The sequence below is a fragment of the Canis aureus genome, chromosome 3 (assembly GCF_053574225.1).
Source record: "Canis aureus isolate CA01 chromosome 3, VMU_Caureus_v.1.0, whole genome shotgun sequence".
NCBI classification, from domain to species: domain Eukaryota; kingdom Metazoa; phylum Chordata; class Mammalia; order Carnivora; family Canidae; genus Canis; species Canis aureus.
The window spans coordinates 7,340,906-7,473,997 of NC_135613.1; the positions used below are offsets into that span (position 1 = coordinate 7,340,906).

Sequence of the window (133,092 nt, forward strand, 5' to 3'; positions counted from 1 at the left end):
CTGGAGAAAGGGTGGAGGAAGGCAAGCAGTGGGAGAAAGGGGGAACTCAGTAAAGAAGGGCTAGCTTGCAGGTAATTCCCCAGAACTGCCTGGCCTTCCCCGAGTTTTTCCACAGCTTTTCTTGCCCTTTAGAACATTTTCTCCACGGAAGTGGGGAATGGGAGGTATCTTGTTACAATACAAATTTTGTCCATTCTCGGGTTCAACAATTCAACAGCTCCCAGTCTCGTCTCCCAGAATTAAAACCCCAATCTTTTAATTTAGCCCAGGTTGGTATCTTTCATTGCTTCAGCTACCCCACCTGCCCTTTTCCAGGCTTTTTAAGGAAAGAGCCTAGTTCTTTCCTGAGGACCACATACTCCCCACTCAAGTTTTTCACCCTTTTTTCTTCCTTGGCCTCTGCCTCCAATTTTTTCCTTTGTCCTGTTCATTAGTTCATAGCACTTATGTCTGTGTTTAGACATCCATTCGGGTATATTCACATCTATTACCCAAAAATCGGACCCTCGTCCCTCTAGGTAGTCAGGCCTGGTCAGTGGAACTTCTGCAAGGTTCCCAGCTCACTGCACCGTACCCTCCACACGGTAGGTACCTACTGATGACTGTTTAAATCAGTCAACTCAAGTAGCGGCTGAATTAGAGGGGGTCCTCAACGCAGAAAAAGGGGCTCCTGAGGTCTTTCTGGGCACTGAAGCCCTGGTCTCCCATCCAGTCGCCGCAGGAATGCCATCCACGCACAGCCCGCAGGACTGGGGAAACGCTTCCGGGGGACACACAACCTCACCCAAATCCTAGGCTCCTGTAATCCCACCTCTCCCTTAGGCGGCGCTCCAGGCCGCAGCCGCTGAGTTCAGCGCAAGGCATTGAGGGATTTGTAGTTTCCGTGGGCAAAGGCCCAAGGCGCTTGCGCACTGTAGAGGCGCGCGCTGCTCGCCGCCCGCCGCTCGCCCCCCTCCCATCAGGATTCCGGGTCCTTGTGAAGGGCGGTCCAGGCCACAGCGTTCCAACCGAATACGTTTCTATAATCGGCCGGGGATAAGCCGGGTGGGGGTAAGAATCTGTTCTGCGTGGGCCGTCACGGTGCCCTGGAAAGCGCCCGGAATAATCACACCCCCGCTCCGGAAGTGAGCAGCTTCTGGCGCGGTGCATTGTGGGGGGCGTAGTCCTCCTTTCCAGGCGGTCCTTCGCGGCGTCCCCGGGGCCGACTCCGGAGCGCAGGCGGGCGGCCGGCGCAGCGCGGGCCCGCGGGAAGCGTATTCTGGGCACGGGGCGCCGGGCCAGGCCGGCCGCGCCGGGCGGCAGTAGTGGGAAGCCGCCTAAGGCCCCGCGCGGCGCCGCCCGTCGAGGGGCGGGCGGCGGCTGACCGACCGGGCCGTCGAAGGGCTCAGGAGGCCGGTGGGCCGGGCCGGGCCAAGCCGCGCGGCGCAGCCATGCCAGGCTTTACGTGCTGCGTGCCGGGCTGCTACAACAACTCGCACCGGGACAAGGCGCTGCACTTCTACACGTTTCCCAAGGACGCTGAACTGCGGCGCCTGTGGCTCAAGAACGTGTCCCGTGCTGGCGTCAGTGGGTGCTTCTCCACCTTCCAGCCCACCACGGGCCACCGTCTCTGCAGCGTCCACTTCCAGGGCGGCCGCAAGACCTACACGGTGCGCGTCCCCACCATCTTCCCGCTGCGCGGCGTCAACGAGCGCAAAGTAGCACGAAGACCCGCGGGGGCTGCAGCCGCCCGCCGCAGGCAGCAGCAGCAGCAGCAGCAACAACAACAACAACAACAGCAGCAGCAGCAGCAGCAACAACAACAGCAGCAGCAGCAGCCGTCGCCATCAGCATCCACTGCCCAGGCCTCCCAGCTGCAGCCGAACCTGGTATCTGCTTCTGCTGCTGTGCTCCTCACCCTTCAGGCCGCTGTAGACAGCAGTCAGGCTCCGGGGTCCGTGACCCCAGCGCCCACCACTCCCTCCGGCGAAGACGTGAAACCTATCGACCTGACCGTGCAAGTGGAGTTCGCCGCTGCAGAGGGCGCAGCTGCTGCAGCCGCCGCGTCGGAGCTAGAGGCTGCTACAGCAGGGCTGGAGGCCGCAGAGTGCCCTATGGGCCCCCAGTTGGTGGTGGTGGGGGAAGAGGGCTTCCCTGATACTGGCTCCGATCACTCATACTCGTTGTCGTCAGGCACCACGGAGGAGGAGCTCCTGCGCAAGTTGAACGAGCAGCGGGACATCCTGGCGCTGATGGAGGTGAAGATGAAGGAGATGAAAGGCAGCATCCGCCACCTGCGTCTCACCGAGGCTAAGCTACGAGAAGAACTCCGTGAGAAGGATCGGCTGCTGGCCATGGCGGTCATCCGAAAGAAGCACGGAATGTGAATGGGTTCCCTTTCGGCTTGCTGGACTCCTGGACCCCTGTCAGCCTGGAGGGACCTTAGGCCGCAGCTATTGAACTCCCCTATACTCCTGGGGGCATTGGTTGACAGTACTGAAGCTTAGGGCAGCTGGACTTTTTGGCTGGTGACCTGGCACCCTCTCTTGTTTTCTCATAAAGCAAGGTCCTGAAGTCTGGTACCTCAGACTCTGCACAGGTGACACCAGCAGTTACGACTTTGTCCCCCCACTCCCCACCTGATCCCCAGTTTATGTTGCAGGTTCTGGTTAAGCAGAGGCTTCAGAACCACTGAACCTGAAAATTACCCACTCAGGATGTAGGTCGGATGTCCAAGACTATGGGTTTGGGAAGACAACACGTTGAGGTTGGCCAGCATTGAGACAACTCTTCTGTGTGTAGTGATAAGAGATACAAGTAACATCAGTTCTCCTCCTTTTCGTGCTTTTCCTTCCCAGGTGCAGCCTGTGATTCTGATGGGGACTGGCAGATCTGTGCTTCTGCCTACAAGGACCTCCTTCCCCAGGAGGCCATCTACAAGGGGATATAGGTGACCTGCTGATTAAGATCCAGCTTGCCAGAGACTTAGGTTTATCCTGTTATGTTTGCTACTGGTTAAAAATTCTATTTTCTGTACAATTAGTCAGACTAAAGTTTTCACTGTGTTTGTTTGGCAAAACGAATTAAACAGAAAGTAAGGTTTTAATTTGGGTTTTGCTATTTTATTTTTATAAAGACTCATTTCCATATTCCCGAAACTTGGGAAGATAGGCCTCCCAACAGGCCTCTGCTTTAGGTCTCAAGGACCAGGCTGATCCTGAGGGTAGAAATGCTTCAGTGACCATGTTGTTCATAAAGGGGCCCTGAGCACATGGACCCTGGCCTCATACAAGGTTCTTACAGAGTTCTTGGCCCAGCGGACTCCAAAGAGTTTGGAAACTGCCCCAAACCGTCCCAGTTTGTGGGTTAGGGGAAGGGACAACTGAGAACTAAACTGAATTGTGACTGCTACTTCTTTTGAGGATTTTGAATTCCTCAGGTATTTTCAGCTGTGGTTGAATTTCACTTACCATTTTAAGCCTAGTACAGTGGCATACATGGGCTTGCAGTTACTTAAATTAGTGAAGACCACAGCTGGAGCCAGCCATGCCTCCTGCATGCATAAGAATTATAGATACCTTGGCCTTGGTACATTTGCATTGTGGAGGAGTTGGGATTTGTGATCTCTTGACTCATTTTCTTGCCTGTTTCTATTATGTAGATTAGATATTGTAGGGGTGTGGTGACATTTTTATCTGTAGATTCAAGTAATTTAGCTCAAAGCCAATGAGGAAAGGCTACCTTTAAAGCCAGCCCTATTTACGATGGGTGTTCAGGCACAAATGGACACTTCTTGGACTCCATAAAACATGACTCCCTTCTCTGTTACCTTAGGAAAAGCCACTTCCCTGGGGGCTTTCCTTTTATCTGTGAACTGAAATGACAAATGTTTCTCTAATCTCTGCTTTCCTCTTGGCCCCTTGGCACTGCCTTGAGAATCAAGTCTCTGGTGGGGGAGAGGGGTAGAGTAGAGGTTGTACAGGTGCGTAGTTGGAGAAGGGATTGGACCTCTGTTCCTAGCATTAGTTCTGGCTAATCATAAATAAGGTGGTGGAAGGGCAGCATTGCCCTTCCAGACTAGTGGGGACTGAAGCCCATTGTGAGCAGCTAACAAGCCAGTCTCTCACATGTCCCCCACTCTCCACTAGGGAGTGAGAGCTTTCTCAGGCTCAGTCTATGCTGTTTAGTGTATCCTAGCTCCTTGTTGAAGGCTCACTGTTTGTGCTATGGCTCACTTGGACCTCTTAGCAGCATTTGCAGGACAGGTGAGGGCCAAGCTCTGGCCAGGGCTCTGGAGGGTATGTGTATACAACATATCCAGTGTCTTGGCTTCTTGGGGGTGGGGGTAGTGGTGGTGGGATGACAGTTTAGAACAAGGGAAGGCTCAAATTCACCACAAATAGGACAGTGGAGAGTTCTAAGAAATAAGAATCTAGTCAGGCAAAGTAGTGCAGACCTGGGATTTAACAAACAGAAACTTGGCCTGGTCTTACCAGCCATGCCCAGCAAGTGAATGTGTGTGTGCATATTGGTGAAGGAGCAAGATTTATGGAAGAAGAGGAATACTGGGATCTCTGTCCAGGAGGGAAAGCATGGAGCTGCCAGGATATTTCCTTTACCTGTGGTCCACATGAGTTAGCTGCAGAGCATTTCCCCAACAGGCCTAACTTAGACACAGGCCTTACCTCAAATGTTTGCATTGCCCAGGAAACAACTAAAACGGGTGATGAAAGGACAAGGATGGGACAGAGATTTTTGACAATCTGGTCACTTAAATCACGGGAAAAGTTTAGGTTAGCCAGTTCTCTTTTATGAAATTCTTGGCTACCCTGACTGGGGCAAAAATAAAAACAACAAAAAACTTATGAGAATGTTTTGGAGACCCCAACTGTACAAGTGTAAGAGTAATCCTGTCTCCAGCAGAGTCCCACTTGAGCATTTGAATCTCCAGCGGAAAGGAAAGCCTCGACTGCTCGAAACCTGCTTTGAGCCGCCTCACAAGGCTCGTGAATGTTGGGACAGCAAAACTTTGGGTTCCGCCCTGGCTGGCTTTAGAGCACCGTTCCAAAGTGTGTGTGTGGGGGGTGGCGGGTGGCAGCTAGAGCACCAAAGGGGAGGAGGATTCGGGAGCGGAAACAGCCCAGGGGCCCAGGGAGGGGCGGCTGGGCCTGCTTGGGGCCAAGCCGGACTCCCACGGAGGCGGGGCCTGCTCCAAACCACCGCGCGACCTGGGCGGGGCCAGACCAGCTGAGACCTGGCGACAATTGAGCCCTGACCCTTGTCTGGCGCCAACCTCGGGTGTTCCAGAGGCTTCCGCTAGACCACAATTCTCAGGGGCTCGCCCTGGCAGCCTCCCTCCCCGGCTTAGCCTCACCTCCCGCGCTGCGGGCCGTGGCTGGTCCTCGGCGCATAGCACACCGGGAACTGTAGTTTTCTCCTGGCGCACCTATGCCAGGAAGGAACTCGGGGGGGACTGCGTTTCCCAGAGTGCAGCGGGGTGGCGAGGGAAGGCAGGGGGGAAGGGACAGTCGGTCGCAGACCGCGCTGGGTTGCCGCCGCCGCCGCTGCCGCCATCGTGCCAGCCCCTCGGGTGAGTGTCGGGGCGAGCGCGCCGGGGCGGGAGCTGGGCCGCTGGAGCCGCGCTCTGGGCCGCTCGTGCCTCCGCTGCCAGTCTCCGGGCGCCCCCCCCCCCACCGGCGGCCCGAAGCCGCGCGGGGACGGGGCCATGTGTCGCGCGCGGCTCCGCCTCCCGCCGGTCCTCTGAGGCGGCGGCCGGGGGGAACACAGAGAGACAGCCAGGCGCCTCTCTGGCCCCATCGTGTCCATGGCGGGTGCACCGGACTGCGCGGTGGCCGGGCCTTTTACTCTCTGGTCCAGACCACCCAGATGGGGCTCTCCGGGCCCCGCCCCGTCGGGCCTAGCCCGGCCTGCCCGAGTCCCGCAAGCTCTGCAGGCAGGCTAGCGGGACGACCCCAGCCCCACGTCCTGCCACCCGCCAGCGATGGATCCGGGGATGGGCAAGCGCCACCCGGCCCGTTCTGGAATCAGCACTGGGTAAGGGCGCTTTCCTGCCGCAGCCCGGGATTATAGGACTCTCAACTCGGTTCCCGACCATAGCCAGGCTAGGATGTAGGTGAATTCTCCCCTGCTTGTCTGCCCATCGGGAGTGCACAAAACCTATCTCCCAATCTCCCACTCTGGAACTGATGCGTAGGTTCCTGCGTGGAGGGCAGGGTCAGGGAATCTCGGGCGGGAGGGGGTTCCACATGGGACTTCATCCCCCGCCAGCCTTGGAGGATCTGGCCTGATGCGATGAAGCGGCTCCGGACTGGTAGGCTCAGACCCCGCCCTTCTATCGGGGACCAGGCCCCAGCTGCGGGTGGGTTGGCCGGCCCTGTTAGTGGAGGAGGGGAGAAAGGAAGCCAAGGAGGTGAAGTTGGATGTGTGAGCCCCCAACGCTTTATTAGACCTTCTCCATCACAGCCTAATCCTCACATCTGCCCTTGCCAGAGTCATCTGCCCTCTTCCTACAGAGAATGATTCCAGGAGAATGGTGGTGATAAGGTGGGATTTAGTGGAGGGGAAAGTAGAATCCAGGTCTGAGGTCCATGAAGCCAGTGCCAAACAAGAGACTGAGTTTGAAGCCACATTGGTGGGGAGGCACATTTGGGCTGTGGGGCTCAGATTCAGACTTTGTGGGGCCCTTCTGAACCCTGGCCTGGGTAGGAGAACTAGAGCTAAAAGCTGCAGAAAGTCAGGCTTCTCTCACTTACTTGCTCACTTCCCACAGCTACAGTAACCTATGTACAGGCAGGAGGCTGAATGTACCTTGGGAAATTGCCTTCAGTGAAGGCTCCAATGACCCCTTTGAGTCCTGGGAGAAGAGTATCTAACCTTAGAGTAGTTCTCTGACAGGCTTTGTAAAGGCATTTCTGATTGACTATGGATTAAGGGACCAGTCCAGAGACGACAAAGGGATTTGGGGAAGAAACAGCTTGTCTAGTCTTGATTCCTCTGACCCAGTACAACTTCTGAGCCATAGTACTTGCAAGGATTAAAGAAGCAGCTAAGTTTCTGCAGTCCTGGCTTCAGCAGCAAGCATGTCTCCTAGGAAAGTTGAGTTAGGCCCATGATGCAGAAAGCTGCCATTCTTGGACTTTTTTTTTCTCCTTGAGTATTTCCCCAGGTAATGTTTCTCTAGTCATTGGGCTCTAGCCGTGGAAGTTTTCCTGCTCTTTCTAGTTATTCTCCCTGGTTAAGGAGGACAAGTGAAGATCTGTCTATATCTTCTAACCAGCACTTCCCTTCTCTCTGAGCTCAAATGTCCTAGTCCACATTCTGGCCCATAAGCACATGGAAGTCACGTTCATTTAGCAGATTCAGGAGGATCTGACTTGCTAGTGGAGATGGGCAACAAGGAGGGACTACCCACAGGACACACGTAGGATTACTGTGAGGGAATCTCTTAGTAGTAGAAGCAGTTGTTTCAGGACCCTCTCTAGATTGTCAGGATTGGCTCTGTCTAGGACACAGGTTTTGGGTGAACTAGGCTTATAGTTGTGGATTAGTTTGCACATTCCAAGGCCTTAGGTGACTTAATGACAATGATTTCCCTTCAAGGTCAAAAAGATACTGTTCCTTCTCCATACTGTGTCTTCACCACTGCCTGCAGTGTCAGGAGTAGGAGGCATTCAGGTCTCTCTCTCTCTCTCTCTCATTCCAACCCTAGAAGTTTTCTATAACTTCTGTGTCTGGGCTTAGCTAGCTATTGGTAGGCATCCTGACCCTGAGAAGTCCTTGACCTTTCTGGAACTTGGCAGGCCATCTATCTCGGAGATAAGAGGAGAATCTTGAGTTTCTTTAGAATCTGTCTGCAGTCTATTCATGTAGGGCTGACTAGGAAGTGGGGTCTGGCATGGGGTAGTCAAGATGTAGCTGCATAAGCATGGCAGAGTGTGAGGGTGCCTGGGTTCTCAAAAAGCTCAAAATTAGGTCCTTTAGTGACCTGGAATGTACTTCTCTCCAAGCCACATCTTTATTCTGCTCTCTTTGCAGTTGGGTTGGGGTGGCATGAATGATTTAAGAGTGACACAGTTTGTCAAATTTTAGAACTAGAAGACCCTTGCATTTAAAAATTCTGGGATTCCTTTACTGGAGGATTAGTATCTTGGTTGGATTTTTTTCTTTTCCTTTCCCAACAATGATTATTTTTCAGCAACCATTCTTTGGCCTTTTCTGTGTGTCAGGTTCTGGACTGAGGCTGAAGGTAGAAGAATGAATCCTACCCAGTCCTGGTGCTGGGGAAAGGAGGTAACGTTGCTATTATGTACCTAGGCCTGAGTTGAAGGGACCTATTGGGGCTCTTGGCACTGTGCAGAAAAGGGGGCTTTGGAATGATGAGAGCACTGAAGAAGAAAGGCTATTAATGAGCTCACTCTCCTCTCCACTTCCTGCCAGGAACTATAGAGCAAGGTATACTTCCCGTAGTGGGCACAGGAAGGTCTGGGGTTTTCGGAGCAGTGCTGTCACCATTCCAAATTGCTGTGGCTGTTGAGTCTAGCTGCTGTCATCTACAGCTTGCTCTTAGTCTCCCGGGGGTCCCTGCTGGGTATGCTCCCAGTGTCTGGGAATCTCACCAGCGTTGTATAGTCGGTGGCTTCTGCCCCTTTCACTGAGACCCTCTCAGGTCACCTTTATTCAAGTGTGGTACCTATCAGGACATCTTCCCAGAGTGAGACACAGAGCTGCTCTCCCCCAGAGATGAAAGGGAATAGTCCTTTCAGAGAGAGGGGAGTGGATCCAAAATCTTTTCCACAGGATGGACATTGAAAGTTGAGCAGGATTTCTCATGGCCTGGTGTTGTTGAGCTGAACCTCCTCATGGGGTTTTTTTTTTTTTTTTTTTTTGCTTTTTTTACATTTAATTTATTCTTTTTAAATTTTTTTATTATTTGTTTATTTTTTTTTTTTTAAGATTTTATTTATTTATTCATGACAGAGAGAGGTAGAGACACAGGCAGAGGGAGAAGCAGGCTCCATGCAGGGAGCCCGATGTGGGACTCAATCCCAGAATTCCAAGATCGTGCCCTGGGCTGAACGCAGATGCTAAACCGCTGAGCCACCCAGGGATCCCTTATTTGTTTATTTTAAAGATATATTTATTCACGAGAGACCCAGAGAGAGAGGCAGAGACACAGGCAGAGGGAGAAGCAGGCTCCTCACAGGGAGCCCGATATGGGACTCGATCCCAGGACCCCGGGTTCATGCTCTAATCTAAAGGTAGATGCTTTAAAAAAAAAAAAAAAAAGGTAGATGCTCAACTGCTGAGCCGCCAAGGTGTCCCTGATTTCATTTTTCTTTTTTCTTTTTTTTTTTTTTTAAGATTTTTAAATTTATTTATCCACAAGAGACACAGATGCAGAGAGAGGCAAAGACCCAAGCAGAGGGAGAAGCAGGCTCCATGCAGGGAGCCCGATGTGGGACTTGATCCCGGGTCTCCAGGATCATGCCCTGGGCTGAAGGCAGCGCTAAACCGCCGAGCCACCAAGGATGCCCAATTTCTTCTTTTTTTAAAAAAATATTTATTTATTGGGGATCCCTGGATGGCTCAGCGGTTTAGCACCTGCCTTTGGCCTAGGGCGCGATCCTGGAGTCCCGGGATCGAGTCCCACGTCGGGCTCCCTGCATGGAGCCTGCTCCTCCCTCCTCCTGTGTCTCTGCCCCTCTTTCTCTCTCTCTCTCTCTCTCTCTGTCTATCATAAATCAATCAATCAATCAATCTTAAATTTTTTTTCTTAATTGACTGAGAAAGAAGAAGAGTGAGCAAGAACAAGCAGTGAGAGGCAGAGAGAGACAGGGAGAAGTAGGCTCCCCACTGAGCAGGGAGCCTGATTGGGGGTTGGGGGTTCTTGAGCCTAGGACCCTGGGATCATGACCTGAGCTGAAGGCAGGTGCTTAACCGACTGAGCCACCAGATGCCTTATTTAATTTTTTTCTGATGCGCCATTTGAGATTTTGTGTTTGGAGTTGGGTTTGAACTGGCTACCCCTTTCCCAGCTTTGAGACTTCTTGCCTTGACCAAATGTGACAGGAATTCTTGATTCCCTCCCTGAGAGAGGCAGCAGTGTGTAGGTTATATCTGGAGTGACTTCCAGGCCCATGTGATACGATTGTTTTGGTCAGCATCCCAGATACCAGGTCCATGTAGCACCTTCCCCTTTACCTCCCTAACAGCTGGAATGTGTCTTCTGGGAAGAATCCTTTGTTCAGGTCTGGCTATGACTGTGGAAGGGTCTTGGTTGCCCAGGAAGAACACTAGAGAACTGGGAGGTGGCTGTGCTCACTGGCCCCAGGGCTTCCACCACTAGCTGACCTGCTATGGCTGAGAAATTTCTTTTACTGCCTTGGGCCTTACTCCTTATATGTTGCTGGTACCTGTTCTGTTCTAAGCCCTGAGACTAGAGAGGGGCCTACCCCAGAGAAGGAGAACCTCCTTCTCATGAGAAGGGTGTGTTTGAGGTATCTGGGAACTCATGACTGCTTGCTTCAGTAAACTGGGGATATTCTGGAATGATTGCTTCTTAGAATCTCTGATACTTCGTCAGAGCCAGTGGGTCTCACCAGGGCAGAGACTGCTGCCCCCTGGAGTTATGTCTCTGTGAGGAGACGTTGGTTCCATTCCCAGAAGTGGTTTTAGACCTAGGTGAATGCGAGTTCTCACTTGTCTCTATGGTGTAGTCCTGCTTTGACCAGCTGAGCATGCACTCAGGGGCTTTCTGTCCTGAGAGGGACAGAACTTGCTCATTTTGGAGAGCAAGAAAAGGCCTAGGCTCCTTTTCTCGCCACCTCATTTGTTACCTCTACACTTCCCACTATTTGACATTGGCTCTCAGCTGTTCCAGTTTAGCGCAGTTTAATGGACATTATAATGCTGCCTATGCCAGTGGCCATATGTGGTCTTGAATTCTTTCTTACACTCATGGAATTTTGGTTTCCTCATCTAGAAAATGATGATAATCATACTAACTTTACAGCTGTGAGGCTTAAATGAGAGAACACATGTAACTGTTTGGGTCACAGAAGAAGGCATTCCATTCAGCACCCTGGGGACTCTGTACGGATTCATCCCTTTTTTCTGCTCACCTCAGTCTCAGAGTCTCATGATGGTATTGGCCAGGCAGGCATGGTCATAGCAGACCATGGAGGTGGTCACTTTGGGGCTTCAGGCCCAACTGGGGAGCCAAGTTCATATATACCCCATCAGCGATTTCATAGCCCAGGATTCAGTTCATGGATGGGAGCTGGCTGGGATGGGGCCTCAGAGATTTCTGAGTGATTTGGGAAAGGGGGGCTCCTCAGGGACCGAGTATAGATCAGAGAGACCAGAATGCAGGTCTCAGGATTCAACTCCTGAGCCAGCCAGGGCACCCTGAAAGCTCTGGATCCTTCCTCCAGGCAGAAGAGGAGGAAAGGGCCCTCAGGGTGCTGGGGGCACCTAAATCTCGGGTCTGACCCAGGAAGAGATTCTGTCCTGGGCAGCCATTCAGGCACCAGGCCTCGGCTGCTTGCTCTCTAGACTTGAGGCAGGAGATTGGTGGTCTAGGCGGTTGCCAGTCCTGGGTGGAGGCTGCTCCCTGATGTGATATCCTTGCAGGAGGCTGAGGTAACCACCCTTTTTCTAGTTCTTGACCTGGGGCTTCACTTTGGACCTGACTCCTAGGAGACGGGGTCAGGGGGTCATACAATGAGGGAAAGGAGGAGTAGGCTAGAGGCCAGACCTTGAGGGTGTGGTTGTGTGCCTGCTGTTGAGCCATAGCTGCCCCTCAGGTGACCAGAACTTTGAAGAAAGAGTGGGGGTTGGGCCAAGCCTCACTTGCCACACCCTCAGACAGACATGACTGATGAAAAAGGGTTGTCTCCTGATGACTTGGACAGAAGGTGGAGGTGGAGGGGAAGTGGGTCACTTGGCCACTTAAATTTAGCAGGGTTTGCCCAGAATTCACTCCTCCAGAGAAGGGCTGGGCCAGGGACTATGGGAACAGGCTGCTTAGGTCAGGGAGGCAGATCATAAATAAGTGAAGTGTGACTATTTCATGCAGCAATAAGCGCTAAGAAAACAAAACAAAGGGGATTCCTGGGTGGCGCAGCGGTATCCAGCAGTTCCTGGATACCCGGGATCGAATCCCACGTCGGGCTCCCGGTGCATGGAGCCTGCTCCTCCGTCTGCTTGTGTCTCTGCTTCTCTCTCTCTCTCTCTCTGTGACTATCATAAATAAATAAATAAATAAAATAATAAAAAAAAAAAAACAAGATGATGAAATGAGTAGCTGAGCAGTTCCTTTAGACTGAGTGGTCAGTGTCTGTGAGGAGGTGACATTTGAGCGGACACATATGTGACAAGGAGCCAGATACATGAAGATCTAGGGAGAATAGTGATCCAAGTAGAAGGATAAACAGTTACAAAGCCCCTGGGTGAGAATAGGCTCAGCATGTTCCAGAAACAGGGAAATGCCCTGACCGGCTGTAGAGGACGGGGGACAGGGTGGCAGGAGATGAAGTTGGACAGCCAGGAGTGCAGGTCACCCAGGGGCCTTGAAGGCAGGCTAAGTGATTGAAACTTTGTTAGTGGGAATGGGAAGAGAAGTCACTGGAGGGCCATAGGGCATGTTAGGGTAATTAATGGCCATGGTTGATACTGATTTCAAGGATCCTACTAGAGCTTGGCATATCTGCTTGACATTCGCTGCAGGCCTTGATGATAGGTGCCCCAAAAAAGACAAGTATGAGTCTTTCTGTCTATCATTCTGGAGTTTGTAGCACCTTTTTTTTTTTTCCTTTTAAGATTTTATTTATTTATTCATGAGAGACACAGAGAAAGAGAGAGGCAGAGACAGAGGCAGAAGGAGAAGCAAGCTCCATGCAAGGAGCCCGATGCGGGACTTGATCCTGGGACTCTGGGATCACTCCCTGAGCTGAAGGCAGGTGCCCAACCATTGAGCCACCCAGGCATCCCTGGAGTTTGTAGCATCTTGTTCCCCATTACCCTTGCCCCCCCCACCCCCATCCCTGCCCCAGGCCTAGCTAAGCCAGGATCTATTTCTGATTTGCTGAGATGGTAGGACTGAGCTGTGACTTTGCAGGTTTGGGAAAACTGTGAGATCATCCCCCATGAAAATCCCTATTGTTAGGTTTGGTGTGGGAATTTGCCTGGTGCCTTTGTTTAGAGACAGAGGCCGTGGTTCAGGCCTGTCTTGCCCCTCTGAGGAAGTGGAGTTTAGAGGTCAGGGCTTCAGTTGTTCATGCCCAGAAGCACCTCTGTCACTGGTGTGATATGCTCATTTTTAAATTCTGACCTACTGTCTCTGGGGGGCTTGGCCCTGGAGTAGTCCGCTAAACTTGGTTCCATCTAGTTCCACCATCCACTAGGCTCATGGCCTTGAGTGAGTTAGCTAACCTTTCTGAGCTTCATTTTGCTTAAGTATATTGTGGAAGTTGACTCATGGGGTGTTAGGAGCAAATGCACATAAAGCTCTTAGCACATTTCTGTGTCTAATACACATTAGTGAAAATGATATGTTATCAGCTAGACACTGCTATTTAAGTTTGGTCACTGGAAACAATGACCCAGAATTTGAGGATAAAAATAAAATTTTTCTGTTGTCTAATGGCATCTACTGGGCGAGAGGTTTTAACTTGGGGTCTATGACTGAACCTCAGAGAGTGTGAACAACTTGAAATTATTCACAAGGCTGGGGCATCTCTACCTCTGTGTAGATTTATTGGGAGAAGGCTCCAGGTTTTGAGACATTCTTAGAGGGTCTTTGCACCCACAGAGACCTAAAGGTCAGTGAAGGCTGATGCTCAGTGGGCAAGAGGTCATTAAGGTCATTTCTGCTCCTCGAGGAGCCTGGCCTCAGTCAGCCTGTGGACTGTTGGGGTGAAGCAGGAGATGGTGTGGTCAGCAGCCCTCTTGGAAGAACTGTAGGAGACGCTGTCATGAAGGTCAGTCCCCAATCTGATGTGAGGCTGCTTCTGAGCCTTGGCATTTTTCTTTTCAGATTGTTCTTTCTATAGTATATGTATTAGAAACAAGGTCAGGGCTTGCTAGCCATCCTGGGGAACATCCTCCCAGGCTGGCCCAGACCCCTCCCTGTGTTGCATGGGGATAGGGGAGCACTTTGCTCCCCTCTTCTTTTTCTGGATACAGGAATGCTGCCTCCCCGCCATGAGTTGAAAGCTTTGTAGGAGGTTTGGAGTTAGAAACTGTAAATCCTGTGGTTAGCTGAGCCATGCTCTGTGCTCAGGGATTGGGGTGGGGTGGAGTGGGTATAGCAAGAAACAGGCTGGAACCCTCCTAGCCCAGAGCTACCGTGTTTAGGCAGAGGAGCTGGCCCTGGCTCTATTGATACAGTTTTGTTTGTGGGGTTGGGGTCAACATTTGAGTTTGGGAAGGAGGACCCAAATAGATGGAGTCTGAACAGTGACTTGAGAGAAGATCAGGAACTGACCAGGCAGATGAGAGGGAGGACATACCAGCAGGGCGATTCATGGGGTAGGAGTGGGGTGAAAACCAGTGAGCAAGCCCTCAGCAAGTTCTGGTCTGTTTGTATGTGGAGCTGGATGAAGGTAGGAGAGAGTGGTAGGGACACATGGACAGGTGTGGTTGGCCACTTGTGGAGCTTCAGGGTTTAATCCAGAAGTGAGGCCGTTGTAGAGAAGGGAAATGGCCAGCTTTGTCATTTAGAACAGAGGGACAAAGTTAGCAGAAAGAAAGCATTGGCTTTGATCAGGAGACCTAGTATCAGTCCTGGTGTACTTACTTGCCACTGGACTTGGGTCAAGACAAATTGCTGAACCTTAGTTTTCCCACCTGTGAAGTGGGATGACAGTGGGATCTGACCACATGGTTATTATGATGACTACGTGGCAGTAAACACATCAGAGTCAAGCAGGCCAACAAGGTTGGTATTGGCTTCAGGGACACTTCTTGGAAAAGACCTCAACCCAAATAGTTTTGAAGATTCCTACTTACAACTTTCTGGGAGCCCCTGAGCAATCTCATTCCTTAGGAAAGCTGACTTTGCCCTACCCTGCTCCACTAAACTAGAGTGCTCTTCTGTCCCTTTATCCCTCCACCCTCTTCACTCTACCGCTACTTCTGCCAAGTAGTTTTAATATTGGCAAGTTATCACACCTTAAGAACAATATTGAAAAAGGGAAAAAAAACACTCCCGCATTTCCTCTGCGTCACTGCCCTACCACATGGCACCACTTTTCTTGTCTTTGGTGTTTTGTTTTGTTTTTTAAGATTTTATTTATTCATGAGAGACACAGAGAGAGGCAGAAACATAGGCAGAGGGAGGAGCAGGCTCCTGTGGGGAGCCTGATGACTCAATCCCAGGACCCTAGGACCATGACCTTAGCCAAAGGCAGATGCTCAACCACTGAGCCACCCAGGCACCCCACTTTTCTTGTCTTTGAATCAGCTTTTATTTAGCCTTTTTTCCTGTCACCCTCCATCTTCAGCTTTCTGGTTTCCTGCCCTTATCTCTTTTCATGCACCCAAACACTGGCTTGTTTTTTCTAATCGGCATACTCTTTTTCTAAGACCTTCCCTGAGGGCTGCCCAATCTTGCTGAGGACAGAGGGAGAGATGGCCCTTGTCCATTCCTCCAGCTTTCCCCTTGCCCCAGAGCTCTTGGGGGCTGAGCAAGACATCTTGGGGTAAGATACTGTAGGGCTGGGCCACAGTGAGTGAGCCAAACAGAGTGAATACTACTAGGGTGGAAGGGGCAGAGATGGGGAATGACTATAGCCACAGTCTGACCCCTTGGAAATGTGACCAAGACAGCAGCTGAGCCTAGCTGTTGATTCTATGCTTTTCCCACTTGTTGATTTGTTTCTTGGCAGAGTATAAACTGGGACACACCTTGTGTTCCTGTGTAGCAGGCGTGACCGGGTCCAGGCTTTCTCTTCTGCTTGTTTTAGACTTTTCTTGGACATTTCTTAGTCATCCCAGTACTGAGCTCCTATTTTTAGTGCCACCACCTCCTATGGGACCTAAAATAAAGCTGGCTCATCTTCCTGGCCCTTCATTGGCTGGAGTATAGGTCATAGGCTAGGAGATTGGCTGGATTGGGGATAAGCCACTGCCCCCCTACACTATCCATCCCAGCTGGCTCCTCTGGCCTTGGGTGAGGTCATAGGGACTGGAGTGAACTAGCAGGTTCCCTTCGTGAGGCTTTACAACCACTGGCAACATCAGGGTTCCACCCCTTTGCAGAGGAGGAAGCTGAGGCCCTTCTTAGGGCAGTGACTTGCATCAGATTCCACCACTGTTAATGGTTGTCTGCCAGGGTTGAACCCAGCTCCTCACCGCTTTGGTTCAGAGTCCTGTTATCAGGAGATGGGGAGGTAGTCAGACCCAACTACAGAACCATATACGATATTCTGCTGTCATGGAATCCTTCAGTGAGATGTGGGCTTCCTAGGGGGAGGGAGGGTGGTTAACAAAGCCAGAGTGGCTCTCATCTGGGGCTTGAGTTTGCCCCAGTTTACACCCTTGGAGCTGTGATGTTTCTAGCTGGTAGGGTGTCTCCTTTCCCCCCTCAGAGACCAGAGAGGGGCAGCCCCTTCCAATAGAGGCAGTGCTGGGATGAGGGGTGTGAAGAGATGACATATTTCCTCCTCATAGCCTCCGTTTGTCTTCCCTGTACCCCTCAGTATTACTCTCTGATATTTGGAACTCCTGTGTCCTCAGCTCTGAAGTGAGTAGGAATGAAGAAATGAAGAGATGTTACCTGTGCTCAAAGAAGTAAACTGCTCCCTTAAGACTAAAACGGAAGGTCAGGGATCCCTGGGTGGCGCAGCGGTTTGGCGCCTGCCTTTGGCCCAGGGCGCGATCCTGGAGACCCGGGATCGAATCCCACGTCGGGCTCCCGGTGCATGGAGCCTGCTTCTCCCTCTGCCTATGTCTCTGCCTCTCTCTCTCTCTCTCTGTGACTATCATAAATAAATAAAAAAAAATTTGAAAAAAAAAAAAAAAAAAAACGACTAAAACGGAAGGTCAAATAAAGGACTAAAATAAAGAGTCACTTACTCTTTTATTTCCAGTGAGGCATTGAGGAGCCATCTCCCACTCCCTCGCTGGATCTTCTTCCACCTGCCAGTACAGCCCTGGGACAGTATCGATGGGGCTGAGGACTGCAATAGAAGATACTTCACATACAGATATCTGTAGTTTCTGACCTCTAAAATGGGAAGAATAGTAGTAACTCTGGCCTTGCAGGTTGTTGAGAGGATCAAATGAAAAGATGTGGGAGGGTGGTGTGAGTTCCTCCTTGAAGGCCACACCCTGCCATTGGGCATTGAAGGACTTGCTATGACTTTCCTTTGTCTTGGCTCCACCCTCAGCTCCCATCCTGTGTGCTTCACATCTCTGGCACCCCTTCATTTCATCATTCAGAGCTCCTCAAAGGAGGAGCTGTATTGGAAGGGGCCTCCTACCAGTTAACCTGGGCCTCTGTATGTTCCCTGGGAGAACACACTTCAGCCAAGGACTCTCTCTGCTCCAGGAGGCCAAGAAGGGTAGGGTTGGTGAAGAAACAGAAACTGGCCACCTCCTGCTCCTTTGGTACCAACACTTGCCTCTCTGTTTTGCTGATCTTGCAGGTCTCAACAAGGCCGGGTGACGCTCCAGAATGGGAGACAAGCCAATTTGGGAGCAGATTGGATCCAGCTTCATTCAGCATTACTACCAGTTATTTGATAACGACAGAACCCAACTAGGCGCAATTTATGTAAGTCTTCAGCTCTAGGGCCTGAATGGGACCCCAGGGGATCAATTCAGATAATTGGGCTAGGGTGTCAGTTCACAAATTCTAGCAGCCCTTACGGGATTTGACTATATCCTTTTATATACATATATATATATTATATGATTTTTTAAATTTATTCATGAGAGACACAGAGAGGGAGGTAGAGATATAGGCAGAGGGAGATGCAGGCTTCCTGCGAGGAACCTGATGGGGGACTCAATCCCAGGACCCTGGGATCACAACCTGAGTCCAAGGTAGACACTCAGCTGCTGAGCCACCCTAGTGCCCCTTGACTATATCTTTCTGAGTTTCTGTCCATGGGACAGGTTACCTGAGGCCTAGCCCAATTACCTGGTCTACATACATGTTCCCTTCTGTCATCTTCTATAAGAGTAGGGATCCTGGTGTCCTTGGCAGGGTGTTCTAGGCTTGCCATTCCATTGTCCTGGGAGTGCCTCTGATTCCAGAGTGGGCCAGAGCAGGCAGATGCTGGGGCTTGTGGTGCTCTGTGGAGGCAGCAGCTGTGAGCATCATCAGTACAAAGCTGAGCACTCCTTGGAGGCCCTAGGCCCAGCTTCCTTTTGGGGACCAAAAGCCCCTGGATGCTCATGGTAAACAAATGGGGTTAGCCCAGGGGGGCTGGTATGTCTTGTTGTTGTTGTTGTTGTTGTAATTGTTGTTTTAAGATTTTATTTATTATTTGAGAGAGTGCACGCATGCATGAATGAGATCATGACCTGAGCTGAAGGCAGACACTTAGCCAACTGAGCCACTCAAGTACCCCAGGAAGGCTGGTGTGTCTTTTAAGAAATCCTTTTAGGCAGGCATTATTTGGTGCTATTTTAATGATGTTCATATACATCAGGAATTATTTGTATCTGACCCTGCCCAAGATTCAATCACAGAAATGTGATCAATTGGGACATGCCTACCAGGTCTGCCCAGAATGGAAGTGATAGGAGCGATCCAACATAGCCTCAGAGCCTGACTGTGGGCAAAGCCCTGTGTGTCTCTCCAAAAAGTCAGGGTCAAGTCTGAAGAAAAGAAAGGGATCTTACCAGTGGAAAACTAAATTCAGCACATGAATTATTTGGTTGTCATCATAGAGAATTTTAAAAACTTCAACTGATCTGACTCTAGGATCTTTTTTTTTTTTTTTTTTTAAGATTCTATTTATTCGTGAGAGACACAGAGAGAGAGAGAAGCAGAGACACAGGCAGAGGGAGAAGCAGGCTCCTTGCAGGGAGCCGACACGGGACTCAATCCCAGGACCCCAGGATGATCATGCCCCGGCCGAAGGCAGGCACTCAACTGCTGAGCCACCCAGGGATCCTGACTCTAGGATCTTGATACGTCTGTCTCATTGCTTCTTAAAATCAATTAAAGCAGTCCTGACCTAGAGAAGGGAGTTATTAGCAAGGTCCTAAAAGTGTGCTTTATGTCATTTCATATAATCCTCAGCACATGTCCCCTGCCCCCCACTCCCTTTTTAAAGATTTATTTATTTATTTGAGAGGCAGAGTTGGGGGAGAGGGAGACAGAGAATCCCAAGCAGACTCCATGCTGAGCTCCGAGCCTGATGTGGGGCTCAATCCCACAACCCCAAGACTGTAACCTGAGCCGAAATCAAGAGTTGGATGCCCATTGGAATGAGCTACCCAGGCACCTTACATATCCCTTTTTAAAGATCAAGAAGTGGGTGCCTGGATGGCTCAATTAAGTGTCTGCCTTCTGGTTGGGTCATGATCTTGTGGTTTGGGAATTGAGCCCTGCATCAGGCTCCCTGCTCAGCGAGAGACCTGCTTCTCCCTCTCCCTCTGTCCCTCCCCCCTGCTCGTGCTTGAACTCTATCTCTTTCTCAAATAAATAAATAAAATCTTTAAAAATAATACAAGTAAGGGCAGCCTGGGTGGCTCAGCGGTTTAGCGCCACCTTCAGCCCAGGGTGTGATCCTTGAAACCTGGGATCGAGTCCCACGTTGTGCTCCCTGTGTAGAGCCTGCTTCTCCCTCTGTCTGTGTCTCTGCCTCTCTCTGTCTGTGTATCTCTCATGAATAAATAAATCTTTAAAAGAAAAAAATAATATAAGTAAATAAATAAATAATGATCAGGAAACAGACTCAGAAAAATAAGTAACTTGCCAAATGTTAAGCTGGTAAGTAGCAGAAGCACTTTGAGTTCTACCCCTCTTGTATTTTGGGGAAGATAGGGTATAATTAAAGAGGATGTTAATAGTGCAGAGTATGGAAGCTGCTTTGAGTTCCCTTCTTTACAGGCAAGGAAACTAAAGTTTGAACTCATTTTTCTGAAACAAGGCCCTGCCCCTGTGTTTTCTGGTTTTCAGATTGATGCATCATGCCTTACGTGGGAAGGACAGCAGTTCCAGGGGAAAGCTGCCATTGTGGAGAAGTTGTCTGTAAGTAAGGGCCAGGGCCATGTTTAAGTAGCTTCTTCCCTGCCCTACTGGCCACAGCATAACCCATTCTTTTTTTTTGCAGAGCCTTCCGTTCCAGAAAATCCAGCACAGCATCACGGCACAGGACCATCAGCCCACGCCAGATAGCTGCATCATCAGCATGGTAGTGGGCCAGCTCAAGGTAATAGTACTGCTGCCTCTTAATAGTGGTGGTAGGTGCTTCTCCCTCTGCCTGTGTCTCTGCGTCTCTCTCTCCCTCTGATTAAATAAATAAATAAATCTTTTTAAAAAACGGTAAAGATGGAAAATTAAAAAAAAAAAATAGTGGTGGTAGGGAGGAATGGGCAGGCAGAGGAGAACCCTGCACCCCTGCCTTTTCTGTGATGTGACCTGCTTATCAAAGCAACTAGAGCTGTGCAATTCAATACAATAACTGCTAGTCATATTTTTTATTTTTTTTATTTATTTTATTTTAAAGAAAGATTTTCTCCCGTATGCTTTTTTTTTTTTTTTTTTTTTTTTTATTTATGATAGTCACACAGAGAGAGAGAGAGAGGCAGAGACACAGGCAGAGGGAGAAGCAGGCTCCATGCACCGGGAGCCCGACGTGGGATTCGATCCCGGGTCTCCAGGATCGCGCCCTGGGCCAAAGGCAGGCGCCAAACCGCTGCGCCACCCAGGGATCCCTAGTCATATTTTTTAAATGTTTTAATTTTAATGGTGATTTTTAAATTATATTAATAACAATGAAATAGGGATCCCTGGGTGGCGCAGCGGTTTAGCGCGCCTGCCTTTGGCCCAGGGGGCGATCCTGGAGACCCGGGATCGAATCCCACGTCGGGCTCCCGGTGCATGGAGCCTGCTTCTCCCTCTGCCTATGTCTCTGCCTCTCTCTCTCTCTCTCTCTCTGTGACTATCATAAAATAAAAATTAAAAAAAAAAAAAAAAAAAAAAGTTAAAATGGAGTTTCTCAGTTGAACTAGCCATGTTTCAAGTCCTCATAGTCTGTCCTTGTGGCTGCCTATTGGACAGCGCAGACATAGAATTTTTTTTTTAAGATTTATTTATTTGAGAGCATGAGCATGTGCAGGTGGGGGGATGGGCAGAGGAAGAGAGAGAATCTTGAGCATACTCCCCACTGAGCACAGAGCCTGACACAGGGCTCTATCTCATAACCCTGAGATCATGACCTGAGCAGAAGTCACGAGTTGGACACTTAACCAACTAAGCCACCCAGGTGCCCCCAGACATAGACTATTTCTGTTATTACAGAAAGTACTATTGCAAAGTACTGGTCTAGAGTTTTTTTTAATTTTATTTTTTATATTTATTTATTTATTTATTTATTTATTTATTTATTTTTTTTTTTTATGATAGTCACAGAGAGAGAGAGAGAAAGAGAGAGAGAGGCAGAGACACAGGCAGAGGGAGAAGCAGGCTCCATGCACCGGGAGCCTGATGTGGGATTCGATCCCGGGTTTCCAGGATCGCGCCCTGGGCCAAAGGCAGGCGCCAAACCGCTGCGCCACCCAGGGATCCCTATTTTATTTATTTATGATAGGCACACAGTGAGAGAGAGAGAGAGGCAGAGACATAGGCAGAGGGAGAAGCATGCTCCGTGCACCAGGAGCCCGATGTGGGATTCGATCCCGGGTCTCCAGGATCGCGCCCTGGGCCAAAGGCAGGCGCCAAACCGCTGCGCCACCCAGGGATCCCCTGGTCTAGAGCCTTTTTGGAAAAGGGACAAGAGATAAAGGAGCAGGCTGGAGCTGTGGTGCCAAGCTACTGGGCCTTTGTATTGCCCTGAGGTGTAGGTGGGCTTTTTGCAGGCAGCTGGCCCTGGATTGGCCAGCTGGGTACTGAGTCGCAGTCACCTGTGGGAGTCCATGCTGCCACTCCCTGAGCTGGCTGCTGGCTCCTCCACCTGCTAAGCAAAGCAGATTCCTGGAACTTCTGCTTCTCTTTGCATTTTCCTTTCTTCTTCTCAAGAGATGTCCTCTTCAAAGCCTTCAGTTCAGTTCCTCAAGAACTCTCCCAGGAACTCCCACCTGTTGTGCTCCAGCAGACTGAAGCCAGATTCTTAGTTTCCAAATAAGTCTCTCCGCATTCCCAAACTGGGACAAATTGGTTGCCCTTTGACAAGGTCCTCATCTCCTGGGCCCGTGTCATGGTGGGGCTCTGAAGGCTCCCTAGGCTAGGTGAGGTCTCCTGAGTCAAGTACAAGGGCAGAAAGAGGGGGGCCCTTAGGTCTCTGCCATGGACCCAGAGGACCTGCCTTCTGGCCTGGACTTTCTTGTCAGTTTTTCCTGCCTGTCCAACATGCCCTGCCCAGAGTTGGTACTCAGGCCCTTGAGAGTGAAGAGGTCTCTTCCAGGGGACTCAATACCCACTTTCAGGCTAGCGTCAGTCATCATTGCCCATTCGTACCTGGCTTCAGGCTCATTCTGGTGTTTCTGTCCAACATAGAATCTCCAAAAGATTGATTTGCCTTCTTGCTGATGATGCCCAGAAAACCCAGCCATGTTAGAGACAGTGCTGGTTAACTGGGCTCCTCCCCTAACTAGGCTTCATCCTGGTCTTTTGCAGTTTGGCTGAGGATGTCTTGCCTTTTATTCTCATTGCAAATGTTATATATGACGTGACAGGAAACATCAACTAGTGGTATTGCTTTGTTTTTGTTCTATAGAGCTGTGATCACAGTGTGAACTCCGTTTTGAGCCTTTTCTCACCTTCCTGGTCACAGTCAGTATTAGCAGTAGTTTCTCCTAATTGGGTAACTGGCATAATCAGACACTAAGATTGTTTCGTTTTTAGATACTGTTATGTGGTGAGCAGTGCAGAAGTCTTTTAAATTGATCACTGTGCCTAGAGACATGGGCTCAGAGCAGGTGTGTTCTCTGCTCTGTTGTAGTAGCTAACTGGTGACCTGTTCTGCGGCTTAAGTGTATGCAGCAGTGCGAGCTGCCATCCATAGCCCCTCTGTGTCCAGTACATTGTATCAGTTCACATTCACAAGTATCCCTTCGCCATACTGGAATTGGAGTCCAAGACAGTAGAGTCTGATCCCCAAGTCAGTATTGTTTGTCCTGTCCCCCTGTCACTGGACTACCTTCCTATTCCTTGGCCCACTAACTGAATCATTTTCTTTCTCTTCACAGGCTGATGAAGACCCCATCATGGGGTTCCACCAGATGTTCCTATTAAAGAACATCAATGATGCTTGGGTTTGCACCAATGACATGTTCAGGCTTGCCCTGCACAACTTCGGCTGACCTCTTCCCAGCCAGGCACTCATGCTGTTTCCTCCTCCCTCCTCTTCCTGATAACTATTCACACTCCTCCAGATGCTCCAAATATCATACACAAATGAGCAGGGCCACGGTGGGAGCGGGCGCAGTGCGCTGCTACTACCGAGGTATTGTGCATGATGTTTGGATGCTAGAATAGTTGCATCTGACAGGAGAAGTTTGTGTTGTACCAGCGCATGCCTTGGAAAGACTTAAGTAATGCAAAAGGTTGTCTTTTTTTTTTTTTTTTTTTTTTTTAATCTACTGACAAGTTGCTCTAGTAACCCAAAGAAGTGAAGGAGAAAGCAGCTGCCTCACCGCCCAGATATTGACCGCCCAGATATTGATTTGTTCGGATGTTTCAATGGCTCATGATATAATAAAACCACAAAAATTTTCTTAACAGTTTAAATTGTTTTAATTAGTTTAATAGTTGGCTGGGCATCAGTAACCACCCTGCCCCATTGGCTCTCTCATGTCCCACCGTCCCACCTCTTCCCCAACTGAGCAATACCTGTTGCAAAGAGAAAACTGCTGAAGCAGCACTCCAAGCTAGCTCCTCCCAGAAGCCCTAGGGCATAGTATTCCCCACCTCAGCCCCCTGGTCTTGGAAAACCGAGCTGCAGACAGAGCTCAAGGCCAAGCCTGAGGCTTCCCTTGCACTCTCTAGTCAGTTCTGATGACTCCTACGTGGGGTAGGATCAGGGCTCTGGTAGTAGAGATGATCTAGAATCCCATTGAAAGGGACTCATCAGGTTCAGGTGCTCCAGACTGAGGGCTCAGCAAAACTACCATGTATAAAATGAGCAAAAGTTTGAGGGAGAGGGTCCTGTTCTACCCCAGAACAGTCAGGATCACATCCAGGGTACCCCATAAACCCCAAGCCAAGCAGAGGGCAGCTCAGGTTTTGTACTACCTGCTTTGGATATCCTTGCCCACAGAGCCAGGCCCAGTTTAGAGCTATTGAAAGTAGGCAATCTGAGTTTGAGGGATTTGTGCTCTGGGATTTCTCACCCCTCAGACCTCTGCAAGGCATCTCTAGGCCTCCTGCTTCCTCCCTCACCACACACATACTTTCACATTGTCTTCAAGTTCCAGGAAATCTCAACTCTTGGGGCAGTTAATGCTTTTCATTTTGGGGGACAGAGGCCTTCTGCTCACTGCAGAACTTGCCCTTTAGCCCTGAGACCTCTAGTGGTATAAATAAGCCTGGTGTCAAGGAAGCAACCAGAAGCTAGAACCAAACCCAGGTGTCAGGCTGGTGCCCTGTTAGGGGTTTCAGGATTGAGGAGGGTACCACAATTAGGCCTGACCTGCACTCCCCCTTCCCTCCTGCACTACAGATGGAGGCCAAGGACTTCTTCAGACCCCCCACAGGTTGCCTGGCTACACTGAGCACAGGCCTGGATGATGGATTGTTTTTAGGAGACCACAAATTCGGATTTCAGGGGGACTGATCTAGGAGGCTGGGGGTGGGGAGTGGGGGTTGGGAGAGAGGTGGATGCCTGATGCCTCTTAAACCACCCTGTGTAAAATCTGCAATACAGCTTCTTCCATGTACCTGTGCCTGAAATTTCTGCAATAAAGAGGTGTTTGTAAACTCTGGTTTCTTTATTCCTGCCTGAGGGTGTCAAGCCTGGGTGGGTAAAGGATGCTGGGGGACATTAACAATGTGACGTTCTGGTCTGACAAGCTCCCCTAGCAATTCCTGGGCTTAAGATTCCCCTGAGGCGTGGGTTCCCCTACCGTATTTCCCCAAGGGGAAACTAGGCTCCTACCAATTTAGCTTTCTCCTTGGGAGGGTCTTAGGGAGTTGATCCAGTTCCAGGCCTATCATGTTTCCGTGTTCTGGGAATGAACACAGGCTGGACAGGATGTCCTGAGCTGAATAGGGTTTTCGGCGGTCCTATACGCGCCCAATTGCCCTGAGGAACGCCCACTGACCTAGGGGTCCCGGAGGGGCGAAGCTTCCGCCCCCAGCCCGGAACCTTTCTTCTCCGTACTGCTTAGGTTCCGGGAGCCGGAGCTCCGGCGGGCCGGAAGTGGAGGCGGTTGGTGGGGCTGGTGGGGTACAGGGACGCGGCGCGGGCGGCGGTTTGCGGGCAGCGGGCGGGCCGAATCTAGCGACCCGTGTCCTGCCGTCTGGTCCCGGCAGGGCTGTGCGCGGCTGCACTGTGCGCGGCGGCGGCGAAACGAACGCGGCGCGGGAGAGGCGCCCGCGGCTGGGCCCATGGCCTCCTCCTGCGCGAGCATCGACATCGAGGACGCCACGCAGCACCTGCGGGACATCCTCAAGCTGGACCGGCCCGCGGGGGGTGAGCCGGGACAGCGGGGGTGGGCCTTCGGCGAGCGGGCCTTAGGGCGGCGCGGGCCTGGGCCGTCCTCAGTGTCCGCAGGTCCCTCAGGACCCGTGCCGCATCTTCCTGGCTGGTGAGGCAAGACGAGGGTTGGAGCCGTAAATTCCTGAGCGTGCCCCGCAAGGGTGCAGATCCCTTCCTATCCCGGGGCCGGGCCGTTCTGCCTCGCCCTTCAGCGTCTCTGCTGAAGGTGAGGTTCCTTCTCTGAATCCGCAGGGCCCCCTTGGTGTCCTGGCCCCAAGGTAGAAGCGTTCCTAGGGCTCGATCCGTATCATGGTGCCATGTAGTTCAGAGGCCTGATCAGGGCTCTGTATGCTAGTTTTGGGTCTAGACCTAAGCATTTTGCTGAGGAACCACTGGTCACCCTCTGCAACTTGCCCTTCACTCTGGAATAGACTCCAGGCCTGCTGTTCTAAAACTGATTCTTAGGAGACAGGTGACCAGCCCCAGGATGTGTCCTTTCTGAGATTAAAGCAAATCACAGATTGCATGGCCCTGATTGAATTAGGCTACAAACATCTGCAAGCCCTAGTTTATTTCCATTCATTTAAACTTGACTTGCAGTGATAACCTCAGAGTTGCTCCTACCCTTAAAGAGCTCCCAGGACTTAGAGAACTAATGCTGTTGTCATTGGGGGTGGGGGTGGGGGCGTATTTTGGTACTGTGATGAAGACAGGGTAGGAGGTTAGGGCTGGATAGTGCCTGAGAACAGATCTGAGAAGACAGTGTTTAGGCTAGGTGTTAATAGTATGATATGACCAGGTGATTCAGTGTCAGGAATGGCATTCTACAAAGAAGAAATAGCATGTATGAAAGCACTGCCAAAGTTTCCTGGTAGGTTTAGGGACCTGTGAAAAGCAGTGGTTGAAAGACTGGATGGTGATGGTGGTGTGGGGTGTGCAGGGGCCACAGCTGAGAATTGGTGTTTCTTCAGACTCTGTTCTTAAACTTGCTGGGAGGCCCAAACTGGCTGCTTTTAGAAGCAGGCATTGGTGCTCACACTGGGTGGGTTTAGCTACCCCTGGTCCCCTTAGGAAAATCCATCTGCTGCGTGAAACCACTAAGTACTTTGCCCCAAACCTGGAGTGTGTGCTCGGTTTACTCGTGAGCTTGGTTGGCTTGGACCTGTCATGGTCATCAGCACTGGGCAGACTAGACTGCACAAAGATTTGGTAGACGCTGGCATGGCCAATATTTTGCAGCTTGTTTCTTTGTCCTTATGGTAGCCTACCTTGGAAGGAAAGTGGCCAGCTTACTCCTGAGCAGCTAAAGTGGCTCTGATCCAAGTGAAGTGGCTTGGAGGCTTTCCACTTAATATCTTACGTATTGATTGGTATTTAATTGCCCCATTTACCAATTAGCTCTTGCTTGTCTCCTCTGGAGGCACTGGAGGACCATGTTAGATGCCAGTGTGGGGGCCTAGTCTCCTTGTCATCTGGGAGTTTTAGGGTGGTATCTGAGCCTATAAGGGTGCTTGAAATAGCCAGTGGCAAACAACTGAAATCCTTCCTTTCCTGACTACACACCCTATCCTAGAGTTGCTCTCCACTTTGTCCAACCCCTTTGTGTCCATTCCTTCTGAGTTTACCTGCCCAAGGTGGCTTCTTCTGAACCATTTCTTTGAGGGGCAGGTTTCTTTCTTTCTTATTCCCACATCTTATCAGTGTTCTTTCATGCCTTAGAAGCCCATCTTCCTTTCTATATCATCTACCACTATCTTGGTCTAGGTTCTTAAATTATATCCTACATGCTGCTTTAGAGCAGTCATTCTTTTGGCCATAGCAGACCATGTCACCTTTCCATTTAAAACTCTGTGTGGCTCTCTGCGCTACAGGGAAAATTTAAGCACCTAAGCTTCATATCTGAGACCTCTATGGCTTGTCTTCCCTCCATCTTTCCTATACTTGTGTGTGCCAGCCTTACTGGCTCTGATGTACCTCCTTTATGAAGTCTGTCCTGACCCTTTCCATGCCTTCTCTTGAGTACAGAGTCCCTTTGTACTGACCCAGGCCTAAATATTAATTGGCTGCATGGGATTCTTGATGGCTTTACTCCTCCCTCAGGCAGAAGAGCCACATGCATGTCTTTGGTCCTGGCAGGCATTGGGATAACTATCAGTGTTGATGGAACAAAAGATGAACCAAGAGTCCTCCTCCCCTCAGACATGGCTCCCTCAGTTGAATGTTCCCAGAGCACCTCATGGCTTTTGAATGAAGTTCGGCAAGAGGAAAGGCCAATGGGCAGGTGGAACAGCCTCATCAGAGTAGACCTTTCTATCCCCAGGTCCCAGTGCAGAGAGCCAGCGGTCATCTAATGCCTACAATGGGGATCTCAATGGGCTTCTTGTCCCAGACCCCCTCTGCTCAGGTGATGGTACTTCAACAAACAAGCCTGGTCTCCGGGCCATGCCACCTATTAACCTTCAGGAAAAGCAGGTCATGTGAGTGTCTGGGAAATGGCAATGATGGTATTGGGGTCTTTGGGGTGGTGCACTTAATCACATTATATTTGTGTTAGGATGAGGCTCAAGGACAAGCTAAGAGCTTGGCCTGGATCCAAAGTTTGGGCTTCCATTTTAGAGTGGAAATAGGCCCATTACCAAGGAGGAAGGTGAGGAAAGGGAGCTGTGGGTGTGGGGACCAGTGGACCAGGCAGAGCTGAGCATCTGGGACTTGACATCTTCACCAGAGTAGTTGTGTTCTCTTCCCCTCTCAACCCTGCCCATTGAGACTTTTCGGGGACTAGGAGTCAAGCTTGTGCACCCCTCCCCCAGCTGCCTCACAGGAGATGACAGCTCTACATGCATCGGGATTTTGGCCAAGGAGGTGGAGATTGTGGCCAGCAGTGACTCTAGCATCTCAAGCAAAGCACGGGGCAGCAACAAGGTGGGCACCATGATTTTGGGGCATACATGGTAGATGTGGGCACATTCAGCCTCTCCCTCCCCTATTCCATGCTGCCAGTTACTATGAGGACCACCTTGACAGGTAGTGTGCCTCAGTCTCAGGAAGCCAGGGTTAGCTGCCAAATCTCTATGGGAATCTGGCCCCAAGAGTTGTGAATGGGTAGCTGGGCTTACACATGTGGCCTTTCCTGTCCCCAGAGATACTGAGGACCAACTGGGCTTGGGCAAAGCTACCCTAGCCCTCAGCTTCTACAGCCTTCTTTACTCTTTTTTCTCAGGTGAAAATCCAGCCTGTGGCCAAGTATGACTGGGAGCAGAAATACTACTATGGCAACCTGATTGCTGTGTCCAACTCCTTTTTGGCCTATGCCATTCGGGGTGAGTAGGGGCAAGAGAGAGGGAGGTTTTCTGCTAGAAACTCCAGAAATGCAGATCCAGTGTCGGGCTACTCAGCCCACTCAGCCTGTAGGGTACAATAGAAGGCTTGTCTCTGCTGCCCCCATCTCTAACAGGCCTTGGGAAGCTGCGTGGGAAAGCTGAGCTTGCGAATGGTAGTGGCAAGGGCAAGGCTTCTTTGTTGGTGCCTGGGCCTGGATGCTTCCTTATGGTCTACTGCTTTTCTGATTTCAGCTGCCAACAATGGCTCGGCGATGGTGCGGGTAATCAGTGTCAGCACTTCAGAGCGGACCCTGCTCAAGGGCTTCACAGGCAGTGTGGCTGATCTGGCCTTTGCACACCTCAATTCCTCACAGCTGGCCTGCCTGGATGAGGCGGGCAACCTGTTTGTGTGGCGCTTGGCTCTGGTTAATGGCAAAATTCAGTATCCTTTCCCTGGGGTGGGATGGGGGACTGAAGAAAGGTGGGTGGGGCTACTAGACAGATCTCATCATCCACCTGTTTAGCCCTTAACACCGCGCTCAGAGAAGAGATCTTGGTCCATATCCAGCAGCCAGAGGGCACGCCACTGAACCACTTCCGCAGGATCATCTGGTGCCCCTTCATCCCTGAGGAGAATGAGGACTGCTGTGAGGAGGGCAGCCCAACAGTGGCCTTGTTGCATGAGGATCGGGTGAGGGAACCGGTATAGGAGGAGAAAAGGGGACAGAGCAGCCATGCGGTGGGCATGGACTGAACACTCACTTTGTACCCTCCAGGCTGAGGTGTGGGATCTGGACATGCTCCGCTCCAACCACAGCACTTGGCCTGTGCTTGTCAGCCAAATCAAGCAAGGCTTCATCGTGGTGAAAGGCCACAGCACTGTAAGCCTCCTCCCTGCCTTCCCTTCTTTGTGTTCCTCCTCTCTTCTCTGCAGCTTTACTGGCACTCTGCCCAAGTGACCCTTACCTGCGGAGTGCACACCTAATATGCCTGGACCCTGGGGGTCTGGTCTTCTGTACAGCCCCCCCACTTAGTGAGTCTTTGATACAGACGTCCACATCTACTGTGGCCCAGCTCAGCTTGCTACCATCCTCACCTGAGGAGGGCTTGCTCCCACCACTAGTCAGGTGGCAAAGCAAGGCTCTTTGGGTTCTTCCAGTGCCTAAGTGAAGGGGCCCTCTCACCTGATGGGACTGTCCTGGCTACTGCAAGCCATGATGGCTTTGTCAAGTTTTGGCAGATCTACATTGAGGGGCAGGATGAGCCAAGGTAAGGCAGGGCCTGAGGGACTGAGACACCCCCTCCCCTAAGACAAGGACCAGATCATTCACCCAGGCACCTCATCTGCCTCCTTGCAGGTGTCTGCATGAATGGAAGCCTCATGATGGGCGGTCCCTTTCCTGCCTCTTGTTCTGTGATAACCACAAGAAACAGGATCCTGAGTGAGTGAGTGGGCAGGCAGGTGGGTGGTGGGCTGGACCTTGGTTCTGTAGTAGGGGGCCCAGCCAGCTATTCAGTGCCTCTCTGCAGAGTCCCTTTCTGGAGGTTCCTTATTACTGGCGCTGACCAGAATCGGGAACTGAAGATGTGGTGCACAGTGTCCTGGACCTGCCTGCAGACCATTCGGTAGGTAGAGGCTACGCAGGAGCAGCCGGCTTATAGCTGTGGGTTCTTTCCACCCTTTGTCTCATTAATCCCGCCTCCCCGGCCCCACAGGTTCTCCCCAGATATCTTCAGCTCAGTGAGTGTGCCCCCCAGCCTCAAGGTTTGCCTGGACCTCTCGGCAGAATACCTTATTCTCAGTGATGTGCAACGGAAGGTAGGCTCTAGTGGGGCACCCCAGGCAGAGCTGGTATCGTCAGGGAGGCAGGGGTGTTGGGCACCCTCCACAGCACTCGTGGCCTCTGAGCCCAGCTATGAGTGCACTATCTGTGCAGGTTCTCTACGTGATGGAGCTGCTGCAGAACCAGGAGGAGGGCCGTGCCTGCTTCAGCTCCATCTCTGAGTTCCTGCTCACCCATCCTGTGCTGAGCTTCGGTATCCAGGTTGTGAGTCGCTGCCGGCTGCGGCACACTGAGGTGCTGCCTGCCGAGGAGGAGAATGACAGCCTAGGGGCTGGTGAGTTGCTCTCAGGGTATGTAGGGAAACGTGGAGGTATGGAGGGCCAGGGCTTAGTCGCTCACACTGTCTTTGTAGATGGGACCCACGGAGCTGGTGCCATGGAGTCTGCAGCTGGTGTGCTCATCAAACTCTTTTGTGTACATACTAAGTGAGTATGTTGGGGAGTCTGACCTGTGCCTTGTCTGTACTGCTCCCCGCCCACTAATACTGGCCTCCATGAGCTCTCTCTTATTCTCAGCCTTCTCTGCCTATAGGGCTTTGCAGGATGTGCAGATCCGTTTCCAGCCACAGTCGAACCCTGATGTGGTGGCCCCGCTCCCCACCCACACCACCCATGAGGACTTTGGTGAGTGTCGTGTAAGAGAGAGAGGCAGGTTAGACTGACCGGGGTCAGAGATCTGACTCAAGTGGCAGCTTTCCCCACAGCATTTGGAGAGTCTCGGCCTGAACTGGGCTCTGAGGGCCTGGGGTCAGCTCCCCAGGGCTCCCAGCCTGACCTCCGACGCATTGTGGAGTTGCCTGCACCTGCTGACTTCCTCAGTCTGAGCAATGAGACCAAGCCCAAGCTGATGACACCTGACGCCTTCATGACACCTAGCACCTCCCTGCAGCAGGTGTGCTGGGAGAGGAGTGTGGGGCTGAGGGCAGGGGGTACCCAGGAATGCTCCACCGGCAGGCCACAGCCCTGATCCCCTGCGTCTCCCCAGATCGCTGCTTCTCCCAGCAGCAGCAGTAGCAGCTCCAGCTCCAGCTCCAGCTCCTCCTCTCTCACAGCCGTGTCTGCCATGAGCAGTACCTCAGCTGTGGACCCCTCCTTGCCCAGGTGAAGTGAGGGTCAGAGTTGGGGGATGGCAGGGGCTGGTGCCAGGTGATGCTGGGCTCTGGCTGTTATACCTCAGCCTTCCTGTCACCAGGCCGCCTGAGGAGCTGACCTTGAGCCCCAAGCTGCAGCTGGATGGTAGTCTGACAATGAGCGGCAGTAGCAGCCTACAAGCAAGCCCACGCAGCCTATTGCCCAGCCTACTTCCAGGTCCAGCTGACAAACTGACTCCCAAAGTACCTGGGCAGGTGTGTGTGTGGGTGTGTATGAAGTGCAGGGTGGCAGGTATGTGATAGTGGGAAGCTTGGTGGCAGTTTCCTCTCAGAGCACGTGAAGTCTTTCCCTGAGGTGGTCCCAGCCTCCCCTGTTCCCTGGAGGGCAGCTTCTCAGCCTGGGTCCATCCCCGCCTCCTATCCTCCTGGTTTGTGGGATTTTTGACCTGGATCCCCCTTCTCCACTGACCCATCTCTACAGACATCAGGCCTCATCTCTATCTCTCCCATCCCCACATCCCATGACCTAAGTCCCATCTTTGCTCCACCCCAGGTACCTACTGCTGCCTCTGCATTATCACTGGAGCTGCAAGAAGTGGAGCCCCTGGGGCTACCCCAGGCTTCTCCTAGCCGTACCCGTTCCCCTGATGTTATATCCTCAGCTTCCACTGCCCTGTCCCAGGACATCCCTGAGATTGCATCTGAGGCCCTGTCCCGTGGTTTTGTCTCCTCTGCCCCTGAGGGCCTTGAACCAGACAGTATGGCCTCAGCTGCCTCAGCACTACACCTGCTGTCCCCACGGCCCCGGCCAGGGCCCGAACTTGGCTCCCAGCTTGGCCTGGATGGAGGCCCTGGGGATGGGGATCGGCATAGTACCCCTTCCCTTTTGGAGGCAGCATTGACCCAGGAGGCCACAGCCCCTGACAATCAGGTCTGGCCTACGGCACCAGACATTACTCGTGAGACCTGCAGCAGCCTGGCGGAGAGGTGAGGAACCTGGGTGGGGAAAGTGTGCTGGTGGTGGGGGTTTCAGATAGAGTCACTGCTGTTGAGTTGGCCTGTCCTTCAGTCCCAGGAACGGTCTCCAGGAGAAGCACAAGAGCCTGGCCTTCCACCGACCACCTTATCATCTGCTGCAGCAACATGACAGCCAGGATGCCAGTGCTGAGCAAAGGTAGGTGCCACCCTCCACTGTTCTCGTGAGGGAGGGCCAGCCAGTGGGTAGGTGTTGATCTTTGTCCCTTCCCTTCCTACAGTGACCATGATGATGAGGTGGCTAGCCTTGCCTCTGCTGCAGGGGGCTTTGGCACCAAAGTTCCCACTCCCCGGCTACCGGCCAAGGACTGGAAGACCAAGGGTTCTCCTCGAGCCTCACCCAAGCTTAAGAGAAAGGGCAAGAAAGATGACGGGTAGGGGGTAGGGTCCTGTGGCCAGGGAGAGGGGCGGTCCCCAGGCTACCCCAGCTGACATGGCCTGAAGTGCTGCTTGTCCATGGCAGGGATTTGGCCGTGGGGTCCCGGCTCATGGAGCACCAGGTTAGTGAAGTAACCGCCTTTCTGATTCTGGGGCTCCTCCCTGTGAGGATGGGGAAGAGTGCGGAGCCATTCCCTGGTCTGGCGTGTTGGCGATGTCTGAGGTAGATGTCACCTGACTGTTGGTGCTCTTGGCAGGGGCCAGAACCTCCTGAGGACTGGCTAGCACTGATTTGGCAACAGCAGCGCGAGCTGGCGGAGCTGCGTCACAGCCAGGAGGAGTTGCTGCAGCGTCTTTGCACCCAGCTCGAAGGCCTGCAGAGCACTGTCACAGGCCACGTAGAACGCGCTCTAGAGTCACGGCACGAGCAGGAGCGTATCCTTAGAGGTCATGGCCTGGTGTGGCATAGGGGCAGGGACAGCAGCGTTCGAAGCCCAGGAAGGGCTGTGGGACCTGCCCCAGGTCTTTTCCTTAGCTTCAGTGCAGAGCGGCGGCTGGAGCGGGCACTAGCTGAGGGGCAGCAACGGGGTGGGCAGCTGCAGGAGCAGCTGACGCAACAGCTGTCCCAGGCGCTGTCTTCGGCCATAGCTGGGCGGCTAGAGCGCAGCATACGGGATGAGATCAAGAAGACGGTGCCTCCATGTGAGTTTTGTATGGAGACTTCTGGGTGGGCCAGCCTGTCTGTCAGGCTGCCTCTCGTGACTCCACCTGTTCCTCCTTGTCCTGCCCCAGGTGTCTCCAGGAGTCTGGAGCCAGTGGCAGGCCAGCTGAGCAACTCAGTGGCCACCAAGCTCACAGCCGTGGAGGGTAGCATGAAAGAGAATATCTCCAAACTGCTCAAGTCCAAGGTTCTGTAGGGCCCAAGATGAGGGAGGTTAGTGGTTGGTGGGCCTGGTCATGCCAGCTTGGGCTTAGCCTTTCAACTCAGCCCTCCCTCTACCCCCAGAACTTGACAGATGCCATTGCCCGAGCAGCTGCAGACACATTACAGGGGCCAATGCAGGCTGCCTACCGTGAAGCCTTCCAGAGTGTGGTGCTGCCAGCCTTTGAGAAGAGCTGCCAGGCCATGTTTCAGCAGATCAATGATAGCTTCCGACTGGGCACGCAAGAATGTGAGTGGAGTCATATGCCTCAAGGTGCGAGAGGCTGTCCCCCTGTCCCCTACCATCCCTCTCATAGCCCCTGTGGTCACTTCTCAGACTTGCAGCAGCTAGAGAGTCACATGAAGAGCCGGAAGGCACGAGAACAGGAGGCACGGGAGCCTGTGTTGGCCCAGCTGCGGGGCCTGGTCAGCACACTGCAGGGTGCCACTGAGCAGATGGCAGCCACTGTGTCCAGCAGCGTTCGAGCTGAGGTGCAGCACCAGCTGCACGTGGCTGTGGGCAGGTGTGTGGGCAGGGTATTGGGCAAGGTGCTGGGTTTGGAAAGCGCCAGACCAGATTTCTTGTCTACTTCATTTCTCTCACTTCCCTTTGCAGCCTGCAGGAGTCAATTTTAGCGCAGGTACAGCGCATTGTTAAGGGTGAAGTGAGTGTAGCACTCAAGGAGCAACAGGCTGCCGTCACGTCTAGCATCATGCAGGCCATGCGTTCAGCCGCTGGCACACCTGTCCCTGCTGCCCACCTCGACTGCCAGGCCCAGCAAGCCCATATCCTGCAGCTGCTGCAGCAGGGCCACCTCAATCAGGCCTTCCAGCAGGTACGCCAGCCATTAGGTCCAGGTAAGGGGCAGGTGTCCCCTGACAGGGCCCACACACCATACTCTACCTTACTCCAGCCCCAGTAGACTGTTTTGATTCTCTTTGGCTTCCCCTCTGCCTGGACCCTAGACCCATTTCTTTCTACCTCCACATACCTTGCTTCATGACCACCCTTCTAGAGTAACAACGCAGCTCTGTGTTACTGCCTCTAGGCCCCTGAGCATCCCCCTCTGGAGCTCCCAGTACCCTACTCTGGTCATCCTCATCCCAGCCACACAGCCAGACAAGCAGGTATTCCTTTCTGACATTAGCTCTAAACACTGTTCTCTCTCTAGGCCCTGACTGCTGCTGACCTGAACCTGGTGCTGTATGTGTGTGAAACTGTGGACCCAGGGCAGGTTTTTGGGCAGCCACCCTGCCCACTCTCCCAGCCTGTGCTCCTTTCCCTCATCCAGCAGCTGGCCTCTGACCTTGGTACTCGAACTGACCTCAAGCTCAGGTGAGTGGACTCAGGGATCAGGAGACAGCCTGGGTGAAGGTGAGGAACAGTTCAAAGCAGACTCCTGCTTGACCCTGCTTCCTGATTTTCTCCACCCATCCCCTTTTTCCCCTCCCATCTCAGGCTTTAAGCCCCCCTCCCCCTTGTCTGCAGCCCCTTGGGCCTCATTGCCACCAGGGGGCGCTTCCATCTGCTGGAGCCCACCTGTATCCCATCCCTTTCTTCCACCAGTTACTTGGAAGAGGCTGTGATGCACCTGGACCACAGTGACCCCATCACTCGGGACCACATGGGCTCCGTCATGGCCCAGGTGCGCCAGAAGCTCTTCCAGTTCCTGCAGGCTGAGCCACACAACTCACTTGGCAAAGTGGCCCGGCGTCTCAGCCTCATGCTGCATGGCCTCGTAACCCCTAGCCTCCCTTAGCTAAGCCTGCCTTGCCCAGGGGTGGGGAGGCACTGAAGGCCAGCAGACAGGCCTAGGCCAAAGCAGGGTCATGTCTATTCTTTTACCTGCTCAGGCTCCCACCTCTGAGGCGTGTGAGGGGAGAGCACGGCTGTGGTCTATAGGTTGTGGTAGCCAGCAGGTTCAGGCTGGGCCCAGGGTGGGCATTGTGCCTTCTTGGGTTCTTCTATGCCTGGAGCATGACCCCTGAGATCGTGACACCACTGGAGTTGAATTTTCCATGTTCCTTTTTACCTCCAATTTGGATCTTTTTGTTTTTGAAAAATATTGAGAAATTCAATTAAATGCTTTTGGAATAAAATGGAGTATGTGTGTGCTTTTGGGGTGACTTTGATAAGGGCCTCTGATCTCTCTCTCCTCTTTTTCCTGTGTGGAGCTCTGTCCAGGCTAACCCAGGTGCCTGAACACCCACCCTCATCTGCACAGCCGCCTTCCCAGATTCCCGCTCCACCTCTGAGACAGGGGCCCTAGGGTCAGCTCTGCAACTGCCCGGATGCCCAGCTCTTCTCTCTGGGGTCCCTCCCCTCCTCCTCTCTGGGTACTGGGGCGGGGCCACCAGCTGGCTTTGGGCCCCGCCCCCGGCTCCCATCCAATCACAATCCTTTCTTACGGGGGCTGGGCCCAAGGGCTGCGCTTCCAAGCTGCTAGCTCCAGCACTAGGCTCCCAGCAGGGGATGATGCGGGGATGATGCGCAGATACTGCTCCTGTCACCACCGCCAGCCACTGCCCCGACCTTCTGCCGTGCTGGGGCTGTTGCTGCTGTTGCTACCACTCGGTGAGTGTGGGAGTGCTGGACCCAGCTTAACGGCTGGGCAGCACACTCCCAGTCTAGGTATAGGGCATGTGAGAGCTGAGGTACAGCCTTCCTGAGCCCTGGGAACCAGGCTGGAGAGGAGGTGTGACGGCTCCGGGGAGGGGATAATGAGTGCCAGTGGTTTCAGGATGCAAAATGGGCATGAGCTGACACCTAGTCACCAGGGAAGGACCCTAAAATTCCACATTGCCCATTCCGGCAAAGGGAGACTTAGGCTCTCATGGGACCCCCAGACTACCGTGGAACCCCTGAGGCCCTCTCTTTGAGTCTGATCTGGATCCTGACCCTGCCTGTCCTGCTCTACTGACTGAGAATACCTGTCTTTGGGAATGGTGTGGGATGGCCTAGCGAAGCTTGTCCAGCCTCCAGGATAGCTCAGGGAGCCTGTAGCCCTGGACCCTGCCCCTTTTCTCTGTGTCCTGACTCCTTCACCTGGACCATCCTCACCTGACCTGTGGTCCTAGAAACTTAGAGGAAGAGCCAACCCCTTGGGATGGGACACTCCCCCCTCCACATATCCTGTCCAGGTTGCGTCTAGAGGGGAGTCAATGCAGGTGGATCCCTAGATGTGCCCCTTAGTTCCCTTGGGTACCTCTGTTTCACGCTGAGTCACGTCCCCAGAGCACACTCAGGTAAACAAGGCTCTGGGGGCTTGACTGTGAAGTGGAGGCGGGGTGGATCATCCTATCAACTATTCTCCACCCCCACCCCTGGTCCTTGGATCTCCCCTGGCAGCAGCTGCACCAGGCACAGGGGGCTGTGACACCATATACCAGGGCTTCGCCGAGTGTCTCATCCGCTTGGGGGACAGCATGGGCCTTGGAGGCAAGCTGGAAACTGTCTGCAGGTAAGGGCAGATGTGAAGACAGCCGCCTAACTGCTGATCCCTCCCACCACCCTTGAGGCCTGAACCTTTTCCTTCCTATTACAAAAGCCTTTTTGCCCCACCTAATTACCCTAACCCTGAGCCTTTAACAGGTCTTGGAATGACTTCCACATCTGTGCCTCCCGAGTCCTTTTGCGTTGCCCAGAAGAGGCTGCCGCTGTGTGGGAGTCACTACAGCAAGAAGCTCGCCGGGCTCCACACCCAGATAACTTGCATGCTCTGTGCAGCACCCCTGTGAGTGTTAGGGAGCATGGCACAGGCCCTGAGACCAACCAGGAGACGCTGCAGGCAAGAGCAGCTGCACCCACCCCAGCCCCGACACCCCCACTGCTGGCGGCTGCTCTGGCGTTCGCCTGCCTCCTAGGCCCTCTGGCCTAGCCAGTCTGGTGAAATAGCAGCACCTGCCTCCTACCCTGCTCTGGTGGCTGCTGTCGGAGCTCTGCAGAGTGCCCTTGGCTTTCATTAAAGGTATTTATATTTGTACTAAGCTCCTTCCTTTCTTCTGGCCTGAGCGCTGCTTGGCTGGGGCAGAACCTCCAGAAGCTAATCCCCATGACTGGAAGGGCGGGGCTGTGGCCACCACAGGGGACTCCGTCTCTCTACTTACAGACACTCATTTCCAAGCGCTGGCTGTGCAGAGTTTTCCATTGTGTGTAGGTTCCAGGAGCTCTGGTGGATGCACAGCCTTCCTCTGCTCCCCTCCCCCGGGGCTGACATTTCTACCCCTGCCTGCTCCTCCTATTCTGACCCCTGTGGGCCCTGTGAGGGGGAGAAGTGTACCGCCCCCTCACCCCTCAAGCCAGTTCACCCCCATCCCCATGTTCGTTCCAGCCTCCACGTTCCTGCCAGCTCTGCTAACTACCACCTTAGCCTGCAAAACAGATTAAGCGCTCTGTCCTCTCCCTTTCTGGGGTCCTGGTCTACCTGAGGGGAGCCTCTTCCAGAAGGTGGAGAATCCCTGTTGGGGTCTATATTCAAGTCCCTGAGGTCACCTGCAGCTGCAATCCCAGAAGACTTGCTGGAAGCATGGAATGAGGGTGTGGTGTGTAAGGAGACCCTGTTCATCCTGGTGGAGAAAAGCAAGAATCTGTGTGGCAGAACCCTGAGGGAAGGAGTCCTCAGAGAGGGTGAGACCCTCTCTCAATCGGTCTTCTGCCTCCGCCTCTAGGACCTTACTCCAAGCCACCACCCCATGACTTGGGTGGTGCTCTGCTCTCACTCCCTCTGCTTTACTCTATGGGGCAGCATAAGCCAGCTCCGCCCATAGTTGATTCAGTCCCCTCCTGAGACTCCCCTCTGTCTGAGCTTGGAGCAGGATGGACATACAAGTCCTTGGCATCAGGAGAGGCTTTGGGGAAGGCATGTGACAGGGGTGATAGAGGAGGTCGGTCTGTGAGACTTGCAGGTAGTGGAAGAGAGATGGGGCTGAGTTGGAGAGGGCTTTACAAGAGAAGCCCAAGGAAATCAGTGTAGGAATCTAGAGTTTGGCAGACTAGATTTACACTAAAGCCCATGCTGGGGGGCAGGTGCCTTAAGTGACCTTTGTTTGGTAGGTGACAGGTGCCTCCAGAGACTTTCATCCTCGTGTATAGAAGCCCTACTTTATCCATTCTTCCCAAGCCCCTTCCCATTCCAGTTAGCTCAGATACTCAATCAGCTCTCTCTGCCTTACCTTTGCTCCTCTGCCTCATTCACCTGTACCTTTATCTTCACTTCTATCTCCCAACCAGTTAGTTATCCATCTCACATCACCTGAAGGAGAAAGTTCAGAAGAAAATCCCTCTCACGTCTGCTCCACTTTGACCACCAGAATTTTCCAGAAGGAAAGACCAGGCTTTTATCTCCTTGGTTCTTTGTATATTTATTATCTGTACTCAGAATGCCCTTCCCCATATCCTCCTGGTGAACTCCTGTTCTTGTTCAGTATCACCTTCCTAATCCTGACTTTGAACCTGAATCAGAAGCTTCCTACAGGTCCATACAGCTCCCCGGTTGTCTTCTGTCTCAGTACTGATAACACAGGCTTGTTACTGTCTGGGTCCGGGTCAGAATTCTGCACTGTGGACTCCGCAATGCCCCTCTGTATGTCTCTAGCACCCAACTTAGGGGTTGGGTATAAAGAGTACCCTTGCAGAAGTGTGTGGAATCAAAGACAATCTCTTAAGCCCAGCATAGGAAGTGTTAGAATTAGTAAGAGATCAGACTGGAGCATCAGTCCTCAGCATGGAGGATGTGTCATTTGGGGCAGCCCCCTTACCTGGCCTGGGCATATTTTGGGAAGGATGATGCTGGGAATCCAGACCCTGAAAGTCTTCTCAGAGCCACTCTTGGTGGGTGGCCAGGAGCAGCCTGCTTCCAGGAGCAGAGGCCCAACTGTTTTGACCAGCCATCAGGGGGATTACCATATTCCTGCTGTGACCTACTTTACCCTGGTTTTTGCACCCTAAGTCCCTGCTCTTCCCTGGAATCTAGTGACTTGTAATGTGTGCATGGGGGTGGGGACAGATCTGCTTTCTGGCCAGGGGCTTAAGAGCTTTGTATGTTTTATCCCAGAGCTGGAGGAGAGGGGTGGGCTGATTGCCAGACTGGGCCCTGGACACATCTGCCCAGGCCAGAGCGTAATGGTGATGGTGTGTCTCACATTTACATCTCTGTAGACATGGAATACCTTATTGCTTAGGGGACAGCCTGGGGGCCATATGTCCTGAACTCAGTCCCTTTGTATCAACCTACCTCTTCATCTCAGGGCCTTGTGTTTTTTTTACCAGAACCCAGACCAGCAGCTGCCAGTAGCTGGACTTAATAGATACTTGTTGGATTAATTTGCTGAGTGTCTGTAAAATTGGGGTGTTGTGTGGATTTCTAAGCCCCACCAACCCTAGAATTCCATACTGCTTTTATCCTTCACAACAACTCTGTGGGGTCAGGATTAGACTCCCATAAAACATAAGAAAAATGAGGCTTGAGGGGAGATGTCTTGCCTAAGGTTACACAGCTGTGAAAGTGTCAGAACTTGGGATATGATCCCAGGTTTGTTTGACCCCAAAGTTCATGCCCTTAATCATCACACTAGACTTTTGGAAGTGATTTTTTTTTTTTTTGGAGGTGGGGGAGGAGTGATTCTTAAAGGTTTTTTTTTTTTTTTTTAATAAAATCTTTTATGAAACTCTGCTACATAAAACAGACCATGATGTTTTATTGGTATTTATTTTTAGGTTTATTTATTTTTATTTATGATAGTCACACAGAGAGAGAGGCAGAGACACAGGCAGAGGGAGAAGCAGGCTCCATGCACCGGGAGCCCAACGTGGGATTTGATCCCGGGTCTCCAGGATTGCGCCCTGTGCCAAAGGCAGGCGCCAAACCGCTGCGCCACCCAGGGATCCCTTACTTTTAGGTTTAAAGCATAACATTAGCTTATATAGTCAATTTAAGACCATTTGATGTATGTAGTAAATAATATTTTAACAAATGAACAGACTGAAATGAGGTAGATGGAAGGAGGTTAACAATGCCCTTATTACCCCCAGCATCTACTTTTCCTCCCTGCAATGTGGATTTATTGTAAAGTAGTGAGATAATTTTTTTTAAGACTTTATTTATTAATTCATGAGAGAGAGGCAGAGTCAGGCAGAGGGAGGAGTAGACTCCATGCAGGGAGCCGGATGTGGGACTCCATCCCTAGACTCCAGGATCACACCCTGGGCGTAAGGGAAATGCTCAACAGCTGAGCCACCCAGGTGTCCGGAGATAATTCTGATCTTATATAGAGAAGTCTTAACGGAAACAACTTTTTTTTTTTAATCTACTTGATTTGCAGTCCCAAGTTGTTATTGAAACTTAAATTCAATAACAACAATAACAAAAATTAGGGGCACCTGGGTGGCTCAGTGAGCATCTGTCTTTGGCTCAGGTCGTGATCCCGGGGTCCTGGGATCGAGTCCTGCATCGAGCTTTCCACGAGGAGCCTGCTTCTCCCTCTGCCTGTGCCTCTGCCTCTCTGTCTCTCATGAGTGAATAAATAAAATCTTTAAAAAAAAAAAATCTTAAAAAAACCCCGTTACTCCGAAGTTAGCCCAAGACTAACTTCACTTTCACAGATCCTCAGGTTAACCATTTGCAACTCCACTGTGAGGAAGGCCAAATTTAACGTCTGAGTCCCTGAATTATTTTAATTGCAGTTTCAAAAACTGATTTGTTAATAAAATTTAAATCGATCCTTTGCAGAGTTCCAGGGGCACTTCCAGAAACCTCTGTCGAAACACACTACGTCCCCAACTTCGCACTACGGGGCGTCCGGCCGCCCTACCCAGAAATCTGACACCTTCTCCCGACCTCCCGCGCTCCCGCCCCGGGCCCAAGGCTCAGCTACTTGGAGGGTGACTTCGACTCACCCCGGAGACAGAGAAAGTCTCCGCCCCGAAGGCGTCGATGGGCAGGCCACGCTGCGAGGGCGCTGAACGCGTGGCCGGGCCCTCCGGAGTCCGCCCCGTCACCGCCCCAGGGGCGGCCTGGGTTTGTTTTGGCGTAAAGCGCGCGCTGTGATGACGTCAGGACGCTGACGCCCGAGGATGGCGGCGGCGGTGGCGGCGGCGACCCTGTCCGCAGTCTGGAGAGGGTCAGCGCAGCCGCCGAGACGCCGACGACCCCGCCGCCCGCTCGAGGTGAGGCGGCCCGGCCCAGGGCGACTGCCCGACGGGCGGGAGGGGCTGGCGACCTGCGGCCATGGTCGCTTCCTGGTGCCCTGGGCCTATCCTCGCCCGGCCGGAGCCCCGTGCGCCGGGGCCTCCGGGACTGGGGCGCAGGCCAGGCGAGGGCTGCTCGGGATGCCTGGTGTTGGAGGCTGGACGGGCCTCAACCGTGCTGCTGTGCCGGGGAGCCCGGCTCTGGGGCCGCGTGGGCCTGGTCGACGTGCTCAGCTTCCCTGCCTGCTGTTCAGCCAGCCGGCGTCGGGCAGGGTGAACTAAGCAGGTTGTCCTCCCTGCTTTCTCGTGCCCGCCACCTACCGCACGCCCCTCCTTTGCGACTGAACGCTAGCAGCTGTCGGGCAGCCGGTCGCTTCCGTGTTCAGGCGGGGAAAAGCAGGCTTGAGCCTGGCCGGGTTGCCTGCCCCGCAAGCCAATAGCCTTCAGCTTACGAGGGGAAGCCCAGCGCCCCACGCTCATTCCCCCTCCACGAAGCTGCTGAAGCGATCGGTCCCACCTGAAAATTTGAGTAAGTGCTTCACTGCCTGAAACGGGATCCCTGGTGCCTACAGGATGAAGTCCAAGCTTCGCAGCAAGGCGCTCAGGGCTCTTCGTAATCTGGTAGAGGCCTAACCGGAAGTTAACACCTGGGCACTTCTCCCTTCTGTTTACAGTTGGTCGTTGGGACACGTGAGCCCGCTGTGTTCAGTGTTTTAATACCCTTGTACTTTAGATACGCATTTTGTAATATTCTTTTACCCCCACCCCTAACCACCAGAATGGAAAATTTACATCTGTCCTTTAAAATCCACCTTAGATTTCATTTCCTTTTCCAAGGGAGAAGGCTCCCTTGCCTCACAGGTAACCGTTGGCTCCTATGTATTTTATTCATGTGACTACAGTTGAGTATATCATGTGGTATCACGCGATGGTGGGTCTGGGTCTCCTGTCTGAGTGTCTGGCTCTATGCCTGGCATAAAGTAGTTGCTGAATGGACTGGGATAGGTTGCTGGTCTAAAACTAGAAATAGGGACGCAGTTTGGCGCAGCGGTTTGGCGCCTGCCTTTGGCCCAGGGCGCGATCCTGGAGACCCGGGATCTAATCCCACATCAGGCTCCCGGTGCTTGGAGCCTGCTTCTCCCTCTGCCTATGTCTCTGCCTCCCTCTCTCTCTCTCTGACTATCATAAATAAATAAAAATTAAAAAAAAAACCCAGCGATCAAGATTGATGATATTAAAAAAGAATAAAAAAAAAACTAGAAATAGATTCACTGTATTATTGAGGCCTTATCAGAGGCCAGGATCTGACATAAGGAGAGCAAATGTATATCTCCCGTTTGCACATGCACACATATTCCTGTGGTAGGTGGTGCAGCCTTGTCAACTTCCATGGTCTAAGATCCCTTGGGGTAGTTTTTCAAGATACAGATTCAAGAGTCTCTCTCTGATATTTGGATTCAGAAGATCTGGAGCCTGGTAGAAATCTGTATTTTGAAAAAACAAAACAAAACAAAACACATCTCAGAGGACTTTGCTCCCTGGTTGAACATCTTTGTCATTGCACTAGGAATCTGCTGTGTCTTCTTTGTCCTGTAGGAAGGGCTAGCTGTGACATGTGGACTCCTGTTATAGCCTTGTTGCCCATACTGAGGGAGGCAGTATGATTTGCTGGTTAGTAGTATGGACTTTGGAGTCAGAAAGACTTGGATTCAGTTTTTGGTTTTTGTGAGATCTTGAGGTCTTTTGAGTCCTATCTTGCTCGTTCCAAAATAGCAGTAATCGTGCCTACTGTGTGTGGTTGCACGGAGGAATGAGAGTTCCTACGAGATGCTTAATATAGTTGGAATTCAGGAAATGGAAGCCATTGTTATTACTAATGCTGCTTTTCCCAGAGTGTGTCCCTTGTCAAAAGGAGAACTCAGGTAGCTTGTTTGCTCTTCAGACAGCCTCATGTAGGAAGGTGCCTTAAAGGATTTCCTTGAGGTGATTTCTGCTTATCAGGGAAAGCTCTGACAAAACTGTGCTTCTACTCAGGGCAGTTATAGTTGGTCATTTCCCTAGAAGAGGCTTGGAATGCTGATTTACCAGAGGGTAGGTTTGTTGCATAAGCACTTTGTCCCTGTCTAATTGCAGTGGCTGTGCTTGTTGACTTGTATAAATGAGCTAGAGAAAGTGCAGCTTTCAGGAAACCTGTTTGCCTCTGACACTGAGCTAGAGTTGCACCTGACCTGGAATGGAACATCCCTGCAGATCCTACTGTCTGTGGAATTTGAAATAGATACTGGGGATCTCTGTTGGTCGCAGTTCACAGTTAAACGAGTGAGACTTTGGTTTGGCTTTCTGTCTTACAAGTGTTAGCATGTTGTATGGACAATTCTGTCCTCTTCAGAGCTTCCTGACTGTGTGATATGAATGGGCTATAAGTGTGCCAAAGAATTGAATCGATAGCCAAGAACAGCCATCTCTCTCAACCCTAGGATACACAGAGAAAATTTTGAGAAGTACAGCCCTAGAGGAACGGAAGCAATTCTGCTTGTGAGAGCTAGAGACTTATTTATTTGAACTCCTTTTCCTTCCAAGAATCTTACTCAGTGACTATTATGTGGATTTGTGTTGGCTAGGTCATCACTGAGCTAATTCTTGGGACAGCTTTCTGTTGCTGTGGTATCTGATATGATGCTAAAGTAAAAAATGTAGTGTTTTCATTTTGTAGGGGAAGATTATCGCAGAGGGTCCCCTTCCAGACTGGCAGTCTTGAAGTGGCCTCACCATGCATCATTAGAGAGATTCTTGTGTAGAATCATCTGTGCTGTAAGTTCCTTGAGAGCAGAGATTATGGCAGCCTTCTTTTTGTCTGTCACAGTCCCTGGCTGAGTTCCTGGCCCACAGCAGGAGCTCAGTAAATATTTGTGGGTTGAACCTTGGGATTTTGGAAGAAGAACCCCAGGTACATTGCCAGAGTCTGTAGTTCTGATGATCAGATGGCCAGTGGGTGGGATGTCTTAGATGGAGCTGGGGTCATGATAAAATGAGGACACAGTAGACTTTTGAACTTTTTCCCTCTCAGCCCCAAGGCTGGAGTCTGTCCACCAGTTATTACCATGTAAAGCTTGGTGCCTAACTGGAGTCTTGAGAACTGGTGTCCTGAGTTACTGTATTCTAAGAAGAAGTCATAACAATTTTTATTATGAAATATTAAAGGTTAAATCATCTTGGGCACTGGGGTAGCTCAGGGGTTGAGCGTCTGCCTTTGGCTCAGGTTGTGATCCCAGGACCCTGGGATCGAGTTCTATATCAGGCTCCCTACGGGGAGCCTGCTTCTCCCTCTGCCTATGTCTTTGCCTCGTTCTTTGTGTTTCTTATGAATAAATAAAATAGAATCTTTTTTTTTTAAAGATTTTATTTATTTATTCATGATAGTCACACAGAGAGACAGAGAGGCAGAGACACAGGCAGAGGGAGAAGCAGGCTCCATGCAGGGAGCCCAACGTGGGATTCGATCCCGGGTCTCCAGGATCACGCCCCGGGCCAAAGGCAGGCACCAAACCGCTGCGCCACCCAGGGATCCCAATAAAATCTTTTTTAAAAAAGTTAAAATATCTTTAGACTCAAACACTGCAATAATTTGGTATGTATTCTTCTGGCACTTTAAAAAATTCATATAATAGGCTGTACATTTCTTTTTTTTTTTTTAAGATTTTATTTATTTATTCATGATATACACAAAGAAAGAGAGGCAGAGAGACAGGCAGAGGGAGAAGCACTGAGAGCCCGATGCGGGACTTGATCCCGGGATCCCAGGATTGCGCCCTGGGCCAAAGGCAGGCGCTAAACCGCTGAGCCACCCAGGGATCCCCAGACTGTACATTTCTACAAAATATATATTTTTTAACTTTAAAAATATAATATTTGGTGATGATTTTAAGAAATAACAACAGCACAGGAATATGTAAAGCTATAAGTGAAAGTCCTTCTCCCTCCGCTCACTTATTTCCTTCCTTCCTTCCTTCCTTCCTTCCTTCCTTCCTTCCTTCCTTCCTTCCTTCCTTCCTTCCTTCCTTCCTCCTGTTCCCTTCACATTTACACACCCTAGAAGCAATCCCTGTCAACAGTTTTTCTTTTTCCTTTCGAGGATATTTTTCCATATATGTGTCTGTATCTTTTTTTTTTTAAAGATTTTATTTATTTTTTCATGAGAAACAGAGAGAGAAAGAGAGAGGCAGACACAGGCAGAGGGAGAAGCAGGCTCCGTGCAGGGAGCCCGACTCCCGGACTCTGTCCTGGGTCTCCAGGATCGCACCCTGGGCTGAAGGCGGCGCTAAACCACTGAGCCACCCGGCTGCCCTGTATCTTTTTTTATTTTTTTATTTTTTATTTATTTATTTTTATTTTTATTTTTTTTAATTTAAAAAAAATTTTTTTTTAAATTTTATTTATTTATGATAGTCACATAGAGAGAGAGAGAGAGAGAGGCAGAGACATAGGCAGAGGGAGAAGCAGGCTCCATGCACCGGGAGCCTGACGTGGGATTCGATCCGGGGTCTCCAGGATCGCGCCCTGGGCCAAAGGCAGGCGCCAAACCGCTGCGCCACCCAGGGATCCCTATTTTTTTAATTTATGATAGTCACACAGAGAGAGAGAGAGAGGCAGAGACATAGGCAGAGGGAGAAGCAGGCTCCATGCACTGGGAGCCTGACGTGGGACTCGATCCTGGATCTCCAGGATCGCGCCCTGGGCCAAAGGCAGGCGCTAAACCGCTGCGCCACCCAGGGATCCCTGTATCTTTTTTTAAATCCATCATTGGACATATGCTTCAGATACTATTTTAAACTACATATTACATCACAGATATGGATCCTGGCATGAAGCCATTCAATAAAATTGGCTAGTAACTTTCTTTGTTAGTATATATGGATTTACCTCATTCATTTCAACAGCTTCACAGCCTTCCATTATATGAATAGATGTTAATGTATGTAATTATTCCCTTATTGATGGATATTTGGGTAATTTCCATTTTTTCATTATTACAAAGAACATTTTCTTTTTTTTTTTAAGATTTTATTTATTCATGAACGACACAGAGAGAGAGGCAGAGACACAGGCAGAGGGAGAAGAGGCTCCATGCAGGGAGCTGGACGTGGGACTCGATCCCGGGTCTCCAGGATCACGCCCTGCCTGGGCTGAAGGCGGCGCTAAACCGCTGAGCCACCCAGGCCGCCCCAAAGAACATTTTCATGAACTTGTTTGTGCAACTATATCTGCAGACTCGCAGAAGTGGTTTTATAGAATTATTTTTGAGAATGGAATTGCTAGGTGCAGTGTCCCTTTTGTTTCAGAAAGCAGATGCACATAGCTCCCCTTAAGGTTGCTGAGGTCCTTGTTCAAGGGGTTTTCATCTAAAGTGACAAGTTCTTTTGCCTGGTGTCTCTGCTTGCCTCATGATGGTTAGAAGTGTTGTTTAGCAGTTACTTATTTCAGGGATTACTGGGAGATTACTGCCTACTTCATTTGATAGATTTTCAAAACAGTCTTTTCAAAACAGCATGATATAGAGATCTTCGCAGGTGAAAGGTTGCAAAGCTTTTCTGTGGAGGACAATCTTAGGGGGTGTTACTGGAGAGGGCGGGTTGCCTATGGGCCCCTGCCAGGGACACAGCCACAGTCTCGGCTTCTGTGGCCAGGAAATTGTTTCGGGATCCATCTTAGGCCCTTCTCCTCTCTTTCCCATGGGGTCAAGTCTGACAGCTTGTGGACAAACTTGCTTTGGAGTTCAGTTAACAATCTAAGAAAAACAGGCCTGAGAGCTCCAGCTTCCTTTGTTGTTGAGGACATTTACACAGGTACCAAAGGAGCAGGGCTCTGGTTTAATCACCAGTCTGGCTTCTTCCTGCCACTTGAAAATGTTTGAGGTTCTGGGACTGTTGCCTTGCAGCAAGTAGAAATCCAAGAGCCAGACCACCTTTCATTCATTGTTAACAAACATGAATGCATGCTCTGAGCTCAGCACTTCACTGGGTGCCAGAGAGTTCTAGAAACCTGAGAAGTGGCTTCTTCCTTCAAGAGGCTGAAAAATAGTGTTCTAAAGCGATCTAGAGTGCAGCAGTGAGCAGTGTGACCCAGATTATACTTGGAATGGTAGTTTCATAATATAGGCCCTTCAGAAAAGGTCCTCAGTAAAGGCCGGTTGTTTCATCAGCTGAATGTTCTGAAGAAGGATAGAGGCCTTGACCTGGTGAGGCTGAGCCCCAGACTCTTTGGAGTCTCCTTTGTGATGGAAGGAACTGTGAATGGAGAACTAGGAGATTTGGGTCCGTGCTTGGCTGTCACTACTTAAAGTGGCTGTGGGCAAATTTCTACTTTCCTGGTCCTGTCATTCCTCAGTGAGAACAGTAGTGCTGAATGCTCATGCCCACTACCACACTGTAACATGCTTGCACTCCTCGGGGAGTCCTCGGAATCAGGCTGGGAGTTGAGGGTGTGGAGGCTGACTCTAGAGATTTCTTCAGTTCCTTCTGCAAGATGTGTTAGGACTGGTATCATGAAGAGGAACAGTGACTTGTGATAGCTGGCATAATGTGACCTCCTTAGTCCTTTCTCACACCCTGGTCACTGTGCTAGGGACATACACAGGAGGGCTGGGGGCAGGAAGACAATCTGCCCTTATTCCCAGAAGTTTTGTCAGACTCCTTCCCTGTTCCTATCTTTGCCTTTTCACCTGATCTCTGAGCAATGGGAATTTAACAGATGTGATTGGTTGTGTGGAGCAGCTGTGGTAACCTGGATGCTGTTGGCTGTTGCCCCTTCCCAGAGCTAGCAGCCTCTCTCCTTCACTCTTCATCTAGTTGGGAAGGTGGAGTCCAAGCGTCAGCTTATCTTGGAAGACTTTCTAATTGGAACAAATGTGGGAGAAACTATGTCCCAGGAAGGAAGAAGGAAGGTCAGAGAGGGATAATTTTTGGCTCTCTTACTGCTGACTTGAAATCCCTATGCAGGCTTTGTTTAAAGTGAGAAGTCAGGCCTTTTCTTTTGTAAACCTTAGTTTTTCTCATCAGAACCAGACTAGATGTGCACATTTAAACAAAAGACCCAGTGCACACGCCTGGAAACAATTACTTATTTTGCAGATCTTGGGAGAAGACCTCCAAGCAGCTATGCTGGGTCACCCATGCAGTTTGTTTTCTCTCTGAATGGTGGTAGACATTGCTTACCGGTGATCCTGGAGGTCAGGGGCCTCTGTTCTGCCTCAGGAATCCTGACCTAGGAACTGTCTTGTTCCTGAGCTTCAGCCCTTTATAGCATTGAGAGTTTTGTGTTTTCCATGAAAGAAGAGATGAGTCTGCAAAATTCTAGTCCACAGTTCTAATCTTGAGCCTCTGTGAAAACAAACCTTGTTTCTAAGTGTCTTTGTTTTTTTTTTTTTTTTAAATTTATTTTTGTTTATTTATGATAGTCATACAGAGAGAGAGAGAGGCAGAGACACAGGCAGAGGGAGAAGCAGGCTCCATGCACCGGGAGCCCGACGTGGGATTCGATCCCGGGTCTCCAGGATCGCGCCCTGGGCCAAAGGCAGGCGCCAAACCGCTGCGCCACCCAGGGATCCCTCTAAGTGTCTTTGTTTAACATGATTTCCTGTGCTACTATGTAGGATCTCCTGGGCTCTTCCTTATGTTGGTGGAGGAATCCTTCCCCGTCATGAGAGAAAGATCCCTCATTCTGCTGAGAGTCATATTGACATACTGATTAAAATCTGAGCCCTTAGTCTGTGGTCTCCAGATTCCTCCTTTTTATCTAATTGAGGGCTCGGATATGTTTCATTAATGAGCTTGTTCCTTGAAAGAGTTAGCCACACTACACCGATCGGTATCACCACCTTAGAATCTGGCCCTTGACTCACTGGAATTTGGTGGCCTCTGTGGGTTCTCTGTGACCCCCAAATTGCCTTAGCAAAACCTGCCTGGGTCTTCCTCTGCTGCCTTTGATGGGATCGTTTGCTGGCTTCTCAGTGGCTGGGAGTGGGAGGTTTAGGTGTTGCCCCCTTGGCCCCAAGCACCACCCTTGGTCAGCCTCTTCAAATGTCAGATTCTACCTTTGTGTCATATGGATGTTGCACATGCACTGCAGCATACCCAAGACTGATCTCTCCCTGATGCTTCCCAGATCTGTCCCTCCTGCTGCGCTGCTGACCCGTTTGCCCAGGAGCCCAGGCAAGGGACTAGAGCTGCCCTCTCTCCTTCCTTTCACCCCTTAGGTCTCCCCTTCAGTCCTTGTCAGTTTTCCCCGCTGACATCTTTCCACCCTGCTATCTGGGCCACCACCCTCCTCACCCGCCCTTTTAATAGACTTTGACCCTCCTCCAGTTCTGCCTCACACTTCTTTCTAAACACAGATTGATTGCCGTCTTTGTAAACCCTTTGTAGCTCGGGTCAACTCCCTGGAAGGTCCTGGTTCCTCACCCTAATTTGTGTTGTCTGCAGCTTGGTTCCTTCTGCTTCCAGAACTTCAACCCAGCCTGCCCCCAGGGCTGTCTTCATACCACCAACGTGCCTGGTCCTAGGCCCAGGGTAATCTTTGAGTATGTTGTGCTCTCTGTCTGAAACACCATTCCCACCTCTCCTCAACTGACTCCTTCTTACTTTAAACTTAAATTCAGTGTGGGAGGGGATCCCTGGGTGGCTCAGCGGTTTAGTGCCTGCCTTTGGCCCAGGGCACGATCCTGGAATCCCGGGCTCGAGTCCCACATCGGGCTCCGGGCATGGAGCCTGCTTCTCCCTCCTCCTGTGTCTCTCTGCCCCGCCCCCCCTCAGTCTATCATAAATAAATAAATAAATCTTAAAATAAATAAATAAATAAATTCATTGTGGGGGTCACCTCCGGGAAGCTTTCCCTGAGACCTGTGTCACTCTACATGTATGTTGTTATTTTTCTTTTTTCTTTCTTCTTTCTTTCTTTCTTCTTTCTTTCTTTCTTTCTTTCTTCTTTCTTTCTTTCTTCCTTCCTTCCTTCCTTTCTCTCTCTCTCTCTCTCTCTCTCTCTTTCTTTCTTTCTTTCTTTCTTTTCTTTCTTTCTTTTCAAAGATTTTTATTTATTTATTCATGAGAGACTCAGAGAGAAAGAGAGGCAGAAACACAGGCAGAGGGAGAAGCAGGCTCCATGCAGGGAGTGACTCCCAGGTCTCCAGGACCACGCCTCAGGCTGCAGGCGGCACTAAGCCGCTGCGCCACCGGGGCCACCCTATGTTGTTATTTCTTAAGCCTAATACTTACTATTGCTGTTTTGAAATGATCTCTTCCTATGTTTTTTTCATCTTACACTGTGACTTTGGTGACCGTGTTTTGCTTTTGTATCTGTGTGTGTGTTAAAATGTAATCTACATTGGACCATGTCTTATTCATTCCCATATCCCTAAGCACCTGGTAGATATTTGTGAGATAAACTAAAATATATATGGATCTCTACCCCCAGTTCCTGGCACAGGGTTCCTAAAACCCTCGTAATTTCAAAGTGATATGAGCATGAGGAGCATCTCTGTTCTAATATTTGGCCTTTGAACTTAGTTCTTGATACAGGCTCCTGAAACCCTTGCAATTTCTTGGCTGATAGGAGTGTCTTTTGTTCTAATGAGGTGACTCTGAGTGGGCTCCTAGGTGACTCCTAGATGGGAACTGGTCACCAGAAAGACTCAAGCCATGATTAGAAGATTGGAATTTTCAGCCCTGCCTCTTATTCTCTTGAGAAGGGAGTAGGGCTGAAGATGGAGTTAATGATAATCATGCCTATGGGATGAACTCTCCATAAAATTCCAATAGTAGAGTGCTTGAGGGACTTCTGGCTTGTTGAGCACATGGAAATACTGAGAGAGTGGTGCACCCAGAGAGAGCATAAAAGCTCTGCACCCCTTCCCACATGCCTTGCTCACCATCTCTTCCATCTGGATGTTCACCTGTATCTCTTATCATATCCTTTAATAAACTGCTAAATGTAAGTGTTTCCCTGAGTTCTGGGAGTCTCTCTAGCAAATTAATTAAACTTGAGGGAGTTGTTGAGACCCAACCTGATCTATGGCCAGTTGATCAGAAGAACAGGTAATAACCCAGGCTTCTGAATGGCATCTGAAATGTGTGTGAGGGAGAGAACAGTCTTAGGGGACTGAGCCCTTAACCTGTGGGAGCTGACGCTATCTTTAAGTAGACAGTAGACAATGTAGTTAAATTGTCGGACATCTGGCTGACGTTACCGAATTGCTTGGTGTAGGGACTCCACACATGTGATCAAAGGTGTCAGCAGTGAAGTGTTCTAGGGGCACTGGCTGACTCCAGTCGGTGGAGTGTGCGACTCTTCATCTTGGGGTTGCGAGTTCGAGCCCCATGTTGGGTATAGAGGTTACTTTAAAAAAAAAAAAAAATCTGGGCAGCCCTGGTGGCTCAGCAGTTTGGTGCCGCCTTCAGCCCAGGGTGTGATCCTGGAGACCTAGAATTGAATCCCATGTCTGGCTCCCCGCATGGAGCCTGTTTCTCCCTCTGCCTGTGTCTCTGCCTCTCTCTCTCTCTCTCTCTCTCTCTGTATCTCTCTGTATCTCTCATGAATAAATAAAATCTTTAAAAAAAATTTAAAAAGTAAAATTTTAAAAAGAAAAGAAGTGAAGTGTTCTCTGTGAAGGTAAAAGAGACACATGCAGTGAAGAAATACACAGTACGAAAGAACTCTTTATTTCCTAACATAGAAAGGAAAAGAGCTGTTTTTTTTTCCTTCACAATGTTTTGTAAATGTTTGACCTGAATTGATAATTTTACCCCTAATTCTGTATGTCATAGTCAATAGGAAATTCTCAGCTGCCCTCTTTGACCTGTGGAGCTCTTCAATAGACTTAAAGAAGGACAGCCAGGGTAGAGGTAACCTCTGGAAACTTCACCTTATCAAGGCCCCAACAACCATAGGTTTTATGGTTAGAACATCTCTAAGAAGCACATGGAAAAACTCTTGGATCCTCATCCCAAGGAAGCAGAGTACCCTGATCCACAGCCTGAGTCACATCAAGATGAAACTGTTAGTGTCCTTTCTGAGCTCAAGGTTCCCTTTGTCTCTTGAATGAAGCCCAGGATAGTTCGGTAGCTACCTGGTGGCAGTGTGCTAAGGTTTGTGGTCCTAAGTTTACTGGGGTTGATTTCAGCTAGCTTTGGGATTTCAGCCATCCATGTGGTGAACTGAAAGTGGAAGACCCTGGAACAGAGTGTTAGACTGCCAGATGAAGATGATGCTTTAATGGGAACCATCTAGGAAAGAGTAAGGTTAGGGCAAAGATCCAGGACAGGGCTGGTAGTGTTGGCAGCAGTTGTAGGAGGGAATCAATGCCTGCAGGAGGCCTAGAGGGCCTGGAAAGCTATCCTTAAGGGGTGCCTTGGGGAAGTGGCTTTCTGAGCCATCGTAGGTGATAGCGTTGGAGAGCAGGCCTCCCAACATTCCACACCCCCATTTCAGAAAAGATGAGTCAGAATAATAAGAGGAATGATTTTAACATTTAAAAAAAACTTTGAACTTTGACTAGGATAAGGGACCCAGGCAGAGTAGGGAGGAGGGTGGGGGCAGTGACAGCTAAGCCTGGTGCATGTTCTTGCCCTGCACTTGGGGTTGGAAAGCAGCATGAGAATCAGATCCAGGGAGATTAAGTCAAGACCATGAAGCTCAGGCCCAGCCTTTCATCCGGACCTTCCATTGAGCACTCAGGGACCAAGGCCGTCCTTCCTTCTAGAGAACCATATTAGAGTCAGGTCTTCAGGCTACATTTCTTGAGGAGCAAGAGAGAGGGGATGAGGGTGACTAGTATCCTTTCCGTGGTACTCCTGGCTATACTGACTTGCCCTTTCTTCTGTGTGCATAGGTGTAGACAGGGCATTGCCTGCAGAGCAGGTCCTGCCAACCTCCCTGGAGAGGATGCCCCCGTGTCCGTGATGGGCTGTGGGACAAGCAAGGTCCTTCCTGAGCCGCCAAAGGATGTCCAGCTGGATCTCGTCAAGAAGGTGGAGCCCTCCAGTGGCACTGAGAAGGATGTGCACAAGCACTTCATCACAGAGGTGAACAGTGATCTTAAAGCTGGGTTCCCAGCAGCCAGTCAGTGTGCAAACCCCTGCCCCAGTGCCCCCATTACCAGCCACACAGAGCCTCCTTCAGAACCACCACGCAGGGCCAGGGTGGCTAAGTACAGGGCTAAGTTTGACCCACGTGTGACAGCCAAGTATGACATCAAAGCTCTGATTGGCCGAGGCAGCTTCAGCCGAGTGGTACGTGTGGAGCACCGGGCAACCCGGCAGCCATATGCCATCAAGATGATTGAGACCAAGTACCGGGAAGGGCGAGAGGTATGTGAGTCAGAGCTGCGTGTGCTGCGCCGGGTGCGTCATGCCAACATCATCCAGCTGGTGGAGGTGTTTGAGACGCAGGAGCGTGTGTACATGGTGATGGAGCTGGCCACCGGTGGAGAGCTCTTTGACCGGATCATCGCCAAGGGTTCTTTCACTGAACGTGATGCCACAAGAGTGCTGCAGATGGTGCTGGATGGTGTCCGATATCTGCATGCACTGGGCATTACACACCGAGACCTCAAGCCTGAAAACCTGCTCTACTACCACCCAGGCACTGACTCCAAGATCATCATCACTGACTTTGGCCTGGCCAGCGCCCGCAAGAAGGGTGACGACTGCCTGATGAAGACCACCTGTGGCACACCCGAGTACATTGCTCCTGAGGTCCTGGTCCGCAAGCCCTACACCAATTCAGTTGACATGTGGGCACTGGGTGTCATTGCCTACATCCTGCTCAGTGGCACCATGCCCTTTGAGGATGACAACCGTACCAGACTGTACCGGCAAATCCTCAGGGGCAAGTACAGTTACTCTGGGGAGGTGAGTCTACCCTGTCCGGGGATGGTGGGAGGCCCTGGAAGAGGGGGTGTATCCGGCAGCTCTTGATCAGGGCATGTGCCCTGAGGGCTCTGCTCATGGGTTCAGATAAGTAATGTAAAAATGATGAAGTGAGATGAGTAGGGTATCTTAGTTTGGATTTCCCTGAAAGTGAGCCCGTAGACTTGGGAGCAGGTAGTGTAATTGGGATTTGAGTCCAGTAAACACAGGCAGAAGGGTGGAAAAGTGAGGCAGAAAGGAAGGAAGCCAATAAATGGGCTGTGGAGGAGCCAACTGCCACTGTGGGCCATTGGAACTTCCACTGGGACCTGGTGAATAATCACGTGGTGCATGCCTCAGAGTTGTATCACCAAGGGACTAGAAGGTGGGTTTTAACCCACTGACTCCTATAAGAGTTAAGGATTTCTTTGTAGGGAAGGGTGTCAAACCCTTCCAGGCTATCCTGAATGCTGGCTAGTGCTGGAGGAAATCTTTAGGCTGAGAAGCGGGGAACACAGGTACCGGCATCTGGGGAGCTGTCTGCCTGCACAGGGGCATTGCAGCCGTAGGCGAACTCAGAAGGCGGCTGGAGCGTGTGAGCCACAGTGGCCACTGTATCTGTTCCATGGGGACTGGGACAAGCTACAGTGACCGTGCCCTGTCAAAAGGAGCCCCTGCTGCTCATCTCTGCCCAATTTTGCCACACAGCCCAGAAGATTCTGTGTCCCCAGATGCTCCAGTTTTTTAAAGAGAAGCCAGAAAATTTGATCTTAAAATGTTGGAATTCCATTTGTGTATTTAAATACTACCTTGTGTGGCAACAAATACTAACCTGCAGGCCAGATTCAACCAGTAGACCATCATGATGTGTGTGTCTTTGGATCCACTGATTGTCTTGATATGTGAAAAAAATTGTTAGGTTTCAGCACTGCTGCGAACTGAAGGAAGGCACACAGAAGGAGTGAGCTGGTTGGTCCTTAGGCAGGATGCTAACTGTGGGGGACATGAGGCTGACCTTAGCAAGAGCAGGTGCTGTAAGCATAATGGTGGGCTTGGGAGGGTGGCAAATAACAGAATGTGCAACAGTTTAAATGGGAGGTAAACTAAGCTTTGCAGGATGCTGTCAAGGCAGCGAGGGCCCCTCCCCAGGTGCCCCCTGCAGAGCGCTCCCAGGTGTGGGCTTCCATAAACAACCCATATGGAGGGGAGGAACCAACTGCCTTCTGAAACCTCCTTCCAGGGGTTTTGGACTGGGCCCTCTCTGGCCCCAGCCAACTGGCCCAGAGCAGCATTTCCAGTAGGAGTCACCCCAAAGCCTCTTGCCACTTTGTCTTCAGTGCTTGAGGTCCCATGCCCCACCAGACTCCCTGTCAGCTTTCAGACGTGATCGTGGGGTCAGTCAAGGACTCCCTGGGAGGATGGTGACTGGCATTCCTTAGGGGGATCTCCAGGTCTCATGTCCAAGTGGTGCAAGGAATGGAGGGAAGCCTTCGTGGTTAGGCCAGCTCTGTGCTGGCCACAGGTGAAGGAGAAAGCAGAATGTTCTCTAGCTCTCTCCTAAAGTTTTCATATCTTCTTTGCTCCACATAGATTCACATGGATTCAGCAAAACAAATGCTGGGAAGCATTTGGCTAGCATCTAGCTCAGGCTAGAATGGCATAGTCACAGAGGGCACCTCTCCCATCCTCTGGCCAGATTTCATCACAGGGCAGAAGACCCAGGATCCACCTCCCAGAGGCAGTGTTGTACCAAGGCCCCACCTGGCCTGCTGTGTGCTATGAGCTCTGTGTGGTGCCCGGCTGTTGGGGGTCTGGCTGGCAGAGGGAGTATCGAGCTTAGCTACAGTAGAGAGGGAGGTTTCCCAAGAGTGCTGACAAAGGGAAGACTTTCTGAAAGTCTATTGGTTTGCCCAAGAGTTCTTAATTCTGGCAGTTGTTGATCAAGCAGTTTATCTATCTAATTGGGGCTTGCAATCTTGCTAAGCAGCTATTGATTATCTGTGGCTGAGAGAATGACAGGAGAATGGGGTGAGGAATGGACTCAGGCTCCCTGCTCCTCTTATAGCCACAAGACTGGATCCTGAGACTGTTTCCTGTTCTGCTAGAAACACAGTCTGGGGCTCCCAATGTTATGGGGGGCACTGCCCAGCCTTGCCTCCCGCCCCATTTATCTGAAGCTGAAATCAAGAGTTAGTTCCCAGTTCCAGAGCCAAATTCCTGGCCCTCCCCTGAGGGCATCTGTCCCTTACTAAGAGCTTTGCTGACTCCAGCAACTGGTTCTACCACCATCTGATTTGGGTGGGATTTGCCTGGGGTGCTTCCTGGGTGAGGAGGTGGAGACCAAGCATCTGTCTTTCTGTTCTGCTGACCATTGCCTACCCATAAATGCACCTGGGGTAGATGCAAAGAGACATGAAGGTCTGTTTTCCATCCCCATGAAGCTTGAGATTGCCTGGGGAGAAAGGACTAGGAGTGGGAAATGGCCACAGAACAAACCCTGCCAGTGCAGGCCTCACCACTAGCCACTGGGCCTGGGCACTCTGAAACAGGAGCTGTGGGGCTCAGGTCAGATGGCTGAGCTGATCCCCCTTCGTGGGGCTGGGCCCTGCCTCCACCCTCAGTCCAGCCATCTGTTTTCTGTGTGATAGTCATTTGCTCTTCTGAAGGCCATCCAAGTGAGTAAGGCCCTGCCAGAAAACCTGTCTGAGAGCATATCATGTTGAAAGGAGGGTGTTTTTTTTTTTTTTTAATATTTTATTTATTTATTCGAGAGAGAGAGAGAGAGAGAGAGAGGCAGAGACACAGGCAGAGGGAGAAGCAGGCTCCATGCACCGGGAGCCCGATGTGGGATTCGATCCCGGGTCTCCAAGATCGCGCCCTGGGCCAAAGGCAGGCGCCAAACCGCTGCGCCACCCAGGGATCCCCGAAAGGAGGGTGTTTTGATCTAGCTTCCTCTGCAAATGAAGGACCACTCACTTTGAGCCCAGCAAGGTTTGGAAGTGTGCATTCCTCACCTGACAGTAAGTACATGGCAGTTAGTGCCTTTCTAGGGGCACTTTTCCTGCCCCCTACCTTCTTATAGTGATGTCTTCTGTATACCAAGCCCTATCCAATGAGCTTGTTCCCTGAGGCCTACCGTCTGTGCAGTCCCTTGTCAGACTCAGTGGTTTCCATGGACTTGAATAGAGGGCGTTTGAGAAGGGTCAACTCTCAGGAGGTGGGCTTTGAGAAAGGGTCATTGCTGACTGTGCTCAGAATAAACAGGAAATTGGGAATAATAATCAACCTGCAGGACAGGTTGATGAGGGTGGGCCAGGCCTGGTATTTGGTGTTGGTGTTTGCTCTTTGGTGCCAGAGGCAACTTGGAGATTGGAAGCATAAGGTGGGAGGGAGCCCTCTGGGTTCTTGAGAGTGAAGGGGGAATGCAGCAGGAAGCATTGTTGGAGACTCAACAGGAAGAAGATTGATGGAGGGACTGTTGCAGTATTCCCAGTTGGGGATGAAGAACCTGGCATCTTGGGGGTGTTTAAGGCAGATCAGAGGTTCCCGAGAGTGAACTCCACATTTTGTGAGCCAGTTTAGGGACAGAATCCTCCTGCAGTTCGCAGGAGCATCAGCTTACAAGGGTTGAGTGAGAGAGTTCTCTCACCTGGGAGGCTGCTGTCTACATGGTCCAGAGAGTGTGTAGGCTCCTGCCTTGACATCCCTAGGGGGATGTGGTGGAGGGAAGTACACCAAGTGGCTGGCTCCTGCCACACAATCCTGACACTGTAGATACTCCAGCCCATAGCCCTGGCCCCATTCTGCCCCATTTCCTACACACTGTAGGTCCTAGATGTTTGCTTCATTCACTCCCCATACTAAGCTTTGGTCAGGCTTTTCCCTGTGCTCTGAGTGTTGACCTTAGAAATTTGACCAGCTCTGAAAGGTTCAATTCAAAGATTGCTCCCATTAAGAATAGTGGTGACCGGGGATCCCTGGGTGACTCAGCGGTTTAGGGCCTGCCTTTGGCCCAGGGCATGATCCTGGGGTTCCGAGATCGAGTCCCACATAGGGCTTCCTGCATGGAGCCTGCTTCTCCCTCTGCCTGCCTCTCTCTCTCTCTCTCTCTCTCTCTCTCTGTCTCTCATGAATAAAAAAAAAAAAAAAAAAAGAATAGTGGTGACCACTGTGTAATGCCTCCTGAATACCAGACTCAGGGCTAAGGGTACTGTATCCAACATGTTTAATCTCCACAGCAGTGCTGCCAAGTGGGTATAATGCCTGCATTTTACAGATGAGAAAACTGAGGCTTGTGATGTTAAGTAACCTGTCCATGGTTCCACAGCTAGAGCATAGCAGGCCTGGAATTTGAATCCAAGCCATCTTGATGTCAGAATTCTTGGCCTCTCCATCCCCGCAGTCTCTGTTCCCTGACATACATGCCTCAGCATGTTGCCAGAGTCTTTGGTTCAGTACTTTCTTGGGTTGTTGTCTGTATACATCTCTCTTCTCAAGCCTATAAGGTCCTTGAGGACAGCATGTATATCAATACATAGGTTTCCAGTACTTTCTCCTGGCTTTTCCTGAGGGAAACACCAGCAGTTGTTGGTGATGCCTTGGAAAAGGACCCAAAAGTGACTGGCTGGCAGGCAGATGGGCGTAGCTCTGATGACTTGGAAGCATTCTCTTCTTGGGGTTGGGCTCCAGGAAGAAGTGGAGAGCCTGCTGGAAGGGTGTTTAGTGGTCTGCTGGTCAGACCTGCTTTAGAAGCAGCTATGGGAATCTTGGAAGAGGAGGGAGTGCTGAGAAAGAGGAGGCTAAGACAGATAATTTTGAGAAGAGAAATCTGCATTTTCCCTGATGACCAGAGGTGCTGGAATGGAGAGGGCCAAGCCAGGGTCATGTTAGAAGTGACAGAAAAAAAAAAAAAAAGAAGTGACAGAGAGACCCGTGTCGGCCAGATGTGAGGAAGGCCTTTATGAATGGGGGAGCAGTCTGAAGACACAAAGAGCCACCTTGAGAGAGGGAGCTTCTTGTCCTGAGAGATTCCAGAAGGGCTGGAGCAGCTATTTCTAAAGAAGTGACACAGAAGGTGAGTCATCACCTGTAAGACCTATACTGGAGGCTCGTTATGGTCCTGCTGACTTGAGATGCTGTCATTAACTGCACATGAAATGTGACGTTGCCAGCCTAATGTTATTGCTTTTGTCAAGAGTTCTATTCTTAGAGGCAGGATAGTTGAAGAGGCTCTTGTGGGTTGATGGCAGAGTGGTGCCATCGGCAGCTTTGTTGTCTGCTGCCTTTAGCAGCCTTTAATTGTCGCCCTCTGCTGGGGTGGTCTCTGAGCTGTGGGCAAGCCTGAGCACAGGTGGGCTTGGGCAAAGGTACTCACAGTGGCTTGTTCAGGAGAGTAAGGGACAGAATCTTGGTGAGAGAGGAAGGCCACCTGCAGGGCCAGTCTGTCACCCCCTGGGGGATCAAGGTGGTGGGAGGTGGCTTTCCAGGGTGGGCCTCTGGGCTGTAGTCAGACCACCCATCCACTTGACGCCAAGGGGTAAGCGCTCAGGGACAGTGAATGGGACCATCTTGTAGTTCTGATAGTCCTGCAGTAGGATGAGTACCCAGAGCCAGAGTTCACATTTACTTCCCCACCTTAAAGTGACCCTAACACTTGTCATTCTGTCCTGGGATGTTGAAGATAAAAGGAGGTGCAGAGGATGTACCATGTCCTGTGGCTCTCTAGGTGAACCGGGTCAGCCCCTATGAGGAGGCTGGTCATACAGCCTAGTTCATATGCCCTGGTAGGGACGGTCAGCCGAGTGGGGTTAGGACCTTGACCCAGAGCCATGGGGAGGACTTCCCCTGGGATATGGGAGAGCTGGAGACTGGAAGTTATGTGCAGGCAGCACACAGACTGCAGAGAGGCAGGTGGCCTGTTTTCAGGCTTGTGCTTAGATTCTGCTGGTGCATTTAACTGCCTCACGTTCCCACCTCCAGGGTGGATGGGGACTGTGACGGACCATCGGCTCATCACTCTTCTCTTGCTTCCTCCTGCTCCCAGAGTAAGTGGATGGATTCCCGTGTCTGTTGCAAAAGCTGACAGCACACGGAAACACAAATTGATTTAGAATTCTTTCCTGTGAGGTATCCCTAAGCCCTTCCTACTTGCCTGTCTGCTGTCAGTGCTGGGTGATGGTACTAGCTCAGTGCCAGGATCCCACGAGGACAAGCAGATGCCCCCATACTTGTCCAGGAGGGACCTTTCTGGAAGGGCTGTCCCTACTTCACCAAAGCTCCTGGTACTCAGTAGGTATTGAACAGAGCAGTCTCCCTCCTTCATTGCCAGCAGACGCTGGCAGTCCAGATTCCTGACTGGTCACTGATAGATGGCATGATCTGGTCCACTGGGTGTGGGTGGTGGATCCTCACTGGTCACTGTGCTTGGAGACCTCTTAAAGGAAGGCAGGGGTGGCTTCCTCTTGGTTGGGGGCAGGAGGCAGGCTCTGCATAGAGAAGGGCAGTATTTCCCCTCTTGTGCCACCTCTGGTGTACCACTCAGCTCCCTGGAGCCCTATCTTCTAGGCTTCCCTCTGCCGCTGCTGCCCTGGTTACACAGTCCCCAAAGAGCAGTACTCTCCTGTGGTGGCAGAAACAGATGCCCATTCTCCCCACATTGCTGCATTCAGCCGTTCCTACCAAAATGCCTTGCCCTGACCACCTCCAGCTTCTCATTAACCCAGGGTCAGAGCCTCTTTCATCACTGCTGTCTCCCACCCCCACCTAGCCGAGGCCTCTCCATCAAAGGGCTGTATCATGGGTTGTGTTCAGAGCAGTGCCTGGTGTGCTGTCCGTCCCCTCCCTCTCCTGCTCTTCTCATTGTCTGTCTCCACCTAGGTAGCTCGGCCCACTCACAGGCCCTGTCGCTTCTAGGCTCTTGAGTTCTTGTGGGAGCTGCCACAGCTGTTGTCTCCCACAGTCTGACCTCTTTCAATCCGCTGACAGCCTCCCACACTCATTCCCTCTGCCCCCACTGAGTGGAAAACACACTCACAGGTGGATGGGGTGGTTAAAGGGGACCTGATCCAGCCACTCCCCACCGGCCCTATCTCACAAGGTCCCCCTTCTGGGGCATGCCTGCCTGGCCTCAGTTTGTCTCCCCGTGTAAGTATAGTGCCCAGACCTGAGCTTTGCTCCAGTGTGGTCTGGCCAGCTTCGAGCAGAAGTCTCCTTCCTGCCATTCCACGTGGACCAAGTACCTGCCCTGTGCCAAGTCCTGTGTACCAAGAGTTCGGAGACACAGGCTTCAGTGGGGATGACATGCTAGTCAATAGCCACCAGGGTTCTAACTGTTTCAGAAACCAGAAGAGAGGAGGTTTTTTGGCATTGAGTTTTTCTTTTAAGAGCCAGGTTGGCCTTAGTAGAATCTGTGAGTGGAGATAAAAGACCACTCTGCAACAGGCTCTGAAATCCAGAACCATCCAGGGCTGCTTCAAGACATCATTAAGGGATCCCTGGGTGGCGCAGCGGTTTAGCGCCTGCCTTTGGCCCAGGGCGCGATCCTGGAGACCCGGGATCGAATCCCACATCGGGCTCCCGGTGCATGGAGCCTGCTTCTCCCTCTGCCTATGTCTCTGCCTCTCTCTCTCTCTCTCTCTCTCTCTCCCTGTGACTATCATAAATAAATAAAAATTAAAAAAAAAAAAGATTTAAGACATCATTAAAAGCAGACATTACTTAGTTGCTGGCACAGGTTGCCAACATCCCCCTGATTCCAAAGCGAGCACACAGCATCCTTCCTGACTCTTGAGTTGTGCCCTGTCTCCCTCCTGTCCCTGTCCTTCACTTTGTGGACTCTGGACAGGGACAGATGGGAGCGCATGAGTTCATTTTATTTCTCATCTTAGGTTTCCGAATGCAGCTTTACTAACCTTTAGGTTGTCATGCCTTTTCTTGTTTTATTTTTATCTTCATTCTCTGCCCCTTTTTAAAACTCTATTATCTTCCTTCATTTTCTCCCCTCAGGCTCTCTCCCCTGAGGTCCTCTTTCCTGCCGTTCAGCCCCCACTCATCCCCTGCCAGATCCTAGAATGGTAAGTGTCTTGACCAGAGGAAGGGGCTGCTGGCTCCCCTGCCACACGGTCTCCAGCTATGCTGAATTCTCAAAACCCTTTGCCTCGTGGGCCACATCAGAGTATGCTGTTCTTGTCATACTAATAGTTCTGCTCTTCTGAGTAAACCCAAAGCTCCATTTCCCAGAAACATGCTCTTTTCTCTGTTCTCATTCAGGCCCACGTAAGTACAGGAAGGAGGCCCTTGAGGGTGGGAATGCTGGGTCTGAAAATATATCTTGAGACAAAGCTGAGGGAAGACTGAGTCATGGGAGCAAAGCCCAGGCTTCTTTCCTCCCTTCTCTCCCCTAGCAGCTCTTTGGTGGGGCTAACTTCTCTGCCAGGGAACATTCCCCAGAGTCTTCATGGGCTAGAAAAGAACCCATAGGGGTCAGGAGGTTCAGGCCACTTAAATGTTAGATGCTATGCTTTCTTTTTTTTCTTTTTTTAAAGATTTTATTTGTTTATTTGGCACAGAAAGTACAGGCAGAGAGAGAGGGAGAAGCAGGCTCCCCCCTGAGCAGGGAGCCCAATGTGGGACTTGATCCCAGGACCCTAGGATCATGACCTGAGCCAAAGGCAGATGCCCAACCAACTGAGCCACCCAGGTGACCCAGATGCTATGCTTTTGTTCCTCATGTGCAGCCAAGTGAGGAAGAAAGCGAGAGAAGAAGAAGCGAGAATCTAAGAATGAGATCTTCTTAGATCAAGTACTTCTTAGATCAAGCCTGGGTGGCTCAGTCTATTAAGCACAAGCAAAGGGGTGGGGAGAAGGAAAATGCATCCTCTGAGCTGAAGTGGAAAGCCCTTTCTGATTTAGTGCCTCCCTTCGAAGGGAGGGTTGGATTCTGCTGGTCCCTGAGAAGCAGGGGATGAGGAGCGTAAAGTTGGTAAGGAAGTGCTCTGGAAGAGTTGACTACCCCATTTTGGCTTCTCTGCTGTTATAAAATCAAGAGTAGGTACCTTAGGGGCGCCTGGATGACTCAATCAGTAGAACACAAAACTCTTGATCACAGTGTCATGAGTTCAAGCCCCACACTGGGGCTTAGTTAAAAAAAAAAAAAAAAAAGTAGGTACCATAACTGCAAGGGGATAAGTATTCTGGGGGCTACAGACTAGGGAAAAGGAGTCAGCTTGATGGTCAGAAATAGGGTGGAAATGATGTCCCCCCCACCCCCCCCACACACACACAACCTGTCCTTGTCTCTCGGGATGGGGCCCAGCCCTTTACCCACACAGCTCATAAGAGGGTCATAGAAAGGAGGGTGTAGGCTCTCACCCTGAGTATCAAAGTTGTTCTCTGATCCTACAGCAGAGGGAAATATGAGTCTGGAGGCAAGGCAGACTGATAATTAACATTCCCTTCCACATGCTGTGCTCCATGTCAGCCCAGAAACAGGTGGAAGCCTCTGGGAGACTGGTCAGGTGGTACCTGGAGCCTGTTGCTTCTGTCAGCCACTTGTGCCTCACATGTGTCCCTGACTTGGCTCCAGGTTTACTGAGGTGAGAGTTCTGTTTACCCAGAGCCAGCAGCTAGAGCTATGGAAATGGAAAGGCATGACTGTTTATCATTCTTTGTCTCACCCAGAATGCTACCCAGCCAGTCAGTCATAGGCTGACAGACATACTCATGGGGCTCCAGAGGCCCAAGCGTGTTGGGGAGGCGGATGGGTTGGTCTGTGGGTGTTGAATATTTTCCTAGGAGGTACTAAATTGGACATGGCCCTGAGTGAGTGTGGAAAGCCTTTTCCTTGCTGAGTGCTGTTGGAGGACTTGGCGGGGCTTCCAGGGGCCACTGTTCGGAAGGCCGCCTGAGCCCCTTTCTCGCTGTCAGTGGGCTAGGTTGAGGACACTTTCCTGGATTTGGCCCGCCTGACTTCCTGCTGCTCAGTGTGTGAGGGTTAGGCTGGGTGCCATTGGCCTAGCATGATTCTCAAGTCAGGATGGCTCAAGTCACGTTGGCTTGGGGGACCCACCTGGCCCAGCTGTTCACAGCTCTTCAAAAATGAGGAAGGCGAGGGCCTGCCGGAGAGGGCTGGCCTGGCCCTTAGATGAGTTCATTGGCGTTGTGCACACAGCTGTGTGTACACAGTAATCGGAGAGGCAGGCATCTCGGGGGGAGCAGGAGGCGCAAATCAGTCTGGCTCAGTTTGTCACTAACAGGCTGGCCGCTCGGGGAACAGCAGGGGTCGATGCCCGGTGTAAGCCTGTGCCACTCTGGAGATGGAAGTGCTTACGCCCCCAGGATGGGTCTGGTGAGAGGCCCGCCAAAGACCACAGTGGACTAGTCTGGAGCTGCAGGGGCCTTTGGGTGTGGATGTGAAGTGGGGAGGTACCTCTGATCCATCCGTGTTTAGGTTCCTGGCTTCTGAGTCCAGCTTTGCCACTCTTTCTATTCTGTGGTCTGCAGAGGAGTTACCCCTCCTCTATCTTGGCTGGACCAAGGGGTAAGCGCAGAATCCATGTGCCAGCTCTGTTTGGCTCGCCTGGCCTGCCAGTTCTGTCTTCAGGCTGTGCCATTAAGAGGCCAGAAGGACCTGCACTGTGTTTCCCAGTGACTTCCCTTTTTCTTTTTTTTTTTATGTTGACTCTTCTAATGATAGTTCTCTAATCCATCAACACAGTATGTCTCATGATATGATGTGAGTATGTGCTAAAGAGCATTTACAAAAAGTCTACAGCTAACATGATACTTTATGATGACAAACTGAATGTTTCCCTCTAAGGTCAAGAACAAAGCAAGGATATATACTCTCACCATTCTCATCCAACATAATACTGGAAGTTGTAGCCATTGTGTTAAGGAAAGCAAAAGAAATAAAAGGCCTACAGATTAGAAAGGAAGAAGTAAAACTGTCCCTATTTGCAGGTGACATGATGGTCTAAGTAGGAAATACAAGGGAATCTATTTTTGAAACTTCTATAACTAAAAAAAATAAAACTTCTATAACTAAAAGGTGGTTCAGCAAAGTCACAGGACACAAGATCAACACACAGAAATCAACTGCATTTCTATATACTAACAATGAACATGCAGAAAGTGAAATTAAAAACATGACACTATTGATAGTTATTCCCAAATGATGAAATGATTTTGTAATGCACTTAACAAAATTTGCACAGAATCTGTATGCTGAAAATAACAAAATGCTAATGAAACAAACTTTTAAGGCCTAAATAAATGGGGAGACATACTGTGCTCATGGAATAGAAGTTTCAATACAGTAAGAAGGTCGAGGAAGACACAAAGAGATGGAAAAATATTCCATGCTCGTGGATTGGCAGAATTAATATTGTGAAAATGTCAATGTGACCCAGGGCAATATACACGTTTAATGCAATCCCTATCAAAATACCATGGACTTTCTTCAGAGAGTTAGAACAAATTATTTTAAGATTTGTGTGGAATCAGAAAAGACCCCGAATAGCCAGGGGAATTTTAAAAAAGGAAACCATATCTGGGGGCATCACAATGCCAGATTTCAGGTTGTACTACAAAGCTGTGGTCATCAAGACAGTGTGGTACTGGCACAAAAACAGACACATAGATCAATGGAACAGAATAGAGAATCCAGAAGTGGACCCTGAACTTTATGGGCAACTAATATTCGATAAAGGAGGAAAGACTATCCATTGGAAGAAAGACAGTCTCTTCAATAAATGGTGCTGGGAAAATTGGACATCCACATGCAGAAGAATGAAACTAGACCACTCTCTTTCACCATACACAAAGATAAACTCAAAATGGATGAAAGATCTAAATGTGAGACAAGATTCCATCAAAATCCTAGAGAAGAACACAGGCAACACCCTTTTTGAACTCGGCCATAGTAACTTCTTGCATGACTTCCCTTTCTCATGGAGCTCAGAAAAGCCAGTCAGGCAGCGTGAATATTCCTGTGCCCCAGCCTGCTTAGCTCCTAGGTTTTGCTGTGTCCATCAGTGGGCCCATCAGGCCTGCTTCTTTCCAGGTCTTCAGTGAGTGACAGGGGCTGCAGTACCTGTGGTTTAGACTGGCTGACCCCTCCTGGTGGCTTCTTATGTTCAGGTGGCAGCAGCAAGCTGCTTTCTCCAGTACTGAAGCTTTCTTGAACTGTGAGCCAAAACCTACTGTGGCACCCAATCCGTTCACGCATATGTCAGCCTCACTACGGGAGCCCGAGCTGTGCAGGTCTGCAGGGAAACTAGGACCGGGCTCTGTATGGGGGAGCACTGTCTGCGACTCTGTGCCCCCTCAGTGCTCTTAGCAAGGTGTTCTGGGCTTCCCTGACTGTGCGTGCATCCTGAGGGCCGTTATCTCCCCGGGAGTCACTGGAAGCAGGCCCGTTAGTGACGAGGTGGCTGTTTGGGAATGTGGCCTGTCATTTTCTACCAGTTCGGTTTAGTACAAGTTGGGATTTGCCTTTCGTAAAGCAGGTTAGGGTAGCAACTGCAAGTAGCCCCACCCCTTCTTCAGGATTCCAGAAGAGTGTTCTCCTTGCCCCCGCCCCCCCCCCCATATAAGTGGGGAAGAGCCTTGGGGAAGAATTGGAGGTCAAGGAAGCTGAAGTGAGGGTAGCCATAGTCAGTGTTATATGGATCTGCTAGATAGGCATGCAGCAGCCCCAAATGTGGGCTCTGCGGCTTCCTGAACCCCCCTAGACAGTGAGTTCAGGGGTACCCCAGGGCGAAGAGCACTCTTAGGTGGAACAGGCGGACCTCACTGGTCAGAAAAAAGCGTGGGGGTCCCTTGACATCCCACCCGAACCTTCTGCAGCAGGCTCAGCAAAGGCCGTAGCTGCCCACCCCTTGAGGGGGTCAGAGCCCATGCCAGAGTGTCTCAGAAGATGCAGGGACTCAGGACCGTCTGCCCTCCCTCCTCCGGGCTCCAGGGCCGCTGTGTGCCTGGCACCAGGCACGGGGGCTCACCCAGAGCACTATGATCTAATGGGAGCGAGCACTGAACCTGAGATCACTGAAATAACGCTTAGCTCTGGGGGCTAAGAGGAATTCTGAGGAAGCGTCCTTTACCCCGGGAACCTAAGGATTCAGCCAGGTGGGACTTCTTGACAGGGGCCACCTTCCTGAGCCAGGCTTTGAGTCCAGGTCTCCTTAGAAGTTTGCTGCTTGGGAAGAGGTACAGTCCTTGTGCTTTCAGATGGACTCCTTACTCAGAGAAGAGCCTCTGCTTCATGGCCTGGCCCAGCGCTGGGTGGGCGGGGGAGGCCCAGAAGACTGTACTTGGGAGGAGACGGGCATTGCTTTTCTCGAGGGGAGAGTGCAGGGATGCTGGACAGTTCTAAGTGCTGTGGTGGTGGCATCGTCAGCATGGGGAGAGCCGTGTTCAGTGCTCTCGTGCTAATGCTTGTCCTTGGCCTCTAGCCCTGGCCCAGTGTGTCCAACCTGGCCAAGGACTTCATTGACCGCCTGCTGACGGTGGACCCCGGCGCCCGTATGACTGCACTGCAGGCCCTGAGGCACCCATGGGTGGTGAGCATGGCAGCCTCTTCATCCATGAAGAATCTGCACCGCTCCATCTCCCAGAACCTCCTCAAACGTGCTTCCTCACGCTGTCAGAGCACCAAATCGGCCCAGTCCACGCGTTCCAGCCGCTCCACACGCTCCAACAAGTCGCGCCGTGTACGGGAGAGGGAACTGCGGGAGCTCAACCTGCGCTACCAGCAGCAGTACAATGGCTGAGCCACCTGGCTGCAGTGCAGACATGCCACGGTCCCAGCTTGGCCATGCACTGCCGTGCCCTTTGGGCCCGACACCCTCTCTAGAGATAGGCCTGTATGGCCAGAGGCAGGTGACTGGCCCCAGCCCCTTCCCTGTGCCTTCAGCAGCCCCTATCCTCATCCTGGGCCTGAGTCTGGTGTGACAGAGTGAAGGGAGCCCAGGGGGCTGTGAGCCCTGTGAACTGGAAGCCTGGCCTGGCACCAGTGCTCCTGGGCAACTGCTCTGCTACAAGTTGGGGAAGGGGCAGGACCTGGCCTTCAGGCTCCCTCACCCCTTGACTCTTCCCCGAGACCAAGGGGGTATGTCGTGCCAGGCGGAGGGCGTCCTATGGTCCCAGGACTCTTTGGGACAGTTACTTCTGAAAGCCTCTTCACTGAATCTTCTCTGGCCTCCCCACATTCTATTGCATCCTGATCTGTGCCCCAGTGAGAGGCCTAGGAAGCACAAAGCTTGTGCCTTGGCTGGACTCTCAGCCCCTGGCTAAGTCTACAGTCTCCCGCCTCTCACCCAAGGTCTTTGTCCCTTCATGGTGCCCCCAGGGACCCCTCCTAGCCCCAGGACTGGCTAGAACCTCTAGTGGTAGGGCCATGGCATGGTCCTTGGCCCTTCTGGACTATGTTGGCCATGTTAGTAGCAGGCTTGCTCCAGGCTCCAACCTCTCTCTCTGCAATGAGAGACCTCCTGCCCACCAGGCCGCTGTTTTGAGTGCCTTCTTTACAGAGCCCACTATCACCTCTCTCTCCCCCTTGGATGCCCATTCTATTCCCTAGGTGCCTCCTTCCCAACCGTGGGGGTTAAAGGGAACCCCACTGCTGCTACCTGGGGAATGGGGGCACCAGGGTCAAGGCAGAGGCCAGGGGCTTTCCAGGGAGACCCCCATCAAGATTCCAGTGTCAGCCCTGTCCGGTTCCACCCTTGGTACTGCGGTTGCCCCTTCCCTTCAGGCGCTGCTGTTCCCTCCTCGCAGTGGCATGAAGGCGCCATCTAGTGTCTGACATGAGTTATGGGCAGCCTAGGACTGACCACTGTGCTCCTCCCTCATCCTCTAGAGAAAGTAGGAAGGAAGGACCTCCTGTATTTAGGAAAGGTCCCCAGGCTGCTCAGCCCTCCCCTTCTGCTGAGCTGCTGTGCAGCTCCAGTTGGAACTTAGCCATACTGTGTGACCTGCCTCTGAACCCTGAGTGCCTAGGGGCCCTGGCCTTCCCACAGCTGGCCTTGCCTGGTCCAGCCTGTCCCTGCTTCCTTTTACAGCATTACCCTTCCAGCTTGGGCTCTGCCGAATCTCAGGCTGGAGGGACCCCCTGCAGGAGGTGGGTGGAATTGGGTGGCTGCTTTCCCAGAGGCCTGAGCCAGACCATCCCCATGTCGGTCATGGCACCTCCCCCATCTCCCTCCACCAGGCTGGAACCCAAGTCCCCTTCCTCCACAGCTGCTTTTAGTGAATGGGAAGGATCTGGGGCCCAGCCTGGAGGGATTGGCCCTCACTGTTTCTCTCAGTGGGTAGCCTTGCTCCAGGCCCCCTTCTTTCTGCAAGTGCCACCTCCAGTGAGAAACAAAGCCAAAGAGACCGCTCTGGGCCAAGTTGACTGTGCCTTATACATCTCCCATCCCAAGTGCTCCTGGCACAAGGCAGCGGAGAGCCAAATCCTCAGAATTCCACCCATTTCCCCAAGTGTCTCGGGGGCCTGAAGCCCTGGGCATTCATTTCCTCTCTTGTCCAAAATAGGCGTGGTCCTAAGGGTAGGACAGAGGACATTTGGAGACATGGGCCTTTGATAGGCCCACCTGGGCCTTTATACCATGGACCGTGGCTGGAGAATGTGCAGGTATTTATTTTGTGTACTCTGTTTGTAAATGTATCCTCTGTACTCAATAAACAGGCTGCCATCCCCAGGGAAGGCTGCTCATCCATTCTGACAGCCCAGACTCCATGCTGTGGACTGAGGGGTTGCCTAAGAAGAAGACAGATGTGGGAGCCCGGGCTGGGCATGGCTACTCTGGGAAAATCTGACTCAATGCCTGCCATGCCAGAAGTCAAAGTCCCAAGTGGGGAGCAGGGCTCCTGAGAGCCTCTCCTTTCCCTTGAAAGGACAAACAAGAATACACAAGAGGACAGAGCATGGAGTCTTTATTGGATTGAGATGGGGAGAGGGCCTGTGGTCGGCTCAGTTGTAGGCTATGACCTGGCTGATCCAGGTGCTGAACTTACTAACCCGAGTGTATATGGCAGGCTGGCGCACATTGCAATTGGTGGTGCCCCAGGAGACAATGCCAATAAGCACCCATGTGTTCCCCTTCTGGCAGACAAGAGGGCCTCCAGAGTCTCCCTGCGGGAGGGAGAGGAGAAAAGTCAGCATGGTGATTAGGGGGTGCCACAGGGCAGTGGAGAGGGCAGGACAGGGTGCCGATGCTCACCTGGCATGAGGAGGCCCCTGAGCCACCTGCACAGATCATGGCATCAGTGATACGTGAACCCCAGTACTGCCTGCACTCATTCACGGTGACCAGAGGCAGAGCCACCTGCTGTAGACGTGCTGGGGTCACATTGCCTGTGGACCAGAAGGGGGTAGTTCGGCCCTGGATGACTTGTTCCCATCTTAGCCACATTACCCAGATCTCTGGCCCAAATTCCTACCCACGCCGCTGAGGCGTCCCCAGCCAGTGGTGGCACACTTGAGGCCTGCAGGCAGCTCCTCATCTGGGGAAGCCAGGCAGACTGGTGAGATGCGTTGAGTGTACCGGGCTGGGGAGGCGAGCTTCAGTAGCGTCAGGTCATTGTTTAAGGTGGTGGGGTTCCAGGAAGGGTACGTGATGGCCTGTGGAACCAGGAAGGGACCATATAGGATGGTGGTGGGCGAAGGCCCCGCAGGGTTGATGGTTGTTGAAGGGGCTAGCCTAGGGCATGCCCTGAATTCCTCATCCCCAGAGCCCACCCACCTGCCCTGTCCACTCTTCCTTTCCATGTCTGTAGCCCAGACACTCACCTTTGAGATGGACAGAACCTGCAAAGGCTCAGCATTGGATGATCGGTCGTACTCTCCCAGGACAACAACGTGACGGCCAGGGCTGCAGTCAGAGTGGGGTTGTGCAGCCACAGGGAGGGCAGAGTGACAAGAGGGGCATCCAGGGGAACGAGGTGGGGAGAAGTGGGCTGAGGGGGCGGGTAGAGTGGGAGTACTCACATGACATTGCAGTGGGCAGCAGTGACCACCCAGGACTGGCTGATGAGGGAACCACCACAGAAGTGGAAGCCACTTTTGTCCTGGGGTCAGTGGTCAGAAGTAGGGGTGGGCTCAGGCTAAACCTACATGAAGCACCTGGGACCCTGCCCCACCCTCAGGGTTCAGGGTGCACGTACCTGCAGGGACACCTGCCAGGGCCAGGAGCCGGGCACTGCATTCTCCCCGTTGACAATCCTCTGGCTGAAGCTCAGGACTGGCTTGATGGCAGGAATGCCGCAGCCTGGCCATTGGGCTGGTGAGGACCTGCTTTCTACACCCCCACCCACCTCTCCCCACCTCCTGGGTGCCCCTGGGCTCTGCCCCTCAGAGAGGTCCGAATCGAGAGGGCTTGTCACTACCCTTTCTCACCCTGAGCACCCCTAGGTATCTTGGTTTCCCATGTCCTTACCTGTGTCTAACTACCCCCCAAATTCTGTCCATTCTCTCACATCTCTCTCCACCCTTACGTCCCATTATTCTTCAACTTTACTCCTACCCTCCAACTCAGACCATTTTTCTCCCTGACCCCTGGGATAGTCTCCTTCCTGGCCTTGCCACCTGCTCCAGGCCTCAACAGCCAGAGGCTTCTCCCTAAACTACATGTCCAACCTCTACTTCTCAGCTTTCTCAACCATCCCTGGCTTCTAGCTCTGGCCTGATCTCCTGTCTCATTTGTGAAACCAGCCCCTGCCCACCTCTTGCACACACACACCCCCCACCCGGCCCCAGCCCTGGCATATCCTTTTTCCTGTACCCACTCTGTCCACCTGGTTCCTTCCAGCCAGCCCAGCCCCTGCCCTGAGCCCCTGGGCAGGAAGCCTGGGCTGGTTTGGGGAGCCAGGTTGCTTTAGGGCTGGTCATCAGGGCTAGTCCAGGCCCACTCACCCCAGGAGGAGCCGAGGAGGACCAGGCTAAGGGTCAGACTGAGCAGCAGCATTGTGGCAGGCATGAGGCTGAGAGCTGAGCCTGCTTTTATGGTTCTCTTTGTCCTTGGGCAAAAGTCCCAGGCCTGAGGCCTTGGTCAGGAGGAGGATCTCTAGGCCAAGGTCCTGGACCTAGGCCTGGGCTTTATCAGACAGAGCCCAGGTGTGAGGTTCTCATCTCCACTCCCCCAAAACCTGGTCTCTGATTGGCTCCTTGAACCACCTCACATCCCTAAGTATGTGCTAAGTAGCAAGGACTTGTGTGGACTGCCTGGTGGCTGGGATCAGGGAAGTGTCTCAGGGCTGGCTGGGGCACCAGACTCAGAGAAGCCTGCTCAGCGCCCAGGGGTGTTCCTGATGGGTGGAGGGAATGTCCAGCTGTGCCAGCTCTGCTGTGGAGGGCCAAGGCCATGCAGCCAGGACAGGGGTTCCAGCAGGTCACAAATCCTAACAGCATTTCAGTGATGTCTCACCAACCTGGAACAGGAGTCAGTTTTCCTAGAGAGATGGTATCTCTCCTACCAGCACATAGTGTGTCTGGACCCAAAATTTCATCTAGCTCTGAAGCCCACACTTATTGATGAGAGGACACCTGAGAGGGACCCTGAGAGGAGGGTAAGGTGTGAGCCCTTGGTGACTGGCTGACCCTGAATGGAGGTTATGGGTGCAAGGGTGACAGCCACCAAATCTCTGGCAGCTTCCAGGCCTTCGGGCTCCTGTGGGCAAGCTCTTGGTGTCCACAGCCCATCTGTTATAGAGTTCAAGGCTGAGCCTGCACTGAGGAAGAGAAGACAGCCCTGCGTGCAAAGCTGCAGTGGGTAAGTTGGCTGGGCTCCTAGGGGGTGTGGGGCACCAAGGGACTCCAAACTTCAAAAAATAAGATGAGTTAATGGTTGAACAGAGGGATGGAGGAATAGAAATGTGATCAAGCAAATATAACAATAATTGTAAAGTCAGTTGTGGGTATACATGTGTTCAATGCAGTTCTTTCAGCTTCTATGTTTAAAAATCATAATAAAATACTGGGTGTGAGGGGGCACAATCAGTGGCCCGGGGAAGTCCAGCTCAGAGGAGATGCTCCCCAGGGCTTGGGCAGATTCTAACAGTTCCGAGGCTCGGGTGGAAACAGCTGTTCTGAAGGCAGGATGCTCCTGCCTGCACATGGCACCTAGGCTGGCCCTCAGTGGGTGCCCAGCAAAGGTCTGCTGGATAAATGTGTCATGTCATCTCTCTCTGCATGAGCTCTAGGACTCCTGTCAGCCCAGCAAACTTAGGAGTCCCCCACCCCCCCCACCCCCGCCCGGTCACAGCTCAGCACGTTCAAATAGAAGGCCTGTTTGGTGTTAGCACCTCAGGGTGTGCCTGGTCAAGGGAGGGGTTCCACGGGTACAGGTGTTGCAGGGGGGAGGAGTGTTCTGTGAGAACTTGCCCTTGGAGTCAAGGAGCAGCTCCTTTACCAATACTCAAGGCTGACTCAGTGAGCTCCACGGGGCCGTCCTTGACCGAGGGGTGTGGGGTTTGCTGTGGGACGCTGATGAGCCAGGTAAAGACTCAAGGCGGGGGCAGTGCAGGGGGCCTTCTGGACTTCACAACATTCCCCGGTGGACTAGAGGGCAAGAGCAAGGCACTGGAGCAGCAGGGGACCTCTGCAGTGTGGAGTCGGCAGGGGGCTCCCCTCCTGTAGCTGCCGTGCTTGCTAGGGCTGGGGTTCCGGAGGAGTAGATGCCTGAGGTGATGGGTGAAGCCACCTGTTAGGCCAGGCACTGGAGCCACGGCAGGGAGTGGCACCTGCAGGTGTACATTAGCCAGAGTCCTGATGGCTGCTTGTCCCCTCTCCACCCAGGAACGACACAGCCATCTGTTTAGGTGTTTTTCTATTTTCTATGTTTATTCCTCCTTGTTCCAAGCCCTAAGCATCATCCCACTTCACTCCACCTCCATTGCCTGCACAGTTTCCTCCAGCAGCTCCAGGGTCAGTGGCTTCACTGTCTGGGACTGGACTGCTGTTGTCCCAGGGGCAAAGTAGTACTGGCTGGGTCTGGGAGAGGGGAAGGACAGCCTCTCAATTTGGGCCCATCATATAGTCCATCTTGCAGTCCCCCATTTGCCCTGCTACTGCCCCATCCTCCCCAGTGGTCTCCCCATTTCCCAAGTTCCCACCTTTCTGTGGGCTTTGTGGGGGAGCTTAATGTTCTCAGAAGTTTGGCGCCGGTCCCCGTTATCACACATGCATCCACACTGCCGCCGGAGCCGAGGTCACCCAGGATCCCAGCAGTGATGGCTTCCACTAGCAGCTCCTGCGCAGCCTCTAGCTGTGACGATACGTGTGGGGGAGACCTGCCGGACCCTGCTGGCGCCCTTCAGCCTACAGCCTACAGGTTTCTGCTCATCTCAAAGCCCAGACTATTTACCATTTGCTCCTACCCAGACCCCTATTCCCTATTCCCCCAGCCAGCCCAGACTCCCTTGCCCTGGCCTCTGCCTCGTTCTCTCCAGAGACTGTCTCACTGTCCCATGTTCACAAACTTCTCTTACACTTACGGTTCTGCTTCCAGGATTGTCCCCCCAACCAATGCGTCTGGGTCCCCAAACTACCAGCTCACTGCTCTTTCACTTCCGGGCCTTAGGCGCCTCTGAAGCAACACCTGTCATTCACTTCCATCCCACCTCAAACAGAATCGGGACTCCAGACCCCACTTGCCGTTCCCTCCTCCCTCAGCTTCACATGGTCCTGAGCTTTGACTTCTCCGGGCAGTTCAAACTCTGGCGCTGATGATCGTCTCCTGGAATAGCACTACTTCATTGTGATTCCACTGGCCCCTCGGCCTCCACTCAGTCGTCACCTCCTCCAAGAAGCCCTCCCTGACCTCTACTAGGATCCCTGTGTGTTACCCCAACTCCCGCGTGCGCTTCCCGTCAGTGAACACGTCGTGGGGGACAGGTGTTGCTCACCGTCATGTTCGGCTGGAACCGATCCTCCAGGACCGCCAGCGCGGCGTCCTGGCCGGAACCTGCGGGCAGGAGGGGCATCTGAGGTCGGTCGTGGCCACCCAGTCGCGGGACGAACGCGAGGCCAGGGCCGCAGGGAAAGGGGAGAAGCGCTCACCCAGGGCGGTGAAGGGCAGCCGGCTGTAGGAGCCGTGCGGGTGCACGCTGTAGAGCTGCGGTCCCGAGAAGTCTACGCCGCCCACCAGCAGCGACGCGCCCACGTGGCCCCGGTACCTGGGGGGAGTGGGCGTGGTCAGCCCCGCCTCCGGGCCCGGGCCCGGGCCCCGCCCCTTCCTGTGCTGGCGACCGGGGCAGCGCCGCTCCTTCCGGCCGCCCGGCTCCTCCTGGGGCGGCCCCTTCCGGTCCCGGCTCTGGCCGCCCCGCCCCCGCCCGGCCCAGCTCCCCTCAGTCCCGCCCCCCGGCCGCGCCCGTCCCCGGGGCCGCCTGAGCCCGGCCCCAGCACCGGAAGAGGGTCTGGCGCAGAAGGCGCGTGACCGTGGTCACGCGGGGCTCGCGGCCCGTGGACAGGGAGTGTAGCTCCATGTTGGACGCCGCCATCCGCGTGGTCATCTCGGCGTCCGCGGCTACTCCAGCCCCACAGCAGCTGAGAACGAGTGGAGGCTCGGTGTGGGTGGGGCCCGGAGAAGCAGGGGCCGGGGGCGGGGGGGCGGGGGGGCCGGCGGCAGGGTTGGTCTTGAGTAGGGGGTCGGGGTTGGGGATTTCTCACTAGATTTTGGGGGCGATGAAGTGGATCTTCTCGCAGTTCTTATCCATCACGACCGAGTCGTTAGTGGCCCGCGTATCCGCGCCCAGGATGACTCCATCCTGGTGGGAGAGGGTCGCTGGCCCAGTGGCTTTGGATCCCCCAGCAGCCCCTCTAAGCCCCCAGGCCCAAGTCCCTGCTCACTCGGAACACGAGGCCCGCGATGGTGGTTCCGGTCTTGTGTGCACGAGGGATCCGGAACCCCGGGAGGACGCGTTCTAAGGATGCGTTTCTGGAAACGGAGTGGAGTGGCCCAGGTTGGGGTTCTGGGGCCGCATCACATCCTCCAACTACGTCCCAGCCTCGCCCGCGTCTAGCGGCGGGAGCCTGGCAACCCAAGTCGCCCAGCACACCCTGCCGCCCCTCCGCCCCCCCGCCCCCACCGGGAATAAAGGCCCTGGAGTGTCGGTGCCCGAGGCCTTCGGGGAGAGCATAGCAGCTCAGCTCTAGACCATCACCCCCATCACCTCTGGCAGTTCTCGAAGGAGAAGCCCCGTTGGGGCTCTGACGCCAGCTTCAGCATCTCCAGGTGGGCAGGGTGGTCCAGGGGTTGGGGGTCTCTGTGCGACCAGCGGGGAGCAAGAAAGGCCCAAGCCGGGTCCTCTGTCCCGCACCCGCCTGGCTGGTCCGGGGCTTCCTGGTTTCGCTTTCACCTTTCCTGAGCTTGGCTGGCCCCTTTCTGCATCTTCTTTCACTTTCACCTTTGCCTCTGGTCCCAGGCAGCTTGTCAAAGGGGAGATGTCCTCGCTTGGCTTTCCATCCTGCTCCCTAGTCCTCAGTCTGTACAGAGGGACAGACAGCTCCATCTGGGTCAGGCCTGGGTCGGGGGATGTTAGCAGCTCCTCCGCCTTCCAGCCTGAGCCCTAGCTTTGAGGATCCCGATCCCAGCTCTGACTTCAAGTCCCTCAATCCTGAGGCTGTCACACTGGCCAGGTGTCTAGTCCTGGCCTCCCGACAGCATCAGGCATGGCTGCCTTTTGTCCTATGGCGCCCTTTCTCCCTCAGCTCTTTTGTTGCCTTTGCCTCCTCCCTGAAATCTGAAACACCAAGGCTCTATCCACCGTGGTGACACATGGTGACCTTCTGTGTCTCGGGTGCTATCTTCCCTCTCACAAGAGGGGTGCTGTGGGGCTGCCCATCTCGTGGCTTGGAGGCATGCTGGGCTCTACCCGTGGCCAAGCCTTATTTCACCTCCCAAATGACCTATTGGGAGCTTTGGCAGCTTTCTCCTAACTACCGCGTTAGTCTCCGCGAGCATCCTGTCCCCTCTGGATACCGCACTGCCTTTCCTGGCTTCCCCAAGCTTCCCGCTCCTCAGTCCCTGCCTCGGGCTAGCTTTACCTTCCAGAGAAGGGTCTCCTAGATTGAAAATCTGGTTAACCCCCTCAGCAACTGCATTATTGTTCTTAGGTTCAAACCCAAGTTATAGGGGATCCCTGGGTGGCTCAGTGGTTTAGTGCCTGCCTTTGGTCCAGGGCGCAATCCTGGAGTCCTGGGATCGAGTCCCACGTCAGGCTCCCGGCATGGAACCTGCTTCTCCCTCCTCCTGTGTCTCTGCCTCTCTCTCTCTCTCTCTTTCTCTATGTCTATCATGAATAAATAAATAAATCTTAAAAAAAAAAAAAAAAACAAGTTATAGCGGCCCACATGACCTTTCTCATCCCGTCTGATCTCAGAATAGGCACCATCCCCTCTGGGCAGCCTTCCCTGACCCCCCAAGACTCAGCCCTTTGGTGCTCCCTAAACTTTTCTCTCAGACCACTTAGTTCCCTTAATTACACCATCATTAGAGAAATGATCTGATTAGGGGCTGTTTCTCCCTCAGATTCTAAAAACTCTTGTGCTTCTGATATCCACTTAGCCCTCAAAAGGCCCTGTCTAGGGGGACTCCTGGGTGGCTCAGGTGAGCATCTGACTTGTGATTTTGGCTCATGGTTTGTGGGATCGAGCCCTGCGGTGGGCTCTGAGCTCAGTGGGGAGTCTGCTTGAGATCTTCTTTGCCCTCCACTGCCCCCTCATAAATAAACCTTAAAAAAAAAAAAAAAAAAGACCCTGTCTAGAGGTGGAATCCACTTGCCCTTTTGAGAGTGGGCAGGACAGCTCACATCTTCCCTGCTCTGCACTTTGGCTCCAAATGCCTCCATCCCACAGCTGTTTGTGCAGCTACCTCTAGTCCCCCATCCCCCAAGCAGAGGCAGGCTACATCAACAGCTCAACCAGGAGAGTGGGAAGCTAGACATCTCAGGGTTCCCAGTTCAAGCCCAGGCTTCACCGAAGTCCATCCTGCCCTTATATTCCACAAAGCACCAGGCCTATGGCTACTGCTCAGTGAGGCCTGCTATATGGACTCTAGTGCCTCCTCCCCAACCCACAATACACGTCAAGGCTTAGAGAGCAAAAGAAGATCTTTATTCAGGGGGCAGAGGCCCTGGGCTGGCAGCTGGGGGTACAGGGGTGTTATGTCGGTAGGTACCCAACAGGATGGCATTGATGTGCTCTAAAGTCTGGTTACTGAAGACCATGTTGAGGTGCTCTGTCCCATGCAGAGGCAGCAGGTGCACAGGCTGTGGCTGGCGGCTCTGCCAGCGGGCACAGAGCTCAGTACTGCGTGTGGCTACGGTGTCATCACCGTCCTCATAGAGCACCCCTACGGGGTCTGTGTAGGGAAAGCCATGATCAAAGATGTAAGTGCGGGGTGTGGGCAGGCCCACGCCATATAGACAGTACACTTCCACACCGGGTGCTGGGAGTCCTGCCAGTAGGTCACGTGACTGTAGCCACATGTACCAGCCTTCCTCAAAGTGCAAGTCTGCAAAGAAGCGCTGGAAGTCACGGCCTGTGTAGTTGAAGCTGGGCGTGGAAATGAACACATGGTCTTCGGGCCATGCCTCTCTGGAAGGAAACATCCAGGGGGAGGTCGTCGTTATACGCTGTTCCTCTCTCAGCTTGATGCTGGACATGATCGGGATGCCCTGGTTGTCACCTGTGAACAAGAGGCAGGGGGGTCAGGGAGCCAGGTCTGGCTGCCTCTGGCCCACAACATGCTTCCCACCCCAGTCTCAGCTGGATGCTCAAGCTTGCCCCTGCGCAATCCAAACACTGATTACAAGCCACAGACTCTGAGCAGGCCTGGCATTCAGTAGGTGTTCAATGTGTGCTTATTAAATGGGAAGCCCTGAGGGCATGTCTGTGGAGCAGAGCTAAAGAGCCTCTAGGGGCTGGTTTCCTGAAGATGGCTGTGTGTGTGTGTGTGTGTGTGTGTGTGTGTGTGTAGATGGTGCTGGTGGTTCTCCCTCAGCCAGGTGTCTGCTGGCCCCTGTGACCCAGAGCTATGTGACAGGGGTCAGAGCTGTGTCCTTGGGAAGGATGAAGGTAGACTGTGTCTGTGTTTGGCATTTATTGATGTAGTCTGATGAGTGTTTCCCTCAGGGACTGTACGCTCCTGGGAGGAAGGTGGAGTCTGGCTCTGCCCAGCCTACACTTAGTGCTCAACAGGTGGTAGCTGTGCCACTTCTCAGGGAAGGGCAAAGGGGCTTTTAGGATCTGGCCCTGGCTTGGGCACATCTGTCCTCCATAGGCAGATCCCTGGAAAACACCTGGAAGCTCCTGGAAGTAGATGGCAGCTAAAAGCTAAGTGGGCAGGCCCTGGGACCACAAGGAACAGACCTAGGCCCATGTGTCAGATTGCTTGGGTTCATTTCCTCTCTGTTTACTTTCCTTTTGTCACCAAAACAGATTTCTGGCAGGAGTCACCAGGTCGGGCCGGGCTTACGGCTCTCAGGGGCCAGTGACAGGGGCCATGCCTTAGGGATGGTAAATAATACCCTCAGCCTGGCACCGTAAGCAGAAGCTGGAGTGAGGACAGGCCCGTGGTCAGCTTCATTCCCCCAACCCCAGTCCTCTCATTGACATAGGTGGTCTGAGGCTCTCTCACCTGAGGCCAAGACCAGCATGGGCTTGATGGAACCCCCCCAGGGAGCCCCGAGAGAGATGAACCCATCGATGAAGTGGTCCTTCCAGGCCTGAGGCTGGCGCAGCAAGAAATAGAGCAAGTGTAGGCAACCGAGGCTGTGACCAATGAGGAAGACAGGCTTCCCATAGGCAGCGTGCATCTCCTCCACCAGCCCAGCGAGCTTCCGGTAGTATTCCTCCTGCTGGCCTGCAATGGGACAGGCAGGGTCAGGGTGGGGTCAGGGCCGTGGTGGTCGGGGGCCCACCTGCCCTGCCCCAAGCCCACTCCCGCAGACACTCACTAGGCTCCAGCCGCCAGTCGTAGGGGGCGGCCCTCACCGTCTCGTCCCGCACGTACCCATTGTTGACCAGATTCTGCACCAGTGTGTGCATGTAACCTGTGGGAAGGCAGCGGCACGGGAGGCTCTGGGACACCAATGGCAGCTGGAGCCCCGCCCTTTCCCCCACTGAACTCACCTGCCAGCTTGTTGTTATCCAGGTACTCGACAGAGTAGGTCTTCCCAAAGCCAGGGACGCGGATCTCTACACCAGGGGCATTGGACACACGCCCAGAGCTGCGGTTGTAGACAACCCTGGGGGCAGGGGGCCATTCAGCCGGCCAGCAGCCCAGGGGCAGTGTGGGGGCCCAGGCAGAGGGGATGGCAGGTACCTGGTGTTATCGATCCAGCAGTCCACTCCAAGGGGTAGGAACATATTGAGATCCAGCCAGATGGTGAAGAATTCTTCTGTCTTGCGGTAGCACATCCAGTTCACCACATCTGGTTTATCCAGCTTGGCTTCCAGCTGATTCCCCAGGCAGCCAGGCACTGTGGGCACTAGCCTTCATTCTGAATTCCTTGGATTCCACCCCCGCCCTCCGCTGCTCACTCCAGGCCCGGCTCCACCCCTTCATCTCCCACACCCTCCACCTCCAGGAACTAAGGACTTGGTCCTTTCCGATCACAACCCCGCACCCTCTCCCCCCAGCAGCCCAGAGCCCAGGTTCCCCTCAGGCAAGGAAGGTGCAGGGGCCAAGGCCACTGACCCCTGTCCCCAAAAGGCAAATATCTAGCCTGGCTCTCCAATTAATGCCGAAGTCCAAGGTGAGAACAAATAGGTATAGGGGAGTGGGGCCTGGGCCTAGGAGTAGGAGGCAGGCCTTGATGGGCCTCTTGTTTTGCTGGGCTGGGCTTATCCTTGCTGGGGTGGGGGCTGAGCGGCTGTAATGCCCTGGCTGAGCCCTCAGGCACACCCCCCCCCCAACTCCACCCGCCTGGGTAGAGGGCCCAGGCACGCCTGACCAGTGTGGTGGGGGAAGGGCTTCATTTCTCTTCAGGAGAAGCATTTGGACCCTCAAACACAGAAGCAGGTATCAGGGCGGATGCAGGGGCAGACGGGCCTTGGCAGGTCTGCTACCAGGGGGCTGGGACCCAGGCTCCCTGAGGTCTGGCCTGGCGCTTCAGGGGCCTGGCGGGGGCTTACCGAGGATGACGGGCCGTGTGTGGTTACTGAGCTCAGCCTTGGGCGTGGTGTGCGGGGGGAAGAGCACATTGAAAAGCCAGAAGGGGGTGGCAGGGGGGAGCAGCAGCAGCAGCAGCCCCCACTGCCATGGGGAGCCCGGCGGCCCCATTCCAGCCCTAGTGCCTATTGCCCAGTGAAGCAGTCCTGGGCTGGCCTTATCTAGAGTGGAGGTGGGAGGGGCTCTAAGGCCAGTGGGAGGGACACCCTGGCCAATGGGGGTGGCTAGAGATTGCTGCAAAGGGGCATAGCCTCAGGGAGCCAGCTCTGGGCCTGGTTTCAGTTCCGCCTTCCTCCCTTGGTGCCAGGGGAAACAGAGCTGGGGCAGCAGGAGGCCCAGAAGTACACAATGTTTTATTGAAAAAGTCAGGCCCCAGCTGGCCAGTTCCATTCAGCCTGGCTTGATGGGGGTCCCTGCCCACAGCAGCCTGAGCCAGGTCTTCCAGCAGGTGGGCTGGGCCAGACCCCGTCCCTTGTTGCCCTCCCCCTCCTCTCTGATGGTGACATCCGAACAATAAATATGCAATAAATAGCGTTCCTGGGCAGGCTGCTTTCAAATCCCGCATCAGCCCTCCCCCAGTCTTCTCCAGCCAGGACGGGCCTCCTGGGGTGCTGGGTGGGGTAAGTCCCCACACCTCTCAGGGTCCTGCAGAAGCTTGGATCCATCTCTGTTACCAGCCCAGGCCGGGTCTCCAAGGAAACCTAGCAAAGCTGGGTCTAGGACAGGTCCAGGCAAAGCAGGGCTACCGGCTTGGTGTTGGGAGGGGGCTGGTACCCTGGACACCTCTACTCTAAGCCGTAAGCATATAGCCAGCTCAAGAGTAAATGGTGATCACTTCACGACCGCCTCCACGCACCAATAGCACACGCTCGAGGCCCTCGGTCAGCACCTCCAGGAACTCCATGTCTGTAGGGCACCAGGTCAAGGAGGCAGCACCAAGGGGCACCCAGGGAAATCGGGCCCATTAATCAAACCTGGGGTAACCCGGCACCCCCTGGGGGCATCTAAGGAAAGGAGCTCTAGGCGCACCTCATGCATTGTCCACCTCCCCACTACTGCCTCCCCAAAAGGATACAGTTCTCATCACCTTCGCTGTTCTTGGGGGGGCCAGGCATGTTCAGTAGAACCAGGCGGGCATCGTGGGAGCGTGTGACGATGACTTCATTGAGCTTTACAGCCGTGTGCATGCGCCGCACATTGGACTGGTCCCTGCAGGTAATGGAGCTGATCACAGGCCCCACGTCTGGCCCACCCAAAGACCTTGTCCACCCCCAGCCCACCTCCATGCCCAGACTCCAGCGTGGGTGGGTTCGTTTTTGCTGCACTCACGGCTTAATATGCACCAGCTCCCGAAAATTGTCAGGGGCATGGCTGGGGTCCCAGGGCTCAGCTGCCATGTACTTGTCCCGTGTCCATGTCATCTGGATTTTGTCAGCCCCAGCTGCAGACTCGTCCTCCTCGTCGGAGTACAGGCTCTCCAGCCGCAGGGCTGAGTGCCGGTCCTTGACCAGCTGGGCCTAAGGCAAACCAGAGGTGGCCTCGGTGCCATGAGAAAAGGGGAGCCCGGTCGGCCCAACATGATCACTTGGCCTCGGGAAGATGGGTACTGACTTGGGTGAGACTGAGTAAGTCATTCTGATTCCCCAAACCCATGGTGCCTCTGAAGTGTGACCTGCCACCGCCCCTGCCCCAAAGCAGCAGGCCACTGACCTCTCGCTCCCGCTCCGTCTTCGTCAGCCTCATCTGCCGCAGCATCTGGGAGCGCTGCTCCATCATCAGGGTCCGCTCATAGGTGTAGGCCGAGATATCACTGTTATGCTGGGGACAGGGTGGACCATGAGGAATGGGCTGCATGGGGCAGCGTGTCCACAGGGCCACAGGGGCAGGTGACTCACCATCTCTACCACCTCCACCTCTGCCTCAAGGCGTAGGTGGTACAGGAAGACGGCCAGATCCTTCTTCATCTGGATGCTGTTGTCGTCCATCTGGGCCACAGTGAAGATGCGCATCCGGCACTTCCTCCACACCTGCGGCAGGTGCTTTAGTCATGTCCCACCCCTCCACATGCAGCCCTTCCAGCGTGGGTCCATCCGCCTGGCCTACCTTGTGCTGGCGCAGCAGGAAGGGCAAAAGCATGAGCATGCCCCCGTCATGCACAATCCACCAGACATCAATGTGGCCCTCCAGGTAGCGCTCGTGGTTGCTGGGGTAGAAGGCGATGTTCTTGGGCACAAGCAGCGCCAGGTGGGCTGCCGTGGTGCAGCGCACAGTATCTGAGGAAGAGGGCCGCTGTTGACTGCCAGCCCGTGGCCCTCCGGTCTCCACTCTGACTTGATCCCCAGCCCCTTTCCCCGAAGGCCGAGCCCAGGAGCTGCCACGTCACGTACCAATAAACGTCTTCCAGGCACGTGGATCTTCACTCTGTCGCCAGCCATAGGGCCAGCCCAGCACCACAGAGTTATGCCTCATGCCGCCCAGGCCGCAAGACTGGATGAGGTGGGCCAGCCCCTCTCGCACCTTGCTGGCTACCACCACCTGGCAAAAGCCCTTCACCTTCTCAATCTCCATCATGTTCTTGATTGTCTGTGGGGAACACAGCAGGGGCAGAAGGTGAGGCCATTAAGGTTCCCTCTGCTGGGCTCCCTCCCCACAGAACGATGTGGGGTGGGGGTGGGGAGGGGAAGGAGGAAAGCTGCTGGCCCAGAGGCCATGTTTTCAAGATGGGACGGCCATACCCCCTCGTTCCAGCTCTCAGGTGGCAGCAGTGCCGGCCACCTGACTGACCAGGATGAGTCCCCTTCTCCTAAGAGTCAGCTTCAGTCCAGACACCTCTGGTCTGGCTCAGCACCCTGCGCCCTACAGCAGGCACCTGCTCAGCGGCCTGGGCCTCGCCATAGCTCTCCAAGAAGCTGCCCTGGATGACAGAACCGACGATGGTCAGGCCCTTGCCAGCCTTCAGCTGGGAGGCGAAAGTTAGGAGCCGCGGGTACTTCACATGAAGGTCCTCGTCCAGCTTCAGCAGCACCAGCAGCTGAGGCCTGCAGAGGCCAGATGGGGAGCCTGAGACCTGGGCCACAGGTTTCCAGGGAGCCCCTCTTCTTCCTCCTGTCTCAGCTCACAGGCCCCTACAGGTTGGAGTAGGAATCCAAGGGCACCCTGACAACCCCAGGGCAGGGAACATGGACTAGGGAGGGAGAGCCAGCACCTCTCCACCCTCCCACCCTCACAGTACCCCCTGAGAACCCAGAGCGGCCCTTGCCAGGCTGGGTGTGAACTCACCGCCAGTTCTTGGTGTGTGGAGGCCCCTCCTCTAGCCGCAACAGTGCATAGCGGGCAGCACTCAGGGAGAGGCCTCGGATCCCGTCACCCCACTCCTTTTCAGCCCTGCAGAGGCCATGTGAAGCTAGTGAGTCCCTGGTCCCACCCATGGGACTCTGTCCATGTGTATGTGAGATGGAGGACGGCCAGCCCCTGGGTCACAGACCCCCCAAACCCACACCCACGGTGGCTAGATGATGGCTCAGCTCCCCCAGATCCCGCATACAGACCACCCCATTTGCCCCGACTAGGTGGCAGCCCCTCACTCACCCTTGGTATTCAATGTACTTGTAGATCATGCCCGCAATGAGCATGGCCACGAGGGCATAGTACCAGGAGGAGACAAACATGAGGGCCAGGCAGAGGCTCATGCCCAGGAAGGACAGTGCCCTGGGTCATAGTGGGGAAGGGCCAGAGTCAGGGAAAGATCAGCTGGGGCCCCTCCAACACCCCAATCTTTCATGATAGCAACAGTTACTCAGGAAATCAAACCCCAGGATGGGGCTCCCAGCTTCCCCCCAAATTCTTGTGTTGGAGGACTTGGTTCAGGGGCCCAAGCTTACCAGTGATAGTACTTGAACCGGGGCCGCCAGTTGGGTGTCCTGAGGAGCGTCTGCACAGCACAGGCCAGGTTCACAAACAGGTAACACATCAGAAAGAACCTGCAGCACAGGGAATGGCTGGTAGAGAGTGGCCTCCTTGGCAGCCAGGTACCTGACGTACCTGCCCTTCTCCGGGCAAGGCCTGGACTAGGAACTGAGAGCGTCACGGCCCCGCCCTGAGTGCGCTCAGCCGGGTCTCCTCAGCTGCAAGCCTGAGGCAGATGGGCCTACCATAGGGGGATCCACAGAGCCAGCCCTTAGAGGACGGGCAAGGGGCCCCAGGCAGAGGTGTGGGGAGGGGGCTGCAGGCAGGGGGAACGGTGGGAAGGGACGGAGCCGAGGAGTGTTCAGTGTCTGGAGACGGCTAGACCACATTCAGGCTCTGGCCAGGTGACCAGTTGGATGAAGGGCTGTCATGAATGTGCAGAGGGGAGCCTCGAGGAATATGAAAGGGCCATATTGCATACACTGAAATATGTGTACCCCGTGAGGGGCTCTGGGGTGAGTGGGGGAGGCTGCTGCGTGAGCCCTCTGGCTGAGGGCTGGCAGGAAAGGAAGGGCAGACAAGACGGCAGGACAGCTTACTAGAAAGGGCGTGCCAGGGGGCAGGGACTCCCAGAGGGGAGAAATGGTCAGTTCCATCAGGGCTCAGGGAGAAACACCTGACAGAGTCTGGGGCAGACCCTTTGGCTTGGGCAGTAGGGTCACCAACCGGTGACGGTGGCAAGAGTTTCGGGTGTGCACTGGCGCACGAGGGAGCTGGGCAGCAGTGGGGGTGAGCCGGAGGGAGTCGGGAGCACGACTCTGAAAGGCCTGCCTGAGGCTGGGGGGCGCTGCTTCAGGGGGAAGGAGGGCCGGTCAGGCGGGAGGCGACTGGGACGGCGACTGAGTGGCAGTCCTGTGATCACCGAACGAGAGGGAGCACGGGCGGGCCGTAGAATGAGGTGTGTGAGAAGTGGCGTAGCCCCTGCCAGAGGTGAATAGCACCCACAGGAGCGCTGCCTCAGAGGCCCCCAGAAATCCCCACATGCTGACCACCTCCCACAGGCACGGGGTGGGGGGGGGGGCTCAAATGCCCAGCTGATTCCAGAACTTTAAAAGCAAGCAGCTTTGAAAGCAGACGGATGGGGCAGTGGCGGCCTCAAGGCACGAGGCACTCGCGCTCGCCCTGTCTGGGAGTGCAGGGTCCGGCTGCCTGCTCTGGGCGTCTCCCAGAGGAGCACGGGACCTGCTGGTCTCTGAAAAACTGCTGGTAAGTGCCGGGCTCACCCTGAAAGTGGAGGTAGGCTGAGTTCTGTCGTGCAGGCTTTCCCCATACAGCCTGGCATGTCTCCCAGCTGTACCCGCAGCAGCGGGAGGGTCACAGGAGGGTGCTGGGGCTCCCGGGTGAGGGGTGCTGAGGGGTCAGGGAACCCTTCCCAAGACCACTCCCCGGCCCTGCCCTGGCCCCCAGCTCACATGGATAGAATGGGGGCCACCATGTCAAGGGAGGCGATGAGGATGCCCAGCTCAGCAATGAGTGCTGTCAGGAGGAGTGCCCACGTTGGTTCACCATTTGCCTTTCCATGGCCAAATACCTGCAGGCACCAGGTCCGTGGAGTCAGCAAGGCAAGAGTTGATCCCGTCACCCCCATTCCACACTTCGGGCCACAAGCCCTAGCCTGGCCTCCATTACCCCCAAGTCTCTCCTCCGGGGCTTAGGGCACATCCACACCTGCCCTGCTAGGTACCACAAGTTTCTCTGCCCTCCCATCTCTCCAGGCCTCTCTGTTGTAGATGAGCCATGGAAAGGCCATGAGGATTCTGGGCCCAAGTAGCTCTGCCAACAGCAGGGCAGGACCAGGGCAGCTCTCGGCAGCTTCCCCCGAATGGCTGCACGGCCCCAGAGCCACTGTAGGCCCCGGGAAGAAGCAGTGCATCCACATCCCCGACCTCACTACCCAAGTCAGTGTGAGGCCAGCAGCACCCGGGCCCCCACCGGGGAGTGCAGATGGGCTCACCCTGAGGAAGGGAATGATGTTGTCCTTGGCAATGGCCTGCAAAAGGCGCGGTGCCCCAGTGAGGCTTTGTAGGCCGGCACCACAAGTTGAGAAGAAGGACCCGATGACGATGACCCAGGGCGAAGGCCAGGCCAGTGTGCCCACCACCAGGTTCCTGCTGACGCCATCGCCGTACCTGCAGGGGCCAGGCTCAGGCCATGCTCCATGCAAGGAGCCCCCAAGCCCTGGGTGGGGCTGACCAGAGTGAGGGATGTCAGCAGTCAGGAAGGACGGCTGTGGTGGGCAGAGCTCTGGTCCCTCAGCAGAGAAGACTAGTTCATCAGCCCCTATCCTTTCCCTAGGCCAGCCCTGATCCTGACGTCACCATCCTCTCAGAAGAAAAGGTCCTGGTAGGGCCGGACTCACCTGGTGGCACAGACCAACCACCATTGCCAACCAGCAGCCTGAGGACATGTGTGGGACCACGCGTATGAGGGGAGCTGGTGTCAGGGCAGGCAAAAGCTGAGCCCCCTGCCACAGGGAGGGGCCCAGCTCACTCACTTGTCCCGGAGTACCACACCCTCGATGCAGGCACCAAAGAGAACCACACTGCTGAAGTCTGCAGCCATGTCAAGGAAAGCTAGGTCTCCGCTGCCACTGCTGCCCCTACTCGGTCCCCACGCAGAACCCACATGGCCCTCACCCCAGCTGGAACCAGCAGATAGCGGGGACAGCCCCAGCTGAGGGCTTCGTGCTGTGCACACACCCCTCAAGCATGTGCACGTGGAGAGTGAGGTATGTGTGTCCATGCGTGTGTGGTACATCCGGTGTCAGCTGGTGACCTATGGCAGACAAGTGCCTCCTGCCCCTCTCCCCACACACCCATGGCCTGGGAAAGGATACACACAAGGGAGGTTGTAACAATGGCCAGAATGGTCCCCACAGGGATGGACTTCTGGGCATCACGGAGGTCCCCGGAGCGGTTTGAGCCAGCCATAATGCCTCCAAAAACAACAAGACACTCTCAGGGGCTCCCCAGGAGTGAGGGCAGGGCCAGGTGGGTGGGCCAGAGGTACTCACCTGTTACAGAGGGAAAGAAGATGCCAACCAGCACGGTGAAGGATGTGGCGATGTCAGCCACCACGTACAGGGGCAGGCTCTCCTTCAGGCCCAGCGCATCTGTGGAAGGCAGCCCCTGCTTCTCCACGACCTCGCCCTTCTCCAGGTAGGCACTCCACAAGTTTTCTGTGGGGGCAGCAGCATCAGCACTGCAGCCCCACTTACTTCCCAGCGGCAGGCTGGGGCAGCCCGGCCAGAGGCTGCAGATGCAAGAGGCTCTGTGGGTTCGGGATGTGGGGAGCCACGTGGGCCACAGGGAAGCAGCTGTCTTGACAGAAGTCTAACAGGCAACGGTGGCCAAACCACCCCTGACAGGAGCCTCCCCAATGCCTGTCTCCTACACAGAGGCCCTTTACGGCTCCTGTGAGAACAATCCCGAGCAGCGTCAGGGGCTGGTGGCTGCGGAAATAGGGACTGCCAGAACTTTCTGGGGGCTGCTGCATGCCTGGGATACTGGCCAAACAGGCTCTGTTCACCCAAAACCTAGCTGCCAAGCGCGAGGCTGAGAGGACACTGCTGGGCTGGGAAGGTAGCCAGGCCTGCCCCTGATTCCTGAGCTGGCCACACAAGGACAGCTCTGTGCTCCACTCCCCTTGCCCACTCCCTCCCTGTCTCCTGCTCAGCCTGGGGGTCAGAAGAGGGAGGCCAGGAGGGAGGACGCACCCTGGAGCACACCGGCAGCTGCACCAGGGATGCCAGGGATCTCGGTCACATTGTTGACCAGGAAGTAGGGGTCACAGGAGTCAGTGGTAAGGTTGGAGCTGCGGCAGAAGAGTTTCCATAGCTGGGTGGCCACTGTCTCATTGTTCGTGACGGTTGTCTTGGCACAGACATCAAACTGGTCCCGGGACAGGGTCCTGTTGCCCAGCATGCATACCCTGTAGGGGATGGGCAGGGGGCAGAAGCATCAGCACCCACTCAGCTGGAGGCCCCAGTGTGTTCCCGTCCTGCAGTCTCTGGGACGCAAAGGCCATCTACTTAGGAGGAGTGTCGGTGCCATGCCCGCCCGGGTGTGTTCCCAGGTGACTTACGGAAACACAGGAGGCTCAAAAATGGACTTGATGCCCCCAGCATAGATGGACAGGATGGAGATGATCACACAGGCCAGGAAGAGTGAGGCAAATTTGTTCACATACTTGACACCAACAAACACTACCAGGGTCATGAAGGTCAGAAAAATGGTTCCATAGACCCGCATGTTGTTCAAGGTGGCACTCGACGTATCGTGAGCGCCTGTTGGGTGAAAGATGGCAGCTGGCGGGGCAATGTAGGTCTGGAATGAGACACATAGAGTAGGTTCAAGCTTCCTTTCTGGAAAGTGAATTCTGTCTCTTTGGTGTTCTTTTTAAAAGAATATTAAGAAAAAAATAGTTACAAAAGACCATATAGTGTAGGATTCCATTTATATGAAATACCCAGAAGGGGTAGATCTGATTTGTTTTTAAGATTTTATTTATTTATTCATGAGAGACACAGAGAGAGAGAGAGAGAGAGACAGAGGCAGAGACACAGGCAGAGGGAGAAGCAGGCTCCATGCAGGGAGCCCGAAGTGGGACTCGATCCCGGGTCTCCAGGGTCATGCCCTGGGCTGCAGGCAGCACTAAACCACTGAGCCACCCGGGCTGCCCGTGAATTCTATCTTAATAAAGTTGTTATTTTTTTAAAAATTAATTCAGACACGGGAGTCAACCTGAATAGCTAAACAGCCAACAAATAAATAATGAGGGTGCTGGATTATGAGCCAAAGAATAAAATAAATATCCAGGAGTACATACTGATGTAAATACATGGTTAAATGAATAAGTAAATGGGGAAGAGAACACATTTTCCTTACAGAAGAAATCCAAATAATAAATGTAGGAATGTGGGAAATGAAAAACAAAACACAACCCCTCTCTCTTGACCCCAGAAAATCCAGGAGCAGAGCCCTACTACAGGCAAAGAGCCTGGAGGTGGAAATAGCCAGGCAGTTCCTCCCAACAACTCCTATTGTCTGGATCCCCAGGGGTGGGCACTTGTTACCCTGTGCTCCCCACTACCACTACTTCTCTTCTTTACCAGCTCGGGCATTTCACTGGAGAGAGGGAAGCCGAGTCAGGGCACACATGGGGCTCACGAAGGGGGCAATGGCCTCCACGCAAGGTCCAGAGACGGTTCACCCTTTTAGGGATGAGGACAACATTGATCTGAAGGGCCCTGGCATAGAGCCCTGGGGGATACAGACTTGGCCAGAGCCTACACAAGCCCAGGCGGTAGGCTCTGCATGATCAAGATCATGAAGTTTCAGCTTTTCAACAGGTCACAGACCACTTGCTATGGCTGAAATGGTGCCCAGGTGGATGGAACACTCAGGGTCGAGGTGAAGGCAGCCAGGCTGCTTCCCTGCCTGGCCCAAACTGGCAAGGAGTTGAAGGGGAGACTCGCGTGAGCAAAGACCTTTCTCCCTTGAGAAGGCCTTCTGCATAATAAGCCCTAGACCCTAGCCAGAGGTGAGGGGAGCATGAGCAGCCCTGGCCTTTGGGGAAGGGACTATTTGGACAAGACCAGAATTGGCCAGGGCTTAGCCTAACTCACCAGCAGGATCTCAATGGCACCCAGGATATACATGGCTGCTGCAAATGTTGTTCCCAGGTAGAAGCACAGGCCCACAGCGCCTCCAAATTCTGGTCCCAGTGAGCGGGAAATCATGAAATAGGAGCCCCCAGCTACAAAAGAGAAAGTCAAGGCTGGTTCTTCTTCAAGGGGGGGTTCCCCCCATGACAACCCCTCACAACCACCCAGGGTGACAGGGACTGTTTTTCCCATTTACAGATGAGCAGAGGGTTGGGAGGTTTGCACAAGCCTGCACGGTTAATAAGTGGCCACGCTGGGGCTGAACCCCCGTGCCATCTGACTCCAGTGCCTAGCACAGCCAGTGAAATGACTGCTTTGCTAGGGCAACCCTAATCTATAGCAGTGCTCAAGTGGTCCACTGTCCCACCAAGTCCTTGCACTCAGGCCGGTCCCCACAGCCTCTAGCTGGGTGTATCCTAGCTCAACAGGCCTTACTCCTCGCAAGGGCTGTGTCTGTTAGTCAGACCCCTCCTGACCAAGACAAGGGCTGTGTTGTCCAGTTTTTTGTCCCCAGGGCCCAGCACATGGCTGACCATCAGGTGAGTACCATGGCTAACCCTCCTGACGTGAGACTGTGCTTCCTCTGGAGTCTAGATAGACAAGACTGACAGAGTCAACACTGGGCCACAGGGCTAGCGGGGGTGCAGGGGTTAAGAGTGACCCCATGTTGTTTGTTCAGTCTGCTCCTAATAAAGTGTCTCTGGTGAAAAATCTGGGGATAGGACTCCAAAAACTTTAAAAAAGTTAATCCCTTCCATGCTGTAATCCTACCTCTAGGATCCTCTCCTAAGGGAGTTGCCAAGGGCAGTGCATAGAGATCTGTGTGCAAAACTGTTCATGACAACGTTTGTAACAGTGAAGAAACAGAATCCAAGAGCAGAATAATCACATAAATTAGGTAATATCTTATTGATCCAGTTTAACCAAATACTGTTTTTAACTCAAGAAGGTGTGATTATGGGTACTTCCAATTTTCCTTTCTATATTTTTCTTCACTTTCAAACCTTCTTATGGTAATCATAATCTTTTCCCCTTCTTACTTTTATACTAATACTACTAAAGCTGTTATTTAAAAAAAAAATCCAGACACAGAAGCCAAACTGAATAGCTAAACAGCCAAAGTGGAATAGTTTGAGCAACAAAATAAATAATGATAGCACTGGATTATGATCCAAAGAATAAAATACCCAGAAATCTACATCAGTATAAAAAATGGTTGAATAAATACATAAACAGGGTCTCTGAGAACTAAGTCCAATCCCATCATCCCTGCTGAAAATGAAAGCCCTCTACATTGTCTATCCTGTAATCCGTAGCATCTAGATTCCTTAGTTTGGGCCACCCCGTGTGTCCCAGTATCTTCTTTGTCAGCCCCAGTATCCTTTTTACAAATATTACTTTTATACTAAACAAACGAAACACAAAACATAACAGTAATCTCAAATTCTGTCAAGCAAGGATGCTCCTAAGTGTTGGTACCATCACAGAGTCAGTGATTAAGACCTCACTTGAGAACTACTTGGGGAGGGAAGGAGGGCATGGCTTGGCATGAGGGTTCCCGGGCACATCAAGGTGGATTCTGGACCCCTTCCTCCCATCAGGCCTGGGGTGGCGCTTACCCACCTGGAACCACACCGTTGGTGGCGATGGCGCTCATGGAGATGGCTGTCAGCAGAGTCTGTGGGAAGGAGGCCTAGGTGAGCAGCTCAGCTGGGCGGGCTCTGTGGGGTGGCTGTGGCCCCCAACCCAGCGAGGATACTCACACAGCAGCAGCAGATGAGAACAATGAGGAGGGCCTGCAACACACCGGCTGTGCCTACCATCCAGGTCAGCCTCAGGAACAGGATAACCCCGAAGATGTTTTGCAGGCAGGGCAGGTACACCCCCATGAGGGTGCCCATGCTGGGTGCCTACGGAGCAGGAGGGGAGGAGGGGAGCAGAGAATATCAAAGGGGCTCAGATGCGCTATGGAAGGCCAGCCCCTGGTCACTCAGAAGACTCCTATCCCCAGGGTGTTCTACCAGAGAGTAGGTTGGAATCCCAAGGGTAGTCCTGGGGAGCACAGTGGGTGGGGTGACAGCTAGGATGTCTATGTTGACTTCCGTATAGGAAGGCAGTTTGGGACTGGAAAGTTATAAAACCAGATTATTTTAAAAACCCCACATGTGAGCTTTTGGGCCTCACCTCCCCCTCCAGGTATGGCCCTCTTCCCTTCCTCTCTTTTCTTAAACTTCTAGAACCTTCTCATCCAGCAGGACCCATGTCACTCATGTCAGAATCCAAGAAGTTGTTCCTGGGAGCCCCTCTCTCCAACCCCCAAGTCCAGTCCAGGTGGATATGAAGTTCTGCTTGGTCTGCTTCTTAGCTGCCCTGAGATCAGCCTGCCTGACCTCAGTCTTAGTCCCTTGACCCTGGGGCACTACACCTGTGGCACCTGGGTGGTGCCCCCCCCCCCCGTGCCTGTCGACTTCTCCACACTCCAGCCCACTCTGCTGCCACAGCAGGTCTCTGAAAACCAAGTCCAATCTCATCATCCATGTTGAAAACCCTCTGCGTCCTCGATCCTGTAATCCACAGCGTGGGCCAGGCTCCCTGATCTGGGCCACCAGGTGTACCCAATCACCTTCTCTGACACCTTCAGCCCCTGATGACATTGACTACTCACAGCCTCTGAACCAGGACATGTGCTGGGCTCTGCCTGGAAGGGTCAGCCCTGTCTCCTTGCCTGGCAAACTCTGCTTCAGTTAAACCTTCAGGGGGACTTAACTGTTGCCTCTTCCATGAAGTTCTCCTGGGTTGCTTTAGGTTGAGTTTGGTACTTCCTCTTGTATTCCCTCAACACATGTGATCTACCCTTTCATCATAGTGGTCACTACGGGTCATGGTAACTGTTCACTCAAATGCCTCATGACTGTGCTGGGGTATACTCAGTTTGCTCACTTTTGTTTCTTTTTTTTTTTTTTCTTTTTTTTTTAGTTTGCTCACTTTTCTTTCTTTTTTTTTTTAATTTTTATTTATTTATGATAGAGAGAGAGAGGCAGAGACATAGGCAGAGGGAGAAGCAGGCTCCATGCACCAGGAGCCCGACGTGGGATTCGATCCTGGGTCTCCAGGATCGCGCCCTGGGCCAAAGGCAGGCGCCAAACCGCTGCGCCACCCAGGGATCCCAGTTTGCTCACTTTTCTATCACCAGTAGGCACTGCAGGTACCCAAAAGGTGGTCTTGAGCCCAGTAAATGGTGCTTTAGGAGGTCCCTGGGGTAACCTGTTGGGAAAATCCTGCAGAGACAATAGAAACCCACGCTGAAGGACAGGTGAGGAAGGTCCAGTGGGCAAATCCAGACAGGATTTCTCAAATACCTAAGGGCAGAGTGAGGGTCATCCAGGATGACCCTGGTCAGCCAGGGTAGAGGCTGAAACAAGAGGCAAGGCTAGCACCTTCCTGAAAGATACCTTACTAATGCAGCCCAAGGTGGCAGGGCCCTAAGAGCTTCCATCAGAGCTCCAGCAAAGCCTGCTGCCCTGGAGCTGGGGTGGGAGAGAAAACCACGTGGTCACAGGAACTCTTCTGAAGGGTCTGGGTCCAGGCCAGGATCTGTGTTCAGCCTAAAAGGACCTCAGAAGTGCCTGGAAAGGCTGGAGTAAGAACAAATGGCCCCTCAAATGTGACAAACACACCTCAACTCAGCTCTGAGCCCTTCACAGAGCCCCTGGACCACTCACTGGACGGTGTCAGCTCCCAGCCCCACCTCCATTCCAAGCTGAGTCACTCTGGGGAAAGGGCAGTGTGGGAAAGGGCAGGGCCGGAAATGCCTTCTGCATCCCCAAATAACCTCTGGCAGCCTCTGAAGGTCATCAGGCCAGAACCAGAGCAGCTGCCATGGAGAGGCTGCCTTGGGTCTGCTTGAAGGACCACCCTTCCTGCCCTGAGCCTCCTTTCCTAAGGGCCCTGCTCAGACCCGTCCCGGGTATGGATCATAGCTCGGTAGCTCCAACTCCCTAGATTCCTACTGACCCCACTACAAACTGAACCAGCCTTTTCCTTCCTCTGTGGAAAAGCCACTGAAACTGAGACACTCTGCCATCGTCTCACGTCCTAGCCCTAAGGCCCAGTGAGCTGGAGCAGGTAAGCTGAAGCTGGATCCCAGCATCCTGACAGCCTCCTCGTAAGGCTAAGGGACCATGACCCTTCACCAACCCAGACTTTCTTCTGGCACTTGTCGAGATGTGCGCTAGCCTTTCTCAGGGACCTTTGTACTTCTAGCCACCAGCTCCCTGGATTGGGCCTGAAGGAACAGGGAGGAGGCTCTTATCAAGGATCCTACCACCCACTGCAGGTAACACTCTCTGAGGCTAAGATCCCTCTGTAGGGCTGAACAGGGATGGCCAGAGACACTCAGGCTTCTCTGGCACGTGCAGTACAAATAAATTCCAGCAAAATCACAACCAGCAAGATAGGGTGGGGGTCAGGTCTGTGTGACGTAAGCTGCCCTCTCTGAAGCGGGGGCTGGTTTGCTTCCGGGAGGAGCAGGGTGAGGAGTGCACAACAGCCCAGGTTACCCTCTCCTTGGGTCACCCCAGCAAAGCCCAAATTTCTTTTTTTTTTTCCTAAAGATTTTATTTATTTATTATTTATTTATTTTATGAGAGCAAAAGAGAGAAAATATGAGGGTGGAGAGGGGAGCAGAAAAGAGTGGCCTCCCAGCTGAGCAGGGAGCCCAAAGTGGGGCTAGATCCCAGGAACCCGGGATCATGACCTGAGCTGAAGGCAGACACTCACCAACTGAGCCACCCAGGTGCCCCAGCAAGGCTCAAATTTCATAAGCAGGACTGAGGCTGGGTCCCCAGTTTATCCCAACCAGGAACTTCTGCCCATGCTGACCTCCAGCAAGAATACTATGGCTACTGCCAGACTCAAGTTCCTTTTATTTCCTTATTTTTAAAAGATATTATTTGGGATGCCTGGGGGCTCAGCAGTTGAGCTTCTGCCTTTGGTTCAGGACACGATTCCGGGATCCAGGATCGAGTCCCACATTGGGCTCCCTGCGAGGAGCCTGCTTCTCCCTCTGCCTGTGCCTCTGCCTCTCTTTCTGTGTCTCTCATGAATAAATAAATAAAATCTTAAAAGAAAAAAATATTTTAAAAATTTATTTTTTGAGAGAGAAAGTATGTGAGAGCAGGGGGAGGAGCAGAGGGAGAGAGAGAAGTAGACTCCATGTGGAACATGGAGCCTGATGCAGGGCTCAGTCCCACGACCCAGAGATCAAGACCCAAGCCAAAATCAAGAGTCAGATGCTTAATGGACTGAGCCACCCAGGCAGTCCTCAAGCTCCTTTTAAATCATAGCTGTTTCCCAAATGTCAGAGTCAGTCGATGGAGAGGGAGGGCTCCTTGCCTCCAAAGTGAAGATATAGAACTTCTTGCCCCAAGTCTTCAGTTAAACTGAGACCTGTCCTATAGGGGAGCTGAGCAAAGATGTGTAAAGTCATCCTGTTGAGAGAGGAGGACTGGAGGGCCAGAAGCCTGGACAGTGACCAGGGACGGCAGTGACCAGGGATGGGCCCAGGAGAGGGATAGGGAAGTTCCAAGAGGCAGTGTTACATTCCAGTCACTCCCTAACCCTGGCACTCGAGGAACACAGGGGCTATTGGAGAGGTGTGCCAATGGAAGCCACATAGTCGGGGGCAGGTTTGGGTCACTTGGTTACATAGTCACAATGGACAACCAGGTTCCTGATTCCCACAGTAACAGGCTTATCCATCCTGATGGAATGAGAGTGCTCTGGCGCTCTACAGTCAGATATCTCACAGTAAATCCTCAAGTCCGTCTTCTAGTGTACACACACATCTTGTCTAGCCGAGAGACCTTAGGCAAGTTACCTAATGCCCATGACACTCAGTTTCCTTGTCCGTAAAATGAGGATGAAAGTAGCACCTGTTTCACACCTTTCTTGTGAAAACAGCATGCAAGAACCCAGGCCCACTGCTTAGCATGATGCCTGGCACACAGAGAGGGCAGAGAAAAGGCAGCCATCACTCTCACTACCATTTCTGAGGGCCTTCCCGACCCTCTGCCCCCTCTAGTCCTCTGCCCCCTTCACAAGCTCCTCCTTAGCCCATCCCTTGAAGCTTTCTTGAGCTCAAAGCACTCAGTGCCCATCATCCATGCTCACCGTACCTGATACCCACATCTCCTGGGATGTTCACAGTTGTCAATTCCATGGTGATGAGTCCCAGGAATGCGGCCCCCGCCCCCCAATCGCCGCCATGCCCCTGACCAGCTCACCTTGGCTGCTCTCCGGCGGGTGTCCTCCCCACTCTCAGCTTCCTCATGCTCCTTGGCGCCCTGTGTGAGGTTGGTGTAGCTGACAAGCTTGCCCAGAAGAGATGATACCTTTGGGCGGATGTCCAGCTCTTCCTGCAAACAAAGCCACAGGGCAATCTGGCAATGAGCCTGGCTGGTGCCAGGCTACTTGTGTGTAGGCAGCAGCCTAGCCTCTGGCCCCTTGCCAAGCTCTCAGGCAGGCTTGGGCCTGATCCCACTCTTGCCTGAGGAAGCCCAAGCCAGCCAACTGGGCAGGTGTGGGCACCACACCCCAGCACGCGCCACACAAAGGCCCAGCCCAGTGACTGCTTTTCTCTGCCTCATCTTGGCTACAATCACGGCCAGCACATTTGTGAAAACTACCTGCCTCGGGGGTGAGGGCGGGGCAGGGCACGGCTGGCAGACAGGCGAATGGCACACTTCATCCTCCTGTTCTGCCTGGCTACTCCCAGCTGTGAGCGGGCCTCTGGGACTCACCTGCCCTCAACTCTCCCATAAAAAAAAAAGTCATCTGGGCAGCCCGGGTGGCTCAGCAGTTTAGTGCCGCCTCTGGCCCAGGTCATGATCCTAGAGTCCCAGAATCGAGTTCCGCATCGGGCTCCCTGAATGGAGCCTGCTTCTCCCTCTGCCCGTGTCTCTGCCTCTTTCTCTGTGTGTGTCTCTCATGAATAAATAAATAAAATCTTAAGAAAATATATACGTAAAAAAAAAAAAAGTCATCTCAGTGAACCAAGGAAGTCAAAAGAGGATGTCTGGAACAACTGAAGTCTCTACCCAAACCCTGAGCCTCTCAGATGGTCTTTTCCCTAGGCCCCAGGCTTTGTAACACACCTTAATCTCCAGGATGGATCCTGGCTCCCTAGCTCATCTTTAGGTGGAGCCAGGTCAAAGCCTTTGCTGCAGAAATTTGCCACTTTTCCAGGTCAGAAGGCCTCCCAGGGCTCAGGCTCCCCAGTCCCCACTGGAGTCTAGGCTTTCCCTATTCCTGCACCCTTCTCAGCGCCATGCCTCTACCTGCTGCTTGCCCATTTGGTCTTTCCCTGTCTGGCAGCTTCCTTCTGACCCAACACACAAGGAGAAACCGGTTTGAAGTGAGAAGTGAAGATGCAGGTCTTTTGGGGCATGTGGAGGTGGAGGAACCCATGAGATTCCCAGGGACAGCTGAATGTGTGTGTCAGTGTCAAGAGGCCTAAACCATGCCTTAAATCCAGATCCAACTTCTGAGCTTGAGTCTCAAAAGGATAAAATTCAAGTTTAGAGGCACAAAACATCTGGAGAGGTGTCCCCTAAGGCTGCAGATGTGGAGGTAAGAAGGGCCAGGACTCTGTAAACAAGGTAACACCCTTGACAGAGACACAGGGAAGCTCCAAGGACAGAGTCAGAAGAGCCAACCAGGGAGGACTAGGAAGAGTTCACCGGGGACGGTAGAATGAGAAGTCCTATGAGTAAAGGGAAAAAAGGAAATCCTGAGGCGAGTAGTCCTGAAGGTGGTCACCTTGCTGTGGGGCTACAGGGAAATCAAAGGTACATACCCCTGGAGGTGGTAATGGTGTGGGGTTGTGAGTGGCCTTTGGGAAAGCAGTTTCCGTTCAAAAGGGGAGACTGGAGGAGGAGCTGAGACATTCGGTGACACAACTGTCCAGAATGCCTGCTTAGCTAAGGCTTGAGTTCTGAAAGGCCTCTGTCCCCTACTCCCACCTGCCAGCCACACTGATGGCCCAGAATGGCCCCTCAGCTACCTCAAACAGGGCCAGGTTCCTGTCGTAATAGTCATTTCCTCTGGAAGCCTCCAAGGGACAAAGGAAAGGGCTGCTCTCTCTGTGGTTGCCATGTCCTGTGGAGAGAGAGAGACAAAATTCCCAGTCAGGGGCTGCCTCCTGCGCCCCCAGCCCAACAAGCCAGCCCACAAAACATCTCTGTGGAGCACCTTAGGGGTCAGAGTACCAGGCTGGGCCTCAGTTTCCCCATCATACTCTGCCTGTCTCGGTGAAGAGCCAGAATTAGCAAAATGGCCAACGACCCAAAAAGCCAGCGCATCACTTCCCCGAGGCCGGCGTGAAGGCCCCAGACGTGCGCCCCCACGTGCTAAGGCCGAGGGGCGGGGCCTGACGGCAGGGGCGGGGCCAAGCCCTGGTCAGTCCTCAGACCATCCCAGCCCCGCGCCCCAGATTCCCACTTTCCAGGTCCACCTGGAATAACCGGTGTGCTGGGCGCCAAGGGCTCGGCGTCCTCAGGGCCCGACTGGGGGCCGCCCTCCAGATATATGAAGCCACACAGGGCGCCTTCAGCGGCCATGGCCAGCTGGCCGCCGGCTCGCTATCCCACTGTGCACTGCGTGGGGGCGTCCCGGGGGGCACCCCGGGGCATGCTGGGAGGAGGGGCAAGGCCTGTCCAGACGGCGGAAGCGGTGCCAGGGGCCATCCAGGGTCGCCGAAGAAGAAAGCCCTTGCAGAGGCCGGGCGAGGTGAGTGGTGAGCCGAGCAGGGACCACTGGGGAGCCCTGTCGGTGGGTCCCCCTGCCCCAGGCCCCAGCAACTTGCCCCAGCCTCAGTGCGAGGCCGATACCAGCCCCCACCTGCCCCCTGGGCTCCAGGTAAACCACGCGCAAAGCCGCCAGACGCGCCTTTTTGAAAATAAGCCTGCCTCAACTCAGAGCTCAGCTATTTTTTCTGGTTGCCCAGCAATCAAATTCTCCGGTTTCCCAAACTTTATCCTTTGTCAGTCTCTATGGGTTACACTCCAGTTTTCTATCAAGCAGGCAGAGAACACCAAGTACTTCTCTAATCGTTAAGTGCTTTCGTCCCCATCTAGATAGCATGGCAGCTGTGGCAGTGGCTGGAGGCCCCGTAGCAAATGGAAAGCTGTCATCTTGGTTCAAAAAAGCCACGTTGGTGTTGGATGACAATAACTGTGACAGCAGTGTTGGCCTGGTGTCCAGTGATGGAGGTGGCAACAGAACTGTCATCACCGACCCAGACTAGTGGGGTGTTCCAGCCATGCACCAGCCATGCCCGGTTTTCAAAGAGCTATCTGCTAACCCTCTCTGGTTAAATAGCCTACAATTAATCTATCTTGTTTGCAACTCAGAATGCTGAATGATGCATCCTCCATCTGACACATTCTCTTGTCATCGGTGTAAGATTTAGCTTGCCTTTTCTGAGCCGACAACACTCTGTAGGTTGCCGCGCTATGGATTCTTTATCTCCCAAAGACTGACAGGTAAAGTGTGTTGATGAGAATTTTTGGGGTAAAGTCAGCTCTTCGTTCCCACAGCATGTGAAAGGGATGCGTCATCTCATCTAGAAACCTAGACTAGCTACATGAGCCAAGCAGCTCAGTCCTGTGAGCTACACAATTGTAGGTCAATGCCAACGGCATAGTGGACAAAGACAGCAAGAGGTCAAGCCAGCCCACTGAGTCATGTTAAAGCCTCATGGGGTCATTTAGCTCCTTAGACACCCTATGATACTTGTTCAGGATCAGGATAAGGAACCACAAGAAAAATCAGAAAACCCAGTAACACTGCTCATTATATTAACATGCCTTCAGTGAGAAGCCTCTGAAAAGTATTCTTGGATTTTGTGACTAAAAAAAAAAAAAAAAAAAAAGCGTGTCTCCTGAATAAGTCAGATGCTTCATTTTGTAAGAAAACGGCATCTATCGAGCTCATCTTATTTCCCTTCCTGCCTTGGCTGCCAGGAATCTCCAAACTAAGTTTACTCTTTAAATACATTCATCATCTGTCTCATCACAGAGTCCTTGCTCTCTTCCTCTTCATAGTTATGATCTTTCTGTGAGAGTGCTTTGGGGAGCCACTTTTCTTGCATTTATCTCTCTTGACCCTTTTGTGAAAGTAGGCTGGAAATAAATGATAAATTATGCTAAACTCATACACTGAGTACCCCATCATCAGTACCCCCTCTGAGGCTATCCCATCATCAGTACCCCCTCTGAGGGGACTGTGCTAGTATCCAAAAAATGCAGAGTGGAACACATAGCAGTTTCCACCAAAATGCCTGTGAATAGTCTTCTAAAACCCACCCAATTCTTGTCCCCTCAGCCATGACCACAGAGTGGCTGAGAGCCCATCCAGGGTTTGCCTTTAGTCCTCACAGCAGCACTCCAGTAGGTATCATTTATTCCCTTTTAGTACAAGTAAGGCTCAGAGAGATTCAGAGACAAGGTCATCCAGCGAAAGGGGCCAAATCTGTGTCCCAGGATCCACCAGAGCCAAGTGGGAGCTAGGCTGCAGGTTTCCTACTCCTACCCTGAGCCCTGGGTCATCCCAGGATGCACTCCAGGGTGCAGTATAAGCCTTTAACCAGAGAAGTGTGGCTGGGGTTTGCAGGTAGCCCAGGGTGCACATATTCAAGGTTCTTGGGGCTCAGATGGCTGGCAGCCCACTTGGATTGCAAATCTTCCCTCTGTGTGACCCAGGGCAACCCGCTTACCCTCTCTGTGCTGCTTTAGTTTCCTCTTCTATGAAGTTGAAATAATAACACCTATTCTTCCAATGACCCAGACATATCTGAAAAGGGACAATCTGGTGCTATATACCCAGCAGTCATTCCTGGGATTTCCCCAAGGATAGCTCCCATGAAACTGTGGGAAGGTGGGGAGACCTAAGCAGTGCCTGGATGTCTGTACAGCCCTCAGGTATTCCAAAAATTCCAGAGCAGGTCTGGGCATGCCTGCCAGGCCAAACTACTCAGATACCAACCTGAGACCCCCAGTGAACCAGAGCATGGCGTAGTCCTGGGGACTATCTGTGAGGTACACATATATGTATGTTCTTGCCCACAGCTATGAACACACCAGCTACAAGTGGGGATCCAGGTGAGACTCCTCATCCCTGTTCTCACAGGCATCTGCCAGGGGTACACCTCTAGAACCTCCCCACCCCCTACCTACATGCCACAGTGGGCTGGATGAGAGGCCCGTCTACACCCCTTGGAGCAGAAGTATGGGCCTTGAGAGATTCAGGTACCAGGTTGGGATAGCCCCATGAGATGGACCTGAGACTGTTTTTGTGCTCCCTGACCCTTTGCAGTCCCCACCAAGAAGGATCATAATCACTCACCAGGGCGCAGAGTGTCCCCCATACTGCAGACACAGCCAAGTTCTGGCTGAAAAGGAGCAAGAAGAGAAGGAGGGCGGATAGTGGGAGGAGCTGGCCCAGCTCAGAGGGACCTGGCAGGACTCAGCCAATGTGGCTCCAGGTCCCTCCAGTCACCCTGAGAGGCCAAGGCGGAGCCAGAGGCTAGGCTCAGCTCTGCTTCCCCACTGGTCTAGGCTGATCCTCCGGATGCAGCCCTGCCCAGCCTCTATGGGAAAATAGCCTCCCAATGCTAACAGGGAAGCAGGGGTTACAGGCTTTTGCTGACCACTGGAGTAAGTCTAGGGGCAGGGGTGGAGGTGGAGTATGTGCATGCAGACAACTGTCAAGCCTGTAAAACCTTCATGTCTAGCAGCCCACACCACTGTCCTGTGCCATCTCCACACATAGCAGTCAGGTGTGATACTCAGAGCACCACACTTGCACAAGTACATATATATGCTGCTATTTGTTCAGACGTGTTTTCCAAGGGACTCCTAGCAAGGACAGTCCCCCGAGGGATTCCTGGGGTGGGAGATGGAGAAAGGGTCTTGGGAGGCAGAAACCTGGGAGAAGGGAGGAGGAACTACCTCCTGGCCCACTTCTACCACCTATGTTAAAGGTTAGAGTGCAGGACAGCCCGGGTGGCTCAGCGGTTTAGCGCCGCCTTCAGCCCCATGGCCTGATCCTGAAGACCTGCATGGAGCCTGCTTCTCCCTCTGCCTGTGTCTCTGCCTTTCTCTCTCTCCGTGTGTGTCTCTCATGAATAAATAAAATATTTTTTAAAAAAAGGTTAGAGTGCTGGAGTTTCCAAGGCTGGGTCTGAATCCTCTGGGGCAAATTTTATAACTGCTCCACTCCTTCCTAAGTGTGAGTAACAGGACCTGTCCCATGGGCGAAATTGGGAGGATTAAACGAGTTAATGCATGTGAAGCGCCAGACAAGCCTGGTTCTGTGGAGTGCTCCACAGATGCCCCCTGTGCCTACAGCGCCCGCAGCACCTACAGCTCTAAGGGGAGAGCCACCCGAGCGCACTCACAGGCAGTTACCCATAGCCCCCCTCTGGCAGGCACAACCTCCTTTCCCGGCTCCACACGGCTGGGGGAAGAGAGAGGGGAGAGGTAGTCTCGGGGCAGAGTCGCCGAAGCGCAAAATGGGGAGGCGAGGCGAGAGGAGGCTGGGGGAGTTCGCAGAGGTGCTGGGACTGGGGTCCGGGCTGCGTAGGTGCTCCCCGGCGCGAAGGGCCAGAGAGGGGTGCTCGGTGCTATTCGCGATCCGGGCGGCCCCGGGGGCCTGGCCTCCTTCCCGGCCACGTCTGCACCCCCGCCCGCGGCCCGCAAGGGAGGAGCTGGGGTGGGGAGGGCGGCCCGGCCGCGGGCGCCAGGGGCCCGGAAAAAGTGTCTGCGCGCCCGGAGCCAGGGAGGTGGCGGCGGCGGCGCCGACTACGAAAAGTTGGGCCCGCACCGACGTGTGCGCGCGCGCTTCGGGCGTGTGTGCGAGCGGCGGCCTCGCGTGGCCCGCGTCCCGGCCCCCCCCGGCCCCGGGGGCGCCCTCACCGTCCGCGTCCTCCCGCTCCGCGCGCTCCCCGTAGTCCACCCAACTGAGCCCCTCGAGGTTGTCATAGTCGCCGCGCCGCGGCCCGTCCACCGGCACCACGGTGAAGTGCGGCATCGCGCGCTCGCCCGCGCCGGCCGCCTGCCCGCTGTCCCCGCCGCCCCGGCCGCGCGCCCCGCCCGCCCGCATTCCTCCCCGCTGCGCTCACTTCCTCCGCCCGCCCCCCGGGCCGCCCCTCGGGGGCGGGGAGCAGGAGGGGCTCGGCCGGCTCCTCCCCGAGGGGGGCCGGGGCGCAGGGAAGCCCCCCGGAGGCAGGCCCTCCCGAGAGCCCGGTTCCTGTGTGACCTTGGGCGTGGGGCCGCCCTCTCTGAGCCTCAGGTGCGATGCCTGTGAGATGGGGAAGTGCCCTCCATGAGGGGGGCTCGGGGTGCCCTGGCGAGCGCCCAGCGTCGTCTCTGTGACTCGGGGACGGGAGAGAGGAGGCAGGATCGGAGCAGGACCTCAGGCCACCCCAGTCCCTCCTGGGTATCCCCACCCCATTCGCATCAACGCTGCCTCCCGCCTCTGCGTCCCTGTAAGCCGAACCCGCGAAGATAACGTCCCTTCCCGCGCCCCTCACCACAGTCCGTCCCTGGCCCAGGAGGCAGGGGATTTTGCACCCCCTCCGCGGAGGCTGCCGCCTCCTCCGCGGCCCGGAGGACACCCGTCCCCCAGCCGCGCGCTGGCCCCTTTGAGACACCGCATTGGGTTCTTTAACCACGTTCTTTCATCTTAATTTTCTCTTTCACTGTCTCACCTCCTGAGGGTTCCTTTATCGAGTCGTTTATATATTTGCTCTCAACTTTTCTTTCACTTTCCATATCACTGCTTCAGATCACTTATCCATGTTGGCTTTAAGATCAGCATCTTTCTGGGCTATACTATCCTCTTAGTTATTTCTCTGTTAGAAAACCCCAGAGCTCATTCAACTTGTCTGTCTCCTTCTCTGCTCCCTCCCTTCTCTCTCTCTCTCTCTTTTAAGTTTTATTTATTTATTAGAGACAGAGAGAGAGAGAGAGGCAGAGACACAGGCAGAGGGAGAAGCAGGCTCCACGCAGGGAGCCTGATTTGGGACTCTATCCCAGGTCTCCAGGATCATGCCCTGGGCCAAAGACAGTCTCTAAACCACTAAGCCACCAGGGCTGCCCCCCCCCCGCCCTTTTTTAAGATTTTATTCATTTATTCATGAAAGACACAGAGAGAGAGAGAGAGAGAGGCAGAGACACAGGCAGAGGGAGAAGCAGGCTCTATGCAGGGAGCCTGATGTAGGACTCTATCCTAGGTCTCCAGGATCAGGCCCTGGGTGAAGGCGTCTCTAAACCGCTGAGCCACTAGGGCTGCCCCCCTCCCTTCTGTTTTATGGCTCAGAGAGCTTGAGAACATCACTGAAGAATCAGTGGTATCTCTGCCTGACTGCTGCCTCCTCCCAGTCTCAGCTCTGGGGTGGAATGAGGAATCAGAGTCACTGGGTCCTGCAAGAGGACCTCCAAGCTGACCACCATCCTGGCCCTCACCTTTCAGTCATCCAGCCAGGGCCTGCCAACTTGACCTCCTGTCCTTCACGCCACCTTCAGCTGTACATGATAGCAGCCTTCCAAATGGACTCCCTGTTCTCTCCCACTGCTCATGGTAGAGCCACCTACCATGCTCTTTTCTCTTCTCTTGGACTGCAAGGCCCTCCTCCATCTGGCCCTTCTAATCTCCCCAACCTCAGTCTTTTGGCCTCTTTCCCCAAACCCAGAGCCTTACTGCACGTTACCTGCTGTTCACTCTGACAGATGACTTTCTACCCTCTGCCCCTACTCTCACTAACCAAATTCCTTGGTATTAGGGTAGGTCTCACCCTGGAGGACCACCTCTTCCCCAAAAACTTCTCAGACTCACATCCCCCACCTCACCTCCAGAAACCTGGATTGGGTTCCTCTTAGGCACTTTCCCTTCACAGTACCCTTTGCAGGGAGAAATGTGTTGGTGGGGATCTTTGATTAGTGTTTTTCATGCCCACTAGACTGGATTTCATTAGAACAGGACTCTTTTGGTCTTGCCACCTTGGTATTCTCAATTCATCCCCTAACACATCTTTTGAATAAAGAATGAACAAGTGCCCCCTCTTTCCTGTCTTCCCTAATGCCCTGCAGAGTTTCCTATACCTCTCACCACACCCCTACACACAGCCTCTCCCCAGGGGTGCGGTGAAGTACTGTGTGAGGAGATAGGCCACTGCAGCCCAACTGACAACCTTAGACTCTGAGGGACCCTATGACTAGGATACAACTTCCCCCACACCATTGACTGTCCAAGTAGCCTGTACCATCAAGATACTCCCAGGCAAAAAGAAAAAGACATTCGAGGAACACAGACATTTCAAAAGAAAACATCTATCAGGAAAATTCTTAGAACACAACGGAACAAAAATTCCAAATTAGCCAAATAAACATTATAAAAGATAAGAGAGAATATTATCAATATGAAACAAGAAAATATAAAAAAGCACAGGCAGATATATAAGGTATGAGAAATATAATTGTTCCAGTGGCCTATTGCTACCTAACAAATTACCCCCAAACAACAATGGCTTCAAGCAATAATCAACAAAAACATTTGCTCATAGATCTGCTGGTTGAGTAAAGTTCATCTCTACTCCATATGGCATCAGCTGGGGCCAGAGGATCCCTTCCCAAGAAGACTCATTCACATGGCTAGCAAGTTGTTACTGGCTATAAGCTAAGAGCTCAGTGGGGCTGTGGATCAGGAGATTGGGTCCTCTGCATGTGTACTTCTCCATGGGCTCCTTGGCTTCCTTATGGCACAAGGGCTGCAGTCCATGAGTGACCATCCCAAGAAGCAGGGAGTAAAAGCTGGCAGTTTCTCTACGCCTAGGTCTGGAAACAGGCACAGCATCATTTCTGCGGTATTTTTCAAGCCCAGATTCAAGAGAGAGTAGGGAAGCATTGAATCCATCTCTGGGAGAAGTATCAAAGAAATATGAGACCATATATTAAAGTGACCACAAGAATATTTTAAACAAAGAACACAAGAGGTGATCTACTAGCAGAAAGTCATAGCTGAGAATAAATTAGTAAATTGGAAAGATCAAATTAAGCAATCCACCCAAAAGAAGAAAGAAAAAGACAATGAAATGGAAGACAAAAAAGAGACAGAGGATGGAAATAGAAGTCCTAAATGTAAGAAGCCAGACCCAAAGGTCAAATTTTGTATGATTCCATTTGTAAGAAATATCCAGAATAGGTAAATCCATAGAGATGGAAAGCAGATTGGTGCTTGGGAGAAACAAGAGAGTGGAAAGTAGGGATCCCTGGGTGGCGCAGCGGTTTGGCGCCTGCCTTTGGCCCAGGGCGCGATCCTGGAGACCCGGGATCGAATCCCATGTCGGGCTCCCGGTGCATGGAGCCTGCTTCTCCCTCTGCCTGTGTCTCTGCCTCTCTCTCTCTCTCTGTGTGACTATCAAATAAAAATTAAAAAAAAAAAAGAGAGTGGAAAGTAACTGTTTAATGGTACAGGTTTTCGTTTTAGGGGGATTAAAATGTTTTAGAAGAAGATAGGGGATGGTTGCATAACACTGGGACTATTCTAAATGCTACTGACTTATAAACTTTAAAATGGTTAGTTTTACGGTATGTGAATTTCACCTCAATGAAAATATTGCTAGAACTACAAGGAGAAATTGATAAATACACCATCACAGTGGAAGATGTCAACATGGTTGACTAAGAGATCAAGAAAAAAAAAAAACAGCAACGGTATAAAAGATTTTAACAATACAATTGATGAACTTGAACTAATGGACATGTATATAGTCAGACATCCAACAATTGGAAAATTTCATATATTTTGTCAAGTATAAGTGGAACATTTACAAAGATTATTGGTTGTGAGGAGTACCTCAACAGAACTTCTGCTTCCAACCATGAGGCATAATAGGAGCCAAAGTTACCTCTCTGTGTAAAATAAATAGAACTTCTGACAAAATGTATAAAACAGTGATTTTAAGACATCAGACAATAGGTAGTGCAGGATTGGGATCCCAGACTGAAGGAAAATAAAATGATGTGAGCCCTAGGATAGCTGTAGCATGGGAGTGGGAGGAAAGGTGGGGAGCCCAAAAGGAACCAGTGGTCTTGCTGAGTTGAGGAGCAAAAAAAAATTAACTTTTGGGAAAGTCAAAGCACCAGATTTGCAGGATAGAATACCAGAGAAAGAAGCTGCATGAAGAGAGAGGTCTGAAATGTCTAGCAGGTCCCCTTAACTCCACCAGAGGATTGATCACACAGTAACAGAGCACTATCAAGGCCAGAGAAAGACCCACTGGAAAAAGTAGGTTCAACAGTTCCTGGAGCACAATAGTTCATATTCCCATTAACTCCAGTGAAAGACTCTTTAGTATATGGGACATTAGCTAGAATCTTCAGAAGAACACTTGCTAGCCCTAGATGAAAAATCAGTTGTACTAACAAAGCACAAAGGTCACCCTGTAGAAGTGGGACAGACTCACCCTCCCTAAAATATACTTCAGATGTCAGGACTGATAAGGCTACGCACACTCCAAGAGTGTATAGAAATGTACATTACTGACATAAAGAGGCTTTCTGGGAGGCACCTGGGTGTCTCAGTGGTTGAGTGTCTGCCTTTGGCTCAGGTCATGGTCCCGGGTTCCTGGGATCGAGTCCCGCATCAGGCTCCCCATGGGGAGCCTGCTTCTCCCTCTGCCTCTCTGCCTGTCTCTCTCTATGTCTCTCATGAATATATATTTTAAAAGAGGACTTCTGGGGAGAATAGGTTGACCTTAGGACCTTCCCAGCTGGTCCAAAAGTGGTTTCATAGAGGTGAGAAAGGACACTGACTTGGAGTTTATGGACAAAGATATAGCCAATAAGCACAGAAGATGCTCATCATTAGTCATTAGATAAATGCACATCAAGACCACAACGTGAGGTTGGTGGTTGAGATACCATTTCCCACCCTTTAGGTTAGCTATCACCAAAGAATGGAAAATATGTGCTGGCAAAGCTGTGGAGAAACTGGAACCTGTGTATGTTGCTGGTGGGGATGTAAAATGGTACAGCTGCCATTGAAAACAGGTTGGCAGTTTGGCAAAAAGCTAAACACAGAAATAGCATATGATCCAGCAATTCTATTCTAGGAATATACACAAAGGAATTGAAAGCAAGGACTTGAACAATTACCAATATGTCAATGTTCACTGCACAACTAAAAGGTGGAAGCAACCTTGGGTTTCACCGACAGGTGTGTGAATAACAAAACTGTGACCTATCCATACACGGGAATATTATTCAGCCATAAAAAGGAATGAAATCTGATATATGCTACAACATAGATGAGCCTTAAAGACATTTGGTTCGATGATATAAGCTGGATGCAAAAGGACAAGTGTTGTATGATTCCACTTACAGAAGTTAGCTGGAATAGATAAGCTCATAGAGACTGGGAAAAGAATAGAGGTTACCAGGGGCTGAGATGAAGAGAAAATGGGAAGTTACTGCTTCTTGATTAGAGTTTTTGTTTAGGACAATGAAAAAGTTTTGGAAATACCAGTGATATTTGTACATTTGTGAGTGTAATTAATGCAACTAATTTCTACATTTAAAAATGGTTAGGGCAGGGATCCCTGGGTGGCGCAGCGGTTTGGCACCTGCCTTTGGCCCAGGGCGCGATCCTGGAGACCCGGGATCGAATCCCACGTCGGGCTCCCGGTGCATGGAGCCTGCTTCTCCCTCTGCCTATGTCTCTGCCTCTCTCTCTCTCTCTCTCTGTGTGACTATCATAAATAAATAAAAATCAAAAAATAAATAAATAAATAAAAATGGTTAGGGCAGCCCCGGTGGCTCAGCAGTTTAGCGCCGCCTTTGGCCCAGGGTGTGATCCTGGAGTCCCAGGATCGAGTCCCACATCAGGCTCCCTGCATGGAGCCTGCTTCTCCCTCTGCTTGTGTCTCTGCCTCTCTCTCTCTCTCTCTCTCTCTCTCTCTGTGTCTCTCATGAATAAATAAATATAATTTTTTAAAAATTGTTAAAATGGGGAGCACTTAGCTGGCTCCGTCAGTGGAGCATATGACTATTGATCTTAGGGTTATGCATTCAAGCCCCATGTTGAGTATAGAGATTACGTAAAAATAAAATGTTTTATTATTTTAAATTTATTTATTTATTTATTTATTTATTTATTTATTTATTTATTTATTATATTAGAGAGAGATTGTGTGTGCATGCACGAGTTGTGGGGAGGAGCAGAAAGATAAAGAGAGAATCTTTATTTTTTAAAGATTTTATTTGTAGGAATGCCTGGGTGGCTCAGTGGTTGAGTGTCTGCCTTCAGCCCAGGGTGTGATCCTCAGATCCCGGGATCGAGTCCCATATCAGGCTCCCTGCATGTAGCCTGCTTCTCTCTCTGCCTATGTCTCTACCTCTCTCTGTCTTCTATGAATAAATAAACAAAATATTTTTTAAAAGATTTTATTTATGTATTTATTTGAGAGAAAGAGAGCAGGGGGAAAGGGCAGAAGGAGAGGGAGAGAAAGAATCTTGAGACTCCATGCTGAGCAGAGCTTGACATAGGGCTGGATCCCAACCACCTCAAGATCAGGACCTGAGCCAAAATCAAGAGTTGGACACTTGGGATGCCTGGGTGGATTAGCGGTTGAGCACCAGCCTTCAGCCCAGGGCGTGATCCTGGGGTCCCGGGATCGAGTCCTGTATCAGGCTCCCTGCACGGAGCCTGCTTCTCCCTCTGCCTGTGTCTCTGTCTCTGTCTCTCTTTGTCTCTCATGAATAAATAAATAAAATATAAAAAAAAAAAGAGTTGGACACTTAATCAACTGAGCTACTCAGGTACCCTGAGAAGGAGAGAATCCTGAGCAGACTTCACACTGAACATGGAGCCCAGCTGAGGTGGGGGGACGGAGGCTCAATCTCATGACCCTGAGACCATGACCTGAGCCACAGTCAAGAGTCCAGAGGCTTAACTGGCTGAACCACCCAAATGCCCCAAAATAAAATCTCTAAACCAAAAATAGTTAAAGTCTCAAATTTGTTATATACCTTCTACAATTAAAAAAATAACATGACATACAAAACCATTGAACAATACACTTTAAATGGGCGAATTGTGTGGTATGTCAATTATATCTCAATAATGCTGTTTTAAAAAGCAAACAAGGGCAGCCTGGGTGGCTCAGCGGTTTAGCGCCACCTTCAGTCCAGGGCGTGATCCCGGAGCCCCGGGATCGAGTCCCATGTCGGGCTCCTTGCATGGAGCCTGCTTTTCCCTCTGCCTTTGTCTCTGCCTCTCTATCCCTCTGTGTCTCTATGAATAAATAAATAAAATCTTTGGGGATCCCTGGGTGGCTCAGCGGTTTAGCGCCTGCCTTTGGCACAGAGCCTGATCCTGGAGTCCTGGGATCGAGTCCCTCGTCGGACTCCCTTCATGGAGCCTGCTTCTCCCTCTGCCTGTGTCTCTGCCTCTCTCTCTCTCTCTCTCTCTGTGTATCTCTCACGAATAAATAAATAAAATCTTTAAAAAGAAAAAAAGAAACTGCATTTCTAAAAAAAAAAAGCAAACAAAAAACACACGATGTAATTAACTGAATAATTCTAATATTTAGAGGACAGTAGGAGGAGAAAGAGAAAGTGAGAGCTAAACAATCTTCATTTTTCAAATTACTGGGTCAGTACATAATATCTAAAGTTTATATCTAAAGAGCTAGTAATTATATATATCATTTAGAAATATGGAGGAAAATACCAGTAAATACCAACAATTAAAGTGTTGAAAGGGATTCCTGGGAGAATAGAACTGGGGAATGGGAGTATGAGGACGGAAGTTGCCAGAACTCTAGAATGTCCTTCATGCCTCCTCCAATTGCCACCCCATCAATCACAGACATGTTTTTTTTTTTTTTTTTGGTAGTCTTTAGTTTTTTTATTATGCTTTTTAAAAGATTTATTTATTTGAGAGAGAGAACGAGAGAAAATGAGAAGAGAGAGAGCAAGAGCAGTGCAGAGGGGCAGAGGGAGGGGGAGAAAGAGAATCCCAGCCGACTTGCTGCTGAGGACCAAGTCCTATGTGGAGCTTGATCTCATGACCCTGAAATCATGACCTGAGCCGAAAATGTAAGTCAGATGCTTAATCAACTGAGCCACTCAGGCATCCCTAGTGTTTGTTTTTTAAAATTGAGATATAATTGACACATAATGTTGTGTAACTCAGGCATTTTCTAAATATATGAGTTTGATGATAATATTTTGTTTACTATTTAAAAGCTCAACCTGAGGGGCAGCTCTGGGTGGCTCAGTCAGTTTAACGTCTGGCTTCAGCTTGGGTCATGATCCTGGGATTGAGCCCCACTTTGAGCTATTTGTTCAGTGGGGAGTCCGTTTCTCCCTCTCTCCCTCTCTGCTTTCTCTCTCTCAAATAAATGAATAAAATTAAAAAAAAAAAAGAAAAGGAGCTCAACCTGAGCATAAATCTCTGAACATTAAATTTAGCCTTTTCTGGTTTTTGTTTTGCTTTTTAAGTAGACTCTATGCTGAATGTGGGGCTTGAACTCACGACCTGGAGATCAAAAGTTGCATGCTTTTCCGACTGAGCCAGCCAGGCATCCCAAAAAACTTTTTTATTGACAAAAAATATCCATACAGAAAAATTCACATACCATAGGCATACATAGCATGCTGAATGTTCACAAAATAAACACTCTCATGTAACCAGCACCCAGATCAAGATACAGCACTTTACTAGAACCCAGAAGCCCTTTTTCATGTCCACTTCCAGGCATTACCTACCCACAAACTGACTGTAACAGTATTGATCACTTTTGCCTGTGTTTGTACTTTATACACACGGAATAATAAGAGATTATTTTGTCCTGGCTTTCATTCAACATACTTTGAGTGATTCTTGCAAGTTTTATGTAACTGTCCTTGGATATATGCATCTTCAACTTTAGTAAAAAATGTCAAACTGTCTTCCAAAGCAGTTTTTATCCATATATACTGCCACCAGCAGGGTGTAAATATGCTTGTTGCTCCACATCCTTGCTAACACTTGGTATTGTTCACTTGTTGAATTTTTTAGCTGTCTTCACTATGAGTTTTATTTTGCATTTCCTTAGTTGCTAATAAGGTTGTCTACTTATTCGTATTCTTATTGACCTTTTGAATATCCTTTCTTATAAAGTTACTCTTCAAATATCGTGCCCATTTTTTTAAATTTTTTTTAAAATTTATTTATGATAGTCACAGAGAGAGAGAGAGGCAGAGACACAGGCAGAGGGAGAAGCAGGCTCCATGCACTGGGAGCCCGACGTGGGATTTGATCCCGGGTCTCCAGGATCACGCCCTGGGCCAAAGGCAGGTGCTAAACCACTGCGCCACCCAGGGATCCCTCGTGCCCATTTTTATATTGGCTTGTCTGTCTCTGGATGCAAGTCTTCTGTCAATTATATGTGTTGAAAATTTCTCCTGCTCTGTGGCTTGCTTTTTCACTCTTTTAAATGTTTAAAATAGTATTTTTAAAAAATATTTTACTCATTTATTTGACACAGTGAGAGGAAGAGCACAAGCAGAGGGATCAGCAGGCAGAGGTAGAAGAAGAAGCGGGCTTCCCACTGAGCAGGGACCCTGATGTGGGGCTCGATCCCAGGACTCTGGGATCATGACCTGAGCTGAAGGCAAACACTCAACCAGCTAAGCCACCCCCAGGTGCCCCTTTTTACTGGTATTTTATGACAAGCTTAAGTTACTAATTTTAATGTAACCCAATTTATCGATATTTTCCTTTGTCATTAAGGTTTTTTTTTTTTTTTATGATAGTCACAGAGAGAGAGAGAGAGAGAGAGAGAGAGAGGGAGGCAGAGACATAGGCAGAGGGAGAAGCAGGCTCCATGCACCGGGAGCCCAACGTGGGATTCGATCCCGGGTCTCCAGGATCGCGCCCTGGGCCAAAGGCAGGCGCCAAACCGCTGCGCCACCCAGGGATCCCCATTAAGGTTTTTTATATCCAGTGTCCCTATACTGAGGTCACCAAAGTATTTGCCTACATTATCTTCTAGGAGTTTTATTCTTTCAACTTTTACATTGGATCAATAACATATTCAAATTAATTTTATATTGTGTGTTGCATTCTGTATGGTCTGAGCTAAGGGATCAAATTATTTATTATTTTTATTTTTCCAAATGAATATCTAATTGTCCCAATTTGTCCTTGTTCTCCTTTACATCATATCCCGTGGTCCCTCCTAACTTCTGGCTAGCTTATCTGTATAGACTAAGACTTAACACCAGATGCACAGGTAACAGACATAGATTGCATTGCTTTTTCCACTGGCTCCTACATATGCATGAAGTCCAATCCCAATGATAAATCTCTTATTTTATATCATTCATAGTGGATCTACTTATCTGATCAAACACTGACTGAAAAAAAAAAAACAAAAAAAAAAAACAAAAAAAAAACACTGACTGAAATAATACCCTTAAAGTGACAGAACTCACTCTACCAGATAGCAAGACTTGTTTGAAAACTACTGAGATTAAGACATTGTGGTATTGATACTGTGATATATAAATAAACACATAGAACAGAATTCGGAAATAGACTTACACATATATGGACATGATTTGTAACATAGGCTCTGTATATAACATATACATACACAGAGAGTATAATTTCTCTTTCTCCCAATTTCAAGTTCCCATGGAATGAACTTAGATCAGGCTCTGGCCCACTCTTATAGATCAGGAAAGGAAAGTTGCCAAAGATGGAGGGCCTGCAGTAAGCCAAGCAAATGAAGCTAGTTTCCTTTTCTTTTTAAGACTTGATTTTTTCCCCCTCCACTAAAAAAAATCAGTTTAATATTAAGACTTTATGTGAAAAAATCTAAAATCTTTACAGATTTTCTCTCTTGATATTTCCAAACAAGTTACTATTTATTTTATAAATAATATCAGCTTCAACTTCTTAAAAACACACACACATGGGGCACCCGGTGTTAAGTGCCCAATCCTTGGTTTCTGCTCAGGTTGTGATCTCAGGGTCATGAGATGGAGCTGTGAGTTGGGACTCCTGCCTGGCTCTGCACTCAACATGGAGTCTGCTTGGATTCTTTCTGCCTCTCTTCCCCCAGCTACCGCCCCCACCCTTGCTCTCTCTCTCTCAAATAAATAAATCTTAACACACACACACACACACACACAGTTAAACCTTTCAGAGACTCAAAATCCACCCATTGTCACATTCCATAATGGGATAGACACCACACAGAAGTAGATTCCTTTGTGCTCTTCTGTGGGCTCAGACTTTTAGCATAAGAACATGGTGAGATCCCTCTGTGCTTTCTGAGAAAGAGACAAAGCTAGAGGCCACTCACCTGGAGCAGCTGGGGCTAGACCTACAAGACTCATCCCCAACCAACAGCCCACCAGGCCCTACTCCCCTGCTCCCCAGGGAGAAGGAAGAACTTTCACACCTGGGTCCATATCCAAAATATTTATTCTCAGCATATATATACTTGTGTCTGGAGAACAAGGAGGGGGACTTTGTGAGACTTTGCCACAATGACCTCAGGGTAGGGGGAGGACTGGCCAGGTCACCAGAGACACAGAATGAGGATTGAGAATGTGGCAGCAGCCATGAGGCCTAGAACAAAGTATGGGGAGGCTTTCAAGGGCCTCTGGAGGACCTGGTTGATTGGCCCCTGGATCACCTCCAGATGTGTGGCCAGATGTTCACTCTGAGGCTGAGACAGGAGGTGGGAGTGGCAAGTGACCACCTGCCTGTCTGGAAACTCTGCCTCCACAGGGTTCTGCCCACTGTTCTCCTCTCTCACCTGGGGATGGGAGTCAGCAGTTAGTGGCTCCCATAGCAACCTCTCCTCACCTACTCAAACCACTGCACCATCCTTTTACCCAGGCCAACATACTTGTTCCACCTGTCTGAAGACCCGCAGCAGGTTTCCACGAAGAACACCTTGGAGCTCTTCCTCACTCCAGCCACGACTCAGCAACTCCTCTATCAGCACTGGGTACGTGGACACGTCCTCCAGCCCCTGAGGGAACCTTGTGGCAGAGAGTCAGCCAGCTGTGGAACCGCAGCCCTGATCCTGGTCCAGGGCCCACAGTCCCACCAGCCCCAATCACATATGCAAAATTGAAGGCTATGTTCTCCAGGCTACTGAATGTCACTTTGGAAGTTCCTTGAAGACTGAGTTGCTTCAGAGGCATTTATGCCCTGAGCAGATGATTGGCCCAAAACAGATGGGTTGGACTGGGAGTTGGGCATGTGCTGGGTAAATGAGCTCTGCTTGAGGGAGGAGAGTACTTAATGAATGTGATGATCTGGAGTGGGAGTGGGTACCAGGCCACTGGAGGGACAGGAACAGCCCAGGAAACAGGCCCTGGGAGTGGAGAGATATCAGGTGAGCTGGAAAACCAGACCCTATGGTCAAGGTCTGAAGGACAGGAGGACCATGGCATGGGAACAGAGACTAAAGGACTCCCTGCTGTACCCCCTGCCCAAGACAAACCCCAGGGAAACACTCACCGTCCAGACCCATCATAATTTCCACCAATTCCGATGAACTCTGCTCCAATGACTGCTCTGATATGGTCAAAGTGATCTAGGGGGTAGGGATTAGTGGTGGGTAGCACTAGGCTGGAGTTAGCCCGGTCTGGGGAAGCTCAGCCCTGGCCAACTCTGCCCACAGCACTCCACACCATGGCAGCTGACTTCATGGAGCGCCTGGCCAGTTGTGAGTTTTGAAGCGACTATAGGCTTAGCAATGGACTTCAGAATTTTTTCTACCCAGGAGCCACCCTGCCTCTGGGTTCCTTGAGAGCCTGCCTGTACTGTCCAGAGATGTGAGAGCAAAGAGAGTCAGAGGCAGAGGCATTTGCTTCCCCCAAACACATCAGCTTTGACTGTGGTCCCAGGACTGTGGTCCCACAGCTTTGACTGTGGCAATGAAGAGCTGTATCTGCTCCCCTGAGTTGTCAGAGGTCTGCCCATTGCCCAACAGGTGTGCTCAACTGCTGGAACTGTCCTGAGGGCCCCGTGGCCATAGGCTCAAGCTAGAACTGCATAAGAGGTCAAAGTGAGGCTCACCTGCCACGGTGGACGTATTAGCAAACAGGTTACACTGAAGCACCCCCATGGACAGCGTCACCATCACAATGCCACCATTCTTCTTCTACAGAGATAAACAAATGGACACTCAGTTTGGCTCTTCTGGCCTGATGGCCTGGGGGCCCTGGGAGGACATTGCTCAGTCCTAACTTCAGGGGCTGGAAGAGACTTGATCTCTGGGTTTGTGGGTCCCTGAGTGGAGCCGGTTTGGCTGTGATTTTCAGAGATGGGGGAGGGTTAACCAGCCTTGAGTCCAAGGATGAGGCCCGGTCTAGTAGCTTTGTTCAAGGTCAAGAATATTTGTATGAAACATGCTTAGCTCTGGGTTTGAGGGCTGGGTAGCTACTCACAAGAAGTTGCAGGATGTCATCGGGAACATTCAGCAAACTGTTGCACACGGCCCTGGCAGCTGAGTGGGAGAAGATCACGGGAGCCTTTGACATCTTCAGCACTTGTCGTACCAAGGTGTCTGACGCACAGGACAAGTCCACCATCATGCCTAGTCGGTTCATTTCCCCTACCACCTTCTGCAGAGACAGAGTTTTGTTTTGTGTGTGTGGTTGTGAGGTGGATTGTTGTTGTTTGTGAGGTGGGGGAGATGTCAGGTATGCCCATATTTGCACATTATTTGTAGGGAATGGGTGGGGTGGGGTATGGAACAGGAGTCCTCACCTCGCCAAAGCTCGTCAACCCACTGACGTTGGTGTAGAAGTGGTGTTTAAACTTGGTGGAACTTTCTGCCCTGCAGGACAGCCAGAAGAGGTCAATTTCTCGAAGGCCATATCATGGGCTCTGTAGCCCCTCTGTTTGTCCATCCATCCCACCTCCAGAACAGAATAGGGATCTGGGCCAGCTGCTTTCCGGGAGTGTACCAGACCTGCTGGGAGTCCAGCCTCCTCCTCTGTGGACTCCTCTGCCCTCACCTCTTCCATCTACCATTTCATCCTGGCTAGGCACTATGCTCACCAGGGTGTGCTGCAGGTGAAGGTGAGTGTCAGGTAGCGTACTCCCAGCAGATAGAAACCACGCAGCACGGAGAGGCTGCTATCCAGTGAGTGACCACCCTCCACGCCAATGAGGCAGGCCAGTTTTCGAGTGCTGTTCAGACCTAGAAGAGGATGGATAATCAAGTGGTCAGGGCCCAGGACCACTACCACCAGAGTTAGGAGCTCACCATCTATCCCCCCATTTGCCAGCCACCTGCTGCTGAGGTCACAAGATCCAGTTCAGAGTAGGAGGTACACATGCGATGAATGAGGTCAATTTGCTCCAGGGTGAGGCGCAGGGCATCCTGGTCCTGGGTCTGACATGGGGCATAGGCTGACCAGAACTAGAGGCAGGCCCCGGGATCTGGCATGAGATTAGGGTGGTCTCCAATGTCCTTGGCCTGCCACTCCTCCTCAGCCCCCAAGGTTCTTATTCAGGTCAGTGGCCCAGAATGAAATACTGTATGACCATGAAGCTTACTGCCAGCAACCAGACTGCGGACTGTGAAACGTCATTGTCTGCTGTTTATCCATGTGCTATGTGAATGCCCCAAGGCCAATCCACTATGTCCCTTTGGCTCTGGCAGCCCCCACGCTCACCAGAGATTTTCTGGTCACTCTCTGGTGTCCCCACAGAACCTGGGCATGCATGCGGCTGGCCTGTCTTGGCTTCCAGTGCCCCCACATTCCCAGCAGCCATGCTGTGGCACCCTGTGTATCTCTGTGGTACCTGGGCACCCACGAGGCCATCCTTAAGCTTGTCCAAGCTGGTCTGACCACGACTGAAATTGCGCAGGTTAACATCTTGCAGCCTGTTCTGGAAAAGCTGTCTCAGGAGCTGGGGCAAATGGTTGTGGCTGGGGGCATTAAGACAAGGTTAGAGGGGGAGACAGCACCTCCAGGTCACGCTGGGCACGCCGACATACCTGGTCCTGTCCTGTCCTCGTCCACCTCCCCCTATCACACAGGCAATGCAAAAGAAGTCCTGAGGTGCAGCTTTCGGAGGGGGGACGGGGTACACCAGGAGGGGGTAATGGGGCTCGGGGCCCGGGGGACAGAGCGGAGGGCGCATCCCGAGGTGGCGGGAGGGAGCCTTCTCACTCGCCCGCCCGCCCTGCGCCCCGCGCCCCGAGGGCCCCTTCCTCCCGCTTAGGGCCGGGCTCGCGCCACCGCCCCACCGCGCACCTACGCACCCGTCCACGAGAGGGAAGTCCCGCATCAGGGCCCGCGCGCGCTCCCGCAGACTGGGGGAGCTGGGCGGGGCGGGCGTGGCCTGGGCGCGGGGCACGGGCCACCGCAGCAGGGACAGCAGGAGCAGGAGACGCAGCGGAGGTCGCTGGCGGAGCGCGGGGGTGGCCTCCGGGCGCAGGGGCCGCATGCTGCGCGGGGCCACACAGGCGGACGGGCCGGTCTTGGGGGGCGGCTGGGGGCGCAGGGCGACGACGGGGCCCGGCCGGCGATCAAGGTGACCCAGCGGCGCGGCCCCGTGAGGAGGAGGCTGGAGTCGGTCGGCTTCCACACGGGCAGGGATCCGCGACGCCGCGGCGCAGCGTGACCGCCGGGGGCGACACAGCCCCCGGGCCCCCAGGAGGGCGCCCCCACGGGGCCACACCGGGCCCTGCCGCTGCCGCTTCCCGGTTCCTGGGGCCCGCGGCCGGCGGGGCGGCGGGGTGGGCAGCAGTCTCCCCAGCCTCACCCTAGCCAGACAGTCGCAGGTCCACGGGGGGTTTTAGTTGTAGGAACGTGCCTCACCCTGCAAACCTTCCATGAAAAACACTGAATTCGATCTCTATGTTTTGACTGACAGAAAAAGGATTCTATTTTTAGTAAAAAATGAAATTTAAGAATAATATGATGGGAAACCATTTTGTTTTAGTATCTAGTATTGAAATTGGCTTCTGTAACGTGTTAACAGATGCACACAAAAAGATTCTAGATGCTAAACATTAATTAACAGTAGCCCTCTTGGAAAGGGGGTTACCCACTCCCTGGTCAATTTACATCACATCTTGTTTTCTGTCATACGGTCATCCTACCTGAGGGATGTCCTGAGTAGTGCTGGTGAGGGTTGGCCAGTTTGGTAAGAGGTTAATGGAGGCACCACAGCAGCTGAGCTTTGAAAGGATAGGGTCTGGATTGGGCAGGGGATGGAGAAGGCATTGGACAGTAGCCCAGGCAAAGGTCTGGTTTGCACAAGACAGCCATCTGGAAGGGAGGAGCTGCAAGGTCCTCAATGGCATAAAATAATGGGACAAGAGTTCTCACTGGTAAAAGGGCACCTGGTCTGACAGGATTTCACGCGGGGCAGAAATCCTCCTCCTTCAAGGCAACATGGTTTCCAGGATGGTCAGAAGCCTGGACAGTGTAATTCATTCTGCAGAAAAAGCCCTGATGCAGTCGAAACTGACCTCAGAACTGATCTCAGAACTGCATTTGGGTGGCATCTGGGCTTCCTGGGCCTGCACCAGATCCTACTAGGCAGAGAGGGGCCTATAGCACAGATTAAAATTGGAAATGCCCCTCCTTCTGTATCTGTGTCTGTCACCTGTTCTCCCACCAGGGCTCCCTAATAAGTGGGCCTCCCCCTCTGGGCACCAGGAGAAGAGCCTTGACCTCTGGTCACCACTGCCTCCTGTCCATCACTGCTCCCTTCTCATGCCTAGGGGTTAAGTACTAAATCTGACCCTGCTGCCTCTGGCCGGCTTTGGCTCTCTCAGGAGTACGAGAGAGAGAAAGAATGTTTATTCTGGTCTCTCCTGTACTGGGCTGTCGTTCCATGGGAGGCCTTCATTTAAGTCATATAAATGACGTAATGAATGATGAATTTGCTAATGGTTTATCAAAAGTTCAGGGGTGCCTGGGTGGTTCAGTGGCTGAGCATTTGCCTTCAGCTTGGATCATGATCTCGGGGTCTGGGATCGAGTCCCACATAGGGCTCCCGGTGGGGAGCCTGCCTCTCTCTCTGCCTATGTCTCTGCCTGTCTCTCTGTGTCTTTCATAAATAAATAAATAAAATCTTAAAAAAAAAAAGTTCAGAAGTACTGGGGCACCTGGGTGGCTCAGTCAGTTAAGCATTTGACTTTAGGTTTTAGCTCTAACCATGATCTTAGGGTCATGAAATTGAGCCCTGTGTCAGGCTCCACACTAAGTGAAAAGTCTGCTTAAGATTCTCTCACCCTAGGGCAGCCCCGTTGGTGCAGTGGTTTAGCGCCGCCTGCAGCCCAAGGAGTGATCCTGGAGACCCTGGATCGAGTCCCACATTGGGCTCTCTGTATGATGCCTGCTTCTCCCTCTGCCTCTCTCTCTCTCTGTCTCTAAATAGATAAAATCTTAAAAAAAAAAAAAAAAAAAAAAAAAGGTTCTCTCACCCTTGGGATGCCTGGGTGGTTCAGTGGTTGAGCATCTGCCTTTGGCTCAGGGCGTGATCCCAGGACTGGGATCGAGTCCCACATCAGGCTCCCTGCAAGGAGCCTACTTCTCCCTCTCTCTGTGTTTCTCATGAATAAATAAATCTTAAAAAAAAATTAAAAGTTCAGAAGTATTGCACATACAGCTAATTCCTATAATAGTCTTAGGTGAAAGGAAAGGAACAAATGTTTATAATTAACTTTTAATGTCATCAGATTAATACATAAATGCCATTTCAAATGTCTGGTTTGGTTTGCTAAGAGTTATACTCTTCCTGATAATGACTGGGAAAGTTGGGCAAAATATAAAAAAGGCTCTGCCTCTCTCTCTGTGTCTCTCATGAATAAATAAATCTTTAAAAAAATAAAATCTTAAAAAAAATATATATATATAAAGGATCTTCCCGAAGACATCAGAGAGTTCAACAAGATATCAGAAAATTACTTGATGAGGACCGAGGGAGGGTAGAAACCCAGAAATGAGGCCAACTTTCGGGCTGTGTCTTCCATGAGGGGTGCTGTGGTCTAAATAGACAATGATTCATGTCTAGAGTCCACCAAAGTAAGCAGGACCCTGATGAACACTTAGTTTTGAGTTTGAACACAAAAGAATGCACCTAGGAGAAAGAATGAATGAATGAAGCTATCCCAGGCAGGCAGCAATTCTAGTGATTAAGCAATTGTCTTTCAATTCCAGACGCGGTCTCCTATTCTCTGCTCTGTGAGGCTGGGGCTCAAACTCTTACCGCATTTCCTAAACTCCTAGCTGGCTTCCTGTTACATTCTGCCAATAGGAGCTACAGAGGAAACCGAAAGGCAGTTTCTGTGCCAGCAGTGATGGTTGGCTGTAATCCCCAACCTCTGGCTGTCACAGAGAGCACCCTTACCACTCGTGTTTAGAACACCTGCAACTGCTGAGCAAGATCGTCAAGAGGTCTGCTCCCCAGCAGCGCAGGGCACCCCCATAAGCCTCGGTCTTCTACCTCCTGTTTCCATTTTTTCCTAAATGGACCCTGAGCTGGATCAGCTCTGCTTGGAAGGATCTGTAAAGGGATTAGGTCATCTCAGAGTGCTACTCAATCCACCCAAAGGAGTCAAGAAAAGGGAGAAGAGGTAAAATGAACAGAAAGGACTATTAGCACTTTCTGAGTAATACTGCAGAGCACAGCCAATTTGGAGCCTGAGGCAAAGGGAAAATGTGTATCACTATATACATTTTTAATGTATTTTCAATGATGAACTTTTCTAGAACAATAAAATAGTTGAAAAATATTAGAGAACTGAAAAGTAGGTGTATTAACTCACAACATTATTTTATTCATACTCAAACCAGAATTTATTATAATTTTACTTACATGGCTTTAATGGAGGCAAACTCATGCGTAAAAATGTTTTTGGCTTGGGATCCCTGGGTGGCGCAGTGGTTTGGCGCCTGCCTTTGGCCCAGGGCGCGATCCTGGAGACCCGGGATCGAATCCCACGTCAGGCTCCCAGTGCATGGAGCCTGCTTCTCCCTCTGCCTGTGTCTCTGCCTCTCTCTCTCTCTCTCTGCGTGACTATCATAAATAAATAAAAAATTAAAAAAAATTGTTTTTGGCTTTTTAAGCTTTTGTTTTAATCGTCTAATTTAGTTAACATACAGTATTAATTTAGTTTCATGTGCACTATATTAGTATCAGCAATTGCGTACATCACCTGGTGCTCATCACAAGTGCCCTCCTTAATCCCCATCACCTATTCCACCCTTCCCCCACCGACTTCCTCTCTGGTAACCATCAGTTTGTTCTCTACAGTTAAGAGTCTATTTTTTGATTTGTCTTTCTCTTTTTCCCTTTGTTTCTTAATTTCCGTACGACTGAAATCATGTCTTTCTCCTACTGACTTATTTTGCTTAGCATTACACTCTCTAGCTCCATCCATGTCATTGCAAATGGCAAGCATTTCACCTTTTATGCTGAAAAATATTCCATATATATGTATATATATGCCTCATCTTCTTTATCCATTCATCAATCGATGGACACTTGGGCTGCTTCCATAATTTGGCTATTGTAAATAATGCTACTATAAACACGGGGGTGCATGTGTCCCTTTGAATTAGTGTTTTTCTGTTCTTTGGGTAAATACCCAGTAATGGGATTGCTGGATCCATAGGGTAGTTCTTTTTTTTAACTTTTTAAGGAATCTCTACCGTTTTCCACAGTGGCTGTACCAGTTAGCATTCCTATCAACAGTGCACAAGGTTTCCTTTTTCTCCACATCCTTGCCAACATGTGTTGTTTCTTGTCTTGTTGATTTTAGCCATTCTGAAAGGTGTGAGGGGACACCTCATTGTGGTTTTCATTTGCATTTCCTTGATAGTAAGTGATGATGAACATTTCATAAATAATATTTTCAAAACTACTTCTTAGTTCATTTTTTTTTCTTTTTATGTTAAGATTTTATTTATTCATTCATGAGAGACACACAGAGAAAGAGGCAGAGACATAGGCAGAGGGAGAAGCAGACTCCATGTAGGGACCCTGACCTGGGACTCAATCCTGGAACCCCAGGATCACACCCTGGGCTGAAAGGAGGCGTTCAACCGCTCAGCCACCCAGGTGTCCCTTAGCTCATCTTCTATTGAGAGATTGAATGCTTGGCAATTTCTCTTGACCAAGTGAGGATCTTAAATAATTTTTAAATAACTGCAGCTTGTTAACTTCTTTTGTAGGATGCCATCATGACTGGTATAGTTAAATTTTTTTTTCAAGAGGGCGCATGGGTGGATCAATTGGTTAAGTGTCTACCTTCGGCTCAGGTTGTGATTCTGGGATCCTGGGGTCCTGGAATGAAGCCCTGCATCATGCTCCTTGCTCAGTGGGGAGCTGCTTCTAGCCTCTCCCTCTTCCTCTACCTGCTGCTCCCCCTACTTGTGCTCTCTCTCTCTGTCAAATAAATAAATAAAATCTTTATTTTTTAAGGCCATTTCCAAATTTTTGTAAAATTCCACAAAGCAAAATTTGTTAATTTTTATTTATTTATTAAGATTTTATTTATTCTTTAGAGACACAGAGAGAGGCAGAAACATAGGCAGAGGGAGAAGCAGGCTCCTATTGGGAAGTTCGATGTGGAGCTCGATCCCAAGACCTCGGCATCATGACCTGAGCCAAAGGCAGACATTCAACCACTGATCCACCCAGATACCCCTCTATTAATCAGTTTTTGAAAATCCAAATACAATGCTGATTTTAAGTATCATTATTGTGTGTTTCTTTTCTTTTCTTTTTTTTTTAAGATTTTATTTATTCATTCATGAGAATGCACAGGGAGGAGAGAGAGAGGCAGAGACAGGCAGAGGGAGAAGCAGGCTCCACGCAGGGAGCCTGATGCGGGACTCGATCCAGGGTCTCCAGGATCACACCCTGGGCTGCAGGCGGCACTAAACCACTGAGCCACCGGGGCTGCCCTATTGTGTGTTTCTTAAAAGTTTTATTTTTAAAAATTTTATTTTTAAGTAATCTCTCTCTCTCTCTCTCTTTTTTTTTTTTTTTTAAGATTTTTATTTATTTATTCATGAAAGAGAGAGAGAGAGAAAGGCAGAGGGAGAAGCAGCCTGACGTGGGACTCGATCCCGGATCTCCAGGATGACACCCTGGGCCGAAGGCAGGCACAAAACCGCTAAGCCATCCAGGGATCCCTCTCTTTTTTTTTTTTTTTTTCAGAGAGAGAGCATGCATGCGTGTGGGCCAGGGAGGGGTTGGCACAGAGGGAGATGGAGAGAGAATCGCAAGCAGGCCTCAAGCAGGCTCTACATCAGGTGCTAAGCCTGAGGTCAGGCTTGATCTCACAACCCTGAGATCATGACCTGGTATGAAATCAAGTCAGACACTCAACCGGCTAAGCCACCTAGACACCCCAAATTAATGTGAGTTTTAAAAATATGACTGCTTTTAAGATCATCTCTTGTATTTGACTTCTTCAAGTTCAACTTTAAAGTACACAGTTTGGGGTTATTATGAAGAGGGCCACTTTAAATATTATTTCACATCCTTTTTTGGAAAACCTATGAACGTATTCCTGTTGGGTATAGACCTGGAGTGAAATTGCTCAGTCATGGGGTCTGCATAGACTATTAGTATTAACTATTATTTTTATTAGGCATTATCTATTATCATATGTTATTTATTATTTTTAGCTATCATTATTAGCATTAACTCTTAATTTTGGCTATTAGTAGTGCAGTTGTTATTACCATTAATGGCCTGTGGAAAAGACACTATGGTTTTCTAAGTAGCTTCTGCCTCTCAGAGAGGAAGTCCCTGAGAGGCAGAGGAGGGGTTGAGTTCACATCTAGGGAAGTTCAGTGATTGGAGGCCCAGTGGCCTATCATGTAGCCTGGCATCCTGGGCTCTGTCCAAATAGGAACAAAGATCATTTGTGATCCAGGCAGGTTCCCTTCTTGGGAATCTGAGCCAGAGTTCCCTTCAAATTCCCTGGGTGGTGGTCATTGAGTCAGGATGTGGACTGAGGTGAGCTATTGTGAAGCAGCTCAGAGGAAGATCCACTCTCCCACAGCTGGAACTACCCACTGTCTTCCTCAAGAGTTGAGTTCAACTATCTGGGTCTACTCAGGCCATGCTAGTGAGACTCAGGTCTTACCTGAGTAACTGGTGGCTGAACTGCAGGGTCCCCTACCAACCACCGGAATTGGGAACCTGTGTCACCAGACTCCACCACAGAGAAGGACAGTCATGCCTGGTTCCTTGTGTAAAACATTTATTTCAGGAAATGTTTGTGCCTGCATGATGGGGGAACATTGTGGGGTATCCGCAGCTGCCATAGTGACATTTGGTAGGATTAACTGGGTCACCAGAACCACAGAATGAGGACTGAACAAGCAGCAATAACTATGAGGCCTGGGGCCATGATGGGGAGAGATTTTGACAATGACTGTTTAGGGGACCACTCAGGTGAAATCTCAGTTAGTTTCTGGTATGGAGCAGGGTACTGTGTCTGATGCAGACGTGAGAGAACGGAGCGGCAAGAGCTGCTCAGCTGCTCATCCGGGAACTCATCCTCCAAGGGCCTTTGCCCCTTGCTTGCCTCCCGTACCTGGAGGTAGCAGTCAGTGGTCAGCAGCTCCCACAGCAACTCTGACATGCTTGCTCAGACCCCCGAGCTACTCTTTTGCCCAGCCCAGCATACCTGTTCCACCTGTCCAAAGACCCGCAGTAGGTTTCCTCGAAGGACACCCTGGAGCTCTTCCCTACTCCAGCCACGCCTCAGCAACTCCTCTATCAGAACTGGGTATGTGGACACATCCTCCAGCCCCTGAGGGAAACTGTGTGGCCGAGAGCTAGTCAGCTGTGGAACCTCAGCCCTATTCCCTGTTCATGACTCAGCCACAGCCATATGTGTCCAGGTCTACTGAACTCCAGCCCTGGTCAGATGTGGGAATAGGAGACTTGGAGAGGGTAAGTGATTCAAACCTGCTCTTTATCCTGCAGAAGGAAGCTCCTAACCTCTTTCAATATTCATAAACACTCACTGAATTGTACGGTTGAGATCTATGCAGAGAGACCTTGGTGGCTCAGTCAGTTAAGCATCCCACTCTTGATCTCAGCTCAGGTCATGATCTCGGGGTTGTGAATTCAAGCCCTGTTTTGGGCTCCAGCCTTTCACTGAATACAAAGTTTTCCTCCATTTATAGAAGGACCTAGACTGACATCCTGCAGGCACACACCAAGCTGCAGGCAAAGAAAATGGTCAGTTCACACCAGACTTTGCTAAGAGTCTGCTCAGAAGCAGTGGGTCAGGGGCACCCTGGTTGGCTTGTTTGGAAGAGCATGTGGCTCTTGATCTAAGGATTATGACTTCAAGCCCTGCATTGGATGTAGAGATTACTTAAATAAATAAAACTTGAAAGAAAAAGAGAGAGAGAGAGAGAGAGAGAAAGAAAGAAAGAAAGAAAGAAAGAAAGAAAGAAAGAAAGAGAAAGAGAGAAAGGAAGGAAGGAAGGAAGGAAGGAAGGAAGGAAGGAAGGAAGGAAGAAGAAGAAGAAGAAGAAGAAGAAGAAGAAAGAAAGAAAGAAAGAAAGAAAGAAAGAAAGAAAGAAAGAAAAAGAAAGAGGAAAGAGGACTCTGGGTGTGCAGAGATGCAAGGTGGGCCTAAAGGCGATGAAGACCATGGTGTGGTAGATATGATGTCTATTAAGCTAACCCCACAGCTAGCCCCAGACAAGCCACAGAGAAGCACTCACCGTCTGGCCCCATCATAATCTCCACCAATTCCAATGAACTTGGATCCAATGACTGCCCTGATGTAGTCAAAGTGATCTGAGGGATGGAGAGTCAGCACTGTGGGGCTTCCAGGGCAGGGATGCGTGGGAACTGCACTCTACTGATTCCCCTTCTTGCAGCCTGTAGGCCATACAGGCCTATTCCTTCATGGCCTGACACCCAGTTCAAGGGCTTGAGAAAGCTGATCCCAGTTGACTCTAGACTGGAATTTAGATTTGGAGTGGACCCCATTTGGGCGATTTCTCATACAGGATTCACCCTGCCTCCAGTCTCCTTGAGAACTATGAGGGCTCCTTTCCATGAGTATAGAGGATGAGAGGGAAAAAAATACAAGTGACAAAGACCACAGAGATTTAAGGGGATGTTTAGTCCCTTGGTCAGAGGCAGGGGCAAGGAGTTTTGGGAACCCCTGCCGAGGCCCAGATGGTTGGCACCTGGGCTCTCTGTCTGACTGCCTCCCTTATATCCATGAGTGTCATAGTTACCAACTCTTGTGTCTTCAGCAGTTCCACATGGCACCAAGGTGCTTTATACCATCCATCATTGAGTTTTGGGGAGCGGTGCCTATTGCTTACAATAGGTCAGACCACTGGGACTATTCTGAGGCCCTTCCCTCAAGGCTTCAGGTCCAAATCAGAGCTGCTCAGAGAGCCCAGGCAGGGCTTACCTGCCACAGTGGACACGTTAGCTAACAGGTTGCATTGCAGCACCCCCGATGACAAAGACACCATCACAATGCCACCATTCTTCTTCTGCAGGGGTGGACAAATGGACACTCAGCTTGGCTGCCAGAACAACCACCTGTCTCTAGGCTCCTGTGAGGAAACTATTCAGCTCTGGCTTTGAGGTCAGAGGAGACATCACCTCTAGATTTGTGTGGATGGAGGAGTCTAAGCTCTGGTTGGGATGGAAATGTCTTGGAGTATTTACCACTTAGAACCCCCACACCTGAGTTCAAGAATTCAGGGGCTGTGGACTCTGGTTTTGTGGGACAGATGTTCAGCCTAGGGTTTGAGCAAGTTGAGGGAACAGGGGCTCAGATTCAAGGGCTCCTGGTTTAAACCTCTTGCTTTAGGTTTGAGGGCCAGGGCAGTCTCTCACCAGAAGCTGTAGGATATCATCGGGAACGTTCCTGGCATTCTTACACACACCTCGGGCAGCCGAGTGGGAGAAGATCACAGGTGCCTGTGACACTTCCAAGGCTCGCCGAGCCACAGTGTCTGAGACATGCGACAAATCTACCATCATGCCCAAGCGGTTCATTTCCACCACCACCTTCTGCAGGGACAGGTTGGGGAAGAGGCATTAGGGATACACATGCATGTGCCCTTTTCTGTAGGGAACTGGTGGGGCATGTGAATTCATGTGTGGCAGGGTATGGCACTAGAGTCCTCACCTCACCGAAGCTGGTCAGCCCACTGACATTGTTGTAGAAGGGATGGATGCCCTTAGCTGAGCTCTCTGCCCTGCAGGATGACCAGGAGGCTGTCTGAATGGTGGCCCTAACTTAGTCACAAGAGCCTACTGAACCCTCTCTACCTGCAACCCCTGGAGTGAGAGCAGGGACTCAAGCTGGGCTGTGCCTGGCAGGAGGTGGTCCCTACTGGGGATCCAGTCTTGTACCAACTCCTGCTCCTCTCTCCACTCCAGGGTCAGTGTCAGATCCCAGGGGTAAAGCTTGGTCTGAGCCCCAGTATGATCTTGGGCATGTCCCTGCATCAGTGGGTGCATACCATTTGCACTGAGCTCACCAGGGTGTGTTGCAGGTGTGAGTGAGTGTCAGGTAACGCACACCCAGCACGTAGAAGGTACGCAAGATGGAAAGGCTACTGTCCAGTGAGTGTCCTCCCTCCACACCAATGAGGCAAGCCAACTTCCGGGTGTTGTTCAGAGCTGGGGGCAGGTAGGTCAGGTGGTCACTTTCAGAGACTCCGGTATTCAGTCAAGTCCCTAACACCCCCCACCAGTCTGCCTACCTTTAACTGAGGTCACAAGCTCCAGCTCAGAATAGGAGGCACACATGCGGCGGATGAGGTCAATTTGCTCCAGGGTGAGGCGCAGGGCATCCCGTTCCTGGGTCTGGCATGGGACGTAGGCTGACCAGAACTGGGGGAAGGCCAAGGGTTGGCTTGGGCAGGGGTTGCTTTGGAGTTCCTTGACAGCCCACATGGCAAATGTGGTCACATGTAATGCACTGGTTGTCTCTGGTACTTGGATGCCTACCAAACTAATTCACTGTGAGCCCTGCAGCCCCCAGCATCCATATGGTAGCATTTGGGGGGGCCCTACAGTAACTGAGTTCCCTTGTGACTAACCTGTGCTCTCTGGGGCTTCCACACTCCCCCTCAGCCATGCTGTGTCCCTGTGGTACCTGGGCACCGACGAGACCGTCTCTAAGCCTGTCCAGGCTGGTCTGGCCATGGCTGAAATTGCGCAGATTGACATCGTGTAGCCCCTGGCGGTAAAACTGCCTCAGGACAAGGGGCATGTCATTGTGGCTGGAGGGAGGGCAAGGCAAGGTCAGGTCAGGGGCAAATGGGTGCGCTTCTTAGGCCTTAGGATCAAGCAGGACGTGGGTCAAAGCTGGTGGAGGGGGATGTCCCCCACACCACAGTCACACAGACTGTACCAGAACCCCTTGGGGCCTACGCTGGGGGTTCCCACCAGGGGCAGAGTGACAGACGAAGGGAAAAGGCATCCACGGATGCTGGGAGAGTGAATCACTGAGGACCTGAGGACCGCTTCCCCTGCCCTGGGGCTCCCCTGCCCTGGGCCGGGCTCGTGTCCACCGCCCCACCCCGCACCTACGCACCCGTCCACGAGAGGGAAGTCGCGCATCAGGGCCCGCGCGCGCTCCCGCAGACTTGGGGAGCTGGGGGTGGCCGGCCGGGTCGCGGAGCTGGAGGTGCCCGGCGTGGTGTGGGCGTCGCTTACCAGCCGCGGCAGCAGCAACACTAGGAGGAGCCGGCGCAGGGGTGGCCCGCGGGGCGCGGGGGTGCGCTCCAGGCTCGGGGGCCGCATGCTGCGCAGCGCACTGGCAGCCCTTGTCGAGAGGGGTGCGTGAGAGGGGTGGCGAGGGGCAGAGGGCGACGGGAACGCCGACTCCGGCCACCCCGGGCGCGCCGCCCTCCCCTCCCCTCCCCCCTCCTTTCCCCTCCCCTCCCCCTCCCTTCGCCTCCCCTCCGCCCGCCCCCGGCCCGCAAGACCTCACCCCCTGGGCGCTGGGCGCTGGGCGCTGGGCGGGCCCTCGGTGCCCGTGGCCTCTCCTCGCCGCCCCGCCGGGGCGCGGCCGGGCTGACCCAGGTTGCTCTGCCACCGCCTCTAATCCCGCTGTCCGAGAGAGAAGTCTTAGGGCGCCCCGCGCAGGGCAGCCCTCAGCCCTGAAGCCTCTCTCCACCCCGTCAGGTGCCCAATTAGGCCGGACCCTGCGCCAGCGCCCCGAGGCCACATGCAAAGGTCTCTGGCCACAGTACCCCGCGGCTCTGGCTCCCGGTGCCGAGCCACAGTGGGGGTGGGGGAGGGAGGGGACAGTTTCTGGGAATGGGGGGTTGACCTTGCAGACTTCGCAGTGGTCCTCTGCCCTGACCTCTCCCTCCCCTGCCTTCCTCCCTTGCCTACCCGTCCATCCCCTGGGGGGCTCAAGCTGAAACTGGGAACTGTCGGGGCGCCCCTCCCCCAGTCTTCCCCAGCTTCAGGAAAGAGCTAGCTCCTCAGGAGATGCTACACCTCCCCAGGGTCTGAATGGAGGGACTTCGGGGATGTGAACTGAGCAAGCATCTGAGGAGGGTCCGGGGTGGTTAACTGAACAGAGCAGGAACTCAGTAAGCGATTTGAGTGGAAGGAAATTGAGTCAGTTGTAGGGCAGCACAGCACCCCTCCCCCCATCCCAGCACCCCTCCCGCCCCAGCTGCTGGCTGAGCTGTCGGTTAGGATCCCTCCTACCTCAGTGTGGAAGTCC

The 133,092-nt window shown here is 52.1% G+C and overlaps 11 protein-coding genes across 34 annotated transcripts in view; 5 read left to right on the forward strand and 6 right to left on the reverse strand.

Moving 5' to 3' along the window:
- Window positions 1–974: 974 nt before the first annotated feature.
- Window positions 975–3,085, forward strand: THAP11 (THAP domain containing 11). The gene has a single exon (XM_077887946.1). It carries the CDS (start codon window positions 1,431–1,433, stop codon window positions 2,364–2,366), a length of 936 nt encoding a protein of 311 aa, XP_077744072.1. The 5' UTR covers window positions 975–1,430; the 3' UTR covers window positions 2,367–3,085.
- On the forward strand, window positions 2,608–23,908 carry NUTF2 (nuclear transport factor 2). Of its 5 annotated transcripts, XM_077888005.1 has the most exons (6): window positions 5,481–5,569; window positions 8,226–8,289; window positions 17,649–17,776; window positions 20,138–20,209; window positions 20,292–20,390; window positions 23,368–23,908. In XM_077888005.1, the coding sequence occupies exons 3-6, from the start codon at window positions 17,678–17,680 to the stop codon at window positions 23,479–23,481; spliced, it is 384 nt and encodes a 127-aa protein (XP_077744131.1). In that variant the 5' UTR covers window positions 5,481–5,569; window positions 8,226–8,289; window positions 17,649–17,677; the 3' UTR covers window positions 23,482–23,908. The 5 variants fall into 5 exon arrangements, with proteins under 5 accessions (XP_077744149.1, XP_077744123.1, XP_077744131.1 ...); XM_077888023.1 differs by lacking the exons at window positions 5,481–5,569; window positions 8,226–8,289 and adding an exon at window positions 2,608–2,746; XM_077887997.1 differs by lacking the exon at window positions 8,226–8,289 and having other exon boundaries at window positions 5,413–5,569.
- Window positions 23,909–25,564: 1,656 nt separating this feature from the next.
- Window positions 25,565–36,506, forward strand: EDC4 (enhancer of mRNA decapping 4). Of its 3 annotated transcripts, none has more exons than XM_077887398.1 (29): window positions 25,566–25,811; window positions 28,138–28,294; window positions 28,628–28,739; window positions 29,038–29,137; window positions 29,390–29,579; window positions 29,681–29,828; window positions 29,914–30,018; window positions 30,297–30,406; window positions 30,496–30,579; window positions 30,668–30,763; window positions 30,854–30,956; window positions 31,075–31,255; window positions 31,334–31,406; window positions 31,513–31,604; window positions 31,685–31,872; window positions 31,966–32,081; window positions 32,173–32,326; window positions 32,625–33,058; window positions 33,141–33,245; window positions 33,328–33,480; window positions 33,570–33,606; window positions 33,742–33,919; window positions 34,031–34,186; window positions 34,277–34,392; window positions 34,491–34,656; window positions 34,744–34,930; window positions 35,023–35,242; window positions 35,579–35,742; window positions 35,974–36,506. In XM_077887398.1, exons 1-29 carry the CDS (start codon window positions 25,727–25,729, stop codon window positions 36,164–36,166), a joined length of 4,203 nt encoding a protein of 1,400 aa, XP_077743524.1. In that variant the 5' UTR covers window positions 25,566–25,726; the 3' UTR covers window positions 36,167–36,506. The 3 variants fall into 3 exon arrangements, with proteins under 3 accessions (XP_077743517.1, XP_077743524.1, XP_077743535.1); XM_077887409.1 differs by lacking the exon at window positions 25,566–25,811 and adding an exon at window positions 25,909–26,043 and having other exon boundaries at window positions 31,673–31,872; XM_077887391.1 differs by having other exon boundaries at window positions 25,565–25,811; window positions 33,742–34,186.
- A 140-nt stretch (window positions 36,507–36,646) lies between these two features.
- NRN1L (neuritin 1 like) lies at window positions 36,647–41,095 on the forward strand. Of its 3 annotated transcripts, XR_013374577.1 has the most exons (4): window positions 36,647–36,981; window positions 37,756–37,867; window positions 37,999–38,374; window positions 38,738–41,095. XR_013374577.1 is itself a non-coding variant. In XM_077887986.1 (3 exons), exons 1-3 carry the CDS (start codon window positions 36,699–36,701, stop codon window positions 38,282–38,284), a joined length of 681 nt encoding a protein of 226 aa, XP_077744112.1. In that variant the 5' UTR covers window positions 36,647–36,698; the 3' UTR covers window positions 38,285–38,393. The 3 variants fall into 3 exon arrangements, 2 of the variants coding, with proteins under 2 accessions (XP_077744112.1, XP_077744116.1); XM_077887986.1 differs by lacking the exon at window positions 38,738–41,095 and having other exon boundaries at window positions 37,999–38,393; XM_077887990.1 differs by lacking the exon at window positions 38,738–41,095 and having other exon boundaries at window positions 37,759–37,867; window positions 37,999–38,393.
- Window positions 41,096–42,433: 1,338 nt separating this feature from the next.
- On the forward strand, window positions 42,434–71,214 carry PSKH1 (protein serine kinase H1). Of its 4 annotated transcripts, XM_077887905.1 has the most exons (4): window positions 42,434–42,570; window positions 54,470–55,490; window positions 63,492–63,559; window positions 68,939–69,138. In XM_077887905.1, exons 2-4 carry the CDS (start codon window positions 54,540–54,542, stop codon window positions 68,988–68,990), a joined length of 1,071 nt encoding a protein of 356 aa, XP_077744031.1. In that variant the 5' UTR covers window positions 42,434–42,570; window positions 54,470–54,539; the 3' UTR covers window positions 68,991–69,138. The 4 variants fall into 4 exon arrangements, with proteins under 4 accessions (XP_077744031.1, XP_077744017.1, XP_077744028.1 ...); XM_077887891.1 differs by lacking the exon at window positions 63,492–63,559 and having other exon boundaries at window positions 68,939–71,214; XM_077887902.1 differs by lacking the exons at window positions 42,434–42,570; window positions 63,492–63,559 and adding an exon at window positions 42,860–43,120 and having other exon boundaries at window positions 68,939–71,214.
- Window positions 71,215–71,406: 192 nt separating this feature from the next.
- On the reverse strand, window positions 71,407–74,650 carry CTRL (chymotrypsin like). Its single transcript, XM_077887975.1, has 7 exons — window positions 73,402–74,650; window positions 72,654–72,757; window positions 72,478–72,557; window positions 72,280–72,361; window positions 71,931–72,111; window positions 71,711–71,844; window positions 71,407–71,622 (listed from the first exon to the last, which is right to left on the reverse strand). Exons 1-7 carry the CDS (start codon window positions 73,463–73,465, stop codon window positions 71,461–71,463), a joined length of 807 nt encoding a protein of 268 aa, XP_077744101.1. The 5' UTR covers window positions 73,466–74,650; the 3' UTR covers window positions 71,407–71,460.
- Window positions 74,651–75,306: 656 nt separating this feature from the next.
- PSMB10 (proteasome 20S subunit beta 10) lies at window positions 75,307–77,866 on the reverse strand. 2 transcript variants are annotated; one of them, XM_077887953.1, is made up of 8 exons: window positions 77,658–77,850; window positions 77,335–77,422; window positions 77,155–77,252; window positions 76,891–77,031; window positions 76,546–76,661; window positions 76,392–76,450; window positions 75,600–75,751; window positions 75,307–75,477 (listed from the first exon to the last, which is right to left on the reverse strand). In XM_077887953.1, exons 1-8 carry the CDS (start codon window positions 77,711–77,713, stop codon window positions 75,366–75,368), a joined length of 822 nt encoding a protein of 273 aa, XP_077744079.1. In that variant the 5' UTR covers window positions 77,714–77,850; the 3' UTR covers window positions 75,307–75,365. The 2 variants fall into 2 exon arrangements, with proteins under 2 accessions (XP_077744079.1, XP_077744088.1); XM_077887962.1 differs by lacking the exons at window positions 75,307–75,477; window positions 75,600–75,751 and adding an exon at window positions 75,758–76,222 and having other exon boundaries at window positions 77,658–77,866.
- Window positions 77,867–79,577: 1,711 nt separating this feature from the next.
- On the reverse strand, window positions 79,578–82,912 carry LCAT (lecithin-cholesterol acyltransferase). Of its 2 annotated transcripts, none has more exons than XM_077887878.1 (6): window positions 82,624–82,912; window positions 81,812–81,968; window positions 81,619–81,734; window positions 81,444–81,539; window positions 81,125–81,349; window positions 79,578–80,173 (listed from the first exon to the last, which is right to left on the reverse strand). In XM_077887878.1, exons 1-6 carry the CDS (start codon window positions 82,769–82,771, stop codon window positions 79,599–79,601), a joined length of 1,317 nt encoding a protein of 438 aa, XP_077744004.1. In that variant the 5' UTR covers window positions 82,772–82,912; the 3' UTR covers window positions 79,578–79,598. The 2 variants fall into 2 exon arrangements, with proteins under 2 accessions (XP_077744004.1, XP_077743994.1); XM_077887868.1 differs by having other exon boundaries at window positions 81,812–81,977; window positions 82,624–82,844.
- An 81-nt stretch (window positions 82,913–82,993) lies between these two features.
- SLC12A4 (solute carrier family 12 member 4) lies at window positions 82,994–105,428 on the reverse strand. Of its 8 annotated transcripts, none has more exons than XM_077887490.1 (24): window positions 105,266–105,428; window positions 100,354–100,448; window positions 98,576–98,707; window positions 94,055–94,201; window positions 93,915–93,969; window positions 92,253–92,383; window positions 90,710–90,951; window positions 90,342–90,556; window positions 89,640–89,804; window positions 89,463–89,561; window positions 89,121–89,178; window positions 88,581–88,755; window positions 88,039–88,157; window positions 86,542–86,640; window positions 86,249–86,368; window positions 85,940–86,044; window positions 85,530–85,698; window positions 85,048–85,243; window positions 84,764–84,933; window positions 84,556–84,687; window positions 84,371–84,478; window positions 83,990–84,177; window positions 83,736–83,869; window positions 82,994–83,566 (listed from the first exon to the last, which is right to left on the reverse strand). In XM_077887490.1, exons 1-24 carry the CDS (start codon window positions 105,378–105,380, stop codon window positions 83,475–83,477), a joined length of 3,261 nt encoding a protein of 1,086 aa, XP_077743616.1. In that variant the 5' UTR covers window positions 105,381–105,428; the 3' UTR covers window positions 82,994–83,474. The 8 variants fall into 8 exon arrangements, with proteins under 8 accessions (XP_077743616.1, XP_077743607.1, XP_077743661.1 ...); XM_077887481.1 differs by having other exon boundaries at window positions 98,576–98,731; XM_077887535.1 differs by lacking the exon at window positions 105,266–105,428 and adding an exon at window positions 103,695–103,731.
- Window positions 105,429–116,810: 11,382 nt separating this feature from the next.
- DPEP3 (dipeptidase 3) lies at window positions 116,811–120,996 on the reverse strand. Of its 2 annotated transcripts, XM_077887850.1 has the most exons (10): window positions 120,640–120,996; window positions 120,177–120,303; window positions 119,661–119,790; window positions 119,427–119,568; window positions 119,133–119,202; window positions 118,811–118,987; window positions 118,440–118,524; window positions 117,879–117,954; window positions 117,259–117,394; window positions 116,811–117,165 (listed from the first exon to the last, which is right to left on the reverse strand). In XM_077887850.1, exons 1-10 carry the CDS (start codon window positions 120,822–120,824, stop codon window positions 116,926–116,928), a joined length of 1,368 nt encoding a protein of 455 aa, XP_077743976.1. In that variant the 5' UTR covers window positions 120,825–120,996; the 3' UTR covers window positions 116,811–116,925. The 2 variants fall into 2 exon arrangements, with proteins under 2 accessions (XP_077743976.1, XP_077743980.1); XM_077887854.1 differs by lacking the exon at window positions 120,640–120,996 and having other exon boundaries at window positions 119,661–119,810; window positions 120,177–120,498.
- Window positions 120,997–121,072: 76 nt separating this feature from the next.
- LOC144307814 (dipeptidase 2-like) overlaps window positions 121,073–133,092 on the reverse strand; it is a 12,398-nt gene continuing 378 nt past the window's right edge. The window contains exons 1-11 of one of the 3 annotated variants that reach the window (XM_077887841.1): window positions 131,947–132,187; window positions 131,506–131,632; window positions 131,111–131,240; window positions 130,886–131,027; window positions 130,531–130,600; window positions 130,236–130,412; window positions 129,802–129,886; window positions 129,095–129,170; window positions 128,041–128,176; window positions 121,483–121,577; window positions 121,073–121,207 (exon numbers count right to left, since the gene is read on the reverse strand). In XM_077887841.1, coding sequence (XP_077743967.1) covers window positions 121,195–121,207; window positions 121,483–121,577; window positions 128,041–128,176; window positions 129,095–129,170; window positions 129,802–129,886; window positions 130,236–130,412; window positions 130,531–130,600; window positions 130,886–131,027; window positions 131,111–131,240; window positions 131,506–131,632; window positions 131,947–132,155 — 1,260 coding nt within the window. In that variant the 5' untranslated portion in view covers window positions 132,156–132,187 and the 3' untranslated portion in view covers window positions 121,073–121,194. Of the gene's footprint in view, window positions 121,208–121,482; window positions 121,578–127,594; window positions 127,948–128,040; window positions 128,177–129,094; window positions 129,171–129,801; window positions 129,887–130,235; window positions 130,413–130,530; window positions 130,601–130,885; window positions 131,028–131,110; window positions 131,241–131,505; window positions 131,633–131,946; window positions 132,188–132,345; window positions 132,465–133,076 lie in introns of those variants that run through there. The other 2 variants (XM_077887844.1, XM_077887835.1) reach the window with 2 other exon arrangements.

Excerpts from the sequence above, each read along its gene's own strand:
- THAP11 (XM_077887946.1), top strand. The coding sequence starts at position 1,431 with ATGCCAGGCTTTACGTGCTGCGTGCCGGGCTGCTACAACAACTCGCAC.
- NUTF2 (XM_077888023.1), top strand. The coding sequence starts at position 17,678 with ATGGGAGACAAGCCAATTTGGGAGCAGATTGGATCCAGCTTCATTCAG. Across the intron at positions 17,777-20,137 it reads CCCAACTAGGCGCAATTTAT|ATTGATGCATCATGCCTTAC; the intron begins GTAAGTCTTCAG and ends TCTGGTTTTCAG. Across the intron at positions 20,391-23,367 it reads TGGTAGTGGGCCAGCTCAAG|GCTGATGAAGACCCCATCAT; the intron begins GTAATAGTACTG and ends TTCTCTTCACAG.
- EDC4 (XM_077887391.1), top strand. The coding sequence starts at position 25,727 with ATGGCCTCCTCCTGCGCGAGCATCGACATCGAGGACGCCACGCAGCAC. Across the intron at positions 30,957-31,074 it reads TCAGTGATGTGCAACGGAAG|GTTCTCTACGTGATGGAGCT; the intron begins GTAGGCTCTAGT and ends CTATCTGTGCAG. Across the intron at positions 31,873-31,965 it reads CTAGCACCTCCCTGCAGCAG|ATCGCTGCTTCTCCCAGCAG; the intron begins GTGTGCTGGGAG and ends GCGTCTCCCCAG.
- NRN1L (XM_077887986.1), top strand. The coding sequence starts at position 36,699 with ATGCCCAGCTCTTCTCTCTGGGGTCCCTCCCCTCCTCCTCTCTGGGTA. Across the intron at positions 36,982-37,755 it reads GCTGCTGTTGCTACCACTCG|CAGCTGCACCAGGCACAGGG; the intron begins GTGAGTGTGGGA and ends CTCCCCTGGCAG. Across the intron at positions 37,868-37,998 it reads AAGCTGGAAACTGTCTGCAG|GTCTTGGAATGACTTCCACA; the intron begins GTAAGGGCAGAT and ends AGCCTTTAACAG.
- PSKH1 (XM_077887891.1), top strand. The coding sequence starts at position 54,540 with ATGGGCTGTGGGACAAGCAAGGTCCTTCCTGAGCCGCCAAAGGATGTC. Across the intron at positions 55,491-68,938 it reads AGTACAGTTACTCTGGGGAG|CCCTGGCCCAGTGTGTCCAA; the intron begins GTGAGTCTACCC and ends CTTGGCCTCTAG.
- CTRL (XM_077887975.1), bottom strand. The coding sequence starts at position 73,465 with ATGCCTGCCACAATGCTGCTGCTCAGTCTGACCCTTAGCCTGGTCCTC. Across the intron at positions 72,558-72,653 it reads CCTGGCAGGTGTCCCTGCAG|GACAAAAGTGGCTTCCACTT; the intron begins GTACGTGCACCC and ends CACTGACCCCAG. Across the intron at positions 71,623-71,710 it reads CAGGGGCCTCCTCATGCCAG|GGAGACTCTGGAGGCCCTCT; the intron begins GTGAGCATCGGC and ends TCCCTCCCGCAG.
- PSMB10 (XM_077887953.1), bottom strand. The coding sequence starts at position 77,713 with ATGCTGAAGCTGGCGTCAGAGCCCCAACGGGGCTTCTCCTTCGAGAAC. Across the intron at positions 77,253-77,334 it reads TCGCGGGCCTCGTGTTCCGA|GATGGAGTCATCCTGGGCGC; the intron begins GTGAGCAGGGAC and ends CTCTCCCACCAG. Across the intron at positions 76,451-76,545 it reads GCTGCCCTTCACCGCCCTGG|GTTCCGGCCAGGACGCCGCG; the intron begins GTGAGCGCTTCT and ends TCCTGCCCGCAG.
- LCAT (XM_077887868.1), bottom strand. The coding sequence starts at position 82,771 with ATGGGGCCGCCGGGCTCCCCATGGCAGTGGGGGCTGCTGCTGCTGCTG. Across the intron at positions 81,978-82,623 it reads CACACGGCCCGTCATCCTCG|TGCCCACAGTGCCTGGCTGC; the intron begins GTAAGCCCCCGC and ends AATGAAGGCTAG. Across the intron at positions 81,350-81,443 it reads CGACTGGCGGCTGGAGCCTA|GCCAGCAGGAGGAATACTAC; the intron begins GTGAGTGTCTGC and ends GTCCCATTGCAG.
- SLC12A4 (XM_077887481.1), bottom strand. The coding sequence starts at position 105,380 with ATGCCGCACTTCACCGTGGTGCCGGTGGACGGGCCGCGGCGCGGCGAC. Across the intron at positions 100,449-105,265 it reads GGAGCGGGAGGACGCGGACG|GACATGGCAACCACAGAGAG; the intron begins GTGAGGGCGCCC and ends CTCTCTCCACAG. Across the intron at positions 84,934-85,047 it reads TGCCTGGAAGACGTTTATTG|ATACTGTGCGCTGCACCACG; the intron begins GTACGTGACGTG and ends CCTCTTCCTCAG.
- DPEP3 (XM_077887850.1), bottom strand. The coding sequence starts at position 120,824 with ATGCGGCCCCTGCGCCCGGAGGCCACCCCCGCGCTCCGCCAGCGACCT. Across the intron at positions 119,569-119,660 it reads TCTTGTGACCTCAGCAGCAG|GTCTGAACAGCACTCGAAAA; the intron begins GTGGCTGGCAAA and ends ATCCTCTTCTAG. Across the intron at positions 119,203-119,426 it reads TTCACCTGCAGCACACCCTG|GGCAGAAAGTTCCACCAAGT; the intron begins GTGAGCATAGTG and ends GCTGTCCTGCAG.